Raw genomic sequence first — 144,179 nt, forward strand, 5'->3', positions numbered from 1 at the left:
GGTGAATTCTAAAGAAGCCTTTATCTGAGCAGGTTTATCAACGACACCCAGAAACACATGCAAAAATGAACAAGGAGTGTGCCATGAGAAAACACAGAACTCATGGTTTCTGTACCTTACTTTGAAGGTTTTTCAGGCTCTGTTCGAATAGCACTTCGTCCACTGGAAATCAAAACAATTTTCAAGCCTCATTGTACCTTGGTAAACGTGCTCTCTAAACCCAAAGGCAGCACATCTGCAAATGACCAAAACAGGTTGTTTACAAGTTCCTGTGCGGTGGCTGCGACATCACTTATATTGGCAAAACTGGCAGGAAAATGTCAACGAGTTTTAATCAACACAAAGGGGACATCACAAAAACCACGCATTCTCAGACAAAACTCATCAAACATTGCTTGAAAATGGGGCATGCCTTCGACTCTCGTAATTCGATGACGCTGGCTCGGGAAAACAAGAGAGGGAAGAGTAAACTTTTCGAGCCGTGGTTAAACCGTCGTGACCAGCAAGCGTGCAACAACAATCACGGCCTCGATCCGGATGAGTAGACACATACGAGACAATCAGTGAATTCGGTCACCTCCACACATTTTGTGCCAGTGCACACTGAGGATGCCACTCACATAGGAGGCGAAATGTCTGTGTAGATTTGTTATATTTTGTTGTGTAAAGTCGGAGTACATACAATCACTAAAGAGCAGAGTTTTATTTTCAGGTTAATTTTGGAACTGTTCAAATATTTCCAGAGAAAAAAAACTGTTTATCCAAACAAAAACAAATATTTATAGACTTGCTTTCTATCTTTGCGTACAGAATTCCCTCCTGAGGCAAAATAAACATTGCTATACAGCATTCATACCATGTGTTGACTACCGATATTCTACCATCCCATAATTATGCTATTGCCAGTGAACTGTTTTTTTTTCAAATTGTTATCTATGCGTCTCTTCTATTTGGCTACACCACCTGTGTTAATTCAAGAAGTGCAGCAGTTGACTAGCAAATTTTTGGCTAGTAGTTAGCTAAACGAGCGCTGCTCACTCTATCAGATTGCTCCTTCTAAATTTAAAGCATCAAGACAAACTTGATTCAATTTATTGCATTTGCCTTAAGTGAAATTTCCAAAATTGTTTTAGAATAGCACAAGCTTAGTTTTTTGCTCTACAAATTGTCGTATAAGATTAAAAATTTATGTAATTTCTTGTCATGAAGACACTGTATCAGTGGTTTCGCAGAGACATACCCTTGAATATCATGCTAAGGGGAGATGCAAATTCACAATAAAACAAGGCTAACTCACGTGCAATGCCTAGCCTTCATTATACTGTTACAGTATATGTTACAATATTTCGCCTCGTGCAAAGCAACCAAATACGCGCATTTTACGACATTTCGTTTACAACATACCGTCTCTCTGACACTCAAATTACTCTAATATGCATCACTCTATAATGCCTCTGCCGGAGCTTAAAGCACACTAAACAAAAACAGGAAAGAAAAACGAAAGCATCAAAATTCCACTTTAGAGCAGCTTCTGTTCCAATAAACCGTTTACTTTCAGTGTTTCTGAAGATCTGCCTGTATTTTTGAAACATTGCTATAGGAGGCCGCAGCTGCACACCAGTCTTTGTGAGGCAGCACCTTGATGGGCATAATGTCAGAAGTCGCTGTGGCTTGATGTCAGACGTCCTGACCTACTACTATCTTTTCTCCACTTCTGCTTTACATCGTGCACTGTTTCTTCAACAGAAGTTCTAAGATGGCCCCCTTTTTGGGGCTTTACTTTCCAGCCGGTAACATTAGTCACTGCCGGTGCTATTCATATTCGTTCTAGAAACACTACAGGGGGAATGTAGTGAGTTGAGAGACACGAGCGATAGCTGGCGAGGTTTGCAAACTCGTTTCAGGGTATGTTAAATGTCACCTCCTCTACTTGATCACGTGGCCACTAAATGTGGCAGTTTGTAAAAAACACCCGAGCAGATGACACGTGCTCCGGCGTTCTCTTTAACGGTGGACCCCTCTGCATATATACTGCAGGTGTTGCGCATGGTCCGCTTGATACTTATGTCACTACATACAGAAGCTACCCGGAAAACTATCATTTACTAGTTTTTGGCTATCATTACACAAAGCCCCTTTTTAATGCCTTGCAGTGAGTGAAAAAATGGTAATTTTATGGACATTAACGGTGGAAGGAATTTGTCAGCCAAAACATTAGTAGCCTCATGTATCGCTAAACAGATGTATCAGTTGCCACTTTCTTTTTCTCTCTCACATAGCCATTTGAAACCTTCAAGAATATGAATGGGAATCGGGGTGACATCATGATGTGGTGCATGCGTAGCGAGCCGACAGAGGGAAAAATGATGTCAAGCAGCGCAACATTCACACTTAGAGGGCGGTCTCACACTTACATACACGAATGCAATGCTCAGATTTAGTGAAACATATGAGAGCTCATTCTTTCAGCTATAAAACGAGTTCCGCTCGCACCACAAATAATTTGTAATACGGATGCGAATTGCAGCCGCTGAACTTTGAACAACGATTCTAATGATATCACATTCACGCATATTTCTAATCCGAAAAGTGAGTATTTATTTTGATATGCCTTAGGCAGTATTGAGTTCAGTGTGAAAAGTTAATACTCGCGCGCTTCTACAAGATAAACAGCACAGTACACATGGTCAGGAAAGTTTAGAGGCCTTATCAAGTGCGAAAAGTGCCTGTTGCTGTCTACAGAAGTGCTAAATAAAATCATCGGTTGACATCATAGATAACCAAAATATTTGAAATTATGACATCATGAAGTGACATCGCCGCTTGGTCTAAATTGAACAGATCCCCGAGAAACGTACAAACCAAATGAGGTGCAAAAACTTTTGGCGAGAGAATACAGTCGACCGAAAAGCAGAAACGAATGGCTGCTTCCGCGTCCAAATTCTCTAAGACAAACGCATATGGGATCTTGGCAGTCTTTTTGGGACATAAATTTCACACCACACCTGCGCACTTGCTGGGTTTTCACTAATACGACGGTAGACCTGTCAGAATCTGATCAGTTTGTGCACACGGCACTGCAGATATTTTCATTCCAGCTTAAGAACAGCAGCACAGTGGTGTGGTATATGACGTGATCGCACAAAATGATTGCTTCAATAGTGCTCACCTATGTGAGTACTCATAGCACTAGCATGTGATATGGTTATCGCGAAAACTCACGCACAGTCTTTTTTTTCAAGGTTCCAATTCTTTTGTTTCAAACTTTAAATCACCTCCTGTCTCCCACACCCGTTGTGATTTTACCATCTTAAGTGTATGGACAGCACGCTAGCTGATTGGGACCCTTGGCTTAGTGAGTGGAAGCTGCAAAACCAGTCCGGGTATGAACTGGTTTGCAGCATTTGTCATTTGGGAGGTGCAGGGGAATAGGCGGCTGACACATTTGTGGCTGCACCCAGTGAGCACATGAAGAAGTTCATTGGAGAAATACGCTTCAGTGTGTCTACATGTTCTGCGAACGTCTCATTTTCTAGATGTCTTTGGTGGCCGATGCTGAGGGTAAATGCGTTATGTCCCGCTATGGTCAGTGAAGGCCGGGTGCCCAGAAAGTAAGATGTAACATGACTTACATGAGTGAACAGATTATTTGCCAAAGCTAAGCTTTGCTAGAGGTAAATGGTGACCATCTTGTCTATTTCACGCAGTTCAAGCTTTATTCCTGCTACCTCTCTGCTAGACCAGTCACTGCCCACTACAACAAGCAAATGACATCACATCAATGATCTTCGAGCACGCAGTGATCATTCGCAATACATGTGTTACCGTAATTTGAGAATAAGTATTACGCTAGCAAACAGATTTTTTATCAAGAAGTTGTCATACTGAAAATATTGTTTCCAAACTTCAGGGGGCGTCAAGACACTTGATGTTTGTTTTGCTTCGCCCGGCTGGGAACGCTGTAGAGCTCACGCCGCCATTCGCACTTTTTGCTGCCGTCAGGAAAATATGGCTCATTAACTCACAGTTTCTAATATAGTTACTGCGCACATGCAAGTTTGTTTTTTTACCAAATTGCCCGCAAACTATCCACGAACTTGTCAGTGGGCCCTTTTCAAGTCTGAAAGCACCTCTATAAAGATCACCGAAATCGAAACTGGGGGTCCGTAGCTGCTGAAGTTATCCGCCTCGCAGTGATAAAAAATTTCGGGGGCTTAGTATTTTTCAGGAAGGATTTGCAGACGATTCAACCTACCTCTCAGTTAGCAATTGTCGCCACTCTGTTCAACGTTCATAGAGGCAGCTTGGCTTTGTGACCTCCCATCCTCTTCCAAGAAAAAAAAAACGCGACGCGCGTCATGTCGCCACTTCTTCACATGTGCACACTAGTCTCTCGAAAAAGTTTCAATAATATACTACCCTTTAACCAGTGTCACGTAGAACAGACACTGCCAAGCATCCCTTACCTCCCCACGAAGAAGAGATCACCAGTTAATGTCCTAGGAATCTCAAAAATAGAAGGCAAAGTAAAGTTCTTTGTGTACTTCAGAAACACTTCTGCAGTCCCCTGGCTACAAATACGAGCAGCCAAGCAGGTCCTGGAATCCTCGGCACAATTTCGTAACCACTTGTTCAGGAATGTGGCACACTTTGTTTTCTTCTTTTTTTATGTCACTCCGTCTCTTTCTTTTTTTTTCAGCCGCCTCTTTGGGTTACGTTGTGTATTGCAGATGTAAGTTTACCCACTGGGCTAGACAGTGAAGTCTGAAATCCCGAAAAATAATCGATATGTGTTTTGTCGGCATAGTCATGTTCAGCGGCATCACTTTTGAAAAACGTCAGAATTGACACGAGACAACTTCATGGTTCTTTTCACAGATGACGCCACCAGCAAAAAATGTTTGCAATATTTATTGTTTGTTGAAATTGTTTTGAGTCAAGCGCTGCTACGCAAAGTTAGTCAGCGCTGGTAATTACAAAATTAGACATAGTCCTGCTAATGTGCAATAATAGTGAATGAGTAATAAAAGATAAAAAAGTAAATTTGCACAAACTTGGCAAGCAGAAAAATGAGCTTAATTCACTCTGGCTTACATTTTTCTAATTAAATTGAGACAATTTTTTTCTGCTTAGAAAGGCTGGCAGCTTCAATATTGAAAATTTCAGATTTTCATCTTAGACAGTTTTTCCATACCGCTGGTAATGCCTGAACAAGTGGATACTTAAATTTGTGAATTCAAGCAATTATTACTCATGAGCTATTCGTCAGAACGCGAAACACCTTCGCATAGACATTAGGTACATTGTAGCCTGGTAACCCATTCAATATTGTTGCTCTACAAAAAAAAGAAAAAAGGTTATTCACTCATAAACCTACATTGTACTTCTCATTTTAATTGAAGCCTGCATGGGTTTTCGATTCATTTACTGGCTACATTTCTTCATAGAATCCTTGCATATGTCTTTATGAAGAGGCTCAGGAAATTCCATTTGGTTATGTTGAGCAGTTTGGCCACACTTCCAGTGCAACGGAGGCTTGTACAGCAAAAGCACTGGTCTTTGCTCGCACTGTTTTGGGTGCTATGCGAAACCGCTTCAGACAAGGCGACAATACTAGCTGTCATTAGAAAGTGGAGAGTGTAAGCTTTCTAATGCTATACGATTCAAATCAATAGGCTGAGTATAGAACGTCAGCAAACAGTGAATAAAATGCAGAGCGGGTGCTGCCGGACTGGGACCACCACCTTAATGAATGATTTTGTTGGGCTAGTTGGTACATGCTTACTTAATTCTAAAAAGATGCTTACCATCGGGTAAAAAAATTGAGGACAGAACATAAAGGGCATCCCTCGCAACTAACTTCATTCTCCGAAAATCAGCACAATATATAAGCGTAGCAACCTTGCGCACGCACATTGCTTCACATGCTAATCAAAAAACATGAGATAAGATTGACAAAAAAATTGTGACAAAAAACCACCAAACAAAAAAAAAAGATTCTGGAGAATGAAATTCCCCACCAAGCAGAGCAACAGATGTAATACTAGCATGCGTATCTCTTTTCTTTTTGATGTAGTATGCTTCCGTACTTTTGCGTGCTAAGGTGTCATACGCCTTCCAAAGAAGGATACACCTAAAAACCAAGCCTCACACTTGCAGGAACCACCATGTGCAGGCAAACGTGCCGGTGCATAAAGGAAAGAATTAGAGAGCAGGAACTTCCTGTGAAAAATAAACTTTCGGCCTATTTGCCAGCACATTCTGGTTTCTGAATATGTGAGGCTAGGTTTTCCAGTGTATCCGTGCCGCACATTATCCAGTATCCAGTGCCACACAATAAAAAGAAGGGAGATACGCATGTTAGTGTTACACCTGTTGCTCTGCGTGGTGGGAAATTTTCCTTTCTGAGAATATTTTTTTGTTTAGTGGCTTTTTTGTCATAATTTTGTGTTGTCAATCTTAGTGCATGTTTTTCTACTAGCATGTGAGGCATTGTGCACGCACATAGTTGCCACGCTCATATATTTCTCTGATTTTCTAAGAATAAAATTAGTTGGGAGTGACGCCTTTTTTGTTCTGTCCTCAATTTTGCTTCCCGATGGTATGCATCTTTGTGTATCTCAGTAAGTACTGTGTTATTTTCCAATAACGAAACCCCTGCTACACCAAAATTTTTCTGTTCACCTGGCCATCTTGTTACAGCAAGGGTAAGCTGTATACAGAAAAAATACAAGAGATAAAAACATTAAACCATTCTCCAGAATAAAAATATCAGGATAAGTGAAATGAAAAAGATGCAGCCTGACTGCTCGTATCTGTAAATCCAACCAAAAGAGAATGCTCTTTCTCTCAAAGGTACAACGATAGCAAGCTTACACAAGCGTCAATTGACCTTGCAACCTCCTTCACCTTGACTATCTCCCTAACCCTCTGACCTAGACTAATTGCCAGAAACACACTGTCTTCAAAAATGGGTCTAACCCGTCAACCCACGCAAGGATTCCGAGAAACCTTTAAACTGCTGATTATAGACTGCAGTGGTGCTAACAGAGTGTTTCATTATGTAAGGCTCCTGTCTGAGCCACTGAGCCTCCTGCATGTCATAGAACAAAATGAGCATTTAAGGGCTCAATTATTTTTCATAGACACAGCGTGAGCACTCACAGAAAATATTTTCATAGCATTTTTTTCTTTTGCAATTAGTAGTTATTGACACACTCATCATGGATGGAACAGCTAGTTACCTAGAAAATAGTTTTACAGTTCTCAATCATGATTTGGGTTTCAGAGGGCGCTAAACAAGTGAGGTGGGACGTAACGTGGTTTCCATGCGAACAGAGCTGGCTACATGAACACAAAACCGTATGGACGTAGTCACCACACAGAGAACTTTCCTCAATGAAGGCTTTCTGGGCGCAGCGATAATTACCTTGGAAATGTAAATATGCATGACCCATTAAAGTGCGCAGCCAAAGCAAGGGCATCAGCCTTTGTGCTCCCATGCAAGTCTGCCCCCTCTTCATTTGAAAAAGTCTGCTAGGAGAGCACTTGCAAGGGTTGTGGAAGCCAACACAATTTTATTACGTAGAAGGCAGTGGGTTGTTATACAGAAACCAAAGGGGTGTTCTAGAAGTAATGGTATGACAAGCACTGTGAAGTTGATTTTAAGTGCGATGCAGCATATATGACTTGTTGATATTTAGTATATAGCCACCATGCCCCCGCATATCTATCCCACAAGTTAACTTGCCTGCAAAAGCTGCTCCGAGCAAATGCAATTGGAGGGACAAAAGATACAAACATGCACCATCTTCCAACTGAAATTTATTGCAAAGCAGTGCTGATTTATATACAGTCCTTCAATCAGAACAGACAATCAGCCCATGAAAAATATAGAAGACGTTGTTAGCAGCTTTTTGACAAAACGTTGCCATGTTCCTCCTTCGTGACAGGTGTTCTAATATGATAGAGCTCATAATGCCTCACTATCACAGGAGCTTGACGAATTCCTGCCTTTCTTCAAACAGCAGATTTCCGCTCATAACATAGAATCTGCATGGAACCTATTGAAAACCAAACTTTTATCGCTCATAAAGTCATTCGTTCCATCTCGAGTAATCACATCTAAGCGTCAGGAAGGTAAACCATGGATTAGTAGAAATATTTGCGCATTGATAAATGAAAGACATCGCCTGTATTGCAGGCACTGCAAATCGCCGAATCCAGACCTTTTCAGCAAGATGTAGGAACTCGGTAAAAATATAGCAAAAGAAATGCGCGAGGCAGAAAGCGCGTATCCAGATGCAATGGGCGAGAAATAAAAACTAACGCAAAAGAAATCTAGAAGTACGTCAGAACCAAGCGAACGGTGAAGGATCCTATTCCGGATATCATAGATGGCAATAATTATACCGGTGACCTAAAAGGAAAGGCTGAAAAGTTCAGTAACTACTTCGAATCTATATTCGTACAGTTGACCCCCAGGCCAGTGACCTGAAAACTGTTTTGAACATACCACAAATGAGTGATATATCCTTTTTTTGCGAGCAGGGAAGACTAACCCTACTACGAAACGTGAATGTGAAGTCAGCCCCCGGACCCAATCATAATTCGAATTATGTATTATAGAATTGTGCTGCATCGTTTGCCCCTTTTATAACGATTATCTATGAAAAGCCATTTGATTCCGGTGTTTTACCGCGTGACTGGAAAACTGCAAATGTAATTTTTATATTCAAAAGCGGCAATAATACACGGAGTCGAAACTACAGGCCTATTTCACTAACTAGTGTTTCATGCAAGGTACTAGAGCATATCATTTACTCTAACCTAATGGCTCATCTCCGAGAAAACAATTTTTTCACCCCAACACAGCATGGTTTTGGGAGAGGTCTCTCATGCGACACTAAATCGATTGAGTTTTCTCATAATATAGCTCTGTCGATTAATAATGGCAAACAGGGGGACTGTATTTTCTCAGACTTCCAAAAAGCCTTCGACTCGGTAACACACAATCTATTACTTGTAAAACTGTCTGCACTTAATATTCCTACGGCTCTTTTCCAGTGGATGCTTCCCTTACTGACCGAAAACAGTGTGTTGTTCTTAACGGAACGACCTCATCACATACAACAGTCTTGTAAGGTGTTCCTCAGGGATCTGTACTCGGGCCTTCTCTTTTTTTGATATTTATCAATGATATAGGCGAAGGAGTATCAGGCCGTTTATTGTGTACAACTACCAAGTGACCTCGACAAGATACTACTATGGCGCAATACGTCGACTATGACGCTAAATTTTTCTAAATGTAACATTGTCCAGTTTTCTACAAAACATCATACTTTAAATATGAAATACTCTCTTGATGGCGAAAGCCTCACGATTGTACCCAGCTACAAATATTTAGGGGTTTTATACAAAAATGACTTTTCCTGGAATGACCATATTGATTACGTAGCAGCGAAGGCTTGTCGCGTCCTCAACTTCCTAAGGCAAAACTTCAAGCAAGGTCCTCCTAAGTTGAAAGAAATCTTTTACTTTTCATATGTTCGCACTATATTAGAATATGGATGTTCCGCTTGGGACCCCGGTACAAAGACATGTATTGACGAATTAGAGCGCATCCAAAAGCGTGCAGCACGATTTGTGTCATCAAACTACAATCTCAGAAAAAGCTCTTCCAACATACGGGACAATCTTGGATGGCCGTGTTTGCAGGACAGGCGGAAATACATGCGCCGGAAACTGTTGCACAAAATTTTTTTAGGTGCAACAGACTTAAGGAAAGAAACCTACATACTTGATCCTACCTATAGATCTGCCCGCGTAGACCATTCCCTGAAGGTTAGGGAGTATAGGTGTCGGAACGACCTATATAAACGTTCTTTTTTTCCAAAAACAGCCCATAATTGAAATTGTCTCCCGAATGAAGTTGTACAGTCGTTGCCGACTTCCCCCGAAGAATGTTTGTTTAACCAGGTTTTACATGACATATGTGGGATATTTTGAACTTTAGCTCACCATATACAGCTTCTGTCAAGTTGTGTTTTCTACTCGTCTTTCGTATGAGGTTATGTATCTATAAAGTTAATTTATGTTTAAAAGTTTACTTTAATATTATGTTTCGTTGCTTTTTCGTGTTGTACAACCTGTATAAACCTCTTAGTAACGTGATGTTTAGTCTTTTTATAATGTTATTTATGTTTAGAGTGCTGATGTTATCTTTATTCTTACATATTGTCTGTTGCTTTTCATGTTGGATATACTACCTCTATCTTTTCCTGTTTGTTTCCCACCTACAATAATGCCCAGTTGGGCGCTGTAGGTATCTGAATAAATAAACAAAATAAAATAGTATAAGAATTACGATAAAAATGTTCAGAAATTAAGGTGGACAAACACAAAAATTTCGACCGCCAAAGACTGAACCTATAAACTTCGGATAATGCATTCGATGCTCCCATAAATTAGCTAAGGCGGCGGCTGTCCTCTTGTCGACATTATCTATTGTTTCCGAGCATGTAACCTGGGAGTGTTAGTGCGCACGATTCGTAGCACGTGATCTTTCTACGTGTTAGTAGCTGAAAATAAGCCCTCCTACGCTACCTAACGGCATTAAGTCTACAGGAACAAGACCCTCGCTATGAATGAACAAAAGGAATTTTTAGGGGCTCAATTTTCTTCGTTGAAGGAATTGTGTTCACCATGTGTTTAAAACATGTTTCCCACTTCTGCCTATTATCAGAGCTGCAGCCTTTTTAGTTCATTCAAGAGGTGGATCTGCAGAGGCAAGAAAGTACACTGCTAGTACTTCAACACTTTCTCCCTACCTCCTTGAGTCTGCGAGAGACACTGTACCTACAATGTTCACAGTTGCCTTCATAGTTGCTTTATTCCTTTCGTGGGCCTTCGATGTGCCCAGCTACTCCTCTTCACGCCTAGGATCTATCACATACGTAAGAAAACTCACAGCTAGCAACAACAACACATCTTGAGTGAAACCCGAAATCCTAAAATGGGATGTGTATTGAGAGAGTGCATCATCCACCTTGTTTGAGATGTGTCGACTGCCACAGAGCATTCTGCAAAGGCAAGTGCATGTTCACTTTTTAGCCAATTTTGAATACCACGACAAAAAAAGCTGCAATGGCTTCCAAGCTGAAGGTTCATACCACCAATGTGGGTGTTATTCTCTGAGAAACCACCTTATGTTCAAGAATTTAATTGTGCCTCATTCAAGAAGCAGCTATACTACTTTAAAACCTTGGAGCACATCATGAAAAAGCTTCAAAGTGGGCACGACATTCTACTTCCAGCCTAGTGATTCTGCCTAGTGATTCTGCCAAGTGATACACCAAAAAACTATCCACAAAGTATGAGGATCTTGCAGCACTGGAAGTCATCAACCTTTTATCAATATTTTTTTTCAGTACAGGCCATGTACAAGTCAATAAAAATCAATGCAATGATTAACAAAATATGAACCGCCTGCCAGCGCAATGGATATACTGCTCTGCGTCAAGAATGCAATCGAATTTCTTTGAGCAGTATCTTTCCCTGTAAAGTGTTGAATGTCACTGGCAGGTGTTTGGAAGTGTTTCTCACGCTGTTACTTGAGCCTATCTTTCCTGGCTAGGTCATAGAGTTGTGATTGTAATGACAGGGTATTAGTATTGAATCGAGCACTTCATCAATTCTTAAAGATCTGCACTTGACCAGTATTTAAAGGAACAATAATAACAGATTGGTAGATTTCAGTGCTTTACAATCTCCAGCTATGTGGATAATTTTTTACTGTTTGATTTGGTAGAACCTGTGGACTGCAAGAAGGTTGTCAAGCACAGTATGAAGGTTTTGCAGCACAAGCTCCAGCATCTTGTGGCAACAAATGAGATTCCCGAATGTTTCACAATCGAAGCCCAGCGCTTAACACAGCTTTTAACAAAATGGTGCACAAGTTGGCGGTATAAGTCTCGTCCAAAAAAGCCACTGCTGCCTTTCTCGTTAGGGAACACAAAAAGAGCCAAGAGGGCGGCCATGCACATGGCCTTGCAGAGTGTTCTCTGTGGATCACCTTAATGCAAGGTGGTAGAAGCAATTTCCAAGTAAGTGTCTAGACTTCATATTGCAGGTTCAACTCAAGACATGTCGCCTATAGCCGAGGATTTGCTCAGACATTTGAGGTATCCTAGACGCAGAAAGGAGCTACAGACCACCTGAAGGGCTGAAAGAAAAGAAGACGGCTGTTGCACTTGGCATGCACAATGTTTCTCCCAAACTCTGCTAGATAATACGGACAAAATGCTGAAGCTAAAGTAGTGTTTATGACCCCCGAAACTTTCAGACCTACGCAGACTCAATGACACAGAGCAACCTAAATGATTCTGATAGTAGAGTAGTTGATAATATTTTTACTTTATTTCGTACATACAACGTATACACTACATAAATTGAGATATTGAAAGTGAATGTACGCAAATATGACACATTTATGATATTTGGTTGCATACAGTACATTGCATCGGTGTTACACGATCACATCTGCGCGTCAGAAGGGTTGATTTAGAAGTGTGGCAGTTTGGGCTAGTTGGTATGTCATGACGATAGTTATAGCGCGAGAACAGAACGACGACGGGTCTAATTTCTTGATCACGATTAACAATGATCGTTGTCAGGTGGTGCAAATTATTCTGAATCAAGTTTGCCCAAAACGGGAGTCAAACCACAATTCGGGAGCCAAATCACGATCAAAAGTGCCCGTGTGACACCGGCAGTGAGCATTACTTACGTCACAATTAGTGCGACGAATGCTGCGATGGCAAAAAGGGCTACAAAACAGAAGACTGCAAACCCCGCTACTTACCCGATCATGCAGCGTGAGGAGTGGTCATGTGGAAGCCGTTGCCGCCGTTGAATGCCTCGCTTAGTTGTACATGGACAGGAGGGGGCACTGCAGAACACAAAGCCAAGAAATGCAGCCACGCAGACTCTATATAAACTAAATTTTCATATTGTTAACTACTGATGAAAAGACCGCGGCGGAAACCTCCATTATTTTGAGCGCGAAACGCTATCACGTGACTATGACAGCCCATGATGCAAGGCGGGACCCGATGATGGCAATGTATGGCCTCTGAGACAAATAAAGCCAGTGTCAACCTTAAAGGCCATTGCTTGTTTTATAACTAGGTAATTTTCGATATTCTTCGCGCAAAGCGTTATATTATTTTTATTCATGACTCCATTTTGGTTTTGGTGACATCTGATGAGCGCAACGTGGAAACCATCGTAAAAACGCATCATGAGGGTGAAAAAAAAAGCAAGTGACGAGTGCATAACAGAAACTTCAGTTGACCTGTACAAGCCATAGCGTTATCCTGCGGATATTTTAGTGCGTAGAGTAATTTGGTTCTTTGTAAATAACTTTTGTCTCACTTTTTTATGCTGCCTTACCTGTCTTTACCTTTACTGTTACAAAACCACTTTGAAAATGAAGTTGAGATTGAAACTTGTGCAATTTCAATTTCGACTCCCTATTATCGTCATCATCATAGTAACACAGTAGCATAGAGCATATTTTTGTATGTTTTCGCACTGAATTCTCGGTCAAAGGCGTCAAGTTAGGGTGGCTTAGTCAAGCGTGAGGAGTCGTTCAAGTGCGACCGATAACGACAACTTCTAGTGCAAAAAGCAGAGTACCTTCACGCAACAGCTAAGCATCATCAGTGAGCTCACTTGATGCAGATCTTCCTACACAAAATAAGGTCCATAGCAGAGACATTTGAGCGCGTAAGTGCATGATAGGCAATTTGTGGGTGAACTGGATGCTGTTCACACCACGATTTCAGCTTTATTTCCCCGTTGCAAGTCAAAAAACTACAACTATTGAACGGATGGTGATACTCCGACTTTCCGTAGCCGGCAAACCCGTTGCCCTTGTCTACAGTTTAGATTTCGGTCCTCCAACTGAGGTGACTACACAACCAGAAATGAATTCTTCAAGCACACTCTATGCCGACACGCAACAAACGGTATACCCACTGCACCCTTCGCTGCTGAAAGCGACAAGCTAAATAACGTCTCAGCTCTCCCCCCCCCCCCTTCCTGCGTCAATCCTAGAAGTGCACGAATGTAACAATGCACAGCAGCGCGACAAGATGATCAGGCAACAGACCTCCCCAGGTATGAATCACCATTTGTGCAACCTAGCGACAATAGTTCACAATAGTCATGTACAGAGCTCGTCAAGTTCACCAAGCAGTGGCAGCTCGCACACGACTTTCAGCTCAAATCGGCCTCAGAGTAACTTATTACTTGACATTGTGATAAATGCAGCTACGCCTTCATTGTGTTGTGACCAACTAGAGAAACACTGCAGCTGACCAAATGTATTACGCGTCCATGCAGCTGCATAAACGTGGTGCTACTTATGCATGTGCATCACGCTGGAACAGAAAGGGAAGCTCGCCTGAATGTTGACAGGTTACCAAACCTACCCTGCCGACAACAAACATGCTGCCTAAAAAGCCTACCCTGCACTAGCAGATATAGTAGAAAAAAATGAAATAGTTAAAAAAGTACTGTAGAGAGAAAGCATCGAAGCTTCCTTTACAGAAGAAAGAAGACTCCATTAAGACTGGAACCATTCACTGGTGGTGTTGTGGAACCACTAGCGGCCAGAACTTACAGCATTGAAGTGCTCAGTAGCATGTTAAGAAGAAAGGAGCACACCTGTGACATATGCCTCGGCCGTTTGTGTTGTGATCAACTAGAAAAACACCGAAGTTGACCAAATCTTTCATGTCACCCAGGCAGCTGCATAAACCTGGTGCTACTTCTACATCTGCTACATAGAAAGCTGCGTGAAGTCATGTGAAGAAAGAATGGCATCTCATAAGCAGCTTTGCCTCAGTTGTGTGTCTTCTCGCTTGACCTACGCGAGCAAGGGAATCGCTATCGGTAGGTCATTTGTTCAAGCCGACATAAGCCTTACAGTCAAAGCGAAACTGAAGCCAGGCCTTGGACAAATGACAAGACGACCGCAGTGGTTTGGTGTTATTTCTGGGCTGCAAAGTGTGTTGTGCAGGCTTGACATCTCCTTGTTGGCTTCTCCCAGATTTGCTGTGGATGACATTGTTCGCAGATTACTGTGCCCTTTCACGATACTGCAATTTGTGGTTTAGGTTTTCTTACCAACAACACAGTGTTTTCAGCAGGCGTGCCTTCTCTATGTTAGTGTTTACTGTGTTTGTTGTGAGTGATCGTTCTTTAGTGGTGTGGCACTTACTTCATCGCGGTGTGGTTCGATGCTTATATTTGCTTACAGACAGTCTGTTCTACAGGCCTGGTGTTTGCTGTGTGTGCCGTGAATAATATATTTGGCAGTGACAGAGTAACAAACATTTTTACGATTGCTTAATTTTTGGTCGATGTTTACTTACTCGCAGTTATTAAGAAGACATCAAATGCTTTCATGACGATGCGAGTTCCCAACAAAGCTGTAAAAGCAGAGCACGTGAAATAGCTGCTATATTGCTTTTCGTCAGTCACCGAAGCTACCAGATACTTGAGTTCTGCAAACAGTTGTCAAGGCAGTTTTGGACCAGAATGGGCACTTTTTCTTTTCGAAGGCTCAGCATGTCTATACATTTATTACGACTTCGACCGCCCTCCTAAAATTTCTGCGATCGACCCGCCTCGTCGAGCGTTTGTGACAGTCCAGTGTGTGTGTGTTTTCGCTTCCTCCCGCTTTCTTTTTCTCTCTCATTCCGTTTCCCTTACCTTTCTGTCTCCCTTCCCAAGTGCAGGGTAGCCAACCAGATAATTTCTTTTCGGTGATTCTCCCTGCCTTTCTTCTTACCACACACACACACACACACACACACACACACACACACACACACACACACACACACACACACACACACACACACACACACACACACACACACACACACACACACACACACACACACACACACACACACACACACACACACACACACACACACACACCACACACACACACACACATATATATATATATATATATATATATATCTTTAGACCGCGATTTTACTTTATTACTATATCTAGTTACGGATTTTCCTGCTTGCATCTTATTCTCAAACCATTGCATTGCTTTCTATGTTCTCTAAGAGAGTAAGGGCTATGTGAAACAGCTGTTTTTAGCTCCATGGTTCCAATTGTTTCCACTTCCAAAATTCTTAGCAATCATATGGTTTGTTGCGGCTGTTGCGTTGCATCATGCAAGCATGTAGGTCCTGTTTTAGTAGATCTGTTTACTGTGTGTTTAATCTGAAAGCACTCTTTAAAACATGAGTGTGCTAATGCATCATAATGGAGGCACAGTTTGATTTAAATACTTCTTGCTCGCTTCATAATGTAATGGTTCCCATGCTATTTTCTCAACCACACAGTAATAATTAAAATAGACCGGTAATTTATTTTTGAAGTCTGCATTCATGCATGTTAAAATGAAGCCTGCCTGCAGCAGGCGTTTTGTAGCCTGGAAATTTGGGGTCCTGAAAGGCTTGCTCTCGTACATATCTTTCCCACATATGAATTCACTGTGATTAGTGTATCTAGCTACAGACTTAAGAAGGCGACGAAATGGTTTCCACCATGTGATTGTGTTCTTGTGTTTCTTTTTTTTTTGCCGATGCAGTTACTCTGTGTGAAGAACGTATGCTGCGGAGCTATAGAGGCAAAGTCAGGTGGCTCATGGTGGTGTTTTTTGTGTCCTGCCCTACGCCAATCGTGTATTGTCAAACAAACAAATAAATGGAAAGTAGAGTGCAGCTGTATAAAAAAATCAGATTCATAGAAGGATTAGTGTGTGCAAAAACATAGGCTGAACTGTTTGTTGTCTGTATTGTTCATGCTTCTTCTATTTCTTACTCAACCACACTATCTAGCCACTGTCAGCCATTGTTCAAATGAGTACACGAAGTTGAAGATGTTGCCATGTGTGTTATTGGATGTTACAGTGTTAATGGTCTCCATGTTGTCTCTACGTTCGCTGTTAGACATGGGTTTGATGTCTGTATACAATGTTGGTGCAATGTGATTATTTGATTGTTTGATTGTACTTGATACCATCACGTTAGGGCAATGTGATAATTTGAATGTTGTTGCCTCGTTAAAAACAACACGTTAGGACAACGTCATTATTTGAATGTTGCTGTAACATTAAAAACACTGTGTTATGGTTATGTAACATTAAAACACTGTGCAAAGTAATATAAACGTCGGTGCAATGTTATATTTTATCGTCTAACGTTGCCTCACAATTGTTACATTCAAACCACGTTGACTAAACGTTCTGCGTTACCTGGGTAGCTAACAAGCAAATATTAATCCCAAAATAAGCAAAAAAAAAACAAGTGGCGTGACTTTTTTGAATCGCAAATTTATTTGAAGCAGCAAAAGTGTATTGCATTTTCTTAATCTTCAAAATATTTTAGAGACAACAAGACGCCACTCACATATGAAAGGAAGTTTGAAAATTCCCTTAGGGTTTATCGTATGGTGAAAACATGCGCATTTATCAAGGATAACACACATGTACTCCAGGGCAATCTACAATTGGTTGAATGCAGTTTGTGAGTGAATCACTCAATGTACTTGGTGATTCTGTCGACATTTGTTCACTGCCACACGCAACTACAAAATTCATCGACAAGAGTGCTATCATTGAACGGCGAATGCGTTAGTGGTGAGCGAGATTATGACTAAAAGTGCGGTATTTGCTGTAAACCTGTAAGCAAGCCTAAAAATTGCGACATACGACTAGACGGAAAAGCAGCTCAAATCGCTTCGCTATCAGCGGTACTGACAACTGTGCTAAAGAACTGCGCGATATGCTGGTGCAGAGCCTAAATAAACAGCACTATGCTATTTCCAATTTTGTGCCTCAAACATGGTGTGGCTAGATTTCAGGCATAGCAAGTCTCGAGCACCTGACTTTGTGACGTTTACGCCGCGTTATGTGACTTAGAGTGAATAAACGCATTTGCGCCCTTCAATTATATGTGTTTGCTTTAGAATTTTCGACGAACAAAAAAGAAACGCTAAAAACAGTGGCTTTTGATGTTTTCGCTAAGCCTGAGCTTTTTTATTATCAATTCTAACAGCTAAAATTCAGTGCTGTACGGTGGGAATTTCTCCAGAGTGCTTGGTTTTTAAAGTGTGGAGCACTTTAGGGCCTGGTATGTTGTCCCACCTGTAGTGCCATCTGCCCTTAATTTCACTTGCTTTCACGCAGGCAAAACCATACACACTTAGCGTCAAACGAAATGAAAACAAAACAAGCAACAGGAGGGCAATAGTGCATGCCTTCCGGTCATCAACCATGACAGAGATAAACTCTCCGGCTTGGAATCACTGCGCAAGTCTAGGGTGATGTCTAGATGGCGCACTCTGTACCACTCGCTGCTCGCGTTGCGTTTGATGCTGATAATATATATAATACAGATGTATAACCTATAGTCATATGTGCTGAGCTATAGCAAGGAGGCCCGAAAAGGAAACGAGTATCAGAAGAAGTTATACTGTGGTGAGGAGCAAAAAAAGCGGGACGAGAGAAAGAAACAATTGGATAACCAAGCATGGCATCACATGGCCGAAATTGTATATAGCATAATCATGTATTAAGTCATAACAGAGCCAAGAAAGGGGAAATAGAAATCTTGCAATGAGGAATTCTAAAAACGAACGTGAGATCTGGATCCGACGTTTTGAGGTGCGAACTTGTCTACCATGTGCGCTTGTCGTGATAGGCAAGTGGTCTTGTCCGTCACGATAAGTGAACATCATGACAAGCGAAGGACAACCGAACAAAATTCGAAAATGGGGGGTGATGGCCAAGCGGACTTGGCCATCACGCCCTCTTTTTGAATTTCTCATAACCATGTATAGTATAATATAGCAAGAAGCAGGAAAAGAATGTGGGGGTGATGAGAACGGGTGGTGTTTTCCACTTTATCCGAATGAAAGCGTTTTTTCTGGCCACGGATGCTCAGCAGGCTGCACATTTGAAACGACAACGCACGTGAGCGTTGCTTATTTGGAAAAATTTAAGATATATGTCTAGTTTTGCGTAACGAATTCAACTGAATGCGACATTAGTCGAAGCGATGACTGAGTTTGCCGTATCTTCGCGGTACGGTGGTGAAGAGCAGGTGTTAAGTGTGAATTTGAACCGAAGCAGGATGCGTGGTAGACGTGGCTGTTGCCGTGACGCTATACTATTGCGTGTGTTGACGGGAATCGCCACATGACTGACGCTACGCGTGTTTCGCCACAGAAGGTCTCCGATACCCAGTATAACCAATGATGAACCGAGACGATGAGGAGAACTTCAGCTAGTCGGTACATCCTTGTAAGGGCAGAGCTCGCAAAGACAAAAGACGGAGGTCAGGGTAAAAAATAGCCTTCATTGTTGCTGTTCTTCGTCCATCATTTCTGCGTGCTGCGGTCATTATAAGAATGTACTGAAAAAAAGCGAAATCCTAGAATTGTGTTAGGAATCAGCTTATGACCGCACAAATTTTGTTGCAGAATGCAAGCATGTTGTCGGCATGAGTCTTGCATAAGAGGCGGTAGTTCAAGTTAGGTGTGAAATACTGAAGTCAAGCAGTAAAACAACCCATGCATGAACGAGTCACACCCGTACCGTTGACACCGTAATGGACCTACAGTGTCAATATACTTCATAGTGTCAACATACTTCATAAGTTGAAATTGAAATGTATCCTTAACCCAAAGCATGAATGTAACATTTTCGAAGTCTGCTAAACTTGAGCTCATGAAGAAACACGCCTGTAAAGAATTTCCTAATGAATGCCAACTCTAGAAGACATCATAAGTGTATCACGGGAGAGGTGCACCGGCAGTATCGGAATCTTGAAGGTTCCATTAACAGATTATCCCACAACCTTGAAGAAGTAGAGAGCTAATAGATTTGTAAAAAGTGCTTACTTTCTATTCTGTCACAAATCCGGGAACGCCAGTTTCCGGCGGAACAAACGCGATTGTATTCTGTGTCTGCGTTGCGTGAGGCGTCGCAGAGTGCCCACATGCGTTTGGTCTGTGGGTCGAAGTGTTCGTGTGTTGAGCGCTTAAAGTGATTTGTCTTGACTTAGAAAATTGGATGATGTATCGATTCACGGTGGCGGAGCATTCCCGCAGCAACCAGTGGCCCGCGTTCCTGTAGAACAAGACTGTCGGGGCCGTCAGCCAGTCTGCGTTGAACCTTGCAATGGGCCTTGTGAGAAACTCATCCTTCTGTCCCCAGAGAATCAGTGCTGGTATGCTGAGTCGCCTATATTGCAGCTTGTCCAGTTGTTTGTTATCGTGGTTGAAGGCGCGATAGTAGTTCAAGGCGCCAGTCAGGGCACCTATAATAAACAAGTGTCAGTCCACAATATTAGATGTACATCAGAGGATCAGTGGGCTTACATATGTGCAGCAAGAGTCCTACATTAGCCTTAAAACCACCACAAGATCACGGCAAGGTAGCCAGGGAGCCATGTGAGAAAAAGATAACTGGAGGTAGCACACTCCACATCCTCAAAAAGCGCAGTAGTACAAGTTCCACTTCCCGTCTGATGCAGGTTACGATACTTGAGATGAAATGTCCTGAATACGCAATTGGTAACACCAAACGTCACTGTCAGCGGTGATACTGGCTGTAGTGATGCCGCTGAAATAGAATCGTGAACAGGCATAGGGAAGGTTATATATAAAAGAACGTAAGTCGCTCAAGCACGAACGTAAGAAAGCAGATCGAGGTTTCTTGCCATTGCATTGCATTTCCTATCAAACAGTTTATGCTCGCCCGTGAATTCCTCCTCCCTTTAAAAATATCTTACCGCTTTCAAAAAGCAGGTTCCTGCGTTCCTTCTATTCAGCATATTTTATTGTTTTCGAAAGCAAGCAACACTGTATGGCTGTCACTTTCCACGCGGGCTTGAACCACTGGTAGATTACTGTTGTAATGGAATAGGAATAAGAGCACAGCAGTTCTTTTATGTATTTTTTTCTCTAATATATCTATGAGCATCTGAAGGCATGTAGTAGCTTTCGCTTAAAGCTATATATAACTTTCAATGTGCGCAAGGTTCCTCTTCAGCGGGGGGGGGGGGGGAGGCGAGATTCAACACGTAAGGGGCTGATTGGTGACCCCGCCCCTCTTGAGCCCACGTGCGCATTCCTATGTATATAACATATATTTGAAAACACTGTTGCAAAATAAAACCATAAAACTTAGGTCATTGCTCCAAAACGTAGATGTTGGATGCGCTTGCAAAACCGATATCTCACGCAAATGGACTACTTGGTAAAGTAACACATGTGGAGCAGCTCCGTTCACGTAGCCTTGGCTGTGCTGCCCCAGAAAGTACTCGCGAGGCATGGCGAACAACCACCTGGGGTCGTTTGGTCATGTTAAAAGCCCATCGATCCCTGAAATTAGTTGGATGAATTTTTTAGACGTAAACTGAAGCTTGCAGGTAACCACTTGTGTTGTAAACGGGAACCACTAGCGTATAAGCACCTTCTATAATTTGGGTCGGCCCCCTGCAATCTGGTTAATAAGGCTTCAGTGCAGACTTGTCTTTGAAATGTACTCGCTACATAGTGCATTCACCCATTTTACGGCAAACTAGTTTAGAGCAATAAAATATACATTGCATCAATCGTCATGTTTACTAACAGCAGTGAATAGCAATGTCTGCATAGTCTATCGCTAGTAATTGACATTACATTGAGCATGGTCGTGAGGTGCATAGTCTACGTACCAGGCTGAGAAAACATGTACTTGTGGACGTACTCCTCCCTCACGGTGAAGGCCTTGTGCACCTTGTCAAAGAAGGAGAGGTCCTGCATTATTAGATACTGTTCCGGTATTTTGGGATGCCGGAAAGGGATCATGTACCTGCATGAGTTGTGAGGATGTTGAGTAAAAATGTTGAATTTTTTTTTCTGTGTAGCATCAGTTGACGCCAATAACAATTTCACATAAAATCATGACATTTCTTCTAGACAAAAGTTAAGAGAATACCAAAACAGTGCAGTTACATGGGCACCAAACATAAAATGATGTGTAGGCAAGACGAAGGTTGATGCTTCGCACTCGCACACACACACACAAACACACACACACACACACACACACACACACACACACACACACACACACACACACACACACACCACACACACACACACACACACACACACACACACACACACACACACGGATTTGTTCCAAAAAAGATACGTAGACATATTTGCACATTACATGGTAAAAAAAAAGCTGAAATGAAACGTTAATGAACGAGACATCCGGCAACCTAAACCAGCTGGATCAAAAAACAAGATTCACGCGTCTGTGACGGACAGTGGTGCCGAACCTAGGGATTTTTGCTTGGATCTAGGAGTTTTCAACCTTTCGCAGAGGTTTGACTTTTTTGTTGAATCTAGGAATTTCTGAAAGGCTCTGTAAATTTCACCTTACGTGGCCTGATAAACGTATAACATAGTAATCATGTTTTTTTCAAACAAAAAAGACGAAAAAACGATTAGTTTAGCTATAACACTAAAGAAGTCATGGTGTTCCGCTTAATACTTCTGCAATGCAAGAAGATTATATGCTAAATACTGAAATAAACAAAACTCTGTTTTTGTAAGAATAAACATGCACGCGCGTATCACGAGCGCGTTAGTGTTTGCAGCTCTGTGAATCCAAATGGACTTTGCCTTGTAGAGCACATAAGCACGTGTGAAAGCGCACTGCGTGCCTTCGCCGAGAAATGTATCCATGTGAAATGACTTAAACAGGAGGCTTGGAGATGAACACAGAAAAATTAAGATTAGATATGGTGGTAAATGTACTATATGCCGAAACGGCGTGATGGAAAGAGACAAGAAGTTCGGATGCTTTCAGTCTTTCCATCGTGTCCTTTCCATGACAGTGCCAACGTGACAAAGAATTACAGTATTTTTCTATAGGGTACCGTGGTGTGATGCGGAGCAAGTCGGTTAAGTGGTGTGAGCACTCGATTTTTATTGCGATAGCAATTATATTGACACTCTCGGCTGCATTTGGCCGCCGGCATCGGCGTCGATGTCTTGTACCGTATATGTATAACGCATCTTATTTTTATGAAAACGCACGAAAGAAAAAAAAACCAGAAGAAAGCACTCTAACGCGCGGAGTCGAATGTATGACCTGTGCGTCTTGAAAGCGAGGCGTGGACTACTGAGAAAAGAGAGAGAGAGAAACGTCTTTATTCACAGAAGCAAGGAGAAGGAGGGCGTGGGAAGAACCCCTAGTCCGGGGTCCCTAGGACGACTCCAGCGACGAGCCGGGCCCGCTGTATCAGAGCTCGGAGGATCTCAGGACGTCCATCGCGGAGAGCATCATCCCACAGCTCCTCGTTACGCAAAGGGCGAAGGAAAGCAGGTAAGGGAGGAACGATGTTCGCAGTGCACTCGATCGAGACATTTAAGATCGCGGGTTGACCACCAAGCCACCCCAGGGAACGTTCTTCGCTGTTCAAACAGCAAGCTATTTATATTTACGACTTACCGCTGTTGTGGTTTCGGCATTACCAGAAATATGGCGCAATGAGCGCGTGTCGCCACATCGCGTAGTGGCGCCCGCTCTATTCACCTACGTGTACTTTGCCCGGCTTAGAGAAGGGAAGCAAGGCTGCCTTGCGCGCGCTTATCTCACGGTGGCGAGGAGGGGGTTGATGGCCTCGGGCTTTACGTGGAACGAGTCTGCTGTAGTTACCGGCTGCAAAAAGGTCGCTCCAATTATTGCAGTCACCGTTCGCGAAAAGCGCGTGCTTTTCAGACTCCGCGAAGTAACAAATTAGGTGCTCATTTGATTGCATCTGTACCTGTGAGTACGTTTCGTGCGTAACTTGTGCGCTGGAAGCGTGGGGCACGTTTCTATCTGCTTTCCATTCTGCGCGTGACCTTCCAAATTGTTGCTATCGCGTTCATTGCTTCGCCTTTGTGGCAAAGCTGTGACTTTATTTTTCAATAAATAAACTACGTAGCAGACGCTGCCTGCGTTGGCTTTGCGAAATGACGCAGGGTGGAATCCCTGGAACAGAAGGGGAAGCGAGTGGAGGTTAGCAGACGCTCTCTGTGTCGGCGTTGAGAGGCAGGAGAGGGAGAGCTTAGGAGAGTAGATAGATGTGTGGGGCACCCCTGTGCCATCGGGGAGCGAGCGCAAGCAGATGGTAGAAAAAAAATGGAGAGAGTAACGCACACCTGTTGGCGAGAGGGAACGAGGACAGTCGCATATGAGTAGTGTGAGTGTGGACTATGAACCCGTGACAAACCCCCACCACGAGATGCTCCGTACATATTATTTGGTCATTAGGGAAACTGATTGGAAGTGCACAGGAAGGGCGTAGATATCAGTGGTTAAAGAAGTCCTGCAACAGTTTTTGAGCATGGTCAGAAAATGCTGCCGATTGGTAGTAGAGGCTCCCGAGAACATCTGAGCCGAATGTGACAGCGCAGCTCACGGCCTGGAATTCACAATAAATTAACAATATCAGCTAAAAATAGCTTTTTCTTCGAAAAATGACGGAAGACGCTAACATATCACATGTAGATTGCCCATTTATCAGCAGCCACTGGTTAATTTGAACATGGCACGTTCGGTTTTTATAGATATCGCTGCGAAATGCCGTCACCTGTCCGCGCGAGCACGCGCAATGGCTCAGGAAAAGCCGCGTATTCGACGAAAAAAAAAACAAAAAGTGCTCAAGATCACGAGGCGTGCGTGACGTTTTTTGTTAGCCCCTCCCACTCCTCCTTGCTTAGATTCTAGTGATTTCGTCGGGACGGGAGAAGAGGGAATGCAATAGCAGCGTGGGACAAACATTTGTAACTCCGTTCGTACTGGACGGACTCTTAAAATTTTCGCGACGTTGAATTTGTGAGAGAATACGCTTTTACAGGGAAATATTTTCATGGGTACTCAAAAAATGTTTCAGGACCCTTTTAAAACAGGGCCCACGTATATCTGCTGGAAGTAATTCAACACTGCACATGCGGAAAACTAATAATGGACTGCAACCTCGAAAGCTGAAGGTACAAAAAAGGTACCAGAAACTTGCAGTTGACCCGAATGGACAAGTCTATGCCTTCAATACCTGCGCAAACTAAACTTAAGACACAAATCTGTCTGTGTGGAAACTGGCACCATATGCAAGCACCTCATATGCAACTCCTTAGAACATGAAGAAAAAAATTGGCCGCATATCTACGGAGTGAATGATGGACAGTGGGGCGAAGCATTCGTCCGTCCATTCGTTTTTGCTTCCGTCCGTCCATGCGTCCATCTGTGTGACCGTCCATGCGTCCATCCGCCCGTCCGTGCGTGTGTCTGTTCGTGTGTCCGCCCCTGCGTTCGTCTATGCATCCACCCCTGCGTCCGTTCATGCGTTCATCCATGCATCTGTCTGCGTGTCCGTTCGTCCATCTATTCAACACTCCAAGTACCACCCAGTTGCCGCTTTTCATAATATATTCTCCATATAGAAGCACCGCCATACAGCGGACGTTCCAAAGACTAAACTAGAGGTGGCACACGCACACTTTCTTACGGCTTGCGCTTCAGGTCTACTTCCCATCTTTAACCAACTCGAGTTCATGAGATATATTAGTTCATTGTATTCATGGCACTGCGGCCCAACGCTCGCTAAACCTTTCTAAAACTAAGGAGGTTACACCCAGCGAGTATAACGTAGCAACCCTTTCTTGTCATATAGTGCTCAATATACATGCCAATAACTGCTAATGGGGATCGCAGCGTGGTCGTTAATTAAAAGCCAAACGCTTCTGTCTCTTAGTCCCCATTAGCAGCCACTGGCATGTACATTGAGCACTATTCTGTATTGTTCAATAACGCACAGAAGAAATCTCTCACCGGCATCACATTGAAGGTCAAAATGTTATACTTGTTACATACTACACCGGCTACGAGGGATGAACGGGTGTCGCTCTTAGGAGCTTCGCCCCTAAAAAACCGACTGCTCACGCTGCACAACCGCGATGCTCCGCATCAACCGATGATCCGCTCTGTGGTAGTATATATATATATATATATATATATATATATATATTGTGATAAGCGATACAGACAAAACACCCGTTCGTCGGGCAAGCTGTTCTATTCTGCCTTTTTTTTCCTCGCTTTCCAGCCCGTGGCCCACAGCTGCCGCGCCGCTCTTCGTTACATTCGACCACACTGCAGACCTGACAACGAAAAAAAAGAAATTACAGTTCATTGCACCTGCAGTGGTCCGAATGCTTTTTCAAGCGCGACACATGCACGGCAAAGTTGTTTCTTCTGCGTTTATCGTGAGTGAAGTTCGCATTTGAGGTGTTCACACGCCAGGTATTTTCTCCTACACGCTGAGTACTTATGAATGGCCCGTAGAACTTAGGGAGTAGCTTCTTGCCAGGCCCGCTGGTGCCCCTTTGCACCCATACCTCGTCACCGATGTTGTAAGCAGGAGCGGGTCTACGGCGTCTGTCATAGTGGCGCTTTTCATTTTCTTGTGCGTGGGTGGCTTTCTTGATCACCTCAGTTCGGATCTTCTGAAAGGCCGCTTTGCGATCGTTGGCACGTGGAATTATAATGGGAGCATCCAGACTGAGGACCGCTTTCAGCTGTGGTAGTTTCCCATAAACAATTTCGTAGGGCGTTTCCCTGGTAGACGTCTGCAGTGCCGTGTTAATCGCAAAAGCGGCTGACGGAAAGTGGACGTCCCAGTCGGCCTCTCCTCTTTTCCCTGCCTTCGTATATGGAGCGATTCGTGCCTGGATGCTCTGGTTGGTTCTCTCAGTAAGGCCGTTTGCTTGAGGATGAAACGCGGATGCGAAGAAGTGCTGCACGGCTGCCGTGCACAGGCACCTTTTCAGTTCCCCGCTACGAAACGTTGTAGCCCGATCAGATATTACCTTTTTTGGTAAGCCATGTCTCCAATCAAATCGGTGCTTGTGGAAGTCGATTAGATCGACCAAGTCGATCCTTGATCTCAGAGTAGCAGGGCGTATGCAGAAAAATACAGCGCCGAATAGACCAGCTGCAGAATCAAAGATGGAAAAGCTTTTGTGAGTCATTAGACCCACGCAAGCCATTGTCTCATGTATGGAGAACTCTACAGGGTCTTCGCTCAGGCGCCATGCAACGTCATCCCTTTAAAGTTCTCTCACTTCGTCTCAACCGCCGCGAAATTGACGTTGCAGAGGATTTTTGTGCGAACATAACCGGCGGGAAAGTCGTATTCTCCGATGTGCTTTGAAGTGATATCCCCTGTCCGCGAGATATTAGTATGGATGCTCTATTTCTTATGGAAGAGCTAGAAGCTGCACTAACACTGTGCAGGCATCACCAGGGCCCGAAGGGATAACGTATATGGCGCTGCCTCACTTAGGCGAAGCAGCTAGATGACAACTGCTAAATTTATTCAATGTGTCATGGGAAGATGGCATCGTACCTCAAAAATGAAAACGGAGCTGTCTTGTGCCACTTCTAAAAGCAGGAAAGTCCCCTCTGATGCTGGCATCATACCGGCCTGTAGCTCTCACCAGCTGCGCTGGGAAACTCATGGAGCGCATGATTCTCACGCGCCTGGAATGGTTTCTTGAAAGGCACAACATTTACCCCGACTGGATGGCGGGATTTTGACGAGGCCGTTCAACGATTGATAACGTCATCGATTTGGTGTCATCAGTAAAACAGCAAAAATTTAGAAAACGACTAGCACTTGCGCTCTTTCTTGATGTGAAATGTGCATATTACAACGTTTCCCATCAAGCTATACTAGACACACTGCTGTGAATTGAACTGAAGGGCGAATGTTTCAATGGATCCGAAGCTACCTGACAAGAAGATCCTTTTTTGTATATACTGATTATGGCCCGACCTCAGACCAATACACGTGCCGTGGCGTCCCGCAAGGTGGTGTTTGAAGCCCAGTTCGTTTCAATCTTGCCTTGCTTGGCCTGGCGGAAGCTCTTCCTGAAACAGTGTTTTATTATGCGCTGATGACATCTGTGTCTGGGCATCTGCATTGACACGCCTACAAGTTCGGGCAAGGATACAGAGCGCAGCGTTGCAAGCATCTGGCTATCTTCGCACGCAAGGCCTAACAGTCTCAAGAGAAAAATGTGCACTGGTGGCCTTCACGCGCAAGGCGACGACAAGTTATCCGATAAGCAATAATGGCCAGCCCATCTCTTAAAAGCATAGCCATCGTTTTCTAGGTGTCATTGTTGACCGAGACCTCTCCTGGAGCCCTCATGCGACTAGCTTGAAAGCGAAACTGGTATCTATTGTACACGTCCTGAAAGTCATCGCTGGAAAAAGATGGGGTCCGTCATTAAGTTCCATGCTACAACTTTACCAAGCACTTTTTATTGGTGTACTGTGCTAGTGTTCTGCTCTGCTTCCTAAAACTTGCAAGACAAACATTCAAACACTTCAGAGCGTGCAAGCACAGACACAACGTGCTTGTCTCGGTCTACCACGAATTACCTCAACAGCTGGAACAATGATATTGGCTCGGGATCATCCAGTTACGACTTACGTCACAACCGACGTGCTGAAAGCACATATTCGGCACATTTCACGGATGGTATCGAGCCACTTGACATTTCTGTCAGTACAACGGCCGCAGGCATCGTTCTCAAAGGTCGTCAGCTGCCACCACGCTTTGTTAGCATCCGGTTTTATACGCTTGGCGCATTCACTGTCCACCTATTGGAGCCTACGACAACCCGACGTGCGCCTTTCCGTCCCAGGAATATGAAATAGAAAAGTCCTTTCTGCCTTGGCCTTGAAGCAAGCGACTCTGGACTATTTACACACTTTCTACGCTGACAGAATCTACGTATACACAGATGGATCTACCACCCAGAGTAGCTCCACCAGCGCCACCGTCATTTCATCGCGACACATGTACGTCACTTACAAACTTTGTCACGTGAGCACATCTACTGGTTCGTAAATTGTTGCCCCACGAGGTACCATCGATTATATCAAGCAACCACCGGCTAATCGAAGGGCAGTATTCTGTGACTCCAAGGCGGCTCTACAATGTCTTTCGTCGGCACTTCATCGCGGGTCCTACGAACAACTGGTATGGGAGATCAGAGAAATGCTGCACTATGCGACCGAACAAGGACGCAACGTTGTGTTCCAGTGGATACCAAGTCATTGCGGTATCTCCGGCAATGACCTCACCGATGAACAAGCCAGAAATGCACACATGCAAGCAAACCCTGTCTCCGTCCCTTTATTTAGGATTGACTCGGCTAGATACCTAAGTAAGCTGGCGCAGGACATGACACTCCAGAAGTGGCAGTCATCACAGTTCACACATCAATGACTATATTCTCTCGATCCATCTCTGTGACTGCGGCTACCCTCTGGTCTTTCTAGGGAGGAAGGTACAGTGTTGTGCCGTGTGCTTCTGGGCGTCGCCTTCACCAATGCCTACTCATCTAAGATACGGATGGCCCTCAGCACGGAATGCAACGGCTGCGCCGTCGATGAGACTATTGAACACATGTTATGTTACTGCCCGGCATACACAAACGAGAGGCTCCAACTGCGCAGTGTTTTAAATCAACAGGACAGAAGTGATTTCACTGTGAGAAAGTATTGGGACCATGGCACTGCCCATCCAATTTCCGAAAGGCAACAATAGCACTGTTGCATTTCCTCAAAGACTGTTTGATCGTTTGTGATGGTGAAACTGTTACGCGTCGGCCCAGTCAGTGACCTTTTATCTCCTCCTCTATAACTTTCCTTCCCCTCTCCCCTTCCCCAGTGCAGGGTAGCCTACCGGGGCTCAGTCTTGATTAACCTCCCTGCCTTTCTCCTTGTGTTCTCTCTCTCTCATTTCTTAGTTAAGAGTTCATCAATAATAGTAATGATACTAAAATATTCTTGACGTTTTTGACAGAATCTAGAAAATTTTTGAGGGCCAATCTAAAGATAAAGTGTTGTTTTTGGTTGGCCTTTACCTTTTTTAGCATTTCATGACAGAACAAATTGCGTATAGAAAACTAGTTTCGACATATATCTTTAACCGTGTGAGGCCACTTGTGGGTCAAAATTTCTTGACCAACTTTTTTCCTAACGCCCAATTATCGATGAAAGATAATGGCCCAAGGTATCACCCACCCGCGAGACCCTGGGCCATTTTGTGGCCAAGACAAGACAGACATCGAGGAGTGGCTAAAGCTGTACGAGAAAGTTAGCGTCAGCTACAGGTGGGACCCAACCCTCATGCTAGCGAAGCTCCTTTTATATCCTAATGGAACTGCGCGGCACTGATATGAGACGCATGAAGCTGACCTCACAAGTTGGAATGTCACTAACCATAAAATGCAAGGCCTATTCGGCACACCAGTCGGTTGTCAGGTCAGCTGGCAGCAAACAAAACTTGCGGGCCGGGCTCAGGATTCAACAGAATCCCATGTCGTTTATATACAAGACGCGCTGTCTCTCTACCACGCAGCTGACGACAGCATGACCAAGGCGGAGAAGATCGGGCACATTTCAAAAGATATTGCCGACGATGCCTTCAATTTCTTTATGTGCAAAGATTGTTCAATGGTGGATCAAATCAACAAAGAGTGTCGCCCCATTTAACAGGCTAAGGGCCGTCGAGCTGCCCAAGTTTATGACAGATTGCTGAATACCGCCACCTCGAAGTCATGCGAAGACCCCCCTACGACTCATCCAGCCATCACCACTGGAAGACATCATGGACGAATTCGCCGTGAGCTCGCGGCCATATCTCCGGCTCTATCTGTTTGTTCTGACTTCAGGGACAACATGCCCTTCATATCCCTTATTCAACATTATTCAAGCAGTCGTTCAGGAGAAAATCGCAAGCTTGGGCTTGCCGTCACTCTGCTCGGACCGGCATACGAAGGACTACCCAGTTCTTCCGGCCACTCACACGCGGACGCCACAATTGTGGCACTTTTGCAGCCACTTTTCCCTACTTCTTCGGTGGTCGCCTCCTAGACACTACCACCACCAGCCGGACAGCCATGCCTTATCGTATAGTGATACCTTTTGGAGGTCAAATCTATCGCAATAATGTATATATTTTGGACGATACATTCTAGGAATTGTTTGGGAGGTGTTTCTGTATGCAAGGGTTGAATATTCCCTCCAGGATTAAGTTATTTTTTGAGAATCCACCGTTGCAAACCAACAATAGTGTCTCGGATACCCTTCTGATATTTTTTGTCAATTCGTTACATACACTGAAGTCGTGCGAAAATTTCTCCTTAGTGGATGTAGAACGTTCAGTTTTCTCACCAGGACATCCTCATTTGCCTTGGGCTCAGCAAAAGTTGTTTGTGGAAGGCTTTTGGGTGCATTCCGTTGATTATAATCATTCGGCTGACTAAATTCTCGTAGAGTGTAGCCAGGCAGAAGCCAATCATGGCACCCCAGTCGTGTCCCACTACGACAAGACGCCGCTTGTTGCTTGGATCTGCAGTTAGAAGCGATTACGTATTCTCACAGAAGCATAAAGTCAAAATAGCAAAAGCCCTCCCAGTAAAACAAAGAACGAAATGTAGTTCACAAAGCGTCGGCTTTTAATCATAACCCTGCAGATAGAAGTAGCAAGCACAATAAAATTCAGTGGTGCCTAGGCTGAAGTAGTACAAACGAAACAGACAAAGAGACCCGACAAAATTGCTTTAACAACAAGTCAATTTAGCGGCTTTCAGGTTGAAACAGAGAGATGAGGTTTGCAATTGAGAATAGCTACAACACCATGGATAAAATAAATGTGGAAGAATGGTTAAAACAAAAAAAACGTACTTAAATATAATTTCGAGAGCACTACTTTAGAAAGTAGTCAAACTGCAAAACTAGAATTCATCGAGCTCTCTGAAGCCACTCAAGCCTTCACCAAAACAAATTATGGAAAAGTAAGTACCTCAAGACACCAAATAGAATTTTCTCAGCAGCCAAACTGGTTAACGATTATAAACTTAGAGACAAACGATACTATAATGTCATAGAATATGGGCAGCACTATTAAAGGGCCCGACATCACGGCAACTAAAAAAAGCTCAGCAAGGAAAGGACCGTGATGCAGGTCAGCAAACATAAGCAAGGTCACACTGTCAATAATTTTAATCACATAGTCAAGTTGAATCAAGAACTGTGCTCCGAATTGTACTCCTCGTGTATAAAAGACCTTGATTCGAGTGAAGGTGAAATCAAACGTGACACTTAAATTTGAAAGTAGCCACCAATGAACTTAGAAAGACTTCATAAGGCAGCGTGATTGAACGGCTGAAGACGACAGCCTAACTACTGATTTTTTCATAGCGGAATGACATTTCTTTCAGAAACATTCCAGCCAATAAAATAACCAACAAACGAAACCAAAAAGGAGACAGAAAAACGGCTTGACTACCAACTGTGTTTTCACGTACGCGTGGCTCATGTACTCATGCGTTCACATGGTCAAGCTACAAGCTGTCAACAAAAAGTGCAAAATAGAATAAACAAACGCACAATCACTCAATGCAATCTTCGCCATACTGATAACTAAAAATTACGGAAAAAGATTCCACAAAAATTTTCCTTTCCTTCACGGTGTGACGGAGGTATCACTGTAGTAGGCTTCACCATTCTTTGCAATGTGAAAAGCTTCTAGTATTTCACGTGCCAATATTTTATGGCTCCTGTCCAAACTCCTGCTTTTGTTCAGCACTGGCTTACATTTACTCTGCTTTCAATGAATAGCTAAATTAGAGCCTGTTCTTTTCTCCAACGATTTAAAATGTTCCAAGGCCCTAAAGTTCACACAATGACCTGTTTGGTCCATGTGCAACATCCTGCAAGTAAGTGGAATTCAGTAGACCACGCTAAAAACACATTGCACCGCAATATGCCCATGCTTTGCTTCACACTGATGCTTTCTTTTTCCCGATGTGTGCGCATAAACCACCCAGTTTCCTTGGTGCAGAAGACACCATGGACACACCATATCTGAAAAGAACTTATTTCAAGCCATGCGCAACACGGTGCGTAAAGGGCACCACCTGTGGTGTTCTTTGTTCTGGACAAGTCATGTTTTGCAGTGAAAGCTGTTATGAGATCACAACTCGGGTCACGCGCAGTTTTCCGCCACTGGTGTCTTTAACCACATTGAGCGAAAATTAGAAAGAAAAAAATATACACAGTGAAGCTCGAACCAAGGTCTGCTGGGTGCCAGCCGGGTATTCCACCAGTGAGCCACGCCGGTACTTGGGGCTTGGTAGCAAACTTGCCTTAGACAGGCTTGATGTCGGGAAAGCAATCGCGTTATTACGACTTATAAGGCGTTTTAGAACAGCCAAAAAACAACCAGTTGTCACACACTGCGAATAGCGTAACGAGTTGGCCGACTAATGTTCCAAGCCATCAAAAAAGCTTGTTCTTGTTCCCCTACTAACTGTGGCGCATACCCACATCAACCATAATTCCTCATCGTCGTCAGCCACTGCATGAACAATTGGCACAAAATTCCTTGCCAGTGTTCAGCGTACAACGCTTCTCAGAAAAATGACGAAAAATTATCATAGCGCAGCGGTTCTCAAATTGGTTTCGCGGAACACGTAAAATCTGCGGAGCTGTTGTAGTGGCTGAAAAAAAAAGTCACAGCTTTGCTGCAAAAGCGAAGCAATGAACGTGATAGCAACAATTGGAAAGGTCACGTGCAGAGTGGAAAGCAGATCGAAACGTGCCCCGCGTTTCTCGCGGACAAATTACGCACGAAAAGTACTCACAGGTGCGGATGCCCGCGAATAAGTGTCTCATTTGTTACTTCATTGAGTCAGAAAAGCTCGCGCTTTTCTCGAACATAGACTGCAATGATTGCAGTGACCTTTGTGCGCCCGGTAACTACAGCAGAATCCTTCCACATATAGCCCGAGACCAGCCAAAGAGTACGATCCTCCCCTCCTCGCCACCGCGAGATAAGGGCGCACGCGAGGCAGCCTAGCTACCCTTCTCTAAGCCAGGAAAAGTACGCGTAGGAGATTATAGCGGGCGCTGTGGCGACGTGCGCTCACTGCGCCATCTTTCTGGTAATGCCGAAAACACAGCAGCGGTAAGCGGTGGATACAATAAGCTTGCCAATTGAACGGTGAAAAATTGATTGATTGATATGTGGGGTTTAACGTCCCAAAACCACCATATGATTATGAGAGACGCCGTAGTGGACGGCTCCGGAAATTTTGACCACCTGGGGTTCTTTAACGTGCACCCAAATCTGAGCACACGGGCCTACAACATTTCCGCCTCCATCGGAAATGCAGCCGCCACAGCCGGAATTTGAACCCGCGACCTGCGGGTCAGCAGCCGAGTACCTTAGCCACTAGACCACCGCGGCGGGGCGAACGGTGAAAAATGTTCTTCGGAGTGGCTCAGTGGTTAACACCTCGCCTTCACGATGCAGAGATCCCACGTTCGAATCCGCGCGTTAGAGTGCTTCTTCTGAATTTTTTCTTTCTTGTGTTTATATACATATAGATACGTATACATATAAGGTGTATGAGGTCGACGCTGACGCTGGGCGCGAAATCCAGCCGAGAGTGTCCATATAATTGCTATCGCAATAAAAAAAAACTTTCTGCAGTTGCCCTCCGGCCTCCCCCCTCCCCAGTTCGTCACATAAAATTGGTCCATCATCACTTCAGTAAGCCTACAAGGGGCCCCAACACATCGACGGCTGAGAACCGCTGATATAGCGAATGACAGCCTACTACCGAAATGAACTTATCAAAAATGACCTAGTGGTTACCAAGAAAGTGTGCTTGCAGTAGTTACCCAATGAGTATTTCGAAAAGGCTCTGAAAGACCGCTCTTCTAGATTTCACTGAGACTGAGCTGGGTCTTCCGTGCAGGCCGGGAGTTCTTCCTTTTTCCTTTCAGTTTTTTGGTGGGAAAGATTTTCATCATCATCATCATCATCATCATCATCATCATCATCATCATCATCATCAGCCTGACTACGTCCACTGCAGGACAAAGGCCTCTCCCATGTTCCGCCAGTTAACCCGGTCCCGTGCTTGCTGCTGCCAATTTATACCCGCAAACTTCTTAATCTCGTCTGCCCACCTAACCTTCTGTGTCCCCCTAACCCGCTTCACTTCTCTGGGAATCGAGTTAGTTACCCTTAATGACCAGCGGTTATCCTGTCTACGCGCTACATGTCCAGCCCATGTCCATTTCCTCTTCTTTATTTCAACTATGATATCCTTAACCCCCGTTTGTCCCCTAATCCACTCTGCTCTCTTCTTGTCTCTTAAGGTTACACCTACCATTTTTCTTTCCATTGCTCGCTGCGTCGTCCTTAATTTAAGCTGAACCCTCTTTGTAAGTCTCCAGGTTTCTGCTCCGTAGCTAAGTACCGGCAAGATACAGCTGTTATATACCTTCCTCTTGAGGGATAGTGGCAATCTACCTGTCATAATTTGAGAGCGCTTGCCGTATGTGCTCCACCCCATTCTTATTCTTCTAGTTACTTCCATCTCGTGGTAAGGCTCTGCGGTTATTACCTGCCCTAGGTAGACATAGTATTTCACAACTTAGAGTGCACTATGACCTATCTCGAAGCGCTGCTCCTTTCCGAGGTTGTTGTACATTACTTTCGTTTTCTTCAGATTGATTTTAAGACCCACCTTTCTGCTCTACTTGTCTAACTCCGTAATCATGAGTTGCTATTCGTCCCCTGAGTTACTCAGCAATGCAATGTCATCGGTGAAGCGCAGGTTAATAAGGTATTCTGCATTAACTCTTATCCCTAACTGTTCCCATTCTAGGCTTCTGAAAACCTCCGGTGAGCACGCGGTAAATAGCATTGGGGAGATTGTGTCTCCTTGCCTTACACCCTTCTTGATTGGTATTCTGTTGCTTTCTTTATGAAGCACTATGGTAGCAGTTGATCCCCTGTAGATTTCTTCCAGAATGTTTATATATACTTAATCTACGCCCTGATACCGCAGTGTCTGCATGACGGCTGATATTTCTACTGAATCAAACGCCTTCTCGTAAAATATGAAGGCTATGTATAGTGGTTGGTTATACTCTGAGCATTTCTCTATTACCTGATTGATAGTATGAATGTGGTCAATTGTTGAGTAGCCTGTTCGAAATTCTGCTTGTTCCTTTGGTTGATTGAATTCTAATCTTTTCTTTACTCTGTTAGCAATTACCTTTGTAAATAGCTTGTATACTACAGAGAGCAAGCTGATCGGCCTGTAATTCTTCAAGCCCTTGTCATCTCCTTTCTTATGTATCAAGATGATGTTAGCGTTCTTCCAAGACTCTGGTACCCTTCCCGTCAGGAGACACCTCGTAAACAGGGTGGCTAGTGTTTCTGACACAATCTTTCCTCCATCTTTCAGCAGATCTGATGTTACCTGATCCTCACCAGCAGCTTTGCCTCTTTGCATGCTCTCCAAAGCTTTTCTGACTTCTTCTATCATTACTGGTGGGGTGTCATCTAGGTTACTGCTAGTTCTTATAGTATTAAGGTCGTGGTTGTCTCGGCTACTGTACAGATCTCTGTAAAACTCCTCCGCTATTTTAACTATCCTATCCATATTGGTAGTTATTTTGCCTTTTTTGTCCCTTAGTGCATACATCCGACTTTTGCCTATCCCAAGTTTCCTCTTCACTGCTTTGACGCTTACTCCGTTTTTCAGAGCGTGTTCAATTCTCTCCATGTTATACCTTCTTACATCGCATACTTTACGTCTATTAATCAGCCTCGAAAGCTCTGCCAGTTCTATTTTGTCTGTTTTACTTGACACTTTCATGCTTTGACGCTTCTTAATTATGTTCTTCGTTTCCTGGGAAAGCTTGCCAGTGTCCTGTCTAACTACCCTGCCTCCAACTTCCACTGCACACTCCGTAATGATACTCGCCAGGTTTTCATTCATTGCATCTACGCTAAGGTTGGTTTCCTCACTAAGAGCCGAGTACCTGTTCTGCAGCGACACTCTGAATTCCTGTACTTTCCCTCTCAGTGCTAGCTCATTGATTGGCTTCTTGCGTATCAGTTTCTGTCGTTCCTTCTTCAAGTCTAGGCGAATTCGAGACTGTACCATTCTATGGTCACTGCATCGTACCTTGCCAACCACTTCCACATCCTGCACGATTCCTGGGTGTGCAGTCATTATAAAGTCTATTTCGTTCTTATTTTCGCCATTAGGGCTCCTCCGTGGCTCCATGGCTTTAGAAACCTAGGGAAAGGCCTGAATTTTACGTATGAGTTGCCAGTGAACAATAGACGGCAATTTTTAGACATAAACAGGTGTTGTGAAGGACACGTGTGTCGGATGTATTGGCCAAGAGCAAAGAAAGAGTTGTTATCGTATGGCTTGACACTGTCTAAACTGTTAAGAGGGCCATCTGTTCTCTTTGCCTTGAATCTTCCGTGACAAAGTCCTGTGAGCACAGGCTTGAGACGAGCTTCATCGCCCAGATTGATAGACAAAAAATGCAGGCTTTCCCAGATTTCTTTCGACAGCCACTTCTGAATCTTTACTGCAAGAAATGAAAGAAAAAAAGAAAAACACACAGACTGGTCCAGAGCAAAGGATACCACAGGTGGTGCCCTATACGCACCGTGTTGCGAATTGCTTGAAAAAAGTTGCTTTCAGGTAGACTGTGTCCATGCTCTTTTCCGCACCAAGGGAGCGGGGTGGTTTATGCGCACGCATAGGGAAAAAAGAAGCATCAATGTGAAGCGAAGCACGGCATACTTTTGTGGAATGTGTTGTTGGCGTGGTGTATGACATTGCATTGACTTTTGGGATGTTGTAGATATGCCAGACAGGTCATTTGGTGAATTTGGGGACCTGGGAACACTTTATATCGTTAGAGAAAGGAACAGGCTCCAATTTAGCCATTTATTGCAGACAGAGTAAATGTAAGCCAGTGCTGAACAAAATCAGGATTTTGGGCAGACGCCATAAAAAATTGGCACGTGAAATACTAGAAGCTTTTCACATTGTAAAGAATGGTCAAGCATGCTGCAGTGATAGCTCCGTGGCACTGCGCAGGAAATGAAAAAAAACTTTCCTGAAATATTTTTTGCCATGGCGAAGATTGCATTGATTGATTGTGCGTCAGTTTATTGTACTTTGAATTTTTTGTCAGGAACTGGTAGCTTGACCTTGTGACCGCATGAGTACATGAACCACGCGTTCCTGAATAAACATTTGGTAGTCTCGCCGTTTTTCTGTCTCCTTTTTGGTTTCCCGTGTTCGTTATTTTATTGTATTGAAGTTTTTTTTTGAAGCAATGCACCAAGTAGCCTAATTAGCAACCATTTTTAATAAAATGAAAATTTATATCCCAGAAGCTTGCGATGCTCTGCACAATACACGTAATGAAATTGAAGTCTGCCATGAAGTAGCGAAACGTTGGTATTACAATAATTATGCAAAAAAGGGACGTGAAAAATTTCTGAAGATCTACAAACGCATCAGCTAATTTTAGGTATTGTGCGAAATATACAGGAATTTACAATGAATTACGACTTGATAATAAAACATTAGAATTTAAGTTACCAAATCACGAAGCGACCATGAGACATGGCATCTTTGAAGGCTCCGGCAATCTCCACCATCTTCGTTTCTTGAACGAGCGTCTAAATCGCAGTACAAGGCACATAAACGCTCGCCCACCCTCGACAGTCTACGGCCAAGGCTAGTATTGAACCTGATACCATCCAGGTTACGCATAACTTTTATTATCTTTTTATATTTATTTGCTACAATGTTTCAGTTGAAAGATGATTGCAGGGTGGGAAAACGTTTGAGAATAAGTAGATGCAAAAGTAGCAATATGAATACACAGTACTAAGGTTCAAAAGCGCTTCTTTCAATTACTATACAGAGTATAATAATACGTAATAATCTAATAGAATAACACACGTTCCAGACAAACACATTATTTGGAATAAAGCAAATAAATTACCTAGGCAACCAAGGCAACAACGGGGGTTTAAAAAATAATACACTTCTATGAAAACATTTCTAGGATTAATGAAATAATCGACGAATACAACAATTGCACTAACAAACATTATTTGTCTTTCACAGATAAATACAATCATTATCAAGCAGTACACTTATCAGACATTCCAGCGGGGTAACGTAGATAACGAGTACTTTATGTGTATCTACATAGTACGACCCATTCACAGAACGATTTCAGTCCTATTTTGCTTCCACACCAGACAAGTAAAAAAAAAAACGCAGGCCTGTGCGAATGCGCAGCACAGTCAAAGCGAAAGCTAGAAGAGCAACCTTTCACAGCCTTTTCAAAACACTCATTGGGTAACTATTGCAAGCACACTTACTTGATACTCACTGGGGCATCAATAATAAACTTTTGGATAGTAGGCCGGCACTCGCCATGCTATTTTCACCATTCTATTGAGAACCATGGTATCCGGTAAGCACTGGCAAGGAATGTCATGCCAATCGTTTATGCAGTGGCTGACGACGATAAGTAATTATGGCTGAAGTGAGTATTTGCCACAGTTATAGGGTAACAAGAACAAGCTTTTGTAATGGGTGGGGGCATTGGACAGCCCACTCGTTACGCTATTCACATTGTGCGATGACTGGTTGTTCTTTCGCTGTTATAAAGCGCTTTATAAGTCTTATTAACGCGATTGCTTTCATGATATCAAGCCTCCCTAAGGAAAGTTTGCCAACACGTCACAAGTACCAGCGTAGCTTAGTCGTAGAATACTGGGCTGGCAACCGGTGGACCCAGGTATTGCTGGTTTGCCAACAAGTCACAAGTACCACCATAGCTCAGAGGTAGAATACTGGGCTGGCACCCAGCACACCAGGGTTTCGAGCTCCCGCTGTGTCTTTGCTGCTAGGTTTTTTTCAGTTATTTTGCGTGATGTGGTTACGGACACCGGCGGTGGCAGCGGAAGTGGTGGGGGACAATGGCACGTGACCCGAGGAAGAGGATGAAAGGAGGAAGGACAGGTAGGTTAGACAGTGGACGCGTGTCATGATCTCACAACAGCTTGTGCTGTAATAAAATTCTGTTGGAAAAGTGGCATCGATACAGCCGCGCACTCAATTTATTATTTCTTGATTGTGTTGAAGAGGTACCCAAACAACTAGACTGGAAATAGATAGGAATAAAAATGACGGTGGATATCTGAGCAAGTTGTGCCTTGCAGATACCATACACTTCACTAAAGTTGGCACTGAATTGTAGCAATTGAATGAATTAGGCCAAAAAAAGCTTCCAAGTAGGATCGAATATGAATATTCAACAGAGAAAGATGATTTTTTGCCGTCTGAAGGTCAAGCTATAATTACCTGTTTATTGACACGTCTGTATGCTTTTATTGTATTTTGTTATTTCTATCACACGGAGAAGAATTCTGGTTAATAACGTAGAAACTCTAAGAATTGCAATTTACTATCCAGAGTGAGACGGAGTGACATATTCCTGTACGTCTAAGGAATGGAAAGGCAGCACAGGATGTCCGAGAACAGGCGTGTAGAAGATATTAGAAGAAAATAGAATTGGACAGGTCACATAATGACCAGCGCATATAGCTATCGGTGATATAGAGCGTCGAAATCGATACAGTGTGGCGAGAAGCACAGTGAATGACGGCATATGGTTAGATAAAATAGTGACATTAGGTCACTGCCAATGAAATGTCAGTGATGAGACGGAGATTACCGTGACCTTCGTTTGTAAGTGTAACCCATGTCAGATCCGACTGCCTGACACATACCTACCCACGCCAGTGTGCTCTAAAGATACCAACCTGTGTACTAATCTTTAATCTGATCGGTAACTTCAGCTCAACACGCAATCGAGTGCCCTTGTGCTTAGTCTTCACATTTACAAGTTTTCACCTTTTGTATTATTATTTTAAGACTCTGTAGTACTAACCAGAAGCATTATTCATTGTTCTCCTTAATTGTTGCTGCATAATACATGACTTTGGGTGAATTTTACTAGCTTAATGAGAACCAGTATATAAACTACCACTTTTGCTTCCTAATACAAATTGTCGTGTTGGCTTCCCATTAAGTATTTGAGTTTTTTTCTATATATTTCGTTGCGTGGTCTAATATATAACAAACTTATTGATAAACCTTCTGTAATCTCTATTCAAATTGTTGGCACCAGCAAAATGCAATGGTTATATATATATCAAGTTGGAAGTTTATTTATAGGTTCCTTATACAATAAAGTGTGCTTATATTCGTAATTTACAATTCCTTACTGCGTTTGTATCCCTTAAAGACATTGGATGCGTTTGCTGGATGTGTCAGTTGTAAATCACTGATTTGTCGCACGTCTTCTAAGTAACACACAATTGATTGGTGGTCTCTGAATTGTGTAGAGGAGGTAGCATTTTAAAACTCTTTTATTATATGCCTGTGTTTATTACGTTGTACAGGCGTACATAAGCTTCCAGAGTGCGTAATTTTCCCTAGAACCAAATACAACGATCAATAGGCTACCTCCAATACCGAAAGCGCTAATTTATTCATACAAATGCTGCTTTCAGCCGATATTGTGCAGTATGGCACGACTGAAAGAGCATGGCTCAGCCAGATGAAAAAAAAAAAAAACGCCCAAGGGCCCTGACTATACCCCATGTCCGGCGTGCTCGAGCTCGCTAAATCAGAGCGCGGTCTTTGTTGCCCACTTTCTCTCGGCAGCTGCAAATGTCCCAATATCCCCACAATTATTAGAACATATGGGAAGAGCAACGAATGGAAGTCTGAAACAAGAACTGCCGACTCACTTCAAACTCCAGCTTACATTACTTACTTATCGTCTTAATCAGCTCTGTGACATCTTTTACCAAAGTCACCATCATATAGTGAGCTGAGTCCGCAGGTTTTGTTGTAAACCCATATCCCCGCAAGTCGGGAGCTACCACGCTGTCACAAAATAAAGAAAAACAACGAAACATAAGTGTCAGTAAAACAAACAGTACAACAACATCAGTTCCCTACGCAGCGTTTCTTATCGTAAACAAAATTAACTGTCCCACGGGAACCCTAACTTTCTACTATAAGGAAGCTGAGACGCTCATAAAAGTATTTTGGATCACTGATATCGAAATACATGTTTTTTTTCAACTGAGGTACATAATCACAGCTTTCTTTGACGTAACAGATAATTTCAGCGATACGTTTGCAAGAAGCCGTAACATTAATCGCGGAGTACAGATACAAGAATGTAGGTACCGGAATACATCCTCGTTTAGGCAATGGTGACGACTAGCGAGAGAGAGAGAGAGAGAGAGAGAGGTTTATTTACAGAAAGGCAGAGAGGTTGGTTTGAGCAATAGCTTACTCTAGCTTGCTACTCTACAATAGGGGAGGGGAAACGGGAGAAGAAAGACTAATCAATGATGAAGGTGCGATAGAGAGGTGAGTATACAAAGATATTAATATGTGCCACATGAAAAAAAACCACGGTCCAAACCCTGCGTACAAGTGGTTCATCAGTGAAATCTCAAACGCGTGGCCCCGGTGTTTAGCAGTGGGTTCAACCTGGCATAGCACCAAAGCCTTTTACAATAATTGGTTACATGTGCGTGCTTCTTAATCACGTTGGAAACAGGTTTGGCTTGGGTTTACCATGGTGTTTATTTCAGATGCAGCATATTGTGTCTCGCGTAATCACGGTCATAAATGAGTGTACTGAGCAATTAGATGCGTGTCGCACTGCGTTAATCACGGAAATTGTTATCAAAGCAGAGGCGTCACTGCCGAAGCTGATGTACCGTTGGAGGAACTACTACCGCCGAAAGCGGGTACTCGCCCCGTCGAACGCGTGCCCGCAATCATCGCAATGACGCCACAACGCGGCGTTGTTGCAAGCATTTCACATAGCGAGCTAACTTAGCGGTGTGCTTTACAGGATACACCCACCAACGACACTTGGATCCCCGTTCGTGATTTAACGGGGCTTGGAAGGCTGCCGGGTCACCCGTACGCAGTTACTGACGTACTCTAACTTCCGGGCCTGTTATTGCGCCCGACTGCACCATCAGCCAGGCGAACGTGAGCTCTCTCACGTTTTACTTTAGGCACTCTTCTAGAGTTGTCCACAGCATGACCATATGGAAGGTTTTAGGACAAACTGCGATCTCAGAGCCGGCGCCACGGCTGTGACCAAAGCCACCTTGAAGAGAGAATGCCCTACCACGCCCTCCTCTCTCAGGCTGCTACGTCACGGTAGTGACCTAGTTACGTCGGATGGGGAGAGCCGGCGCTGGCCGGCACCGCCGCTTGGCGCAGGGCACGTCGCAAATCGGTAAGGAGCCTACATGAACGGCCGTTTTTAGGGTGGAGACATATTAATAAGTGCCTTCAAGAAATTCAGCCACAACCAGCGGGCAACGGGGCACGCTGTTGCCAGCTTCCACTAAATTCAGCATTGTTTTCTGTGCGCCGCCATTTTGGAGCCAGCCAACACACACCTGGGCTTTTGACAGCGGCGGTTCTCAGGGTCGTGTAAGCGACCCAGTTCTCAAAGTGAGCGCACGAAGAAATTCGCAGCCCACACACAAACACTTGCGACATGATACTGAGGTTACGCTGACACGCACGCAAGTGTGGCAACCTCTCAGACTAGCGAGCGCGTCTCCGTACGAACGCGCGGACGCGTCCCGTTTGCGGGCTTCCTACTCGCAATGCGTGGACGCAGAAACGACAACTTCGGTTATCTACTCATTCGCGAACACCGTGAAACACATATGGGTGTGCCGCAGGAAAAAACAGTGAACGAAATACGAAGTACTCACAGAGCAAATACGAGACGCACTGGTGGGCTCCCAGCCATCTCGCTTCACTTGAGCCAGCCATAGTTGTCGTCGGCCAGGGCTCGCTGGGAAGCGGAACATTCGCACCCCCTTTCTGTTGTGGTTAGTGCAGAGTGGTACGCAGCATCCAGGCATTCTAAGGCTTCACCGGCAGCGTTTAACACGCTACCGCAACGTTCGATGCCGTATTATTGAGAACTAAACGCAACCGGGCGTAGACGCAGTGCGGGCACCAAGATGGGGCGACAGCGCGGCGTTGCTGTCTGGCAACATTGTGTTTTGGCGGGCGGCGGTGCGTTGGCGGCATGTAGTGGGTCAAAGGCTGACATCACGCTAAAAACGGCCGTTCATGTAGGCTCCCTACAAATCGGCTGGTCCTTGCTTACTTGGCTTGGCTTAGCGTGACTCTTACGGTGCGTACGGCTTGACAAATATATTGTAGGGTCGAACCAAAAAAGCGATTCTAATTGAGCTTCATGATTTTTTATAATTAGGAACACAGTTGAAAACAAATAGACAAGATAACTCGAAATAATATTGTAATAATTGTGGGAGCATAGATACGTAACGCAGTTCGTCTGATGTTTGACGGAACTTGTCCCAGTAGCTGGCAACAATAGCTGCAACGCTTTATGAGTCGTTCTTAATACGTTTGAACGCAACGAACGATGCGACAATGCCTGGTTGTTGCTGTGCGCCCAATTGCAAATGAAAGTATGACGGCGGCCTAAGTGTCCGAGTGCACAGATTTCCTACTAACCCGATGATGCGGGCAGCGTGGACCAGGGGGGTTCCCCGGAAGGACTTCACTCCAACGAAGTACACAGTGGTAAGCGTTTCTCTTGTCTGTTGTTACTCGGTGTTCTCAGATAAAAAGCTTTCGACGCTCGATTTATTCGCAGACGGTGCATGATTTTGTTTACAAGTGGAACCACGGTAACGCACGTACTGATTTTTATTTTTTTCGCTACAACACAGGCACTTTGAACATATCGCCCCGCGTTTCATTGCCAGCTTTTGTCCTGTTTCATGCTCATTTGGTTTTTATTTTATTTCAGCTCTGTGAAAAGCATTTCCTGCCAACATACTGTGTGAAAACGACTTGATTGATTTTGATTGATATGTGGGGTGTAACGTCTCAAAAACACCATATGATTATGGGAGACGCCGTAGTGGAGGGCTCCGGAAATTTCGACCACCTGGGGTTCTTTAACGTGCACCCAAACCTGAGCTCGCGGGCCTACAACATTTCCGCCTCCATTGGAAATGCAGCCGGGATTTGAACCCGCGACCTGGAGGTCAGGCCTTAGCCGCTAGACCACCCCGGCGGGGCATGTGTGAAAACGACTACCTATACAGATGTCAAAACTGGGAAAGTTGTCGAAGTTCCTCTGAAAACCGCTCGCCTAAAACAAACTGCCGTTCCAAGTGTCCTGCGTATTTATCCCGGCCGCAAGCACCAGTTCGAGAAGCGCCAGAAGAGAGAAGAATGCGCTTAGAAGCCGCTGCTTTGTAAGAGGCAAAATACTGCTTTCGGAGCAGACTCAAGCTGAAGAGGAGGCCAGAAACAAAATAAGTGGTTTCTCTGACTTGCTCGGTGCTTAGCCAAGCTTTCAGAATTCCGACTTTTGGACTATCGTCAACAAAGACGGGAAGCTTTTCTTCTTGGATTTGGCACTTCATTCCGCACCTTCACTTCGTTTGTCGAAGATTGTGTCTATCACGAAAAAACCTTCGTGTAGAGGTGTTTTTTTGGTGAATCCCGCATCAAGAAGTGTGGTGATGTGCTTGTCGCCGATAAGTTGTGTCACCTAGGAGACTTGAAAGCAGTGCTACAAATGCTTGAAGAGCTTCAGAATAGTATTTACACTGACCCTTCTCAGAAGATACGTAAACTTCTGCCGTTGGTAGCAACGTTACTGGACGAAGTGAGTGACGAACGTGTTGCATGCATATGGCAAGAATGGCATTTGTAGGTGCTAAAATTTGTGAGAAGCGAAGTTGAACTTTTTTTAAAAAACGCTAAACGATATCCCCCAAATTTCGTGGCTTTTGACAGCCTTTTGCTCACAATTTCTCCTCATGCTTACTATTTCTTTAGAAGTTCGATGAAACTTAAGATGCCGCACCCTGACACAACCAGAAGGCTCTGTTCATCATATGATGTAAGTCCTGCAACGGAGGAACAGGAATCTAATTTTCTTTTTTATGCGAAGCGGGTTGTGAAGACCTACAAAGAGCATGAACGGACTGTAACGTTAATGATAGATGAAGTGCACCTCCAACCATACTTTTATGACAAGGCAGGCTTCGTGTCAGGTGCTGCTGCTAATTCATCAAACCCTGCAAAAACAGCCCATGTCTTCTTGATACAGAGCATGCTTTTTTGAATAAAGATGTTGTGCACATGTTACCTGTTGCACAAATTGATGCTACGGTGCTGCATGACTTTCTTCAGAAGCTTATAATTGAGCTGGAGGCATCTGGTTTCAAGATCATAGCACTGATATCAGACTATAACTCCATAAACCGAAAAGCTATCTCGTTCTTTGCTAAGCCCGCGAGTCTCAGCATTGTATACCAGCATCCTGCTGCTCTATCACGGCCTTTGTGTTTTGTAGTAGACCCTGTTCACTTGCACATCTTTAGCGCCGACAAGGTGGCCTAGCACACCAATTGTGTGGTGGTGGAAACGGCATTTAGAGGATTTTAACTGTAGGCCTGCCCTTCTCAAAACTTCCAAAACAGCTGACAGACGGCTAAGGTGACTTTCGAATGACGGCGAGAATACAATGACGTCACCGAGATAAGAGAGGCACGTTGACCATTTTTAGCCCCGTAGCAGGAAGTCCATCATTCTCTCAAATGTAGCGGGAGCATTGGATAAGCCGAAGAGCATTATCTTAAACTGGAAAAGTTCATCCGGTGTACTAAATGCCGTCTTTTCACGTTCTAAATAGTCGACGGAAATCTGCCTGTATCCTGAACGCAGTTCGATAGAGGAGAAGTAGGCAGACCCGTTAGGTAGTCGAGGGCATCATCAATCCGTGGCAGTGGGAAGACGTCCTTGCACGTGACCTTATTTAGGTGATGGTAGTCGACGCAGAAGCGCCAGTTGCCATCCTTTTTTACTAGAACGACTGGTGAGGCCCATTGACTGCAAGATGGTTCAATGACGGGGTTCGTAGGCATTTTATAAACTTCACGTTATATTACTTGTGACTCAGCGTGTGACACGCGATAAGGACTTCGTCTGATTGGGCTGGCGTCTCCAGTGTCAATCCTGTAAGTAACAACTGGCGTCTCACCTAAAGCGCTGTCGCCAAAGTCGAAGATGTCCCTGAAGAATGCCAAAATATTACGGGGATCGGCTGCCTGTGCTGGAACGAGGTCTAGCGTGATCATCTTGTCAAAGTCGGCATCAGTGGAGCTCTGTGAAAAAGATGCAGTAGCGGGAAATGGAGCGTCTGCAATGAATGCAGAAACAGAATGTTGAATGATGGAACAGACATTGGCTAGGGTCATGCCATCTGGAACAACTTGAGCACAACAGCTGAAGTTCAGTATCGGTAGCGACGCCACATTATTCGTAATAATCAACAGAGTATAAGGAAGGGCAACATTTATGTCCAATAACACGTCCAAAATTGGTGCGAGCCTATATTAGCCGTCGGGTACCGGAGGAAATGACGTCATGGTTACATAGGTAATGGCTTGGGGTGCTCAGCTAAAGTACTCGACAGAACAGAAACGTAGTGGAGGTGTAGTTGGAGTGTCATAGCAACAAGGTGGGTCAAGCTGAAGCAAGCCTATTTAACAGTGAATTAAAGCAGAGTGTGTGGAAAGAACGTTCATGCCCAGGATGAGTTCAAGAGAGAACTTCTCGAGCACAGCAAAAAGCACAGTTGTGGAGTGGTCAGCAACATTATCACGAGCGGAGCGCAACCCTAAGCACAGGAAAGGTTCCACCGTCGGCAACTTGAATGAGCGGCACTGTGGGCGGTGTTAAACCTTTTTAAGGCGGCGGCGAAGCTCCGAATTCATCACCGAAATTAGCGACCTTGTGTCTACAAGGGCACCAACAAGTGGATCGTCTACTTTAACGTCTATAAGGGTGCGCCGTGTCAGCATTGTCAGAGGAATTGGGCTGGCGAATCTTCGATGCAGCATCACCTCTGGGAGCTGCATCGTCTAGTTTTCGCGAGCCAGATGTGCAGTCGGCGAAGGAGGACGGCGAAATTGGGGTGAGCGTGACGATGGGCGACGAGACAGCGCTGAGTGGGACTGGTGGCCGGGAGGGGACGGTGACCGACAACGCACCGTCGACGAACCGTCACCAGCGGCTGGCCGAGGCGACTCGTGGCGAGTTCCGAAGTGGACATCATCTGCCTCTGCGCGACGGTTGTAGCCATAAGAAGGCTGACGCCAATACCACCTACCATTGCGATAGCGGGCCACGTGACCAACACGATGGCAGTTAAAGCAAATGGGCCGGTCATCAGCAGTCCTCCACTCAGCGGGATTGCAAGAGAGCGCTGGGGGCCCCTGGCCTTGGGCGTAGGAAACTGGTGGACAACGGTCAGTCGGTCGGGAGGGGGCGGCGGTGCACTTATATTCCAGGCCAACGTTCGAAAGCTCTTGGCGAACGATATCATGCACTAAAGGCACTATTTGGGAGCTGGACTCACAGGCAAGAGATAAAGTTGAAGCGGGAGACATAGCTTCAAAATCTCGACAGATGATCTTCGTGACACGCTCTGCAGTCAGCGGTGCCTGTGGTAGAGGCATGTCTTCGCATGACCATGTTGCTGCGGCGTTGGGAAGTCGAGCGAACTGATGGGAAATACGTCGGCTTTTGGCGGCCTCAAAACGCTGGCACTCTCGGATATTGGCATCTACTGTGTCACAGTCCTTGAAATTAGCAAATTGAACGCATCATCGACAATGACTTTTATATGTGCGCTACTTTCTCGGACTCTTCCATGCCGTCGTCTGATTTGCGGCAAAGGGCGAGCATGTCCTGTTTTAAAGGCAGGTACGACTCCTATGACGTTTGAGCGCGAGATGCCAGCTCCTTCTTGGCAGCTGTCTTCCTTGCAATCGATTTGCCGAACAGAGTGCGCATCTTTTCTTTGCAGGCATTCCAGCTGCCGATTTCCGCTTCGTGGTTCTCAAACCACACTTCGGCTATCCCCTTCAGGTAGAATAAGATGTTCGCCAGCGTGAGCGTTTCGTCCCAGCGAATATTCCTGTTTGTTTGCTCATACAGCGGCAACCATTCTTCAATGTCGACACATTCGATCCCGCAGAACGTGCCAGGGTCTTTCAGCTGGGGCAGAACAACTGTCGTCTTTGCGATGGCCGCTGCAGGAGCTGGAGCCGGACCTTCTTGTGCCATCGTGGAAGAAACCAAGCGTCGGCCGCTGCGTAGCTCCGTCTTGTTACCCCGCACCACCAACAAAATGTCACGGGGTGAGTGTAGGTAGAGGGTAGAAATATATTTACAGATTGTACACGGAGTACACAGTGTCCTTGAACCAAGATGGCGTAGTGGCAACAACACGAGCTTTTGTTCAATCGTCATCTTCGTCGCCTTTATGGTGCATTCTTTGATGGTAATGATGACTTGCATCAATATATTGGATGAAACAGTAGAAGCTCGAGAATCTGACACCTCGAGAGGCTCACATCCCTGCCACTTGAAGACATATAGTACAAGAGCTGGGCATCACTTACCATTGAAGCCTGGTTACAAGGTACACATACTTAAGAAAATTAGAGAGAAGATATATGTTGTTCTGATTTAAAGATGCATGAAACCCGTTTAAATTGAGATTGCCGAAAAGCCATAGCTACAATACTAGTGAAATCATATTACAACAATAGAAATGCGTGTTTCGTGGACGCCGCGCTATCCGGACGGATTGATGTGGCTCGCTGTCGTCAGGATTAACTCAGAAAAGATCGAAATTCAAGCAGCGAAAATCAAAACCCAACACAAAGAGGTAGCGGGAAAAATGGCCAGTCATGTTGACGTAACTGCCACCAACAATTGAATGGTACTGAGTCTTTCACGCACAGTAGTACGAAATTTCACTAAGGGTGAGATTTCCATTAAAGTGGTTCGCATACCAGCCAGATTTCCATGACTGCCTTCATTTGGATTCCCGCTGATATCGACGAAGTGTACCCGAGGCCCACCTCGCCAACTGTAATGAGGCAGCGTGTTCCACCGCACGCGTCACAACAAGCCGTGAAAGGGGCGATGACGTTGTGGCATATACGGCCCCAGATCGACAGACAAGGTACAATGAGCTGGCCAAGGCGCTTTGCTTGGCCCGGCGATGCTATCCTCTTCTTTATTGAAGTCCATGCTGATCCCGCATAGTTACCTGGCGACAGCTGCAAACTAACAGTTGCCCGAACCCTTTGCTCTATCACCGAATATACACTGAGATTTGTATTACCTGCGTCTGTACCATTTGCCAGAGAGACACAGGTGCGTTTACCATCATGCTCTGGGAATGCGAGGCTAAAGCGATACTTATTACTACCAATGTTGTGTCAGCGAGGCGGGAAGCCACTATGTGCAGCTACAAGCTTGTCGGCGAACTCTGTGCAGTACAGCAGGCCCGTGAAGTGACGGATAGGCAAGGTCTTGAAGTCCCGACATGGAAGACCTAAGCCCGTGCTATTAATCTGCCGGACTAATAGAAAATACTTTCCCAACCATCTATTTGAGGCTAAACTAGTGCTTCTGACAGCTAAAGCAGTTGTCGTGGTGAGAAACAACACGTCAATTGCTAGGCAGACACGTTATTGCGGCCACCGCGCCCTCAGAGATGTGGCCTGCTTCGAAGTGTGGATGCCACTAATGTTGTTCTGAGCGCGACATCGCGTAGTTATAGACATGACAGTTGATCATCGTACGAAAAACACAAAAGCACTCCCGTGTGGTCGTTTATGTTTTAAAATAGGGTAGTGCGTTGCCTGATTTGTAAGGCTAGTAGTGCTCTCAAAAGGAAAAAAACACCTTCCCCGCAACTGTAATATGCGCTACAAAAAATGAAATACAAGAAAACGAATATCTTCCTTGAGCTGCGTTCTCAAGCGGGTCCCCGTGGTCAGAAAGCCAGTTCTTAGAAAGCTAGGGCATACCCCAATTTTTAAACAATGAAGCCATTGTAGCTCGCCACACTTTGTGAGGCGTTGTAAAAAAGTCTATAGGTGGGGTGCGCCACGGAAAATGTGCCATGCCCACTACCGAGTACAGGTGGTTCAAACTTTAAACAAAAACTCTGCTCGGTAGTGTGGCACTTGAAAAAAAGCAATAGTCCCCAAACATGTACTACTAGAAATAAGCACATCGGACGAAAATGAAAATAGACGAAAATAATAATAATGCAGCACAAAATAGGAGTGAGAGAAATATATAAATAATGATGTAATAAAGAAGCAGAGACCGAACACTCCAAATAATGTTAATTACCGTGTAAAAACATAGAAAACCAGTGGGAGACGTAAAGACAAACACAGAAAACAAAGCAAAAGAGAGTCACGCTGCCATCATTTTAATCGCGAATGCATTTCTTAGTTGGGGCATTTCAGGCGTCTGTCGGTGTCCGCGCGCGACCAGCTGTTATCTACGCGCACTCACTCCCTTTTCCCTAGCAACAGCTGCAGGCACGTGCGCTTATTCTCGCCCCTAGCAACCGGAGCAGGTGGTGCGGGCAGAGAAGCAAGAGTGGAGAGGATGAGCACACTCTGTCGTATAAGGCCGCTCGCATTGTGGAAGCTCAGCAAAGCTCCCGCGTGTGTGGAGGCAGTGTCGGAGAGGGTAGGTACATTGTTTCGCCACTGGTTCTCTCGCCGTTCACTATTTCTGCTCTCTGCGCCCCACCCTCTCATCCGCAAGCTCGTACGTATGTGTAAATGGAGCGAAGCGCGGGCTTTACTCTCGACCATTCGCTGGCTGATGAATGTTTAAATAAAGGGCTACGGTATAAGTCACTGTCTCGTCATTATTCTTGCCATTAAAATTAGAACGCCTTGTACTGTAGAGAAAAAAATGCATTTGCATTTTCTCATGATTCTTTCTGGGGAGGCGGGGGCAATTTGTTTCTTCCTTGCGACATTCAAACGAGTATCTGCCACACATCGCCCCCCAGCATGTACGATGCTGGCTGCGTTCACTTGATCACTTTTTCGTTTTCAGAGGATTTAATACACAAATCAGCCCATCATCAGCCATTTGGTGCTCCAGCACTTCTCTGGGTTCAATGGCATTTTCAGTGAAATGGGTGGTAAGCAATTTATTAGGGGTTCATCGTTTTGAATTACCATAAGTGCACTCAATATGGTACAAAGACCCAGGAGCATATATAGGTTATGTGGAACACTATTTCCTTGGATAAGGAGAAAAGGTATACCACGAGGGTCAAATGGCAGATACTTTCGAGCATTTTTGTAGGACACCTGAAAATACAACATGCCGACAGTCAGACAAACATGTTGTATTGTATCTGGTTTCCTAAGAAAAATCTATTCAATGCCCAGAGCACAAACGCACCTCATTCTTCAAGCCATGTTTTGACATTTTTAGTCCATATTCAAAGAAACAAGTTTTAAATCGAGGTCTAACTAACGGCTTTTTTGACGCACTTTCTAAAAACACTTCCCGATGCTTCCCCAAAAACATTTCCCTATAGAGAAGCTACAAACACAATGTTTATAAAATAGGCGCATCACGCCCATATTGGCAAATTATTTATAGGTAATTCGCTTATCAGGAACCTGTAAGATGAAACCCCGCCTAGGGTAAAGGAATAACTTATATGGACCATTGTACACGGTAGACAAAAAAGTTTGGTTATCGCTCCTGGCAACGTAGCATTAAATATTCTATGGTTGAAAGGGTTATGCTCATCCCTTAAAAACTAAATAAACTAATCAACTCTTTTGAGAGCAGGTGTCTTAACCATAAAGTACACTTCTGGTCTTACGTAAATAATTAGACGGCGATGTTTTCTTGTATTCGGAAATTTGAGAGAACTGTTGCAAATACTCTACGAAAAAGCTGAATATTTGTTTTTTTTTGCAGTAGGCGACCTGAACAATCGGCCACGCACCCATTCTTGCCCAGTGTAAACCTAGCTGAGGTACATCAATAAATTCTACCAGCGGCGCACAAAACCAGGTGAAGACATGTTCAATCGCTCCCATTTCGTCGACTGGGGACGGGCATATATATTTTTTGCCGAGTACACCGAACAGCTCACTAACAGTACATTGAATACCAATGATACTTGAAAAAAATTATGGTCCATCTCCCCGAAGAGAACGATGATGGAATGCAAAGCAGCAATGGTGCGCATGCCGTTAACTCGGCCAAAAAACGGGCGTTGACTCGAGTGCTGGAAGAACGGTTTGAACCAAAACTTGGTGCAGCCTTTACTCGAGTAAGCGTTTCTTGGTAACACAAAGATGTGGGATGGGGCTTGGTTTCGTGTAAGTTGCATTGCAGATAAAGGAGCCGAAAAGGGTGTTTTCATTCGACGTGCGGTCATTCGTTGCGGGTTGTGAAGAGGGGGAAGTGAGGGAGAAGTAGGTTGCGAACTAGTAGAGAAGCAACGCCATCTAGGGGTTTTGGGAAGAGCCTGCAGCTGTTGCGGGTGAGAGAGATAGTAACGTCAATGGGCAGCTGGGACTTGGCCGTCTTGGCATTGTTCCAACAACTGTGGCGGGGGGAACGCGGTGCAGTGCTTTGGCACGGAGGCACAGATGGGCAGCGCTACACAGGCAAGTGAAAGAACGGCTTTGTAAAAAAAAAAGATTTAGAATTGATCACGAACTGGCAGCATCTCTCAGAGGTTATTTGTAGAGCCCCTTGTCGGTTGTTGGAGCTTTAGCTTCCATTTGAAGAATTAAATGTATCCCATCACTGGTGTGTCCTTTTTTCAGCTATAATAAAAAGCAAATGACAATGATGCCGGGGAATGCATGTCACGCACGTCATAACACCCTTTTCCGCAATGACGTGTTGCACGTTAGCGCTTGCCACCGTGTGTGGTATGCAACTTCTCGCTATGGATCATATTCAGTCCATACAAAATAGTAAAGCGAAAACAAACATGGAAATCTTGATTGCGCGCTATGTGTAGAATAAACAAATAAATTGCATGCTGCTTTAATGGTGTGCCGTTACAACAAACAATGATGTCGTAGACGCCAGCGTAGTCAATATGCATAGCTATCCCATCATATTCCTGCAACACAAATAATACAATCACGTGACGAGCCAAACATTGCGCATTTTTAATCATGAAACGCTACTCAGCAATCCGCATGAAATCAATTCTCGAAGTTGTTTCAGCACTATTAAACTTTCTCCTCCCTTTCCGTTTTACGTAGTCAACTTGCACCGCATTGGACATATCGAACGAGAAGGTGAAGACGTTGGCTCACGAGCCAAAATATTTTTCACCAATGTAGCAGGATAGGTAGAAAAAAGAAGGCAAGTAATCAAAACTGCTTTTTCTCTTATGTAAAAATAGAGGGCAGGGCGGGCCGGGGGCGAGTGCGGAGTTGTACGTCAACAGTCTGTACCTTTAATTAAAAGCTGTGATGCTTTCGTGCTTCTCGATGGCATCGGTCACAGAGTGATTTAACAACTCATGAATAAATATTAAAAAGGTTGAATCAAATGAGCTGCAAGAGCTCTAAATTTTGCGACCAGATTGAATTAAATATAATACTGACCGTTTCCACAATTGTAGTTACACGTAGTTTTTTTGGGAGGGGGGGCATTTTTGATATATTCTTTTGTGTTCACACTTCTAACATACTCCTAATTATGAGTATTGCATTTTGCCGGGACTTTACATCAGACGTTCGATCTTTGTCGATACGCATGTATACGTACATTTGACTTCACCGTTAACTGCGAATACGGCGAAGCACCTAACTGTTACTATCGCACTCGCTTGGCTACAACGAAGACGACGACTGCAATCTACATTGAACGCTATCTCCGTAAATACAGTCCGTATACTTGTTTTCGCTCACCAGAAATATTCAGCAAGTGCAGGCAGCTGCCTATTCCAGATGTACCAAAAATCCAAAAATCCGTGCAGCAGAAGCAGTATAGGGCCCTTCACGTGTTGTTTACAGCCATTGTGAACGTAGTGCATTTTGATACCCTAGTAGAAATAAAAACATAATTTAACAAGAGAAGGTGACTGCTGACCTGCAGAACTGAACGAAAACAGAGAACTCAATATACTGTGCAAACTTATTAAGAAGTTTTACTTCGATGTTATGGTATCTTCCTTGCGGCATTTCCGACGGAGGCGGAAATGTTGTAGGCCCGTGTGCTCAGATTTGGGCGCACGTTAAAGAACCCGAGGTGGTCGAAATTTCAGGAGCCCTCTACTACAGCGTCTCTCATATACATATTATGGTTCCGGGACGTTAAACCCCGTATATCATTCTTCCTTGTCTCATTCACTCACATGATGTCGCGTCATGAAAAAAAATGTCCTAGGTGCGAATCTTTCCATGCAGGCCTTTCAGTAATACTGCTGTTATTGAATAAGCTTTCAGCATTCAGTGGAACATTGCTTTGCATTTTAGGCGGAGACTAAGTGAAGCAAAATCCGCCTTTTATTATAGGGAAGCTGCGCGAAGCTGGGAGCCATTGTGTCTTTTACTGAATGAAAACCCGATAATAGCACAGAGTACTATCAGATGAAAATTCCCCGTTACGAAAGGTGCTCGTACTTGTAAAATCTAGAATCATGAATAATGGCAGGGAATTCGTACAACACAGCGGTTAGGTAGGTTGGTTGGTTGGTTGGGTTGGGTAGAGTTGGTTCGTTCGTTGGTCGGTCGGTCGGTTGCGAAGGCTGAGCTGGCTGAGATGAATCGCTTTTTGTGCAAAAAAAAACACTTGCAAAAAAAAGGAGCAGAAGAAGGTGCAGACACCTGTCTGTGCTCATTTCCTTCTTGTAAGTGTTTTTTTAACAAAACGCCCTCCACAATGAAATACTAACTCACCCATCGCTCTGTCTTTCTAGGCTGGGCTTGGCTGGCCAGGCTTGGTTTCGCCTGGCTGGCCGGCTAGTATAGGCGGCCACCCAGGCCGTCTCTGGCTAGCCAGACCTCTGGCTAGCCAGATGGCCAGCCAGAGGTATAGACAAGCAAAATCTCCGTGTGAAACAACCAATTCAGGGGAAGTGTCATACGCACGATTACACACTTCTACAACAATACATTATTGAGTGGGATGAGTGTCTTTCATTGAGCGGAATATTTCAGAGAGTTTTAGGAGCAGGAGCGAAGTGAACAGTTAATTAAAGTTGAGCTGAAAACAGAGGCCTTCTCAAGGAATACCCACGATAATTGTCTTCCTTGTAATACTCCAAAGCAGAAATTTTGGTCTCTTTGTTTGTGTGCATTGGTGTGTGTGTGTCTTTTCTGTTATTTTTTTTGTTGGTCCCCCGATTTGGTAGATTCGCGAGTGGAGAAGCGACCAACAATCATGATCTGATTTCTGTGTTCCTACGCACTGATATGTGTATCAAAAAACAAATATTACGCATATTATGACGCTACATCTGTACGAGGTCCTTAAATAGTTTGTTGCTTTACTTTAATGATGCATACATACGTAAAGACCGCAGTGTCGATTACGCGGCGCTCACAATGCAATGCTATGACCGCAAAAACAAATGTTTCTCATGCTTAACTTCACCTACATGGTTGTCACAAAACGAGCGCTCAAAAAGGGCGCGCCGCCAAATTCTCGCGACGAAGTGCCATAGAGATGCCTCGAGGTCAACGATAAAAAAAAGAAAAACAAGCATCCAAAGACTCCCAGGGCGCGCGTCCCTCTCCCCTCGGAAGCGTAGGTTTGCCGATGAACCTCCTTGCATCGGCAGCCAAGCAAGCCCTAGAAAGTTCTCGATGGAAAAGGGCATGGTGATGCAGGGTTGCGTCATCTTTCGCGGACGGCTCTCGTACCGTCTGGCCCTTTCCCCCAGCCTTCACTGCGCATCGCGCCGACGAAATGATGAGAGTTTTCTGGAATCTCGCGCGGAAGGTATTTAACCAAGCAGCAGAGATTGGAGATCGGGAGAAGAAGGAAGTTAGCGCCAGTGTGCCTGGGGTCATTCCACCGCGTCTGTCGGTGAAGGTTTTGTCCTTAGTGACAAAGCAGGAGAAGAAGAAAGTATGCGCCAGAGTGCGTAGGGTGTTCTGCCTTGTAGGCGAAGCCTTTTCTCCTCCGTGACAAAGGAGGAGAAGAAGAGGATTTCCACCCGAAAGGTTAAGACCCGAGCTACAGGCAAGAGTGTGTGTCTACCGCTATCGAGCGAAGACGCGTGGCAACAGCTGCGTGTGTGAAACCGACGTGTTTTCGGCGAAGAGGTTTGGAGCCTGGAGAGCAGCCGATTGAAGACGCGAGGTTTCCTGGAAGAGAAACTTCGGGGGCAGCAGAACGACAACAACACTGGACGTTGAGTGAATGATTCTCGGAGGAGTATCATTCAGACTTTTGTTCCAAGAACTTTGGACTGATTAAGTTTTCTAACTCTTTAGTCTTTAGGTATCTTGGTTGTTCGATGCATGCGACTGCATTGTAGTGCGTATAGTTGTCTGTGTCCGTTGTTTCGTGTGTGGCTGATTGTACTGTGTAGTACGTTGTTTGATTGGTGTCATATTGTATTCAACTATTGTCGAGTGTGCATACTTGTGTATCGATCTGATCTGCCGTAAATGAGAATATAATTTTGTTTTGCTTATCAACTCTCGGCTCTGACTTCTTCTTTGGGCCACAGCCGGCGTCCGCTGGCGCGCCAAATAGGACCACTTCTAAATTGTCCACGCTTTCGTGGTGCGGTTCGGGGGGCGGATACTTCGGCCCTTGGAATTAGCCCGGCGATCGCCTCCCGAATCGACGGGTCCCGTGACAATGGTACTGCCAACTACCAGTGACTTCGCTTTCTAGAAAAACATTTTTTTTTCAAATTACTGGCAAATGACGTCCGAATCTCACGCAGCACCTACTTGCCAATTTTCTCGGGCAGGACGTCAAATAAGTTTTTTATTCTGGCTCTACAGAGAAAAGACGTCTTTCGACGACCTTTGCCAGCCGAGCACGCAGATACGCCGCCAGTTGTTTAGGCGTGAAGCTCCTTACGCCGTGAGTCATATGTTCCGTGTCATCATGCAGCCACCACTCGTTTAGTCCTTTAAATGTCCGCTAGATGGTGGTACTTGTATGTAATGAATGTAATGAAGAGAGGCCGATGGTATACGGTTTTGTAGAAACACACCTCAGGGACATGGAACAACCTCCGAACAATCCGGACTACGCGTGGGAATATTGTAATAGAACAGAAGGCAGCAGAAAGGGGGGTGGTATTGGGGCATTCATTCATAAAAGTACAGACTGGCAAAGGGTCAAGCAGGAGTGCAAGGAACATTTATGGCTAAAAGGGAAAGTGGCAGGTCAAATGACACTCCTTGGTTTCGTGTACTTGTGGACGGGAGCAAAGGCCAGAGAGGAAAAGCAGACAATGGTAGAGTGTATATCAAAGGACATTCAGGAGTTAGGAAGAGAGTGCGAGATAATTATACTAGGAGACATGAATGCGCACATAGAAGATATAGATGGGTATACCGACCCGACAGGCAAAATGATCATGGATATGTGTGAAAGGCTTGATTTGATCATTTGCAACAGTACCGAGAAGTGTGAAGGGCAAATAACATGGGAGGTAGGAAGGCTTCAGTCGACGATAGATTATGCACTGATGTCACATAGGATGTACGATAAGCTCAGGGGAATGCACATAGATGAAGGTGGCTCCAGAAGTCTGGGTAGCGATCACAAACGTATCAAGCTAAGTTTTGGAAGAGGAGTGAAAGTGGGAAGGAGACAAGATGAGCAACTACAGGAAAATTTTTATCCAGAAAGGCAAATTGAAATAGCCACTAAAGAAATTGAGAAAGTAATCACGGAGGATAATAAGACAGTGTGGACATACACGAATCTAATTAGACTCTTTGAGCTAGAGCTTGCTAAGACGCGTGACAAGTCACCCCGGAAAAGAAGACACAAACCCAAAAGCTGGTGGGATGAGGAAGTTAAGAGAGCCATAGCAAAACGTCAGGAAGCCTCTAGAGAACACAGACATGCTAAGCAGCGGGGTGAACCGACAGGTGATGTTGAAAGAAAATGGGCAACCTTTCTAAGCTGTGGAAGGGATGCATCCCTTCTGATCAATGAAAAGATTAGAAGGAAGGGAGCTCAGTGGCTGGCAGAAGTACATAAAAAAGATAGAAAGGCAGCTGCGAAATTTTGGAACCATCTAAACTCCCTAAGGAATGAGACGAGCCTAGAGCAGAGATTTATAACTACAGCCCAAGGTGCTAGGCTAGAAGGGGACGAAGCTATTAAATATATAAGAACAAAAGTGACAGAAAAATTTCAACAAAGAAGTACTTTATGCACCACAATAGACGAGGACGAATCAAGTGGTGCAATGGCTCCATTTTCACAACAAGAGTGGGAAAGGGCTGAGAAAAGGGTTCCTAGTAGTACATCAACAGGCCCAGATGGCATTCCAATTAGGCTGATAAAGACATTAGGTCCGAAGTCTAAGCAGGCTTTAGGAGAGGCAGTGAGCACAATACTAATCGATGGTGAAATTCCCCATGGATGGAAACTTAGCAGGATGAGCATGATCTATAAAGGAAAGAGGGACAAAGCTGACATAAACAACTACCGTCCTATAACAGTGACATCAGTGGTCTACAGGCTGGCGATGCAGATTATAAAGGAAAGACTGCAGGCGTGGATAGAGGATGAGGGGGTGCTGGGGGAACTGCAGAATGGGTTTCGGAAACACAGGAGGTTGGAAGACAATCTGTTCTCACTGACGCAGTGCATCGAAATAGCAGAAAAGGAACACAGGCCCCTGTGGCTAGCATTTTTGGATATCAAGGGAGCGTACGATAGCGTGGTTCAAGAGGAATTGTGGGGAATACTGGACACACTAGGCGTGGAACATGTAGTCACTAATCTTTTAAAGGGTATCTATAAAGGTAACAAGGTAGTTATAAAGTGGGAAAAACAGGTATCCAAGCCTGCAGAGGTAAAACGGGGGCTTAGGCAGGGGTGCCCCCTGTCACCCTTATTATTCATGATGTACCTACAAGGATTAGAGGCAAAATTAGAGGGAAGTGGACTGGGCTTCAACCTCTCTATAGTCAAACAAGGAAAACTCATTGATCAGGCACTACCAGCATTAATGTACGCAGATGATATAGTGCTAATGGCCAACAACAAGGAAGATTTGCAGAGATTGATGGACATCTGCGGTAATGAGGGAGATAGGTTAGATTTTAGATTCAGTAAGGAAAAATCAGCAGTCATGATTTTCAATGACAACGAAGGTAGTGAGCTTAGAATACAAGAGGTCACGCTAGAGATAACAGATAAATACAGATATCTGGGCGTATGGATAAGCAATGGGACCGAGTATCTGAGGGAACACGAAATATACGTGACGACTAAAGGTAACAGGAATGCAGCAGTCATGAAAAATAGGGCACTGTGGAATTACAATAGGTATGATGTTGTGAGAGGAATATGGAAAGGGGTCATGGTTCCTGGGCGGACGTTCGGCAATGCGGTCTTGTGCATGAGATCAGAAGTTCAAGCAAGATTAGAAATTAAGCAACGTGGAATAGGTAGGCTTGCTTTAGGAGCCCACGGGAATACACCAAATCAGGGAGTACAAGGTGATATGGGATGGACATCATTTGAGGGCAGGGAAGCTAGCAGCAAGATAAAATTTGAGAAGCGATTGAGAGAAATGGGGGAAGAGCGTTGGGCTAGGAAGGTTTTCAGCTACTTGTACATGAAGAATGTCGATACAAAATGGAGAAAGCGAACCAGGAAGTTGACTGGTAAATACTTAGAAAACAGCAGGTGGCCAAACCAAAAAGAACTATCGGTTAAGAAGAAAGTGAAGGAAACGGAGACTGACATGTGGAGAATGGGCATGATAAAGAAGTCCGCACTAGAGATCTATCGAACGTTTAAGCAGGAAATTGCCAAGGAAAGGATCTATGATAATACTCGGGGTAGTTCTCTACTGTTTGAGGCCAGAACGGGAGTTTTGCGAACCATGACATATCGGGCCAAATACGAAGGGGTAGACACAGTATGCAGTGCGTGTGGAGAGGAAGAAGAAACTGCCGAACACTTGATAATGTTCTGTAAAGGGCTTCACCCTATAGTTCAGGATGATGGCGCAGAGTTTTTCAAAGCACTGGGGTTTAGGGACCGGGAGGGCAAAATAAACTTTAAGCGGGTAGACTTAACTAGAAGGAGGTTATCTGATTGGTGGCTAAAGTCAAGGCACGAGTGAAAATTAAACTCTTCACTGCAAAGTACGAATCTTCAAACTCTTTTTTTAAGGAAAAAAAATATAGTTTTTGGTTCATTAGGTATTACGGCTTGGTGGCGCTAGCCACCGCCCGATCTAAAGGGTACAGCCATATCCATCCATCCATCCATCCGAATGTAGAATGAAAAGGTGCGGGATAGTGGTATAGACGTTCGGACGGATCGATGGACACACGAATGGACGGAGCACGGACAGAGGCACGGACGCACCCTTCGCCCTACTCATCATCATTCACTGATTTTATATTCTGTGATTTTTCGTTTTGCTAATGTAAATGCTAGCTTAAATTATCAGCACTAGATCACTGTTGCTGACATCGAAATGAGGGCAGGTAACTTGACCTCTACTAAAATTTGGCAAAACGTTCAGGCTTCTTTGAGAACTCAATGACGCTAGGATACCCACACAGCAGTATATGTCCCAGGAAAGTACCGCTGTTAAAAGTTTATGGCATGCGAAGAAAACGCTACTGTGTCTTCGCTGCATGCCTGCGTTTGACCGTGCCTGGTGTAAGAGGGCGGCTGCCTGGCTTCACTTTGCAAACATGGTTTGTACTCCTGCAGCATTTTATAAACTTTCTTGGGTTGATTCTGCTGATATTTTTGGTTTTGTTTTCGCTTATCATGCGGTTCGTGTGTACTGGCGCAGACAGCCGGCCGATGAATGAACAAATGTGTGTATTCATTGGATCGTGTGTTGAGGCTGCATTAAGTGAGTAGTCACTTGTCAACCACACATCGCCTTCTGTAAATCACGAAAGTTACGAAAGTCACCAATCGATGACCTCAGCCGACATCGAACCCACCAAAACACTGATGAAATCTCATCGCGGAATCTTTCCTTTGCTGGTCTCAGCTTTTCTCTTTCCATGTGCCAGCTATTTTCCCATAACAACAGCTATCGAGACGATTTACGTGTAATTATTGAGATCAATGGCAGTGCTTGTTGATCAGAAGGCATGTAAGCCCACTATGTGACAATGGTTTATATCATTACCACGATGTTGATTGCAAAACAATGAATAAGCGCAAGGTATTGCGATTCCTCGCGATGAAGCTGTGCGTAAGCCCGAGCCACATTAGCTGGTAATGCCAACCAAGGGCGAGAACAAAGGCCTGCTGGATAATGTGTCTAGTGATTGAAAGCTAATAGTGAATTGGTCGGTTTAAATCATATCAGCGTTTATGAAGCGATAAACGTACGTTTTGTTCGTTAGCCTTCGTATGCATGCTAGAAAAAAGCGCTTTTTAGAGCCGTGTCTTTATAAGCGCTTGTAAAAAGGATGGCCATAAAAAGTAATATGTCGAAACGAGCTCTGAGAAAAAAGTTCATTGTATTCCATGTTCCTGCTTGATTGGCTTCTCGGTCTTGGACAATCGTTGCCCGTCATTCGTACCAGGACGGCTTTCTACTCTCCCTTAGTAGACTTCCGAGTACTGTAAATTGGTAAACACCTTTTTTTTCCGAAACGCGAATGCATTTATTTTCATGCTTTGGAACCGCTGAATGCAACGTGTGCTTATAAACTATCAAATGCTACAGGATAACAATCGGTTCGGCGTGTACAGAACGCACGTCGTTTCGCACTGAGTAACCATTATCATGGTAATAGTAAGACAGTGCAGGTAACAAGATTCTTAGGAAATAAGCTGTTGTATCTTGGTGCAAAGTGTGTGACCTTGCCCAGAAACTATCAATACGATCGAGTATGCGCCAGAAATTTTGGACACGTCTTACTGCTCAACCCTCAAGCATTGGCTGTGATAACTCGGAGGGTGATTACCAGAAAGAGAGGGAAAGAGAGACAAACAAAGTGAGAAAGAAAGCTGTGAAGGTAAAGAAGAGAAAAATCGGGGCCTATCCACTAAGTTAATGGCGATTTATTTATTGATATGTGGCGTTTAACGTCCGAAAACCACCATATGTATATGAGAGACGCCGTAGTGGAGGGCTCCAGAAATTTCGATCACCTGGGGCTATTGAACGTGCACGCAAATCTTAGCACATGGACCTACATGTTTTCCGCCTCCATCGAAAGTGCAGTTGTGAATGACGACTAGTGGGCGATGCTCCGTGGGACATTAACCCTGTACATTGCCCACTCGATCTTCCAAACACCTGACAAAACTCGTGTACAGTGTAAAAGAAGTCGTTTATTAATCAAAATGCGCATATGGTGCTGAGATAGTCATATAAATAGTCATATAAATACCGATATGGGGATCCATATGAATACTCTAATAAAAACCGTTTTAAATATCGTATCAATATCGACATCCATATGATTATCCATATAGCTATTCATATCCGTATGGTTACTCTGATGGGTCATATGGGTATTCATATGAATATTCATATTGTGTGACGCTGACCGACAGTGTACAGTAGAGACGGGGTATAGCTCGACCCTATGGAGTTTTGCTTCTAAAACGTGACTGATCCCTATCTCCAGAAATTGGTATAACATGGAAGTGAAACCTGTCTTTATAGAGGTAGTTTAGCGTTTATTGTGCATTGTCTTCGAACGAGGGCGAAGAGATGAATGCTACAGCAACAAATTGTGAAATAATGCGAACAACTGCAAGCAGTTCCAAACTTGTAGCACGCACCCCAAGCAGAAAGCACGCACGAAATGAGCATACACAGGATGAGCGTGGACAAAGAACTGTCACTGCTCGCCATTTAAAGCACGCTCATCAAACAGAAAGAAATATGCACGAAATACATGAACAAGTTTACACTGGACAAGGGCGAACTGCCACAATTCTTACTTCTTTGTATGTGAGCAGCGACCTCCTTTCGCAAACGCGGCCGCGCCAGCAAGCGAAGTGACCGTTGTGCCCTTCCAAATCACTAGTCTAATAATGATGCACGTGTGCAGGCAAGCAGTAGCGCATAGGAGACCACGTTCTGTGAAGGCGACGCTCAACGAAACGCGGGAGGTGAAGTGCTTCAACACGAGCATGTCGCGCCATCTCGCCACTGATGATGAAAACACGCACAAAGCTCCGAGCACTATCAAACGATGTATGGTGTATATAAATGTCCTGCCGTTAGAAAGCGTGATAAGGTATGTTTCGTAGCCGAGTGGTTAGCGCTGTGGATCGCGAGGTCGCTGGTTCGCCGTTCCGCAACTGATCCTTTCTATCTCGTATTTTTTTGCAATATAATAATATATGATTGAAACGTCCTATACGTGATGAGCATACGTCAGTGGAGCCGTGGTAGACATCGACACAAAACACTTTCCTGTTAAAAATTTCTCATGGAAAGGTTCTTCACAAAGTAGCATTGGAACGTGCCTTCTCTCTATTGAAAGGCGTGCGTTCTAACCTCTCGGCTATCCTGGCAAGCCCTGAGGGGGTAGCATAGCCTTTTACAGCATAGCGTAGCTAGGAAGAGGGAGAGAGAATGGAGAATCAGGGGAGCTTCAGTGGTGAGGAGTGTGACAGGAGAATGGGATGGAGTAAAGCGTGCCACAGAAACATTGAGAAATAGAGAAAGAGAAAGCGATGTAGGAAGCAATAGGAAAATAGACAGAGAGAGCAACAATGAAAGAAAATATCGGCAAAGAAAAAGGAATAGAAGGGAAGTGGAAGCAAACGTTGTGTCGTCTAGCAACCAATTACAACACCACCTAGCCTAAATGTGCATGCGCAGTAGCTAAACTAGGCCGACAGACGTAGACATCGCATGCAACCTCCGCTCTGTAGTAAATCACCTGTACCGATGCGGAAGCTGCACATCTCGAAGATAGACAGATGATCTGCGGCTTTGTTGTTATGATCTGCTGACAACTTTCACTATTAAACTAAATATACGTACGTTCACACTGACAAATGCATGTTGTCCAAGCCTAAAGTCCCAGAACTCTGGTGGCTCACTCCTTCTGTGTGGTTCCAGTACGGCTCTACCGTGAAGTGCCACTTGAACTTCGACGTACGCCTCCATCCATATCCACATGCTCGTCCCGATCGCGAGGATCATCAGCTTCGCAACAGCTGGAGGCAACACCATCTCCGTTCAATATCGCTTAGACCGCTTGTTTCGCAAATGTAGAGGCTGAAAGGAAACGTTGGTCATCTCCGAGTAAAAAATCACTTGTAATGCGGTGATAAGATATTTGTGCTCTTTAAGACCACAATGACCAAAATATCATATTTGTTTTACTGAATACATGATGCCTACAAAATTCCGAATAGGTGCTGCACAACCTCAGGTAATTTCAGCTGTACTTTCGGCATGACATAGCGAGGTAATATGGTATAACACGCACATAAATGAGAAACATTGAACTCTTCACTTACTCCTGAAACATACGAAAACCCTGATACCGTGGCACGCAATATGCGGGTACGTACCGCAGGTAAAACGTTAAGAATAGGCGAAAATAGATATTCAAAATTTTATAACGCGACAACAGTGATAGCAATTGGGGACATTTCACATAACAGATCTGCTACATGATTATCACACAAGATGTGGGGATGACTGCAAATAAATTTGTGACACTTGCGATTTTCTGACATGAACGTAAATGCAATCACACTGGTGTTTTTTGTTTTTTGTTTCACTTCGCTCCCATCGAGATGCGACCGAAGCCGTAGGTAAGTGAGCCCGTGCCCTCTATACTACTTATCTACGTGACATTTCCTGCATTGAACTGCCACAAGACGTAACATTATAAGATATCATAGGTTTGCATTCGTTTTTCAAGGTAAAGGCATGTCAGGTGCTACGATTGGCAATTTCAATGCAGTAGGCAACCATTGCTAACGTACAAGGATTTCCATCTAAAAAGTACGTGGTATAAAAATTATATGAATGTAAAATATGAGGAGCTGTGGTGGCGGTTGCATATCATCACCTGCTCTGATTTTGTTTGCCCTGCGTCATCTGTGGTCGCAAGATCAGCTACCGTGCATATAGTAATGCCCTAAACACTGCGTATTTATTCCTATGAGTCAGTCAGCTGTTGTGAAGCACTGCTTGTCACCGCAGGATTATATTAACGAACACCTTTTATAATGTAAACACCACTGCACAGAACACTATACAGCGTGCTTTAGTTGAACTAAAACTGGAGCCTCTGCTGTAACGCTAGCGTCTACGTGACGTCGGAGCGTGAAACAATCCTCAAGCGCAGAGCCAGGCGAGCCTACGATAGGTACAGCCGCGGCCTCGTCTGTGTGGAGCGCTCCAGTGGCCAATATTTGCTCTGCGGGGTGAAACCATGAGGCAGTTTCGGGCTCTGAAGGTGTGTATGAGGAGCATACGCAGCTTAATTAGTTATCAGGTTGACCACGTCAGAGCCTTACACCGCCTCGAGGTTTCAGCCTGCAGAGCGAAACCCGGCTGCTCAAGTGCTTTACTACAAAGACGTGACCGCGGATGTACACAACTACTCACTTTGGTCGCCGATTTATATCTTGTAACATTTGCTTTATACCTAAAAATAGGACACATGCAGTTATTCGAAGACCACTTCGCATGAAATAGATCGCCACAATACGTGAATTCAGCCAGAATTTTTTGTGCTGCACAACTGCTAAACGCTTTTGATACTATCGAATATTTTCGCTTTTTTCTACAACAACACGGAGTGACAACATTAATAAATTACCCTAAAGATTCGCACGACATTTTATACACTTGGATATACTGAGAAAACCTATTCCGAAATTCTTACCGTCACACGTGAGCCCCTTGTCCCAAGTTTGGGTTGCACTGAACTTTGACTTAGCAGGTTACACATGGGTACGACAGCGTCATACGTTTTATTCTTTTATAGACATTACGCAACAATGAAGTGACGCCAGTCGTATCCCTAGAGCATCGTTAGTTGGAAAATCGCGCTTCATTTTAGTCTAAGTGCATTTTTTATTAAAAAGAACCACCGCGCTGAAAGTTCTACATGTCGTTACGTAAAACATCAACATACAATAAACAATGTCTGCACGTCACTCTTCATCGCTTCTTTTTTCCTCTTTTTCTCTTCCTTTGTGTAGAGAGTAACAAGGTAAAGAAAACTAGCTCCGGGCGACTTCTCTAGCTTCTAAAAAATATACTCTCTTTCTCTACTTAGAAGACGATTTTATGTCAGCACCGAAAAAAAATGCTTACACAACTGCGGGAAAGACTTGAACAACCAGGTGTATTTCAAACAGGGAGCCACGTGTTCGCAAAAATTTCAAAGAGCACTACAAATTGTCCTCCGTTAACTCGATGAGGCTAAATGCGTGCCTAGCGGTTTATATTTATTTTTAGAGACTTACACGGCATTGTGCAAGCTCCACATTGCTACTTATGTTATTGCAAAATCTCAGGGTATACTAAATACAAATCATTGTGTAAGGCTGTGCCTTCTCGTTCTGTGCCCTTGTCTACGTTTTGTCATTGTATTTTGACTGCGCTGTAAATTTTGAAATTGGAATGCCTTTTCGCATATATGCATGACACAGATAATAGGAAAATAGACAAAAAGGCACACAACAGCTTGACGAGGTCTTTGTTTCTCCACCCCATTTTCGATGCGAAGCAGCTTATTGTGAACCTCAATCCGGTGTTCGTAACCACCCTTACTGCGCATATGAAACAGCTGGCCCAAGCCCTGCCAGAACACTTTCACGAGCCAGCGCGCTGCTGCCTTTGTAAAGAGGTGGGCGAGATGCTTTGAGCTAACCCCCTTACACTTTCTCAGAAATCGCGTGATAGTGTCGGGGAATGCGATTCTGCAGATACGCGATCAACCCACGAGTTGCATTCTAGTGAAAACGCGCTGGCACGCGGAAGCGCGTTGAGGCCTACGTAGGTGGCTACGTAAGCCGCTGCGGCACACCCCCTTACAATCTCTCAGCAAGCACGGGATGGCGTCGGGTAACAAGATTGTACAGTCGCGCGATGAATCTACGTGCTCTCGCTTGGGTGACGATAAACTCGCGGGGCGTGCTTCACCAAGAATTCAGGACGAGTAACAGAAACGGAACAGAGGATGCACGGTATGTTCCGCCTGCAAGGGTGCGTTAACATCGGTCAAGGTGCCCCTGATGGACGGAACTTAAAGTCGACCCATGTGCTACTTGACACACTACTCATGGTTCCTTTAGGAGACAATGGTGTAACTTTTTTGAACGAAAGTGTTTCATGCTGAATTCCACCTAGGCTTCAATGACATATTTCAGTAACGGATATGACATAGTATATTTAGCGCTGCCAAACAGGAAAAAAAAACATGGCAGAAGAAGATCTCCCGCTGGGCGTCGAACTTCTGTCTCTTTGGGAAGGATGAAAACTGCTCGTTGCCCTACCGTCTAAGCCACTTACATTGCTGCCAGAATGGCAGAGGCGGCGTAGCCAAAACCCACAGAAGCCGTCGCCCCAGTGTATTGATTGAATGATGTGTAGAGTTGAACGTCCTAAAACTACCATGTTATTATAAGGGGAATCGTAGTGGAGGGCTACCCAAATTGGAGCACACGGCCCTACAGCATTTTCACCTTGATGTAGCCTAATGTATCCAAAGACAAAAAAGAGCGAAATATTTGTAGCCAAACGTAACCATTCTCATTTCACAGCTTTAATTGGACTAATTTTCGCATTCGACTAGCACTAGAATCCCTTTTTTACAACCTCTAATTCTTTTTTACAACCTCTAATCAACACCTGGTGTTGAAGAACGTGAAAGTATCAGTATTCAGGCGCTTTTTTATGCAATATTGGCACGTTAATATAAAAAGAAAACAGAAAAAAGCTCAATTTTATAAACTGTGTCTTTCCGTTCTGTTGGTTTGAAAAAGCGGCCTTCCGAAGTGAGGTGTTCTACCGGACTAGTCATCGCCAGCTCTGCAGTGCTTCATGCATAAATAAAACATGGTCACTACTGAATATTATATGCGAAGCATTTTGTTGCGTACTGCGGGTACCTTTAGCCTCCATCCATCCGTCCACCCATCCGTCCATACGTCCATCGATACGTCCACCCATCCGTCTGATTATACATCCATCCATCCATCCATCCATCCATCCATCCATCCATCCATCCATCCATCCATCCATCCATCCATCCATCCATCCATCCATCCATCCATTCATCCATCCATCCATCCATCCATCCATACGTCCGTCCATACGTCCACCCATACGTCGACCCATCCGTCCATACGTCCACCCATCCGACGAAAATTAGTGTTCGAGAGTGAGATGGTTTCACGAATATGGCGTGCTTGTCAAGACATGAACAATGTCACGATACCGTCTTGTACGCCACGAAAACCTTCCAGCCAAACAAGAGGCACATACCCACCTGTGGGTATGCGCCACGGGTGTGCGGCTAGGTTCCACATGTCACTCATAGTTTATATCTACCCAGAAACGGCGGTAACAGACATGCGTAGTTTTAGCACGTGAGCGTTACGAAAAAGCTGACATCGACAATGTGGACTCGACGAATACGAAGAATAAACCAACAGAAATCAAACCTCTGCATTCTGCGCGGCAATGAAGTATTCCACCACAGAGCCATGCCAGGTCTTGGACCGACTTCTCAAATACATCCTAAAATCCATAAAACGTAACGTGTGATTACAGTGCTGACAATCCGACTTTATGAACATTACATATGTACTCCTATAATAGAGCCGTCACGTGCAGTTGACGTGAGTTGTAGCTAGGCGCCATCCACTAAAATTTATTTATATAGCAGTGTACAGGGCTACCATCGTCGCCAGCAGCAGCATTGTATATCTGGTTACCGGTTCTGGTGCTCCGAATATCTATGTGGTTTTTGGCATCGTTACGCGAGGAATAACAGTAGGTTACAGATAAAATATGCGGCTGTTTCAACGTACGTTTGTGTCTGCCTTTGTGGAAATGTTTAGCGCCACTACGTAAAGATTCGCTCAAAGAAAAATAACAACAGTCACCTTTCACCCGCATGCTTCGCATAATATTGATTCCCAGTGTAAGTTGTATCTGCCATCTTTTAAATATTCAGACAAATTTTAGTTTCACAGTTAACAATCCTTGCCGCCTCGACTGTTGAATATAGAGATCGCGCATTGGATTCTGCTAAGCGCTGAAAATTTTCTTTCTTTAATGTCCACTCGTACGGTTATAAAGTCACATTGCAGCAGTTCAGGTAGCGCGGTGGTGATGGTTTACAGTAATAATGGTTGGTGTTAGTTAGGCAAAATATAAACCACTGCTGTATATTTTGCCTAAATAACTTTTTGGCGTAGTATTCGTGTCGCATTCTATGAAGACGACCTATAATAGGAATGATTGCATTAATCAAATTTCTCTATTAGCTGAATATTGGTACAAAGGTGCTCTATTGTTTATTAGCCTGTACGAAATCGAATACCTTGTCGCATTCTATGACGGCTATCTATAGGGAAATGGGAGTTGGCAGTATTCCGCACATTTCTGTGTCACCTGACTGATAGCACGGATATTGTCTCTTCTTGAGTAGCTTGTACGAAATCAGATGTCTTGTCGCATTCCATTATGGCTATCTATAGAGGCGGAGGAGTTTGCTATATTTCACGCATTTCTCCTCACCTCATCAATAGCTCGAATATGGCTATTGTTGAGTAGTCTGTACGAAATAAAATGTCTTGTCGCATCTATGATACCTATCTATAGTCGAGGAGAAGTTGGCGGCGTTCCGCGCATTTCTCTATCACGTGGTCTATTGTTGAGTAGCCTGTACTAAATCCTGCTCCACCTTTGATTGATTAAATTTTACCATGATTCTAATTCTATAAGCTACTATTTTTGCAAATACCTGGTAGACAACTCAGAGTAAGCTGATCGGTCTGTAGTTTTTCAACTTTCTGATGTGCCTTTTCTCACAGGTTAAGGATATGCTGTCGTTCCACCAAAATTCTGTTAGCCTCACCATTAGAAGACAGTTCGTACACATACACACGGTGGCCAGAACTTCTAACTTAATATGTCCACTATATTTTCTGAATACGTAATTATTTACGTGAGATCGAATCTCGAAAAGTAATGCTAGCCTTACTGCGTATAACATTCGATTATGTTGCTATCATACTCATAGCGTGACCCTTGCGGCGAAGCTGTGATTTCTTTTTCTGCAACAAAATTTCATAATTATTCAAAAGTGCGTAAGAATGCGTGGGATATTGTGGTGGCATGGGAGAAAGTTGAACGGCCTTTCCCTTCGCTAGTCGGCAGGTGAGCCCACCGATGTAGCCACCATACCAGCGCACGAGCTGAATAACAGCACTGACGAGTCGGTGTTCGATTTGTCAAGAGCAGGAATGCCAAACTTACCTCATTTTGCATGCTTGCAGGCGACAATCCCGAAACTGAGTTCCGCAATGCCGGCACAGTCAAGAAGGTTGAACTGTGGGCGGACTTTGGAGGGGTAGGCGGGATTTGAACAGAATGCCAGCTCAAGTTGCTATCAGAAAGTAGGAGAGATAGAATGAATTGAGAGCAATGCAGTGGGGTCAACCAGAATTGTAGCATCCGGTTTGATACCATGCACTAAGGGGAGAAAGAACGGAAAAGAAAGATAGAAAAGAATGCGAAGAAAAAATGTACAAAAGCGTGACTGCTATAGCCTATTCAGTAGGCCACTACTACACTGAAACGCTCAATAAGGTGTGATATTTTGAATGACTGAAATATGGACACCGATATAAAATATATACGCATTTTTGTAGCGGGAGTGACATTGACGCTATTGCCGTTTTTTTTTCTGGCCAAGGACATTATTGCGAGCTGGCCAGTTGCCTAGCAAAAACTGCAGCTTGCAGCACTGCTCACTGAGCCATTTGGCATGACGTCAGAGGGAGCCGCCCACGCTTCATCGTAGTACTGGGTGTCCCACCTATCCTGCAGCATAATTAAAAAATAAAGCACAGCGTTGCATGAACAAAATACAGTTCTTATTGTTCCCAGTAAACGATAGTAACCACTATACATTGTTTTCTGTTCTGTTAGGTTCTAACTGTGCTGCTGTGCAAGGTTGAGATTCCTAATACCTTGGTTACTTCATATTGATAAGCTCTGCAGCGAAAAAAAGTATTTAAGGAGAGCGTGAGAACGTTTTATGGCAGTGTGAACTGCTTGCATGTTGTTTGACATGTTGTTTCAACTTTTTTCAGTGTGCATTTATGGTATTTTTTGCTGATGGCTCACTTTCAGTAGCATTATTTCTTTTAACTTATTACAAAACTTCGTTATAAGCTGAGGAGCAAGAAGAGCGATATGCCGCAGTGCGCCGTGATCTTAGCCTGAAGAGCCGAGCGTCAGATTTTGTGCACCACGCTGCGATTCATGTGCCGGTTGTCACCACCCGCTCTTCAGCGTCCCTAATGCTCCTGCTCAAGTGCTGTACCTGTGCCAATAACCCAAATTCAGAGTAGTCGAGGAGCGGGCTATTCAACCTGAAACTCTACAGCAGAAGACTGCCCACTCCCACAGAAATGCCCGACGAAATCACCCAGCCAAAAGGGACGCCCTAAACTCAGCCTCCGTGGTGCTCGTTCCAACCTCGTTATGCGTGTGCGACCCATTTTTTTTAAGGGCGCAGATGAACAAGAAGTCTCAGATTGGCTGTCGACCTTTGAAAAGGTCGGTGCGAGCAACCAGTGGGAGGACCCTTCGAAGCTTCAATATGTTACCTTTTACATGAAAATGGTCGCGAGCCTCTCGTGCAACAACCACTAGACCAAATTAGGAACTTGGAGTGCTTTTAAGCAACGAACTGTCGATGCCTTCGGCTGCTCTGATTTACGCAAACTCCGTGCTGAGCAGCGCATACGGGGGCGTGCGCAGTGGCAGAAAAAAAGCTTTATGAGCTAAATCGAAGACCTGCCCGACTTGTGCAAGCGCCTTAACCATTCGATGGCAGGGGCAATCGAGATTCGACACATCTTGAAGGGCATAGACGATGACGCCTTCCAGATGCTGCTGAACAAGAGCCCACAGACTGCGTCTGAGAGTAAAACGAGAAAAAAAGAAGGCAAGGAGATTAACCAGGTGGTAGTATCTAGTATGCTATCCTACATTGTGGTTGGGTAATAGGGGGTCGAACTAGCCCCTCTGTGCCAGGTCTTCGAGGAACTGTGATAACGGTTCTGGACACAGCAGCCTTCGCCTACAGATGAAACTCTCGCAGCGTTGACCTTCATTGGTGAGCAAAAAACAACGCTAATGTCAGAAATCAAGCAATATCCTAACGAGGAAGTGGCTCGACAGCTTTCATGCCCTTCGTATTTGCCTGACAGCGGATGCCGCAACTGAGACACTTGCACGCGCCATCCGAGAAGTCATACAGGAGTAGGTCTCCGAGGCACTGCCGTCCGCCTCTCAGAGAACACGACGTCTCAGCCTGTGCGAGTGCCAACAACGCCCAGTACACCGCAGTGCTATGGTAACCCCTGGTGCACAATTGACAACCACCCCATTTGCTACGCGTATCAATATCCGGGCCATGTCGCGCGCTTTTGCCCATGGCGCTTCTCAGCGACTTCGGTTGCACCGAGATACCCCGACTAGCCTAACCGGGCCCCGTACGACATGCAACAAAACTGCCAACTCAACATGACCGACTGCCACCTGACCGTGAACCGCTACCAGCGCAACCAGACAGCCTACGCAGTTCCAAGTTCCAACAGGCCACTGCCCGTCTTTCAACCTCACCACAGTGCAGATATCTGTCAACCCTGCATTACTTGCTTTCGTTACCACCAATTCTGCGCCACTATGACATTAATTATCACAATTAAAAGTGGGACGAGGTGGTGCCGCATGTAACTTATGCGTATAATACCGCGACGCAGCCAACAACAGGCTTTTCCTCTTTCTTCCATTAGCCGCAAACCATGCGTCACTCTTGACTCCATTTCGCCGTATTGCCCAGAGGTTTCCGAATTGAACACTGTTTCTGAATATGTACAGCACGCTGAACAGTGCCAAGAGTGCGCGTTCAATCACCTCGAACAAAGAAGCCCTCGAAAAAGGACGCCATGACCCCGACCAGCGACTCTTGACTTGCGCCTTACGCTCCTTCATCTTTCTCCAAATGCCCTTTGACTCATCTGGCCTGTGTTTCGTGTTTTCTTTCAAGTATCACAGTCCTTACCGTGTCATGGAGCACCGCTCACACAGCATATGTGATTGAGCTCGTCAAGCCATCAACAGACAACCGCTGCCTTGGCCGCGAGACAGTGCACGTCAGTCGCCTCAAGCCATATCACGATGCCTTACTTATGTCGCCACCATGACTCCCAAGGATGGCCCCCTTTTGTCGTCAGGGTGTTGTATGGAGGAAGAAGAGCGATATGTCGCAGTGGGCCATGACCTTAGCCTGAAGTGCCGAGCGCAAGCTGTTGTGATCCACGTAATGATTTGTGTGCCAGCTGTCGCCGCCCCCTCTCAGCACCGTAAGCCTCCTGCTCAAGTGCTGTACTTCTACAAATAAGGTTCATTTAAATAGTAATTTGAATCCTTGATTTTAAAGCAGTCACCTAATCATTCATATGGTAATTATCAAATGTGCGTATTGTAAAGTGACGCCTCTCTGTGCTACTTTCAACAACGTAGTCAAGAAGTATACCTTTTGGGCTTGTTTTCTTTGTAAGGCACACTGTTAACGACACGCAACAGAAATAATGCCGAGAAAAGTATAGGAAAAATGTTTTATGAAGTGATTGTAATACAGGTGTGAAAATATAAAAGTGGATGAAATGATAGCCTGCCGTGGGCAGGGACCAAACCTGCGACCTTCGAACGACGCGTCTGATGCTTTACCAACTAAGCTACCAGAGTGGCTACGCGCTATGTGACGACAAACAGGAAGAAAAAAGAGTGTTCAACAGTCACCGTCCTGGCTACCTGTGGCGCTGACTGACGCTCTGCATACACCTAATGAAGTTGATGGGGGCATAGGTACCGTGGTAGCTCAGTTGGTAGAGCACCAGAGGGTACTCGAAGTTAACAGGTTCCATCCCCGACCTCGGCAAGTTATCTTTTCACCCACTTTTCTTGTTTTTCCCTGATAAATTAGAATTGCCTTATAGATACATGCCTATACTTTCCTTTGCGTGATTGCCTGTTAGGTATCAGTAATATTGTGTTAGCAACGTACTCACTGTGTGCTCATTGTCCCCTATGATTAAGCAAAGCCAGCTAAATATGAAAAATAACACGGGACTGTGGTTCTACCCGCAAAAAAAGCAGGCTTCACAAAGAATCTCAGTGAAAGCAATAGTTTTACCTCTTTTTTGTTGCCAGAGTGTGTTCCGCGCAATAGCAAGCGTGTAAGTAGGGCGCCAGCAACTGCTGTCGCGATTTTCCGTTAGATTGTACGTCACTATCATTTTCTCTGTCTCGAGCACAATGTTCTTACGGACAACGAGGGAAGTGCGCTATTCTGATTACAGTACGGTTGTGTAAAATCCAAACGGTGCATTTAATATATTTGAAAGTGGCAGACGACGTGATCCATTTTTTGAAGACGATAGTCTTTCTTGGGGACCTTCGATGCAAAAATTTTAATCTTGTTGTTTGTTTGTCTGTCTGTCTGAAACTTTGTTTGTCCACCCTTAACGATACCCCAAACGGCCGACCCCATGCGCACGCCGCCCAGTAGCATGGTTGTGTAAAATCAAAACAGTGGATTTATTGTATTTGAAAGTGGCAGATGGTGTGATGAATTTTTTTAAAGGCCTTAGTCTTTTTTTGGGAATATTCGATGCAAAAAAATGGTCTTCCTGTTTGCTTGTCTGTCTGTACAGCCGCGGGAAGCGGACCAGCACAATCAGGGGATTTATTGTCTTTTTGGTAAGATTAAAAGAAAAAGATAAAAGCAAGAAAAATTGCATGGTAATCAGTATTCGTCTTGACTAACAGTTTTCCTTCAAATGTCTACTATATACGTTATGATTGTATCTTCGTTCCTCTTGATTAACAAAGCTTCCGTTTTCTTGTTCTTGAAGTCGTCGTGTCACTCTTGTTCTTCTTCTCGTTTGTTTTCATGATGTCTTTCCTCCCGTCTTCTTTTAGGCTGGTGGCTTAGTTCTAATTTACCCTTCTCTAAGGTACCCTCCTCATTGCTCAGGCTTTTAATTCTGGATTAAGCTTCACATAAACAATTTAGGTTCAACATAAATACGTATACATGCACATGTATATAGCATTCCCCTACTTAAATCTCTACATATGGATTTTCACGATGACACAGACATGACATAACAAGGAAAATGAATTTGTCTATGGATTCGAAATGATTGTTTTTATTTCAGTTGTCATAATTTTTTTCACGTTTTTTTAATGTTTTCGCTTTTTGTTTTCTAGTACCTATATCAACCTACATATAGGTATACACATACATATACACAAACACAAATATAAACATATAGGCACCCATAGACATAAACATATATAACATAAAAACATACATTTTAAACATGAGATATATTCTTATGAACATAAACACCCAAGTATACATACATATATGATTTGCATCTCAATAAAAAGTGTTGATTGTATTAGGTCGAGTCTTTCTAGATGAGACGGTGGGTTATTTCTACCAAAAATATTATTATCTTATGGTCATATAACTGATTTATATACTCATTTATAAACACAACACGCTTAGGTATATATATGTAAATATACATACCTACAAAAATATACACCTTGGTATAGATATTTCGAAATCCAGGGTGCGAACATGCCAGTGACGAGGGTACTTTTAGTGTAGTAGGACATATGAGGCCCCTGTTCGAAGAAGGGGTTGGGAGAGATCGGGAGTTTAGATGGTTTATGGCGATGCTTTTGATGCCATCAGTTTCCACCATAGGTGGCCTTGCTGTCGAAACTCCAAGCTGTCTTATCCCTTCTTGGATATTGGCAACTGAAGGGAGATAAGGAGGCCTTAATTGAGAGGGGTATGTGGCACCGAGACAGGAGGATGGAGCGAGCGGACCCGAAAGCCGAGGCTATGGTTTTACTGGTGATTCTCCAGTCTCTGCTGACCTCCTGTGTTTTGGAACCAATTACGGTTGTTGTTGAGTCTCGGTGTTGTGTCTTTCCTCTCTTGTGTTGGAAAAAAGGTGGACTTATATTTCTCCCGGCGTTGTCCTTTTCATATAGGTCCCTCTTTTTTTCCCTTTCACTGTTTTCTGTTTTTTCCCTTCTTTCTCTTTGTTACCTAGATGTTATTTATTTGTTATTTGTTATTTATTGTTATTATTATTTTTAATTATATTTTGCCCCTTCGCCTAATTTGAATTATATATTCTTTTATTTACAAGTTACTATTTATGATGTCCACCATCTCCTCCAGAACTGCCACGGCCTGTACATTATCAATGTGTTCATACTTTCTTGTGGGGTTCTCACACAACTCTTCCAGCATTTTTCTATGTTTTTCTGTTAGTTTACATTCCTTGAAATAATGATCCAGATCTATTTCTTTCATATTGCAGTGGCAGAGCCTATGTCTTCTTATACCGAACCTGAGCAAGCAATGAGGTAACCTTCCAAGTCCTGTTAAAGTTAGTGAAATTTGACAGTTTGAGGTAAACTGATTTGGAATCTAGCCAATATGCTGTATTCAATTATGTATGTAACTTTGTCTAGACATTTTATCCTGTGCCCACAGTTGTTCCCATTTTTTATACTTTTTTTCTGTAGTTTTTTTTTTATAAAGTCTTTTGAGATTTGGATATCTACTCCTTCTTTATATCTTATCGACTTTTTTACCGATTCGTCTGCTGCCTCATTGCCAATGTTTCCACTATGTCCTTTTACATACGTTAAAATGATTTATTGTTTACTGTTGCTTTGTGCAGTAATTGTTTGATTTTAAATATATAGGGGTTAAGAATTTCTGAGTTGTTTATACCCTGGAGCACCAACAAACTCTCTGTCAACAAATAATAGGTGCTTAGATTTTGTTGTAATGTACTCTAATTCTTTTGTTATTGCTCTTGCTTCCGCCTCGAAGTTGTTGCTATAGTTTGGTAATGCGAATTGTTTAGTGTCGATTATTTTTTCCTCCTTCATAACTACAAAAACAGTGCCCACTCCAGCGTCATTGCATGAACCATCTGTATAAATTTTATACTCTGTTATTTGGTTCAACTCTTTATCAAATTTAAAACTTAGCATTTTGGGAGGATAGATTTTCCACTTGTCAATCTTTTTAGAAATAGAGTCTGCGACAAATATAATATCGGTCCAGATCAATTGTTTTCCAATATTTATGGTATTATAAATTTCTATTTCCTTCTCTAATCTTAGCTGTACTGGAGGAACATTAGCTAAAACGTTCAGTGGGTTGTTTGAAACTGTTTATAGGCTTTAGTTAATGAGAGTAATGGTTTGTGTTGTATTAATTTTATTTTTTTGTTGCCGTAGTTATGTTTTTATACCATATTGGGGCTGCATAAGTTAGTATTCTTTCCGTTCCTTTTATATATATTTCTCTAAGTTGTTTATTTTTGAAACCTCTCTTACCAGTGAATGTATTTAAATTGATGGTTAAGTCAATTATTTTCTCTTTAATATAGTCTAAGTTGGAAAGAAAGGAAAATTTTTCATCCACTATTACTCCTCATATTTTCATTTGTTGTACCATGTTTATTCTGTCATCTCCTAATTTAAGTATTGGTGGCTTTTTGAATATTTTCCTTTAACAACCGTGAACTGTTTTTGCTGCATTAAGTTCAATCTTTTTTTCTTGCCCCAATTTATGTATGATACTTAGTGTTTGATTTGCTTTATCTTGTAAGTTTCTTTTTGAGGTTCCAATAATTATTATTGTTATGTTATCGGCAAATGCTTGCACAAATGTTTTTTTCTGGATAGTTTTTCCTAAGTACTTCGGTTATCAATATGGTCCATAGTAATGGGCTTAATGGGGATCTTTGTGGAGATGCTTTCTTTAGATGATACATTATTTCAGTATCTTCATTTTTGTATACAATTTTCCCATTCGTCATATTTGCATCGGTTATTTTATTAAAATTTTCGAACAATTGTTTGCTTCTAAGTACCTGTTTATTTCTTTTTTGTCAATGGTATTGAATGCGTTTTTGATACCCATGGATATAATTATAGCTACTTCTTTATCTAGAATAGTTTGATCTACTTTTTTTTATGTTCTCCAACGCGTCTGTTGTTGAAGTCCCATGTTTAAACCCATATTGAATTTTAAGTAGTAGTTCATTTTTGTTTAAGAAGTAATATAACCGATCTTTCAGTAAGCTTTCTAGTATTTTCCCTAATATTGAGTTTATTGCAATTGGACTAAAGTCTGAGGGAATGTTTTAATTTTCCTTTTTTGGGAATAAAGTTATTTTAAATATTTTCCACTCCTTAGGAAAATCACCTAATTTCAAGCAACTGTTGAAAATGTTTACAAAGAGAGTATATTTCTTTTGATTTATTATTTGAATAAATTCTGTTGTTAAGTTGTCTGGTCCTGGAGCGATGCCTTTTTTTAAAGTTCTAGTGAACGTTTGTACTTCCTGGTGAGTAAATTCCTAGTCATCTTCTAGGCGATTGTTTATTTCCAACTCTCCTAATTTTAATTCGTTTCCTTCATTTTCTTCTGCACTTTTGTAAAGTTTACTTACGATATATTGTACTGTTTTTGTTAGGGACTTTTTGATGTACCATCTTCTGTTACCATACTTTTTATGATAACTGCTTTTTTTATTTGATTCCGAGCTAGTTTGTATCCCAAATTAAAAGGATTTTTTGTTACTTTCGCTAGAAAGTTATCCCAATCTTTCTTTTTGCCTGTGCGATGTTATCTGCATATAATTTATGTTCTTCGTAATATTGTTATTTAAAAATTTCTCTTATTTCTCCTCTGCTTCTTTTGAGCCGTCTTTTCATTGCTCTAACTTTTTTCCTTTAGATTTTCAATTCCGAATTCTACCAGCTCTTCTCCCGTTTCTTATCTTTTGAATACGTTTTTAATCTTTTTTATATAAATTTTGAAAAGTCTGATAAAATTTTTGTATTAGATTTTCTATGTCCTGCGCACTATGAAGATGTCGTGCTTCTAGTTCCCGATTGATACTTAGAACTCTGTCAACGCTTTTTGTTTTCCTGTTTTAGTTATTTTGAACATTTTCGAACTGGGCTCACCAAATATTTCTAATATAAGGAGTTTCTGATCACTATGTGACGGTTCGTTTAATACTTCCCACGTTTTATTTCCCTAGTTAGGTTGTCTGAACTGATGGATAAATCAATCCAACTTTCACCCCGTGAGTATTCAAATGTAGGTTCACTTCTTTTATTCTCGTTTAAACTAGTTAAGTTATTTTTTATTATAAACTCTATTACTAATTTCCCTCTATAATCTCATTTGCCCCCTCCACAGCCATGGCTTTTGGCACTATAATCTCCTGCTATTATTACATTGTCTATATGTGTTTTTTAATAATATTATCTATTTCAATTATTATTTTTATGGCACTTTTAGGTGGAGCATAACAGATAATTACTAGAAGTAGTTTGCTCCTAAAATTCAATAAAACTGCAATCGAATCTTGTTCTATCTGTAATGGAAGTATATTAATTAAATTTGAATCCGAAATTGTGCCGACTTTGGATTGTCGTTATGTGCTATGATTTCGTCTTTTATCGGAAACGGTATAATTTTTCCTTTTAGATGGTATTCTTCTTGAAATAACAAAATATGATGTGTTTTTTTGCTGTTGAAAATTACTTATATTTTGGTTGGCTTTAAATGATCTTGCTAAGTTTATCTGTATAATTTCTTATTTTTTCAATGATTTTCATTTTGTGCTCGCCATTTTTTTTAAACAGAGAGAAACGAGGTAACAAACTGAGTTAAAAATAGGTAAATTTTACTAGATACCGGGTGCCCCTGGACGGACCTGGCAGCTTAGCCTTCTGTTAAATCTAATTGATGAACAATTCTATAAAGTTCTCGCTCCCTTCTGGCCCTGTATGTAGGGCAATTATTTGACATCAGGAGTGTGTTATCATCTCTGGCTCGAACTCTTCCTCTTGGCAAGCATTACATTTACACTCGTCAGACCTGCACATTTTGAAATGGTGGCTGCCGTCGCATTCAGTACATCGGGGTGTCCTCGCTTGACACCATTTGTGGGTGTGACCGTATTTTGTGCAGTAGGTGAACCTAGGGAAAAGCGTGTTGTCGAAGATTCGACACCTATTCCACCCTATGTTCACCCACTGCTAGTGTTGCAGTTGTTCCCAGGCTTTCTTTCCTAAGCTCAAGATGACAGTTTTCCCCACTTTACCCTTCCATGAGCTTACCATTTTTAAATCTTCTTCTCCGCATGTTAATCCATTCTGGGAAATGAGCTTTTGTATTACTTCTTGAGATGTGTGTTCTTCGTCTACCCCAATGGTCTTTAATTCCGGTCTTTTAAGTTTTGGTCTCTCGGCCTTCATTTTAGGTCTTAGTTCGGGGTCCTGTTCAATAAAATTTTCCAGGTTTTTTTAGTCCTTTTGACGCGGTCGTTACCACCACTCCTTGCTTCCCAAGAAGGATCTCTGGGTCGGTTAACCCGATCTCCTGTGGGTCGACCCGTTTTTTTAGGACGGTCTGTAGTTTAGCTTAGTTTAGAGTATCCGATAATACTAAGAGGGCAATTTTAGTTTCTTGATTTTCTTTCTACTTATTCTCGTTTTGGGAAGCATCGGGGGTTTGGTTACTCTCCGTTGCTCTACTTGTCTTGCCTTTGAGGACCTCCGCATATGATGGGCCCATTGCCCTTGTGTTTTGCTCTTTTTCTAGATTACCTTCTAATCTAGCGACCTCATGGGTGGTTTCCAAAGCTAAGTTTTTTTCCTGGAAAAATCTGTTAGAGTACTATCTAACAGCTGTTCTTTTCCTTGTTCTTCAGAAGTGAATGCTAAGAGGGTCTTCTGCAAAGATTTGTCTTTTTTGGCCAGTTTTTTATCATTTGTTTTACCATTGAACTTTTCCTTGAAGGATCTTGATCTATTCCTCCGTCTTCTTTGTATTTTTGTGTTCTTTATGATCTGTCTTTTCCTGCACTGAATCCCGCTGGGACTGTTATACACTGGTTTCCTCTAGAGAACCTTTGATTCTCCTTTCATTCCTCTTGCTTGTACGGGTTTTCCCGTTAGTTTCTGTATCATTTGTAAGCTTTTCCCAAGTTTCTGGAATTTCTTCTTCTAACGACCACTAATTATCTTCATAGTCTGAAGCGCGTGTGCTGAAGCTTTTCCGTCCCTGGTCATCATCTGCCGAGGTTATTGTGTGCCCTCTTTCTCTGTACAAGCCTTCTGGCCTCTTTTTTCGACCGGATGCTTGTTGTTTGTCCTTGTCTTTACTTTTGGGCTGCTTCTCAGCATTTCTTCTTTTGTCACCGTATTTTTCTTACTCTTACCCATGATCAATCTACTCAAACCCAACCAGGAAAATCCCAGTCTAAATGGTTGTTTCATGTGTCCCGTAGAAACGAGATTTCAAGAATGTGCGTTTTGCTTTAACCTGTTTTGTGAAGTTTCGAACTTCCACCAAATATAGCACCGGAAAAACTAGTTGACTGGCAACCCTGTACTTGCTTCCAATAAAGCCGCTTTGTTTTTTTCGGTTGAATTGAGCGCTCAGGGTATTTTTGAGACCATCAGTGGATTTTTACCGATCGTTAAACACCTGCCTTATCGTCCTGATAGGTGGGGAAACCGAGATTTGGTTCGCTGTTCTCAGGCTGCTATGTCCCACACAAATGGCGGCTCCCTTGCGGGGAATAGCCAAAAAAGGGTTTGTTATTTTGTTTTTGGCGGCCTAATTCCTCCTAAATGCGGCTCACAGCTTTCAAACTTTCCTCTGTGCGATTAAATAGTAGTCCATCTTTTTATTGAGGCGGTTTGCCTATTGAGAGATTCTTTAACCTCCACGGGGCACTAGGATTCCCCAGTCAAGATGGCAGCCTCCACACTAGAAAAAACACGTGGTAAATACACTTGGTTTTCAGTGATAGAAAAATTTTTCTCGCGGACTCCAGGTTCAGAACTCAATACAGAGGCTCAGAATGTCCCAGGAAGCTCAAGGCCGGTTTTCAAGGTGCGGAGCTGCTTTTTATTGCGGACATTTTACTGTGTTCGAATAGTAGTCGGTGATGGTTGCCCTAATGTCGTTTTTTCTGCTGTTTTGTTTTTCAAGTCCCCGTTGCAGCGTAAATACTGCGAAATACCCAATGAATATTTAGTATTATGAAAATTTTAGGATGTCGAACGCGATAATGAGTTGTATTTTAACGGGTGTTCTTTAGTTTTATTGATTCGGTCGGATTTGATTTATTACCGCAGCTAGTGGTTCCTATGAGCCGAATACATTGGATCGGAAAAACGCTTACAACTTTAGTTCTACTAGACCTAGGAAAATTAATTTATATGTTCTTGACCGTCTCGGAATGTTAGTGGAGGAATACCGAAGCTGCAGCTCAAAAAGTTTAAGAAAAATTTTTTAAAAAGTCCTTAACTTCGAAATTCATAGAGAATGGATCGGGTTTGTTTATGTAATTATATTGGCAATTTGTGAGAAAACTATGAAAAGTTACTGTCAAGATCAGGTGTATACGTGATCGCGAACCCTTTACAAATCGTCCAAGACCAAGTTTGAGAAAGTATCAGAACTATTTCTTAGAAAAATTAAGATGAAACGAGAAGCTACTCACTCGCTGGCCGGCCGGTCGGTTCCCTGGTGGTGGTCTCTTCTCTCTATCTCTTTTTTTTCTTTCCCCCTCTCTATTTTTTTACCTGCGATACTTCGGTGCAGCAGGCAGGGCGTAACATCTCAAGTTCTTTTAAACATATACATCGCCCAACACCACTTTCTGTCTGTCTGTACTCTACACCGTGGCCTGTACAATTGTCTGTTTGTCTGCGCTTAACAATAACCGGAACGGCACCAAACGATACCCCAAACAGCCGACCCCATCCGCAGCGCCCCCCCCCCTCCAATATTGCTCAAGGTTTAGCGCTCATACTTGTGCCAATGTCAATTAAAAAGCAAATATTACGCATATCTGAGGCGCCGTCACAACACCTCAATATTTGTAAGTGTGCCTTTCTACAAGAAAAGGCATGCATAATGCGAAGAGGTTTATTGAATGAGAGAAGTCGCAACGAGGTTACAACGGAAAAGAGCCGTACAGCAAGGCTTTGAAAGGCGGCACAGGTTCTCGCGCAAACCTAGAGCAGGCTTTTAGTCCTCTTCCCAGCTCAGCCAGCACCACCGGCTGCCCCGTCTCCCTGCCCAGGCGCTACCTGTCAACGGGACTCACCCATCTTCAGCGGCAGCGATGAGCGCGATGTCAAAGACTGGCTCTCCTTGTACGAACGCGTAAGCGCCAGCAAAAAGTGGGAGACGATTCTAAACTCAGCTTCGTTATCATTTACTTGGCTTACGTCGCTAAGCTTTGGTTAACCAACCGCGAAACCGTAATCGTCAACTGGTCCACCTTCAAGACCCACGTCACCGAAGCGTTCGGCAGACCAGAGGTCCGCAAGCTCCACGCTGACCAGCCTCTGCGCCACCAAGCACAGCAACCTGGCGAGACGTTTCCCAGCTATATTGAGGATGTGCTCGACCTCTGCAGCCGTGTCAACCCATCTCCGCCTGAAAAAGAGAAGATCCGACAAATTATGAAGGGCATCGAAGATGGCGCGTTTCAGATGTTGCTGGCAAAAAGCCCGAACACTGTGGCAGCCCTCGTAAGCTTGTGCCAGAGCTTCGATGAATTGCCCCGTCGGCGTTCCATCGCCTGGCAGAGTGTCCCAACACACGATTCGATATCGGCCGCTGCTGTCACAAACGGCAATGTTCGCCAAGGAACCCTCTCCAACCAGATCAAAGACATTATCAGAGAGGAGGTCGCCCGACAGCTCTCCCCACTAGCTCAAAGCGACGAGCCCACCGCATGCCTGCCTTCGACACTGCAGCAGGCCATACGCACCGAAATTTGTGATGCCCTCCCTGCAGTTCCGGCCTCTTACCGGTGCTCTTCCATGCCACCTCCTCTCTCGACTGCAGGCTACGCGCCACCTGTGCCAACTCCACCTCTCAGCTACGCAGCTGTGGTCGCATGGCCTACGCCGCATCCAGGGTCATTTTCAGCACCACCTCATCCCGGCTCGCCTCCAGTTTACAGGCTCTCACCTCGATTTTTTCGTCCATCTGATGCGTGACGCACCAGTGACAACCACCCTGCTTCGCGTTGACATTGCTGGTCTTATTACACGCGTCTTCCGTCGCCATCCCACACCTACGTACGCATCCCTACCAACGCACCGCAACATGCCACCACATCTGCATCTGAACATAGGCACTTCGACTCAGATCGCCGCTCATCAAGTGCTCGTTTCCTATCCCCGCATCGCCGATCGCCCTTACCTATGCGTCGTTGACTACTTCCTGAGAAGGGAAACTAACTAGTGCAGTTCCGGAGGCAAGAACTGCAACTTCTGCGCAATTCGCAAGGCCTATAATTTTGACAGAAAACGTTATTATGTCTATGTTGAGGAAGTCACCGCGCTAGCGCTTGTTGATATAACGGGGCCACCGTGTATGTGATGAATGAAAACTTTTGTCGGAGACTCAGGAATGTGGCCACATTTTTTCTGTGGCATGGTGCTGTCCACGGCAAGCGCACAACGCATTCATCCCTCGGCTGTGTGTACGGCGCGTGTCGTCATCCAATATGTTCGGTATATCGTTCAATTTTTCGTTGTACCGTATTCATATCATGACCTCATCCTTGATTGAGATTTTCTATCACGTCACGAAGGTATCATTGATTGTCCACGTGCGGAAGCGTCCCTTGTGCCAACATGTGAATTGCCATGACCCGACCTTTCTCCTGTTTCCAGCACCTCCACCAAATGCGATGAGGTTTATTGAACCAGAGAAGTCGCAACAAGGTCGCAACGCAAAAGAGCTGTAGAGCAAGGCTGGGAAAGGCGGCACAGGTCCTCGCGCAAACCGAGAGCAGGCTTTTCGTCCTCTTGTGAAGGCGCATACGCGTTGGTGAATATGTTAACTACAATAAGTAATGCTAAAGACCGTAGCGCTTATCACGCTCACGTACGCTGACGATGCAACGCTTGCACGAAAAGGCACGTGTTTACAACGCTTTGCTAAGACGACCCGGTGGTGGCACCTACCTGTCGCCTTGCGGTCTACACCTTATCGTCTCCGAGACGGGCGCGCACGCCGTGCGCTTCGTTTTCCAAGATAACTGCCAGATAGCGCTCCTGTATCGCGTGTGACGTGATTGATTCGCTCGCTCGCCTCCACTGCACGCTAGAGGCACTCTAACGCAGCGTCTCTAGAATACCATTCACCAATTTTCTTGCGCAGAACACCAAATAAACGTTTTGTTCTCTCTCTCTCCAGACGCAAGACTATCGCCTTCCGACGACATTTGCAGCGTAACATGCAGATACGGGAACAATTTTTCTTTGAATATTTGTTTTATTGATACTGGCTTCTTTACAGTGAGCCTGTTTGAAGGCGCTGCTCTCCTAAGCACGCAGTGGTCTAGCCACGCGTCACTTTTCAGATCTTGCAGGATTTCTTTATTAACATGGAGAAGTGAGCATGCTCTTGGTACGCTGTTGGACGATGCACAAGAAGAACTGATTTCAATATGCTCATATTTGCCTAAAAAGCATTTTGACTAGCGAGCACTTATGTACTTTCGAATAAATTAGAATATTGATTTGAATCACATTAGTGACATAAATAAGCAGTGGACTACTATACAGTACACTGAGAACGATATGCACAAGGTGTGCTACGCGTAACGCTGTTTCTTATTTTTCAGAATCATGCTTCATGACAGCCGGGACACCTTGCACGACGGGTGGCTTGGCGCAATTCATCAGCGGATATGCAATGTGAGCTGGAGAGAGTGAAATATGGTATGCTTCACCATGAGATTGCAACAAAAATGAGATAGCGAGCCAAGCCGAAGAATGAAGAACGAGCAGCTACCATGCGCGTGCGTCTTATGCGCCATCCCATGTGCGGGGGGGGGGGGGGTGCTATGACTCTAAAAAGTTTTGTGCAGGAACTGCACAGACAGAAAAGGGCTTTTCGCTCCTCCTAGAGAGAAAATGCACGCAAAAGACTGCACGCGGCACGGCAAGGAGGGGCACTTTCCTCCTTGTGGAGTCAAGCGCCCGTTTATTGGAGTAACTGCAGAAATGTTCGCGCCGTGTGCAAACGACCCATCCGTGCCGACACATGCTGTCTCCTTTCAGAAGGTGTGTAGCGTAGTATGGCGTAGTGGTTAGTGTATGCGAATGCGGAATGAGTGGTCATGAGTTCGAATCCCGTGTGTTTGATGCAAATTTTCTGAAATTTCTTTCTGAATGATGTGACGCTTGCACTTCAATCGTACATCTAAACGAATGCCAGCACGCACTTCTAAAGACTGCTTAAGCTAGTTCAAGCCCTATTTTCTTTGGCTAACTGCTCCTCCTTTGAGGAGTTACCGCGAGAGCGTGGTTACTCTTTCGCAGTTACACCCAAATTGGTACAACGGGTGTGGAAATTTAGTTAATCTTGTAAATTAGCAACCACAATCGCGCCTTTACTTCTCAGAGCGTAGAAAGGTATTAGAGAGCCACATGCAGGCCGCCAGCCACGTGTTTAAGATCTCTGGTCCGGTGTGCTCCTTCTGTTAACAATGTGTTTCGCCTCTGTGCCGTACCACAGAGGCGAATCTCGGCGCTCACATGGAGGGAAGGGCGTCATTGACGTCTGCTCTGTCAGGTGGCACGACGAGCTCTTTCAATTAACTCATTCAATGACCCTCCCTTAGTGCACTTGTTGTGTGCTGGTTGTGCGTTTGCTAGGGTTAGCTTCTTGCTGGTACTTGTCTGATAAAGATGGGCTATAATTGAAATCTTAAAGTTAGTTAAACATGTACCTACGTAAAGGGTGGGTGAACCCACTGTAAACCATAATTCTGGCTACTCGCCTCTTTTTGCGAGCACGGGTCACCTCTTCCACGAACGTCTGAAAATGTAGAGTAGCTTCCCAGCGGTACGTCAGCATTGAATGCACGCTTTTTTGGTTGTGCAGAAGTTTTATAAGCTTCCTTAAGACGCCAAAGCACAGCTGGGTATGCAAAACTATTTCTTAAACCTCACAGCGTCCCGCAGGAACGCAAACTGTAGTAGTGCGTATAATGAACTCACCCTTGACGCGGTCTTCCGTGTCGTCCTGTGCCTTTCCGGTGATATTCTCAACGCTATCAGCGGGCGCTGATGGCAGTAGACGATCACTGTCGTAAGGGTTGTCCACTCACTTCGAAGGTGTGAAACCGCAGCTTCGATTTGGGAAAACCACTCGTCCACTGGTTCTGACGGTGGCCCACCTCCTGCATTATACACCTTTTGAACAGAAGAACAAACTTTAATATAAGATTTTCTTACCTGTGACCATGGCATCCCTTATTGGCATAGTCTTTCCCTTCTTCCAGCACTGCTTGAGATTATCCCACAACTTTCGCAGCTGGGGGACAGTGCCCGGTCGCACATTTTACGCACTGTTTAAATCGGCTGCCTAGGCTTCCCATGCCTTTTGCTTTCTTTCCAGTGACACTGCATCCAAGTTCTTATTTTCTATCGATTACCTGTGTTTCTGCACGAGCTCGGTAACCACGTCTTTTTCGTCGTCAGTTAAAAAATGCTTCCCAGGCATGTTTTGCCAAGTGCGATCGGACGGCTGTCCAAGTTCGTTCATGTACGCAGAGACGGTGAAGACGGAGTGATCAGTGTCAACTCAAGCATTTTTTTACAAAAGGAGAGAAAAAATACGATATGTTTGTGGTAGTGTCTTGCTGGAATGACAGCTTTTGTTCACGTAAAGCTAATGATAGCCTCTTTACATGCTATTCGAGCTTTTCCTACAACGATGCAGGTGCAGCTGAGTAGGAGAAGGTCGCAAAACCCTTCTTTTCTTCTCTAACATAGCTGGCATATTCCCTCGATAAACCGTGACATAAATCAGCCGTGACAAGCCACGGCCGCTCTGAAAGCGCGCGCTCGCTCTTTCCTAGCGCGCACCTCTTGACCGGCCGTGGATAAGCAAACCGTAGAACTGCCGCGGCAGTCGTATCGCCTGCTAAACCCGCTGCTTCTGTACCGGAGGAATTTCAAGAACGCACGGCTTAGGTAACAACTCGTCTCCGGTGGCTAAAAGTGGCGGATCGTACACGAGGCGCAGGTGCACTGACACTCGCACCCTCAGCGCTTGGAACTGCCGTAGATCCCCTCGGCAGCACGTGACGAAGATTATCGCCCGAGCATCCGGAGGCGTTCCCGACACCTATAAAATCGAACGGCATCTTCGCTTGCCACTTCAGAGCAGACTGGCAGTCGTATCGCCTGCTTAACCCGCTGCTTCTGTACCGCAGGTGGGTTACTTTTCTACACTATGTTAAATCATTCCCTTACTGCCAATCCGCTCTGAACATTTCGTGCGTATATGTACTAGTGTCTTTTCTTTTTTTCCTTGTCTTTGTGCCATTGCCCCGGTGCAATGGATGAGTTGGCGAACTTCCCCAAGGCTTTGAGTGAAAAAGCACCGGGCTCTGTTAAGGAGCTAGCTAAGATGTTCGGGGAAATGACAGCAAAGATTCTCGACGCAGTGGCAAGCCTGAGGGCAGATATAAAAAAAGTTGCTGCCTCAAGCAGTACAATAGCTGACGAGCTTGCCACTGTTGAAGAGTCTATGGGATTCATAAATGAAGGCTTTGAAGGTTTCAAAGCTGAAATCAAGACCCTCCGGCAGGAAGTTACCGAGGCTACTAACCGTAGCCTGGGAAGCCAGAAAGAGTGCCAAAGGCTAGAAAAAGACTTGAGGGACACCAAGCGAGAAATAATAGCGTTAAAGCAATATAGTAGACGGAACAACATTGAACTGAAGGGAGTACCATTGACCGAGGGAGAGGACGTTGCCGATATAGTCCTGAAAGTGGCCACTTTTCTCAAGGTCAAACTTTCCTGGCAAGAGCTTGATGCCGCACATAGGGTGCCGACCAAGGGTTCTGGGCCACCCAACATAGTAGTAAAGTTTCTGGCAAGGCAAGTACGAGACAGCATTCTGGCGGCAGCCAAGAAAAACAGGCTGAATGTAGGATCCCTTGGGTTCCAAGCAAGTGAGCCAGTCTATGTGAATGCCCACCTATGCCCCGAAAAGAAGGTCCTGCTCGGCAAAAGCATTCAGGCCAAAAAAAAGAACCAGAAATTCACCTGGTTTGCAGACGACAAAGTATTAATGCGTAAATCGGTAAATTCGAAAGTCGTGCACATTACATGCGAAAATGACCTGTCCAAAATTGTGTGATCATCCGCACTTAACAACCCCCCCAAAAAAGTACCTCGGCCATATGGATGTTCGACGAACTGCACATGACAACCACAAGCCAAACGATAGTATATCGATTTTTCACAGCAACATTCGTAGCTTAAATAAAAACGTCAACTTGCTTATCGCCTATCAGTCGCAGCACACTACTTCTTTCGATGTTATTGCTACATCTGGAACCTGGTTAAAAAAAGGCGGGAACATTGCGATCCCCGGATACGCTGCAGTGTCAAATCCACGTCTTTCCAGATCAAGCGGAGGGGGAGTAGCACTGTTTGTTCAAAATCGTCATACGTACTCGCAGCTATCGCCGATCACATTCAGTTTCCCTGAAATTGAATCTTTATTTATCAGATATGACTGTTCTCTTGTTGTTGGCGTTCCTTATCGGCCTCCCAACTCACCCATAGCCGCCTTCTTAGACAAGCTTGAAGTTATCTTTCTTTACTTAACGAATCACAATAACCAAGTAGTTATCGTTAGAGATACCAACATTAATACCCTTATTACAACTAATAACGAATACACATATCTGCTAGAGACCTATAATTACTTGAACCTAATTACCGCTCCTACGCGACAAACGGCTAAATCTGGAACCTTAATAGACCATATTTTAACAAATGTACCCTCACATGCCAAGGCTGACGTGCATGATGTGTCCATTTCTGATCACCTTCCGATCTCCGTGACTATAAGAGATTTGATCCAACCAAAGCCACAGAAAACAGCACCTTCAACTAGAATCGACTATGCTTTAGCACCGAACAAGCTTTTATGACTAGACACCAATTTAATATACAACGACGACGTTAACGTAGAATTCTGTAATTTGATTGACAATCTTACTAGCATCATAGTCAACAGTAGCAAAACCATATCTACTAGGTCTTACCAGGAACCACTGTGCCCATGGATGACTGATTACATCCTCTCCACCCTAAAACAAAAACACTACTGGTATCATGAATGGATGTGTAGAATAAACACAATGGGTATTACCTGCGTAATTACAAAATGATGCGTAATAAATCAGTGTCGGATATTAGAATACGCAAAAAAGAATATTATAGTGGTCTTATACAGCACGCAAATGGTAATACTTGATTTGTGGGGTTTAACGTCCCAAAACCACTATATAAATGGTAATACTAAAAAAAATATGGGAAATAGTAAAAGAAGTTACTGGCAACAACCCAAAACAGCAGGTTGTTCCCGACTGCATAGACGCAAGTATTGTTGACAGGTTTAATCTATATTTCGCGAGCATCAGCCCTGCCTTAGCAGCAAAATTTGACAATTCGTTCGAGTACCGCTTTCACGGACACTCTTTAACCAACACTTTCTGTATGTATGATATTGAATCTAAGGATATCGAAGCTGTTGTAGTAAACATGTCTACGAATAAGGCTGCCGGACCAGAAAAAATCACGCTGCGGTTTCTTAAGGAAAACATAGATATCCTGTGCCCTATCTTATGTAATATTTTTTAATCAATATCTGCATGCCTCTACGTACCCGTGTTCTCTAAAGAAAGCTAGGGTCGCACCGATATACAAAGACGGAGAGCCCACTGACCCATCTAGTTATCGGCCAATATCCGTGCTAAGCGTCCTTACCAATCTATATGAGAAACTTCTTGCAGCCCGAATACATAAATTCCTAGATAAATACCACATACTTTGGCCACAACAGCATGGTTTTCGTTCCGAGCACTCAACATCAACCGCGGGGCTGTCTCTAACACAAGCAATTACCTTGGCCTTAACAATAACAAACTGGTGGCTGTCGTGTACTTAGACCTTAAAAAAGCATTCGACACCGTAAATCACTCCGTACTCTTAGGCAAATTGAAGCACTACGGTTTTAGAGGTACATCGTTCGACCTATTCTCAAGCTATTTTCATGACCGGTACCAGATAGTTCGCATTAACAATATATGTTCTTTGCCTGAACATAAAGAAACTTGTGTTCCACAAGGATCCGTCCTTGGGCCCTTATTCTTCTCCATGTATATAACCGATCTGCCATTATCCTTACATTGCTCCGACGTTCTGATGTACGCTGATGACACAGCTATAAATATTACAGGTGACAATATCGAGGAAGTTGAATGTAAAACAAACTCGGAGTTATCAAAAATTTCCAAATGGTTTTGTGCCAACAAATTAACAATGAATACTAAGAAAACTAAATATACAATTTTTCAATCTCGTAACAAGGCCGTAAATGTTAACTCTATCAATATAGGTATCGACAACCATTCTCTTCTCCATGCAACCTCTTACAAGTACCGTAGCGTTTACTTCGATAACCACTTAAACTGGCAAAACCACATGACGGAAGTTTGCACTAGGTTGGCGTCCGGATGTTATGCTTTACTGCAGGCCCGTAGCTACTTCGATAGAGACATTTTACGAACATTATACTTCTCATTCATCCACTCTCACATTACATACTGCATTGAATCTTGGGGATGGACTTATAAGACTTACCTAGAACCTATTCAAATATTACAAAAACGATCTCTAAAAACAATAACATACTCTAAGCATGATCATCCGAGTAAACCACTGTTTAACGGCATGCAAATTTTACCTTTTGATGCATTGCGTGAAGCAAAGACAGCCTGCTGCGTAAATATTATCTTGAGGCACAACAACCCTTTCGATGCATCCTTGTTCTACACTACTTCTCGGCCCACTAGAAATGATGCGTCTGGTAACTTCAATCTGCCCCCCACAAACAACGCGTATGGAGAGCGTCGGTTGCCATTTATAGGAGCAAAAATATGGAACAGCTTGCCGCCTGAAATAAAGAAAGCCCGAAATTTTAACACTTCTATAAAAAATTTTTATCTAAGCTTGAATGATGCGAGCTAACATTGCGATTTTTTTTTGTTTCTTGGCATGTCACGTTGCAGTCACAGAAACATAATACGAGCTGGATGGTTATTTGGTGTGTGCAATTTTCAAAATGCGTGCAGCTGTTCTGGATTGTGGATCTTGTTGTGGCCTAGCAACGGATGTTGTATTTGTATTGCACTTGGGAATGCAGTTGCTGGTATTCTTGACTACTTACTATATCTCTGAGTTGTCTTGCTTATGTTGTTATGTACACTTTAGTGATTTGCTTACGTTGGTGCACTTTTGGACACTATTGCGATTATAGATTTTATTGTCGTTTGGCGCGAAGATCGCATGCTAAAAATGCCTGTAGTTGTACTGTAGAACACCCTGTGTTTCTGAGTGTTAGTTTTTTTATGTAGCAGTAAGCCTGCATCACTGTATACATTTTCTTTTTGGACCTAGGACTAGCCATTGGCTACGGGTCCAAGCAGTCTGATGATCTTTTGTATTGTACGATTCAACAAATAAAAAAATAAAAAAACAGCTTGTACACAACGCTTATCGTACATAAGTTACAACTATACGCGCCATCCGCTCTCAGTTTTTTTAGCGGATTTTTGTGATGAGGCTCTCAGGTGAGTGACCCCGCTGGCGCCTACTCTGAAGCACTGGAACTTGTTTGATGCGTTCACAAAGCAAGTCCCAATATATCATTTGACAAGTTTCCTGTGCGCAGGAAATGTGGTTGATTCACGCGTGCTTCACAAGTTCGTCAAACTGGCCGGCTAAAGCGAGCTTACATGTGTAATGGCAAGGTGGATGAAAACCTTCAAATATTCTGACTATTTACGACAACTCAGAATGCAAGCGCAAGACAAAAAGCGTGAAAAAAAAAACGAAAACACAGGCACGCGCGTCGTCCTGTGTTTCCGGATAAGGCTAACACCATAGTTTGGTATGCGAACAGAACAGTGCCGGAATGGCTGGAAGAATGCTAAGCTCCTGTAATCTGACGTCTCAGAAGCGCTGGCATTAGGAATGCATTCCTTGAGACAGGACCTGACAGACTAGGCAGCATTGGCAGGAGGTGCTTGCATCCCTCTGTAATCCAGCGTATGTGGATGACGCGGCTAAGGAGTCGGTCCTGGCACGCGAGGCAGAGAAGTTTCCCGCCCATTCCATCCATGATCCAGGTGCCTGGACGGTATAGGTGTCGGCGCGCCCACGTAATCCAGCCTTGTAGGAGCCGCGACCTCGGATCATGCCCTCCTCACCTCCTAGAGGTCCACCACGGGCAACGTGTGAGTGGAGTCGGATGCTCGCACGGCTAAGAGGGAGGGAACAGCGGGTAGCCCACATCGTCTCGACGGTTCTCGTGTAGAGGTTCCCGCTGGCGTGGCGTCGCTACACTGAGGGGGGCACCCCAGGGTCGCTTGTCTGTTGGCATCAGTGCGCGGAGCACGGCGCTGGGCTTGTGACCCATAGAGGCTTGCCTATTTTGATAATGGAACATTCAATAGAAAACCGCCACCGAGTGGCGGCGGTACCAAGCCACTGGCTGGTGCCGCCAGCGGCTTGGTACATCATCATGTTCTGCTGTTGTAGTAGCCGGAGACATGCGTCTTGTGTCTAGTTCCCGCCAACAGTCGGAGAACCTCTGCCAATTCAAACATACTCGAATTGTCACAGCTGGGCAGTCCTCGGAATTTCGGGCAGATGAGTTACACAGGTCATTCGATGATAGGTCATTCGAAGGATGCCGCATTGCCAAAGGACAACCTGGTGGCTGCGTGTGGGAACCAATCTCCTAAGAGGGAGAGAGTTTATAGATTTGGTTCACTTCCACATAACCGCACTGCCTAACCTTACCCGGTTAAAAAGAGGCCGAGAAGTCGATAAGCGTTGTCGTGCTGTCTGCAATTCAGAGGAATCTTTGGGGCATACTCTGCAGAAATGTCATCGAACGCTCCACACCCATATTACTCGCCGTGATAACATCGTGAAGTACGTGGCCGAAAAGCTTGAGGAACGAGGATAATCCGTAAAGAGATAAGCACACTTCCGGACGTCTGTTGGAACAAGAATTCCTGACCTGGTCATCACTAGAGACCAGCAGTTCCTTATTTTTGATGCCCAAGTTGTTGGAACAAGAGTGTCACTCTCCGAAGCCCACATGGTTAGGGCGGACAAGTACAAGCTTACGGAACTGTTAAACGCCATCACTCCGCGACCTACAGTTTCGAGGATCACATTGAATAATCGGGGAGTATGGGCACCAGAATCCGTTTATATCCTTCGTGATCTTGCTATGATTTCGGTTGATTTTAAGGTGCTCAAAATTAGATGTCTGCAGGGCGGCCTACAGGAATTCCAAGTTCATCAGTGTAGCGCCGCAGTTCGATCTGGGGTTGGGGCGTGATAAAGACTTCGTCCTCTAACTGAACCAGTCCTTCTGCTGCTCAGAGGATAATATTCAGGAGTCGGTCCTGGCACGCCAAGCACAGAATTTTCCGGTCCAGTCTATAATTCAAAAACGCGCGCGCACGTGTGTGCGTGTGCGCATGTGTGTTTGTGTGTGCGTGCGTGCTGTCGTTTTGACACTTTTTTGAAACATGAATAGGTATCTGTAGTATACTGCGAAAAAAAGTTGTCTATCCTGTTATTTTTGACGGAATGCGTTGAAAATTCTCCACATTCTTTAAAAAAAAACGGTCGTTTTGTCCACATTTCACAGTACTCTCGAATCCAGACGTGTAGAACGCTTACCTTACTGAGGCGGCCCTTTGCAAAGGAAGGTTGAAGGAAGCTTTGAGAATACGCTGGCTCCCTCAAGAAGCTCTTTAAGATAAGGAGGCATGAAGAGATCATCACGTAAAATAAGGGAATGGTCCAAGGTAAGGAGGGTTTCAGAATACGGGCCTCAGAGCAGTTCGATGCAGCACCAAACCTAACAGTAACCAGAGTAACCAGCAAATCAGGCATGCAGCGACGAAAGGCAAACCTGTCGTGGCTTGTCCGTCATTCGGGGTAAAAGATGCATGTTGAGAACAACATTCCTCAGCGGCACGTCCCCGCCGCCTCTTGAGAATCAGGCGACTAGTGTGACGTATGGCGTTTGTAGAGAGGGGTACAGAAGGGCCTTGTGAATAGTCTAGGTGGTGTTAGTTTTACTCTGTTCGTCAGTTGCGCCGAGGGCTAATCGGTCCTGGTACAATGAGGAGTGGGTCTACGGCCATGCGTCTGAAACTTAGAGCATCGCTATACATCATCTTCACCCCGTTTTTGAAGAGAAAACAGGTCGGATATATTCTCCCCCGACAAAAACTGGTGACGTCACGGTGACAGAACGGGGCGTTTGACAGCTTGGGGAATGAGCCCTCATGCTCACGCCTGTACGTGGAATAGCGTCAAACTGTGGTATAGGTTTCAAAAACAAATTCACACATTCACACTGTACTATCAGCTCCAAATAAAACCCGAACAGCGGCAAGCCTTTGCGATGGTATAGCGCACGCCGTCCACTTATCACTACGAACAGGCACGCATATATGCACAAAGCTGCAGAACAGGATGCGCTTGCATGTCAATGGTGATAACTGGACGGCCCGCACTGCACTATCGCAAAGACTTGCCGCTGTTCGGGCTTCATTTGACACTGATGGAAGAAGCTTTCATGTATTACTGCAGAATGTGCACTATCGATGCCACCTAGAAAAATGTTATCAGGCCTGCTCATTGCCGCCATGACGTCACTGGCTTTTCCCAAGTGAGCACGCGTGCGGAAGGCTGTGAGTCGATTGTCACATTCGTCTCCCGGTAGAAGATAAAGCGTTTACGGCTAGTCCTACGTGATTTTTAGCTTCATTCTGCCTTATGGGTAAAACAAGTCCCTTGTTTAAGTAATGTATTGCGCTTTAAAGGGTTTGGAGATTCACCTAAGATTCATTTATTCCACAAAAAGTCAAAGATTGTGGGCTATCGAACGTGTGGTCGATCTAAAAGAGCGAAATTTGATGGACCAGCAAATTTACAAATTAAACAATGTAAATTTGATTCAATCTATATTTATTTAATCACACGCGCACGCACACACTATATAGAGCATGCAGAGAAGCTGTTCCTACTCATTTGCAAAGTTTCTGTGGTTTTCTCTATACTCGTTGGAACACCTGTCTCTATAGACACGCTGTTATAGAGGAGAGCGTGTGCTGCTTCCACGAGTATGTTATTCAGCGCATTATTAGGGTGGTGACCATTGCAGAAGAAAAATATTTGGTTTAACTAAAATTTCTTGAGACGGGCTCAAGGAGCGGCGTTTACTCTTTCGCTCTGGCGCCTCTCGCAGTGGTGCGTAGTCAGTCATGTAACTTAAGGCATGGGAAAAGTGTTAGTACTGGGTCTACATTAAACCGTGTAGCCCCCGTGGGCGCTTCTACTGCACTGCCGGTTTTTGGATCAGTATATCTCTGGTAGAGATTTTTAAATATTGTACCTTGAAGTAGAAATCACACTCCTGAAAACCAATTAGAAATGTTCTTTATCGTGTCTAGACGCATCTAAATTTCAAGGAAACATATCAGTCTAATGTGCTGACGAGACTTGCACAAAATTATAATACCGCAATAAAGTGGTGGGAACACAGGCAGAAAAATACTATACACAAAACCGATGCACTAAGTAATAAAACAGCATTTTTTCTATTTATGTCAGCAAAGTAAACAGAGGTAATACGACAAGTCCGTGGCGCTAATCACCGATAGCAAAATGTTTACCGACCCTGAAGGGAAAACGCCTGTTTGAACACGTATTGTAACGTGCGTTTATTAGTTATAGCCAGAGCTTACGCTTACAAGTGTGAAGCACACATATGACACCTTTATTTTAGAGCAAGAACGGGACATGGCGGAGATGGGCCATTGGAACGACTCAGGAACATGTAGTACGGACACACGTACCTTATGGTCATGCAGAAAACGGATATAGACGCCAGGTCGACGAACGAAATGCTCGCATTGCGCTCTTCGGTTGTCTTTGGGATACACGCAACTTAAGCCCCTTCGCCGCAACAATTCGCCACGCACAATGACACAACAGCTCAGATTTGCAGCCATACAGATTGCGAATATTCAGAGCACAAGACGCATCACATATCCACGCTGCAATTCACGGACACGGGAAAAACGGTCTTCTCCGCCAACGAGCACACCAGTAGGCTACGAAAACACTCGTCAAGCTTGGCAATCAATGTCTGTCGAGCGAAGAGAGCAAGCGTAGGCACGTTTGTGCAGCGAAACACACCGGTTTAAAACGGGCGACGTCAGAGCTTCCGGCAGACACAGTCAGGTGGCCTGAAATTATCTAGGTGGCATTAGCACAACTGAGAAGTCACGTACGTTTCACTTTCCGGCTATGCAGGTTTTTATGACGCAGAACTCAGCCATTTCTTCTGTTTATTTCTGTAGATAATCGTGCCGTGACACACCTGGTGTCAAATATTCGCGTGAGATGAACAATATACTGCGCATATTCGTGATATGTTCCCCCATCAGATAGTTTATATGGACTAAGCGTGGCCATCTCAGCGTGTGGACAGTGCTGCCGCATTTTCTGAAAACGTACGCGTATAACCCGGCTGAATGGCATGCGTTTTGTCAATCCGATAAGCAGGCGACAATAGTTATAATGAGCAATATAGCTGTTTGTCACATTGAAAAGGGGATATAAGCGAAAAAGAGGAATATGTACGCTGACGTGAATGTGGCCATCGTGTTTGACAAACAACACGGTGAGAAGCCACATCTGGAACACGTGACGCCAATTTATTATAATTTGCAGTCACTTCACATAGTGCAACCTCTGCATATCAGCCTAACGCAACTTCGCACTATGCTATATCTAAAAGTGAAATGGACAGATTTATTAAACGAACCAGCTAGGAATTGAGAGCATGAACTTAGTGCACATAGCACTGTTCACATTTAAGACCCTTCATGGCCATAATGTGGAGGACAGTCGCAGAAGCCTTATTTGAGTACGGTCACAGAATGTGAAAGAAAACTGTGTTATAAGAAATATACTCTTCTCGCACTTATTCAGTCATGACTGAATGCCGCTTTAGCACAGCGTTGCTGCAGGATATTGGGATTCCCAGACCATGTGGCAGAGTGCATCAACATCTCTTGAGGCCTCGCCGCGGTGGTCTAGTGGCTAAGGCGCTCGGCTGCTGACCCGCAGGTCGCGGGACCGAATCCCGGCTGCGGTGGCTGCATTTCCGATGGAGGCGGAGATGTAGGCCCGTGTGCTCAGATTTGGGTGCACGTTATGAACCCCAGGTGGTCGAACTTTCCAGAGCCCTCTATTATGGTGTCTCTCATAATATTATGGTGGTTTTGGGACGTTAAACTTCACATATCGATTAAATCTACATCGCCCGAGGATTTGTGCCACCATGCTGTCGAAGTACGACAGGCATATGTGATCTTGTGGAGCGTGTTACCGACTGCAACAAAGCGCTGTGGTGCTTGGGCCTCAAGATTCGAGATGAGCCTCGCGATGAGATGGGTGAAGCAAGCCTTGCAGTAACTCAAATCTCCGCAGAGGATTTCTAGCAGCTTTTTTGGAGAGAGACTTTGGACTACTGGCGCTAGCGGTTCTATTCTTTTTGTTCGAGGAACATCGATGCATCGGCACCGTAGAGCTCTTCGACGTCATCACGTAAAATTGTGCTGTTGTGTTTCATCAGAAAAAAAATCAAAGGTTGAAGAGTCTCACAATTGTAGACCCTTGACGAGCAGCCAGGTGGTGTCGATGGTATGGTAGCGTTTATCTAGTCGGTGGTTGTAGCCGTAGGAGTGCAACTGAAATTCATCGAAGACAACTATACCTCTGATTACAAAATGTCCCTTCTTCATAGAATCCTGACACTTCAAGAACCTAAACTTAATGCTCTCGATCTGACTGGCTTGAGAATGGGGACTGACCGCTTCAAAACTATAATCTTTTCACGAAGAAAAACAACAGCGTCACTGATCTTGCCTTGAAGTCCCTCGTTTTCAGACAGCGTTCTAAAAATGGGCCGGAATATTTTTCTCGTACCTGAGACACAAAAAGGCAACGCTCAAATGGAACTGCTATTTGATTCATACTGACGCGAATATAGAAAAAATCTTCGTCCAAATGCGGAACTTAGTAGCAGTCATTTGCTAAATGACATCGTTAGAGGAGCTTACGGTGCAGTGGTTTTGCAGCTACTCTGACATCGGAGTCATCGGAACTGTAATCGCAACTAACAAGAGCCTTCGTAGTCTTGAAGTACGATGCCAACACTGCTGCGACCTTTGATCTCATGAGACTGGCTCACAGTGGCATGACAGGAGCGTAATATAAGCGCGGCTTACAGGTTTGAAAAAAAAACGCACTTTTGAAAAACTGAGCGTGGATCTGTCTTTATACACACATCATGCGATGAGTGTTTCTTGTTGATTGACGCGTTGCAGTCAACGTGTTTCTCGTGACCGTGGTGGTGCGGAACATCGGAGGCAATGGATGCTTTCGAGAAGTGAATGAAAGAATCGGATCCAAATCCAGCAGAGAGTTGTTGCTGAAGATCATCATGTTGGGCCCCATGACGTCAAGATACTTCCGTTATATCCGGAAGCCAGCGTCGTAACACTGAGTTTGTTGCACTTCGAGCACTCAGTGGACTTTTGTACAACCACCAAGGAAGTGGCATGGTGCTGCCATTTTACTTCCCTTCGCCTGTGCTTCCGTGATTATGACTGCACATTCGGCATGGTTGTGGCTGATTACATTTCGGCTGCGGTGAAGGTCAACAACATCAAGCTGTACGTGCGTGATGCAAGTGACGGCCACGATGCGGGCATTTATCGGCTGATTGAAGCGCTCGCATCGAATCGAAGCGGGAAGAAACTGAAACTATACGTCATACAATTGAGCGGCAGGTGTTGCAAGCTCATCGCCGATTCTATTATGCAGAATGGAATGCTTAATCGTGAGGATACCAAACTACAGAGGCGTATCCTAAAATAGGCAGCATCGACGTTTTATACAGAAGTAGTTTGGTATTGCGAAGGGATTTAGCCAAAGTACAGCGCAATCAACTTAAACGTTTTTAGAGGTTTACCGCTGATGCATTCGATGTGGCTAGTCCAGGAAAGATTTTTATTAGAATCACACCTGGGAATTTATATTGTGACTCTCTTTTAGGTTGTGTACCATCCAGTTGATAATAAAATTAAAAGTGGGTTCTGCCGATTGGTAAATTAAATGACGACTGTTTTATTGCAATTGACGTTGATCTACCATGTTTTGCACTGAGCGTTGAAAGGAATGAGCGACTGTGAAAGACGGTGATAATCTTTCGCAGAATTATTGAAATCCTACAATACCCGATTGTCAGCATAAATGCCTAACCCATATGAGGCACAGTGTGGTAAATCGTTTATATATATTATAAACAGTAATGTGCCCTGTACAAATGCTTGCGGAACACCTGACGTGATGTCAACAAGAGGTGACTCTGCTGAATTGAAACAAATTGTGAGCTATGCTAAGCCGAACGCTGCCTTAGCATTCTCTCTACCGTCGTGGCTTCGTGGAAGAAATTCACTACGGTGCTCTAGTCCAGCGAACAAATGCTCGTTTAGTCCGCGCATCGGTAGGTGCACCGTCTTCCTTCCGTAATTGAGGAGTCAGCTCGCCTGAACAGCCACGACATGTCCTCAAACATCATGCCAACACTCTCGTTGGAGCACTGATTTCGGAAATCAAGGAGACCTTCTGATTGATCTTTTAGGTCAGAGCTTCGGAATGTGTCCTGCAACTGGGAGCGAAACTCTGGCCAGGCTGTCATAGCGGCTTCATGGTTTTCGAAGTAAGTGCACGAAGAGTCCTTGAAGTAAAAGTAGACATATGCTTCGGTGCTCGTTCGACTCGTTGACGCTGGCGCAACGGTCGTCAAGCCAGTCGTTGACGTACCCGTAAGGGTCACCGTGAAACGGCTTCGGAGTTCATGGCGCGTCGAAGAACGATGGAGGAGGCAGTGCTGATGGCGTTTCAGTTTGCGTTCTCGCACTTGTCATTGTTCTGTCGAGCTGTGAAGGAGCACGAATTCAGGTGGTAAGCCTTGTTGCCGCCGGCTCCGCTGTAGGTCAGCTGGTTCTTTTAGGACGTTACTATTGCCGGGATCTTCCTGCTGATTGCAGTGCATACAACACTAACTATTATCTCCACCAGAAAGTGTAACGTGATTATGAATAAAACATATGCCTGTTCACAAGAGCACCGGAATATCCACTCTGAATATTAGAGGCCATGCTTTGATTTCAGTGGGGTGATTCGACTCGGCAAATGTGACAATCACAGACTCTCTTGAGATCTTATTGTTTTCTACCACTCGTCTGCATCTATAGACTGCAATCGCACTTGCCTCAGAAAACATCTCCAGGACCTCAGCTGGAGTCATGTTGATGTCGACGCCCAAACAATATCTTTGAAGCATGCTAAATGAGGGGGAATAAAAGCGTTCACTGGTTTGGTTGCGTACATCGAGCATTTCAGCAAGTCTCTGACACAGAGCTGGTCAGAAAAGCAGACAAAGCCTCCCTTGCCGAGCTGCCGGCCCTCTGTGATGCTGGTATATTGAGCTGTCGCAGCTTTCAGTTCCGACTGGATCACTTTTGGGTTGCTCATCTTAAGAACACCATCGTTGCTTGGGATCAGGGCCACAGGTACGGATGCGATGCCAGTGAGTAGGAACTGGTTCACTGGTAGCGCCTGTGGAGAAAGAGAAGCAGACCAGAGGTAAGCACCTGGTCCAGGAGAAAAAAAAAAGAGCATCTGTCTGGTTTGCCTAGCCAAAAAGACACCAGCTAATCATTTCTGAGACTATAGGTAAGCCTGCCCAAGAGTGAATTCAGTAGCGGCTTCTCGGGTTTCAGCCAAACCCCTAAAGCAAGAAAGCGGGCAGGACAGGACGGGTGTCTGCATTGTCACAATGGCACATACACGCATTGGCATGGCACATACACGCATGGGCATCGCATAATCTCGTCCCATGTTCGCAGAAATATGCATTGATGCCATGTGGTAAACTTATGAAAAAATGAGGACTATTGTTGCTTAACGAACGCCTCAAGCCGTAGTCGTCTACAGGTGCGTGGACCCATCGTGAACATGTTGAGTCGCATTCCTACACTTCCACACTTCCCATTATTCCATCGCATGCAATAGTTTCAAAGCTCGCAGATTTCCTCAAGGGCAGTGTAAGAATCTCTATGCGCAGTATGAACCCAAGATACGTTTGGCGTACAGTTTGCGCAATATTATGGTCGTGCCAATCCGTAAAATGTGTCGTGTCTTCCGATTTGCGCTAGAGAGAGCCTAAAATGCACAACCGCTATATATTTCAACGAAGCCTTCATAGGAATCGCTCTGGTTAAACACGCCGTTTGTAACGGCGCTACGGCGTGCGAATACTAATCAGATATATTGATTGATATGTGGGGTTTAACGTCCCAAAACCACCGTATGATTATGAGAGACGCATGGATCAGATATAGTCTTGTCTGCAAGCGTGTGTATTTAGCGCACTGAGCAAAACACGCGACTTTGGCCATTGCGGAAATATTTTCTCAACCTTGGCTGACCCAACGCTGCTTCACACCTTTATTCTTTCACAACATATGCCAGCACATTATTCGCTCACAGCCACAGTTGCCAGTAGCGCCAACGATGGATTGATACAAGTACAGGAGACGCTTAGGGGCATCGCTCTGACGTGAAGGTCGCATAAATCTGGTAAGGTATCGGAAATGCAGGCAAGAACTGCAGGCCTATGTCTAGGAGGGTACATGAAATTAAAAAATTAGAGGGCATAACTTTGGGCTCATTGGGAGAATAAGCGTTTTATGCCGAGGTCAACCGAGACCTGAGTGGCTTACTTCCATCCTGGGCATGAAGTTTTTAAAAAGAATGCTAACGAATGGGAAAGAAAAAAATAGGAAGAACATTCCTCCTCAATAAATCGAACCTACGACCACGCGAACGTGACTAAAAGCACCCGACGCTCTGTCGACTCTGCTACAGAGTCATGCGCACGGGCAACTCCAAACACACCTTACTTCTTTCACTCATTCTCTCTCACACGGTGTCTTATGTTGGAGGGGCTGAGCATGCATGGTGATGTGGTGGCGACGACCTGGACTGCTCAAGGAATGCAATGTGCCACTACACTTCTACGGCTAATAAAAAATGATTAGGCAACAATGTAGAGCATGGGCTCCAAGATGGGTAGTCTCAATGTCCATGCTTAAATCATCTCGATGCCAGCGAAAAACATTCCCACATATCTACAAAGTGAATAATGATGAAGGAGCCTGCTCTAGATGTTAAATCCGGTAAACCGTGATTCCTCTGTACGCGTGCACAATCATCATCTTATAAATACGTTACACGAGAGTTGTTATGGTGTGAATGTATATCGACGTTATACACACAATGCTCATGTTATACATACCAATGTACTATATACAGATATTTACATACTGATGCAGTATATTCATTTTGTTCAAGAGCTTATTTACAGATCACATAAGCTCCGAGGTACGTTTTCGTATAAAGGCTTTGTGATCTGTAAAGTAAAAAGCCAGAGGATTGTGAATTGTAGGATGTTGTGGAAAGTTTCAGAAGGGTGCTGACGGTGAGCCCGCGCGGCAGCTGCACTGCGAGCCCTTCGCACCATCACCTTGGCTTCTGCGTTGTTCATAGTGGGTAGCGGTATCGACGCGCACCGAGTAATGTCCAGCCAAACAGAGTGCGCCGAGCGTGAGTGATATGTATAGGCGGGGCCAATTAGCGGTCTGCTACCAAACTAGAGCATGCGCCGAGAATAGACCGAGCATCGCCTGAGCGGAGGCGCGCCATGTAGAAAGTGCTCCTGAAACAAAGAGCACAGCTGCGCCTCCAGCGGGAGCAACGAGCACTAGCGTGCACAGCGGCGAAACGACGAGAGACAACCTTCCAGCAAAAGAAGGAAGCTCCTAAAACAATTGTGGCGCTATCATCGGGGATTACTCTAGACGTAGTTACTTTCGTGGCCTTCGTGTAGCTTAGCGTGTGACGGTTGTTCGTCATAGTGGTGCCGTTTCCACATGCAGTAAATGTGTTAATTCGGCACTGACGGACTCTAGTACGGTCAAAGAGTCTAATAAAGATCTTGTAATAAGCGCTGCATGAAAACATTAATGTTGACGAGCGAATGTCGTTCCTTCGTTGGAGGAGACGGGGGCCAGTGAGACTTGGGAAGCCTGCACGCGTTCGTGGCTCAAGCTGCAATCATCTACCTCCCCTGTCTGAAGCGCAATAACGTATGTTACTGTTAGTCAAGTAGGCACACCGTGGCGTCTCTCTGTTAATATGAAGGTGTTTGGATTAACTGCATTTCGAGTACCTCTTTTTGTTTGTTTGTTTGTTTCCCTTGGATGATGGCTCATACCCATTCAGGGAGATTCGCCAAGAAAGTTTAGTGCAGTTTTTCTGTGATCATTTTAACTATGTGTAATGATTTTGTATTGTAATAAGACTAATGTAAAAAACAACATAAAACAGAGCAAACGAGAAAAAAAGTAGAAAAGTCAAGTTGAACAATTTTGAGATTTGAGGTGTTATGATTACCACTCAGCTGCGTTTACTTCACTTTGTCCTGGGGAGTAATAAATAATAACTTTTTGATTGAAGATCACAAAGGTATACGCTTGGTTGCCTATATATAATCGCAAACGGCATTAAAAACATCCCTGTGGCAATGTCCCAAAACGGAGACACCAAAGCTTAGCGCCGTTTCCGCCATCAACCTAACGCCTATTTTCAGCAATGGCATAACAAGTAACCTTTTTCGAAGTATGGCATAGCGGCGACAATACAAAAAATAATGTTCTAGTGATTCCATTTCTCCGCAGAATGCGCAGAGGGGTGATGTTGTCTGACCAGCTCTGTGTAGATACAGACTTAGGGGGGGGGGACACGACATCAAAATTTAGTAATTAAAACTTCGAGCTTTCTGGACTGGCTCCAGTGGGGTTGCCATGGAAACAGGAGGTGGTTATATTCTGTCCATGTAGTTACTTTTTCTATCGTATCAGTGGAGATTGCTGATTTTCGATATTTTATTGCCGTAATATATTCAACATCTGGCAGTATGGACAAAACTGGCCCATCAAGTGCGGCTCGTGCTAAGCAATCGGCCATTTCACTTAATCTTAATCAACAGTGTCCCGGAACCCATAGTAACCTCAGGAGTCTCCACTGCGGGGGTACTAACGTTTTGAATGTGCTGTGCTTAGAATTCGAGAGTTCTCTGAAGCTGTCAGAGCTGCACAAACTGGAAGAGAATCCGCCATTATGACTGCGTTGTTTTGATTTGATGGAAGTTTTCGAAGAGCTAAAATAATCGCCACGAGCTCCGCTTCAAAAACTTGAGTAAAATCAGGCAGTCTCACTGAAAAGGAACACTCAAGCGAATTAGAGGCAATGCCTACACCTGCCTTTTGAATATTTATGGAACCATCTGTGCCTATTATATTTTTAGTTTCTGCATGCTCCAAGCAATCTAATAATATGTTATTTAAAAATTTGAAAGATTGTAACTTGACGTTTCGGGGGAATATATCATCATACTCAATTATAACATGACAATTCGAGTTATTAGTCTCAATTACATTTCTAATGTTCACTTTACACTTTGTAGATTCCTTTGTACAAACATTATCTGAGGTGTTTGAAACCGTGGCCAATGAGCAAGAAAGAAGGCGTCTGGGTTTGCGATAAAAGCATATTGAGATCTTCTTGCCGGTAAGCTATAAAATTTTAAAAATGCTTGTACGGTCAAAATTCGAAATCGACAAAGTAGTGTAAGCAGGCGCGCTTCCTGGTACAGAACGTTGATAGCCACAAACCTAGGGAGTACCATACACATTCGCAGTGCTTCTCGCTCCAAGACAACTAGAGGTTTCATTTTATAAGCAGGGCCACCCGAGAAAAATATGCAGCCGAACTCCGTGATGGAACGCATATACATCTTGTACAACGTTATCAAGGTGTGCCTCCGTAACCCATATTTCCGGTTACTTAGCTTGCGCAGTAAGCCTGAAGCCCTATGTGTTTTGGTAGTTATATAATCTATGTGTGGGCTCCAGTTAAGTTTGTCATTATAAATGATTCCCAAATATTTTATAGAGTCTACTTGCTGGATGGGTTGCTGTTTATATAAAATTGAAATTGAAAAAGTTTTTAGTTTGTGCTGTTCCTTGTCGTTTTTGCACGGGATTAGCAATAGGCTCTGTCCAGTTATATGAACAATCACACGTTACCACAGCATTTATAACACAATCATGGATGACGACGGAAATGTCGCACTAGGTATCAATGGGGATCGAAGTAAAACGGTGCTATCCCCTACGATCACAATAATGGCCCAGCATTTGCGAAGTTGGGATGATGTGACGTCACGGCAAGGACTCGCCTCTTTCGCCGCCGATTGTAGTCTTCTGCTGCGTCCGCCATCTCCCGTTTTTTAACCATACGGTGGTGCTTACTGCTTATACTTGCAATTTGATTGTTCCAAGGTAAAAGATTGAAGTTGTAAGTACCAGCGCATGTTAGGCAAGCTTTGTAAAGCTTTAATAATAGTGTTTATAACGAAGAAAGCCCCTCTGAATGCAACATGCGCCTACAAATAGAGATGCAGGACAAGATATGAATTGTTTTCAGAGCATATTTGAAAAACAATGATTTGATTGATATGTTGGGTTTAACGTCCCAAAACCACTATATGATTATGAGAGACGCGAAAAACAATGACGCCAATGTTCCTAACTTCATTACAACTTGGCGTAGAGTTCAACATTTAAACATGTGTCCCTATGTATCACGCAAAAAAAACTAGAACGTTCTCAATGCACTCACTATTTGCTAATTGTTTTAGAATTTATGTCTATTTCTGAAAGTAATCTGAATGACAAAATTGAAATTTCTGCTACGGGAAACTCTAAATGAACATGCGTATAATAAATTACTTATTATATTCGGAAAAATAAACAATGGAATAGCGCCAAATACAAAGATTTCCAAAATGCTGAGATGTAAACACACATGCATTTTGAAAAGGCTACTTCTCAGCACTAGTCATACATTCCAAACTTTACTTTGAAGGCTGATCCGATTGACCCCTGCATGAGGAACGCTGATACTTCATATGACATGGAAACGCTATTGCTAGCTATCGTTTATAAAACAAGCGCCTGCATGAGCGTTCTGAACTGTTTCAATAACACAGTCAACGGGGTCACCTACGTAATAAGTAAACGGCCTTCGCCTCAAAGAATCAATGGCTGAAATTGTGAATCATTTCCACGTGCAGGCTGATTGAGTTCATGGACAGTACAATCCAAGTATAATAAATTGACTATCTCACCATGAAAAGTACACTTTTGAAAACCCTTGGTTGGTGGATGCTGGAATTGTCGGCAGATATGGTAAAATTGATTGATTTGATTGATATGTGGGGTTTAACGTCCCAAAACCACTATATGATTATGAGAGACGCCGTAGTGGAGGGCTCCGGAAATTTAGACCACCTGGGGTTCTTTAACGTGTACCCAAATCTGAGCACACGGGCCTACAACATTTCCGCCTCCATCGGAAATGCAGCCGCCGCAGCCGGGATTCGAACCCGCGCCCTGCGGGTCAGCAGCCGAGTACCTTAGCCACTAGACCACCGCGGCGGGGCGGCAGATATGGTAAAAAGAATAGTGGATATGGTGGAAATAATAGTGGATATGGTGGAAACTGTAGTGCGCATAATGGCTAGTGACGGCAAGAGTAGAAAAAATGATGGCAGATGGTGGCGGCCGTGGCGAGCCAATAAATGTGAGAGTTCAAAATGCCGGCTGATGACGGCTATAGTAAAAAAAACGGTGGCATATGGTGGTGGTGATGATGAGCCAATGGTGGTGACGGTGAAAAATTCCGGCTGAAGAGGGCGAGGCAAAACGTGCTTGGTGGAAGTAAAAAAAATGGTGGCATATGGTGGTGGTGATGATGAGCCAATGGTGGTGACGGTGGAAAATTCCGGCTGATGGTGGCGAGGCAAAACGTGCATGGTGGAAGGCTTGGTGAGTAAGGTGGATGACGGTGGCGCGACGGAAGCTTGGTGGATGATGGTGGCATGATGAAAAAACACATGACAGTATGTGAAATTACTTATTTGTTTCATTCTTGAATGCGCAGAGATATATGTTTACAGTCAAAAGAAACTAACGCTGTTCATAACGCTTTCTAGCGCGTTTATTTTTTTATTCCTGTGGTGTCAACAACGCTTCAATTTTTGTGGAGCGGAGAATATGCGGCCGTGACTATGTTTGCCTTTCGCGCACGTACTTACATCAGTGTGACATCGGTGATGTGTGTCTTTGTTATCGTGTTTAGAAGACTAGAAGTGTCACTGCGAACAGTGACAATAAATGTTTTACATCGGCACGCAGTTGTCAAGAAATAAATGAAGTCCAGTTCGCAATTGCCCCTTTCAATGTTAGAACAGAAGACAGCGGTCACTTAATGTCGCCACGCTATTAACGCAACTGTGGCATTTCTTGCACATTCTATTGATTGAGCCGTGCCTTCAAGTTAACAAAGAACGTGCGAATATGCATAAACTTTCATTTACAACATGCGTCGAGACGAGCCCCAGCGAATTTGACTTTCACCCTTCTGTTCTGACACCACGATTTATACCAAAGATAAGTCCTACCGACAGAGCCCGTACAAGTGTTATCGGCATTTCTGGGTTTCAGAATACACAGTTTTGACGAGTAAAAATGACAATACAGCACAACTGTGGCGTCATTTACCCCGAATGAAGCTTTTTTTATTGTGTATGGTGTTCGCGCAAGAAGAGAGAAACATCGATGCGACGCGCTTGCAGCACTTCCACCAAATGTACACCTCCCCTCACCAACATCCGCCAGTCACACTCGCCGGCACTTCACTGGCTCTTATGCAGGAACACAGACTCGTCAAATGGTATGCTTACTGAACCAATATGATAGGATATTGTTTCTAGCGCACTGCATTCGTTTTGGTCAAGCCGTTATGTAGTTACTCCTAGCGACAGAGAAACCGTGTTGTGCGGGCACGACTGCGCTGTGCGTTGCGCAAAAAACATCACAATCAGTTGTGTGGGCGTATCTATCGAATGAGCATAGAAGCGTCATAAAGCGTGAACAGATATTGCTCTTTAGAAGGACCGAGAAACGAATCTTAAACTTGGCAGTAACTGCCGATAAGCTACCAGCTCCTCAGTCCACTGAGCATTTTTTTGTCTTGCCGTTGTAAATTCTAACATAGCGCTGTTGCCATTATCACAGTGGCAATCGTTACAGGCAGTAGTTGTTCATGTTTATTAAATATGCAAATTCTAGTAGCCGGTGCAGATTCCGTCCATCTTGAATAAGCGACAAACAAAATTGAAGGTAAGCAGTGAGATTGTGATTTCACTACTTTAACAACAGCGTAACCATCTGTCGGCGGGGTGCAGTGGTTAGTGTGTTTAGTTAGAAACCCGAAGGTAGCAGGTACAATTCCGGGCTGTCACACCTTTTTCTTTTTTTACGGGTGCTTTCCACATCACTTTTATACAATTATTTCTACTATTTCTTTAGTGGTAGCTTGTCATGGTGGTTCTGGCGCTGCTTCACGCTTCAGCATTGCCCACTGGAGCGGCGCATTCGCCATACACCATATGCAAGCAACATTTCCAGCTCCTTAATCCACCAAATTGGTACATGGTGGAATCCACCATTCCTATGGTGGACGTTTTTTCCATGGTGGATGCCGTTGGAGATGTGGTGTGTAAGAACCCAAACTGACAGCTATTAGAAGTTTCGGCACTTGACGTCAACCTTATTGTAGGGAATAAATCTTCCAAAATATGGCTAGAAGAAATTGTGACACTAAAAACATGTAACAGTATCTGAGGTTTTACATCACAAAACCATGATACTAACGCATGTTGTTAGGCACCTACCAAAGTCTTGCGCCGCTTCCTGCTCTTATGAATTCTGCCACACCAACTGACAAGCCAAACGCGCCAAGCTAACCATGCCATGCAACGCTGACTGCACGTGTCACCACACCACGCACTGAAAAAAAAGAAGGCTGGCGGCTTTTCGAAAGAGCGGCACGCGGCGAGACGCAAAAAGAAAAAAAAAGTTGTCGATGTTTCACTAGCGAGCTCAGGACAACCTTTGTGTATTTAGGTAACGGCTTTCCCCTGTGCAGGGTAGCAAACCGGATGTGCGTCTGGTTAACCTCCCTGCCTTTCCTTGCATCTTTATCTCTCTATCTCTATCTCTAGGTAACGGGCACGAGCTCGCCATAAATAAATAGTTGTTTTAGCTTCGGGCGTTTTATTTGTTCGTTACATTATGATTTCAAGATATGCTGGAGAGGAGGGCTCTGGAAAGTTTTACTATCTGATGTTCTTTAAAGCCACTGACATCACACAGAACTCAGGCGTCTCCTATTTCGCCTCCATAGATATATCACATCTACAGACGCTGGTATCGAACCTACGAAGTTCGGTTAGGCAGCCGGGAACGCTAACCGCTGCTCCACCATGGCGGAAGAAACTGAGGAACATAAGTTTGCAACAACAACAAAAAAATCACCGCATATCCATGGAGTGAATGATGAGTGGGACGAAGCGTCTGTCTGTCTGTCTGTCTGTGGCTTTCTGTTCATCTCTCTCTCTCTCTCTCTGTCTTTATGTTCGTCTGTCTGTGAGTCCGTCTGTCTCTGTTGTTGTTTGTTTGTCTGCTTTCACTCCGTCTGTGTGTCCGTCTATTTGTTCGTATGTCTATCTCTCTGTCCCTCTGTCTCTCAGTCTGTCTGTCTGCCTGTCTCTCCCCGTCTGTCTGTCCGGCTATCTGTTCTTCTATTTGTCTGCCTCTCCGTCCGTCCATCCATTTGTCTGTCTGTCTGTCTGTCTGTCTGTCTGTCTGTCTGTCTGTCTGTTTGTCTGTCTGTCCGTCTGTCCGTCTGTCTGTCTGTCTGTCTGTCTGTCTGTCTGTCTGTCTGTCTGTCTGTTTGTCTGTCTGTCTGTCTGTCTGTCTGTCTGTTACGCATATCACAGGACAACGTTAGACTAAGAGTAGCTCCGCGACTAAAAAGGCAAAATAGGAGAGCAGCTGCGCCGGTATTCTAAGGCGAGCACTTCCGAGATATTTCGCAAAACACGATACTGCATGCGTTTTTGCCTCCGTGTGCGGATCTTGACACATGAGCAAAAACGCTATCAGTAGAGACGTGCACGCGTACGATGGAGTTAATAATTGTGGAGGGAAACCATGAGATATCTTACAGGAATCGCTCTTAATGCACCCCGATAAGTAAAATAATATATCTTACGTGTGAAAACCATGGCATGGTTTCTAGGGAAACGGTAGAGTATTCCTGACAGCCTATACATAAAAACCTTTATGTTCTTGCTGTTGAACCTCGTTGTAAAGCGGGTGTCACTGCCGAGCACCGCACTTATCCTCGAATTTGTCGAAGCACCCCAACAACAATCCTGATCAGATTGTGTACGTTGGAGCGTGGGCGCTACTCGTCGATGTATTCGTAAAATGTATAGTTTCCTATTGTTTTACTGGAAGTATGAATGATGCGTTTTTAGGCAATCTTCTGAATATTGAGACAAGCAAAAGAAGTCACATCTTTGCCGGAAAGGCGAAACAACAATAAACGCGATACCAAGAAATTGAAAGGTCATGCGCAGAATAGAAAACAGTTCAAAACATGCCCTGCGTTTCTCACGCGCAAATGACGCACAAAACGTACTCTCAGGTACGGATGCACGCGAATCAGTGTCTAATTTGTTCCTTTGCTGTGTCTGAAAAACGTCCGATTTTCGCAAACGGCCATTGCAATGATTGCAGTGACCTTTGTGCACCCGGTAACTACAGCAGAATCGTTGCAGGTAAACCAGACGCCAGCCAAGGCGTACGACCTTTCCCTCCTCGTCACCGCGAAGTAAGGGCGCGTGAGGGAGCGTCGCTCCCATTTTCTAAGCAGGGCAAATACGCGTAGAAAATTGGAGCGGGTGCCACCGTGCGATGTGTCGACGCGCGCTCATTGGGCCATCTTGCTGGTAATGCTGAAAACGCAATTCCCCCTAGATGCTCGTGAGCAGTGGTAAGTGGTAGATATAAGTAGCTTGCCGTTTGAACGGGGAAGGATGTGCTGCGAGGTGGCTTAGTGGTTAACGCCTCGCTATCACGTCGCAGAGGTCCCACTTTCGATTCCGCGCGCTGGTGTGTTTCTTTCTGAAATTACTCTTTCTTGTGTTTTCATGTATATATATAGATACGTATACATATACGTAGCATGAAAACGACGCCGACGCCCACGCCAATGTAGACGCCGGTGGCAAAATCCAGCCGAGAGTGTTCATATAATTGCTATCGCTATAAAAGTGAACTTGTAGGAACGGAACAGTAATCGAAGTGGGCGCACACTATGCAGGAGCGTCATGACGGTTGTCGAAGAGTCCTTGCAATGAAGACATCTGAGGCTCCCTCCAGGCATTGCGACCCAAATATCTCAGCGCTAATATGTGCCAAGTAACAATTCCCATTGTACAAGCTCTCATGTGTCAGTACAGACTACTGAGAAGTGAGGGGTTACTTTCGTGCTACGCAGGTACCTATGACGGAGAAATGAGTCTGCTTTTTTATTTGCGCCATGACACACGAGGCGTCAAAGCATATCGTGAAACGAACCATTTACTTATTATAGTAGCATAGACAAGGGGGAAAGGGGCACGGGTATGAATAAAGAGACGCACCCCCCCCCCCCCCCCCTTGGCAGTTTCCGTGATAACATCGTGGCCGCTATGTCAGCGTGCTGACAGTGGTTGTGTACCGCGATGCTGCGTATCCTAAAATTGTGCGCGTAGCTACGCATCTTGAAAGGATGTGTGTTTTTCTCTGATACTCAAAGCGATAATTAGCTACACAACTGCTTGTGACAACGACAAAACTATAAGGCGTGATGATGATGTGTACTGACTTCAATGTTCTCATCGCGTTTGGTAACCATTACGAGTAAAAGCAACATAACAACATGCGCAACTAATGCAATTAGGGGCACCTCGCGCAGTAGAAGCTCTGGACAGCTCCGTAGCTTGCCGTTGTGCCACATCTCAGCCTTAAATGAACAGATTTATCAAGTAGAGTGGCTCACAACAGATTGTCACTTCCACGCGTGACTGCAGCGCCCATAACACTTGCCGATCTTAAAGCCGTTTATGACCATGACGTGGCCATCAGTCGCGAAAGCTATTTAAGACGGTGACACATTGCGAAGGGAGTTAGCAGCATCAAAAAATATCGCGTGCTTTCGCCGCACTCATTTCGCCATGGCCGAAAGTCATCCTAGCAAGAAGTTCCTGCTGCGGTTAGGATTTCCAAAACGTGCGACAGTTTGCTTCAACGTCGCCCGCGGATTTGTACCACCCTGCAATCTAAGTACGACTGGAATATGTTGCCTTATGGATGTCGTTGCCAACTGCAACAAAGCCCTGTGGTGTTTGGGTCTTCAGATTCGAGATGACGCCCGTGATGAGGTCGGTGAAGTGGGTGTTGCGATTATTCGAAGTCTCGGCAGAGGATATCTGGCAGCTTTCTTGAAGAGCGACCCTGGACTGTTGGCACTGGCGGTTCTATTCTTTCTGTTCGAGGAACATAACTGCATTGTCGCTGTGGAGCTGTTCGACGTCATCGCGAAAAACCGCGCTGTTCTGTTCAGTCTTCGAAAGATTCCAGCGCTGAAGAGGCTCGCAATCGTCGTCGACCTTGACGAGCAGCCGGAGGGTGTCGGTGGTCTGGTCGAGTTTGTCCAGTCAGTGGTCGTGGCCGATGGAGTGCAGCTGAAATTCATCGATGGCAACTACAGCCCGGATTACCAAACGTCACTTCTTCACAACGCCCTGAGACATCAAGATTCCAAGATTAAGGCACTCGATCTGACTGGCTTGACAATAGGGGCTGACTGCTTCAAAACGTTATGCTCGGCACTAGAGAAAAACAACAGCGTTACTGAACTTGCTGTGGGATCCCTCCTTTTCGGACCACGTTCTAAAGAAACACCTGAATTTTTTGTCAAATACCTTAGAGTAAAAAAGGCAACGCTCAAAAAATTGCAGTTCCATGCGCCTGACGTGAATACGGAAAAGAGCTTTGACCTAATGCGCAACTTAGTTGCAGTCATTTGCGAAATGACATCGCTGGAAGAGCTTACGGCAAAGTGGTTTCGCAGAGCCTCCGACATCGGACTCATCGGTAGTGTCGTCGCGTCTGCCAAGAACCTTCGTACACTCGAAGTGCGGCACTGCTGCGACCTTTGGGCTCAGTCGGATACACCATCTAACGACAGGAGCGTAATAGAACCATGGATTACGGCCCTAGCAAAGACCCAAAGCTTGGAAAGACTGACCATGGATTTGTCTTTGTACACACCTGAGGAGTGCTCCATGTTTATTGACGCGATTGCTGTCAACGTTTCTATCGTGACCGTGACGGTGACGAACATCGGAGCCAATGGCTGCCTTCGAGATGTGTATACCAGAATAAGACATCACAAAATGCATCGGAGGGTTGTTGTTGAAGACCATCACATTGGTCTGAGGGACGTCGAAGAACTTAGTTTTTTTAATGAAGCCAGAGCCGTCACACTCAGTTCATGGCACTTGGAGCACTCGGAGGCTCTATGCGCAGCCATTGACGAACTGGCTGTTTGCAGCCATGTAACCTCCCTTCGTTTACGCTTCCCTGATTACGACAGCACGCTCTACGCGGCTGTTGCGAATTACCTTTCGGCCACGGGGACGGTAAACGACATCGAAGTGTACGTGAATAACATGCGCGATGCAAGTGACGACCACGATGCGACGGCTTATCGAATCATTGAAGTGCTTGCGTCGAATCGAAACGTACAGAAGGTGAAACTAAACTTGGAACGCTTAAGCGACACGTGTTGTCAGCTGATCGCCGATTCTATTCTGCAGAACGGAATGCTTTATGAACTGTCTCTTGAGGCACTGGGTGAACCCTCTTGCGCGATGTTGCTACAGTGCCTCATTCCCGGACTGGTCCACAATTACAGTCTTCTTGTCGCGAGGCTGCCTGACTACCATGGTCGTCTGGATGACGACATGGCAACCTTGCATGACGTCACTCGTCGCAACAGTCGTCTCGTAGATCTAGCGATTCGCTTCGTGACTGGAAATCACCGCGACTCCTCCACGGAAGGCTTACTGCCGCTAGTTTCAAGTCACCCTAAACTGATTCACACTGTAGCACAAAAAGCGGGCGTGACAAATGCGGAAGCTCACTCTATTATCAAACACCTATTGTCGTTTCCGCCTTTCAGCGTTTAGGAAATGTTACATTGGTCATTTGTAGTTTTGATCAGTGGCAACGTACAGTCCTTGGCTGCGTAATAAATGTGGAAGTGTACTTCAATTATCAAAAATTTATACCTTTCATTTTTTCGGCTTGTGTAAGCATCATAAGCGTGGCATGGGATAGTGACTACGTGAAGCGGCGAGACTTCTGCTCAAACATACCCAAAGCTATATTCACGTTTCTGAAGACCGTCGCTACCAAGCACGTCATATTTACTCAAATAATTCAAATGACTGAACCAGCTCGAATCCTATAGTCCTAGTGAGAGGGAGGCCAAAGCAAAAGTGGCTGCCTAAACGTGAACAGAGTAAAGTGTGGTGATTTTTCCAAAAATGTATGTATATAGCTAGGAAACGTTCATTGGGTAGACACAATTAAATTAGAACATGAGAGGGTGTTCGTTTCGGCGTAGAGGTACAATATAAAGCACAAGTGTGTGATACACTAGGTTTTATCCGCAGGCAGTTAACACTAAAGATAGGAAATAAAGCTAATGTCATACCACTATTTGTACGAGGCAGTCGCACCCGCCACGGCGGTCTAGTGATTGTGGTCCAACTGCTGACCCCAAGGTAGTGGGATGGATTAGATTACGGACGCCGAATTTTCAGATTTCAATCCAGGCGAAAATGCTTGAAACCTATGTATTGATACAGCTTAAGGGTATGTATTCCATTCTGTATTTAGGTGCACGTTAAAGAACCCTAGATGATATAATTCCTCCCCAACGGCGTCTCTAAAATGGCACCACGGCTTTCAGACGTTAAACCGCACGAATTATTAGCCGCTTGTCGAAAGTGGAAGAGGGTGCCAATGTATAGGGATTTGATGTAACTTGGAGAAAGGTGCGGCGTAATTCTGATAGATTACGCCGCACCTTTCGGTGAACATTGTTTTCTACAGTAAGCCTGCTGACGTACTTGTAACATTCTAGGTCACTTTCGGCGGAAGAAACCTTGCACGATTTTTTTCACAACACGATGAAAACATTGGAAAGTATTTCGTAGATTCAACAGCTGTTTAAATCTTTATATGTAGGCTTTCGCAGTCTGGGCCACCTTAGAAACAGTGGAGGGTGTATGTGCTGCATATGTGGAGCACAGTAGAATATTTTACCTTATTATCTCGAAGGTTCGCTCTAACATGAGGCGCCTTCGATTGGAACTTATTGCCGCCGCTGCAGAAATTGACAGTCTTGCACAATTTGACGAGGCAACAGTTACAGGCATTGCTTCATGCCGTCAAAGAGAGCACATGTGCCCACATGGTCAAGAAATGGTGTGATCTCGAGGAAAGACGTCACGAGATATCTGTTACCTATTCTTCAAAGAAAAAGAACGTTATGTGCGTGTAAAATAAGGACACTGCGATAGATATATAGGACGATGGCTATGAAAGGAGCACAATCAAAGACACCCGCGCACAATTTGTATTTCTCGCGAATGAATAAGTTCTACCATCCTGCCCAAATGAGCACTGTAAGGTCAACGTGAACTATCGTGTTTTTGCGCCTACCATATCAATGCACGCTCGCAATAATCTCTCATTCTGCACCGTTGCAAAGGTTTTGTGAAACAGCCTTTGAAAACAGTGTTAATACGCCTCCTTTCTTCAGTGGGAACGGAGCTTGGCTGCTATCGCAAATATCGCTAAATTGTTCCCTACCGCGGTAATCGTGTTTCTGTGGCGGTGGAATGGTAGAAGCCTCTCCGCTGCATGATGTCAGTACATGTTAGAGCACTCAAGTCAAAATATTCTGAGCCCGCCAATAGGTCGTCCCCCTAATTGTATCACGGTGTTAGGAGACTAAACGCCAATAATAATAATAATAATAATAATAATAATAATAATAATAATAATAATAATAATAATAATAATAATAATAATAATAATAATAATAATAATAATAATAATAATAATAATAATAATAATAATAATAATAATAATAATAATAATAATAATAATAATAATAATAATAATAATAATAACAATAATAATATTAATAATAATAATAATAATAATAATATTAATAATAATAATAATAATAATAATAATAATAATATTAATAAGTTTATATGCCATCTTTGTGAGATACAGATGGGGGGGATTGTAGAAAAAAAGCCGTCTCTGGACAGCTTGGCTAGCCAACAACCTTATGTAATTGGCAGTGCGGCATTGTAACACACGCACAAACACACACACACACACACACACACACACATATATATATATATATATATATATATATATATATATATATATATATATATATATATATATATATATATATATATATATATATATATATATCCGCCTACGACTTTTGGCTCTCCTGGCCATTTAGTTAATGATATTGATACCATACCTCCGTCCCACAGACCTGAGATGTTCCCCAAGCAAGTCCGAGCTCCTGCTCTACCAATTCACTAGGCGAGGGCCCAAGCCCAAAAACTGGCAGCCGATCTCGAAGAGTGATATCAAACTGTATACGGGAGATGGCAGCGCAATACCCAGAGTCGACTCCATTCGGGTCCTCGGCATGACCATCGAGTCCAATGGTTCCAACGGCAAGGCTATACTCAAGCTCGCCGCCAAGACTGATAACGCGTTTCGGCTGGTTAGGTGGGTGGCCAACCGCTACCAAGGCCTCAAGGAAGACAACCTAATCCGCCTGGTCAATGCCTTTGTGCTCTGCCACTTTTCATATGTCGCGGCCATGCACAATTGGCAGCGGGCCGAGCGTGACAAGATCAACGTCTTGCTCAGAAAGATTACCAAGCGGGCCCTCGGTATCCCGATCAGGACGCGCACGAGCGCCTGCTCCAGCTCGGAGTACACAATACGTTGGAGGAGATTCCTGAAGCGCAGGAGCGGGCCCAGCTCGCGCGCCTTTCGAGCTCCCAGACCGGCAGACATATACTCCGAGAGCTCGGTCACTCTCCGGCTGAAGTGGACAAGAAGATGAGACAGGTGCCCCGTGAGATTCGCGACCTCATCACCGTGGCACCGATACCGAGGAATGTCCATCCCGAACACAATCGTGGTAGGCGACGGGCTAGAGCTGCCACTCTTCTCAAGCAGATTCACAGTGAGGAGCACGGCGTCAGCTTTGTCGCCGCGGCAGCGTACCGTGAGAGCCGAGCCTTCTCCGCAGTCGTCGTGGACTCCAAACAACAAATCACCAACTGCGCACCGGTTCACACTGACGATCCGACGATTGCCGAGCAACTGGTCATTGCCCTGGCCATCCTGGAAGGTGAAAGGGAGGTCATCTATAGTGACTTTAGGTCAGCTATTCGCGGTTTCGAGCGTGGTGTAATCTCCAAGAAAGCCCTGCGCGTGCTCCAGAGTGGTGGCCGCGACGGCATCAAGACCACGTACTGATTTTGTTTCCTGCACATGTTGGACAGGTCCAAGGCGCTCCCCCCAACCTCAAAGAGTCTGCCCACGAGGCCGCGCGCGCACTAATCGACCGCGCGGGTTCCGGGCAACGATTTCAGGCCAACGGGGTTGCGGAAAACAGGGACGCGCCTGCCACGTACAACGAAATAACAAAATATTTTTACCTCGCGCGGAGACTATATCCACTCCCTCATCCAAATATTAATAGGCCACAGGACCTTACGCTCAGACTACTGCAGACCGACACGTACCCTAACCTGAGATTCCTTCACGCTGTTTATCCTGACGTGTTCCCCAATGACGCTTGCCCCGCATGTGGGGATGTATCCACGCTGGCGCACATGCTCTGGGAGTGCAAGGGAATGTACACTAACAGCAACACTACATCGATCAGGTGGGAGGCGGCCCTACGCAGCTCCCTCCTGGCCGACAAACTTTGGGCCGTCCAGCAGGCCCGCAGAGCGGCTGATAGGCTTGGGCTAACGGTCCCGACGTGGGCGCCGCCCGCTGCGTGCTGAGGCGCGCATTGCAGGACCTCAATAAAGTTTCGCAACTAATTCATACCATATTTGCTATGACATAACAACATGTATGATAAGACGAATTGACTAGTCATAACATCACTATCATTGCATGTATGTTATGAATGTCATGATTTATATTTTATGGTCTTGTTGCTCTTGCAGCGGTTTCATTCACAAGACATGCTGAAAAACTAGTATGGTATGACATAACTGGATGGCGAACACAAGTGACAAACCCTAACGGGAAATCATGACATGCATATGATGTAAGTCATCAGTCTTGACTACGCGCCACGCTCATTGTACACACACGGTCGTTTCCCTAGCTTTACATATACCAAATTCTGTAACGCAAGACGCGAATGCAGGAAGAAAGTATTTGCCTGGTGGAAACATGGTAAGTATGATATGCGTGTCATGTAACAACATGACTACTGCCACTATCCTGATGCACTCGCGGTCATTTCGCTAGCTTCACATATTTTTAATTTGGTATTGCGTGACGCGAACGGATGGCAAATGTAAATGACGTGCTAAACATGATAATCATAATATACGTGTCATGTAACAACATGACTGCATGCTGCGTTCATAGTGCGCTCTCCCACGTTTCACTAGCTTCACATATTCCAAACTTGGTGTTACGGGACGTCAATTGATGGCGAAAGTATAGGACTGGTGCAGACATGATAATCATTACTCGCGTACGATGTAAGAACATTACAACATGCCACGCTAGAGATGCACTCGCGGCCATTGCTAGCTTCACATATACCAAATTTGGTATTCATCACCATCATCATCATGAGCATGACTACGCTCGCTGCAGGCCAAAGGCCTCTCCCATGTTCCACCAGTAAACTCGCTCCTGTGCTTGCTGCTGCCAACTTATACTCGCAAACTTCTTAATCCTGTCTGCCCACCTAACGTTCTGTCCCCTCTCCCCCCTAACCCACTTGCCTTCTCTAGGAGTCCAGTTAGTTTCCCTTAATGACCAGTGGTTATCCTGTCTACGTGCTACATGCCCAGCCCATGTCGATTTACTCTTTTTGATGTCAGTTATGATATCCTTAACCCCGGTTTGTTCCTTATCCACTCTGATTTTTTCTTGTCTCTTTAGGTTGCACCTACCATTTTCCTTTCCATTGCTCGCTGCGTCATTCTCAATTTAAGCTGAACCCTCTTTGTAAGTCTCCAGGTTTCTGTTCCGTAGCTAAGTACCGGTAAGATGCAGCTGGTATACACCTTCCTCTTGAAGGATAGTCGCAACGCACCTGTCATAATTTGAGAGCGCTTGCCAAGTGAGTTCCACCCCATTCTTTTTTCTCTAGTTAATCATCTTCGTGGTTGGCTCCGTGGTTATTTTTCGCCATAAGTAGACATAGTCTTTTACAAGTTCAAATGCATTATTGCCTATATCGAAGCGTTGCTCTCTTCCAAGGTTGTCGTACATTACTATCGTTTTCTGCAAAATAATTTTAAGACCTAACTTTCTGCTCTGTTTGTGTAACACCGTAATCATGAGTGGCAATTCATCCCCTGAGCTACTCAGCAATGCAAAGTAATCGGCGAAGTGCAGGTTAACTAGATATTCTCCATTAACTCTTATACCTATCTCTTTTCATTCTAGGCCTCTCAAAAACTCCCGTAAGCATGCTGTAAATAGCATTGGGGAGATTGTATCCTCTCGCCTTACACCCTTCTTGATTGGTATTCTGTTGCTTTCTTTATGAAACACTGTGGTAGCAGTTAATCTCTTGTAAATTTCTTCCAGGATATTTTTATATGCGTCGTCGACGCCGCGATTACGCTGTGTCTGCATGACTGCTGAATTTGGAATCACGTGACGTGTATGAATGACAAAGGGAAATGACACGCCCAAACATGATAATCATGAGATGCGTGTCATGTAACAACATGACTACATGTCATGCTTGTGATGCGCTTGTGACTGTTTCTCTAGCTTCGAGTACCAAATTCAGTATCACGTGACGCGAATGAACGACAAAGGTAAATTACACGTCAAAATATGAAAATACGGGCATGCGTGTCATAAAAAACATGACTACATGCTAGGCTAATAGGGCGCTTGTGGCCTATTAGCTTGTGCTCGTGTATAGATAACGAAGGTAAATGACATGTACAAACGTGATCATCATGACAAGGAAGTGATGTACGGCATTATTTACGCCCGCCTCGTAACGTTCTGCTGATTTTCATGTGACATATGAACTGTCTTCTTTTGTGGTTCGCATATCATCGATTCCCCCTCTATGTGGGTTCTGCCAATTTTTAGTTTATAATCAATACCGTAACGTTATAATACTAAATCTTTGCTGTTTACAATAACAATATATTTTTATGATGCTATTAATATTATTGTTATTTGTAGTAATATATTATTATCATTATTATTATTATTATTATTATTATTATTATTATTATTATTATTATTATTATTATTATTATTATTATTATCGAAAAAAGCGGTCGTGTGTGATGTCAAGTGTATGCTGCCCACGGCCTAGCCCAGTATGCAGACGGCCCAGGCGTTACAGCGTAGTTGATCCTCAGCACCCAAAATATCGTCTGCTCATTTTGAGCCTATGGCATCTCCTAACGAAGACATCGTTTTTTGCGCGTCTCCAAGGCTTAGGCGCATTCATAAGGGGGGGGGGGGGGGGCTTCTGCCACTCTCTTTAATTTTGAGTTAGTGCCACCAAGTCCGCCCTATGCCATCTCTCATCGGGACTAGTCGTGTCATAATTGAAGGTGCAAGCTTGTAAGAACGGAGATTTCGACGCCAAGGGCTGCCGAGGAATTTGACGTTGCATTGGAAGAGCTGTATCTTTCCGATTTTCGGCTCCGAAAAGCCGACGATTCAAAGGTGGGCCGTTTTGAAGAGCACGTCATCAATCTATTTTCATTTTTGAGCCTCTGGAAAACAATGAAACTGCTATCCTTTATAATACCCCCAACAATAAGTGTGGGTGCGCTGCAACAAGACTTAGCTCCCTGAAACGAAAAAACAAAAAAAAAACAAAAAAACCCTGCGACGTAGGGTTTCCTCCAATCAGCTCTGGCGCTGCGATCGTTCAGCCTTCATGGGAATGATGGGTAGTACACGGATTCACCTAGTCTTTGTGCTTGCTAGTTTCAAACGCACTTGAGGCTGTGTTTACAATTGTGCTTTGGTTTTGTTCCGAATAAAAAGAAACCGCTGTGAACCTGGTGAGGAATCTTCGATTGGCCATCTTAGAAAGGCAACGTGGTGAAGCGTAATTCGTTATCCTTCGCTGAACTTCATCTTGCGAGAAAGCGGATTGAGGCCACGCGGAGCCAAACGGAACCGCAAAAAAAGATCAGACAAACTCTTCTAGCTTTTCAGCCCCTATAGGCACTAGTGCCAGAGTACCCTTTAGTGTATTTTTAGATATAAAGCACACATCAGACAACAACATGACACGTCCTTCTATTGGCAGAAAGCACATTGACTTTTTTTTTATTTTCTGCTCCCCTTGCGCAAGCATTGCTGCAACGCCGTGCGAGATTACGCCCGTCTTCTGCCTTCGTGGCGCGATTCCGAATATGTCTGTGGCGCTTCATAAAAACATTTCGACCTGTGCACGCCTGTGAGCATCGCCACCACTCAATTTCTTTGCGAATACTTTGAGAGGATGCAAAATTCCTCAGTCCCAGTAAGCCTTGTTCACAGGTGTACACCCGTGTTCGAACGTTTAAGAGGTGAGCAGCCTGTCAAAACGAACACCGCTCGACGACCACTGCCGTGAAGGGAGAGCAACTGGATTTTGACGAAGACAGGGACAGCTGGGAGGGTTATGAGTGTAGTGTGGGGGTACACTTCAAGACTCATGATATTACCGAAGAAAAGAAGTGAAGGATAATTTTCGTAAATAGTTTGCACACCAATACGAAACACTTATTGGCAGCTCGTCAGAGGTATAAGAGGGCCTCGAACTCAATGAAGCTGTTACAAAGACTCTAGTGGAACAGACTGTCTCGACATGCAGAGAAATAGAGAAATCACACCAGCTATTCACAAAAAGCATGCATGCGATTCGTAAAAACAATTTGTAGTGACATCACCCGAGATCGCAAGAAGGGTTAGCTTTAGTAACGCACTTGACGGGACGTGATTGAAACACTTTACTTGTGGGCTGCACTGCGTAACTTTGCATAGATACTATTAGGAAAACGTCAATGTAGCTAAGTAATGCGGAATACGCCGTGATGGCTTACCATTTTCATTTCACTTAGTCATCTTTTAATGGCAGCACCTGTTGTTGATGTCGCTGGCAATTGGTTTTCACACATATTTCGCCCGAGGCTTCCCCACTGATTCGGATCGGCCTTCGCTAGGGTGCTGTGCCCTTTTAAATTAATAAAGCAGTCTTCTCCTTTCTGTGCTCTACCCCTTAGAAATGGGCCGTAACTTGGAGTCGCAGCAAATTAGGATTCACCTTGCATCTCACAGTCAATGAGGTTGCCAATCAAAGCACTGTTGTGCGGCTTGGTCTATAAGTCTTTCAAGAGTAAATTTATTAGCGGCACACAATTTTTATCTCGACTGAGGGTCCACTAAGTAGGCGGCAAGTGCAAGAGTGTGATATTAGATTCACAACGACACTTAAACAGTCATCTCATACTTAAGGCGGAAGCCGCACAAGCTTCAGTAAATGCAAAATTAGCTCAATGTCGGTGTACCACAATTAGCTAGATAAAGACAAGTGGTGCAAAAAAGCTATCACGTGACGACATCAGCATATACCATCGCGCCATCACCTATTGCCAGAATTGCAGTGATCAAGGTGTCGTGGCTTTCTTCGGCATCATCAATACCCTAATTCGGCAGCACCTGCATTAATTTATGCCTCAATGAAATTGTCCTTCGCATTTCACCTAAAATCGAATACACAAGAAGAGTAAAAACAGCGTTTCCTCACCTTTTTTCTGAAAGCATATCTCTTCCTGGGCATTACAGGGTTAAATGAAATAGTGGACTCATATGCAAAGCCTCAAAATTGTCAAGCGATGGGCTTCTGATAGCATTAACTGAAAAAGACCACGTGCCACAACTACCCGAACTTAGAAGTACTGGCGAAGGTACGGTTGCAATTTCTGTCCACAGTTTCCTAAACACTACCAGGGGGGGGGGGGTTGATACCTGAGGAAAACGTTTTGTGCCTAATTGACGAAGATCTTCTTGAGGACAATCATCTCATACTTCGGGCGAAAGCCGCGCGCACAAGCTTCAGTAAATTTCTGTCCACAGTTTCCTAAGCACTACCAGGAGGGGGAAGGTTAATGCCCGAGGAAGACTTTTTGGCCTAATTGACGAAGATATTCTATAGGACTTTTAAGAACAAGGTGTGATCAACGTTCAAAGCGCAGTCACCCATCGCAACAACCAGGTGCTTTTGTACCGGAAATGTAATACCTCCTTTAATACATGTGAAGTTACCACCTCTCTTAAGGCGCGTATGTGAAACTCAATACCAGACCGTTCATACCCAACCCCAGACGCTGTTTGAAATGTTACGCATTCCACACACGCAGCTGGAAGGCAACAAAAACCGAATGCAGCGTAAATGACCACATTTACGAGCACTACTCTACATCGCTACCTCACGTTAACTGCAATGCAGGTCATTTATATTATTGCCGGCCATGCCCATTCTTAAAGAACGAAAAACAACTTATTGCTCTAACAATCATGAGAAAATTGGAGCCTATCCACAAAGTGAATGAAAATGAGTGCGCTGAAGCGTCAGTCCGTGCGATTGCCCGTGCGGTCGTTCGTCCGTCCGTGCATTCGCCCATGCATCCGTCCGTTCATGCATCCATCTGACCGTCCATGCATCTGTCCATACTTCCGTCTGTCTGGCCATGCATGCGTCCAACAATGCATCGGCCCATGCTTCCGTCTATGCTTTCGTCTGCGCGTGTATCCGTCCTACTGCACACTTCTTTTGAACCAACTTCATCTACGAATTGAGACAAGAAATGGCGATGAGACAGCGCGATCTATTATACTTTTCGGGAAATACAGCCATCAGCACGTTTAGCACGAACGCTCCGCCACGTGTTTTGCAGCAGTTTATTGAAGCTGACACCATGTGCGTTTGAGTTTGCCAAGATGCTAACCATATATGCCGACATACTATCCAAGCCTACCAAGATATTATCTCGGCGAAAGCGCCCAGCACTTCGTGGCTGGCATTAATCAAACTAGCCCTGGTCACGCATTGAAGTGTTTGTGTTAAAGGTGCTGACGGCTGCATGGCCGGTTGCGCCTTATGCAGGGCAAGGTTAGACAAAGAAGAGCTTCGCCTCTCAAAAATCTCGTTTTACGAAACACGCCAATAGTTATATTACCTGTTCTGAGGAAGTGACGCAGTCGGAGGCAACAAAACTGAGGCATGAGGCGTCCTCCGAGACCAAAGAAAGTGGTCTGGTTCTGACTTCTTCCGCCCTCTTGATTGGAGCAAAGTCTGCTGCTATGTCAACCAGAAAGGGGTTCATAGACTCTGCTGTTCCTGGAACCTAAAATCAAACACCAAGGGCTAAATATTTTAAACCTGGGTGATCTACATTCATTTGTCTTGACTCAGCTTCTCACTCACCGTCTTTTTTCACTGGTTTCACCTAGCTGCTGTCATTAATGTATCTTCCGCGTTACTCATTATTAGCGCTAAGCTTCGTTGCTGGTTGCTACTGCGCACCGACACGAATGTGTACATGGAAAAGGTTAAGCTAGAAAATGTAGTATCACCAAACATAAGCATCGCCGAGCCGAACGAATTAGTAACCGCAAGGTTGCCAGCAGCAGCAGAGCTATCAATAGCTCAGTCATTTCGCCATGTGTGAAAAAGACTGAAGCCGTGGTAGATACAGTATTGCAGGGAAGTAAAGAAGCTACAAAAAAGAAACTTGTGGTTTATTAAAAAGGTAGGCCACATATGAGCACTTCGCGAAGTGCAAGCAGGCAAATGTCAAGGCGCGCTTTGTTTGAGGCAAACCAAAGAGTCATCGTGGGGAAAATATGTGTCTGTTTTAAATGGCACAGTCCCGTCCCAAAAATGGACCACCCCACTGAAGAGAACCCTGATATAATGCGAAGCAGCAGTGGTGTGCTCAACCCGGTGGGAACGGGCGTTGATGTGGGTGCTATAAGAATGGTTTGAGGCGAAACGGTGTGTAGTGCCTACTCTAGTCAACGTTTGTTTCGCCGATTTATCGCAGATACACGAGCAGAAAAAGTTGATTGAGTGGCGCGTCTGCAGCAGCCACATGTTTTAAAACTGTGCCCGTATGGCTGCTGCCACGCACAAATAAACCTGTCTAGTGTTTCCACTCGACGTGAGTTCGAGCTTTGCGAGTGGTGGAAAGGGTGAAGCGATATAGAAACGTGTTGCGAGCAAGCGGGTGGGCCGGCAGCTGCTGCGTTTAGGAAGAGAGTGACGTCATTGCGCAGCTGCGACTTCACCCACTTGGCACCGCTCCAACACCTGTGATGTGGCCCTACGGGAAAGCATTACGCAGGCTCAGAAAAGAGCTACTTCACAAATAAAACGTTGGGAGCAACTAAGAAAAATCAAGGGTAACTCGCTTCTTGACGAGGCATGTGATGGCATGAAAGACGTTAACGCTTCACATTAAATGCTAACTTCCACGAATTAGCTCTGGCAGAACAGAGGGTCACACGGAGGAGAGAGGATCACACGTAGGAAAAAAAAAAACCAGCTTCGCAATAGGAGTGCTCGACCTGAAGGAGATGCGGAGCAGGGCAGCCTTCCTTGTTTCTAGTCGGTTTTATTTTTGTTTGCTGACCTCTGTTTGTGTTCTGTATTTTCACGGTATTTATTTCTATTTACTTCTCCCTCTCTCATCGCGTTTCCTTTTTTGCCCAATTTCCACATTTTTTTTTAATTTTTCTCTTTTTTCTATTTTATGCGTGCTTGTTCTTTTTCTGTACTTTTACACCTGATTTTGCCTCTGCTACGCAAGCGACATTAGCATTGCACAGCCTGAAACCCTTATGTGCTTATATGAAGCTCTTGTATGCAAGTGCTGGCGTTGCCTCCTGAGGTGTCGTTTGAGTTCAGCACCTCTTTTCGAAACGGGTAACCGACAAGGATCGCCCAATCAGTTTTACTTCTTCTAATATTAATACGGGCTTTTAACTAGTGGGGTACGTAACAAAATACAATGTACGAGAAACTACTTAATACGTAGTTGCATGCATTTTCAACTCCAATTGTACTTTGAGTACGTACTTTCGTGCGCTAAAATAATAAAACGCACAAAAAATTACCTAATTAGAATGCTGAAATACCGAAGAAGCACAGCACATGTAATTTATTATGTGAATGTTCAGAAGCTAATGTGCAGTGTCACCAACCACGCCATGTGTCTTCTCTTCAGCAGTTGCAAGCTTCACACGGTGGCACTCTGCGAAAGCCAAGGGAGTTTCGTGAGAAAAAAGAATGCGCATACGATGCAAACTTGCTAAGCACTGAACGCATAGTTATTTAACAATACTGCCGATTTCGTGAAAGAATATAGCAGGGAGGGCACATGAAAGTGAATATTTGTTTACACAAAGTCGTATAGATAAAAAACACGAGAAAAAACCAGAATTACAAAATGACATACAACTCATAGATTATACATTGACATTATAAGAACACACAATCAAACAATTTTAGTAATAGCAAAATCATGAACTGGGTTATAGCTAAAAACGACTGCGAAAAAATAATGCATGCATTTGTAATAAGGGGTAGGGTGAACAAGTAGACATTATTATTGAACAACTCATTCAAACAATTCTCAGAACAACTGATCGAAGACATGTCACTTAAATTAAAGCGTTCATAAAAACAAAAAACTTTGCATTGGTAACACGACAATGACTCATCGCTTATTGGGGTTATTGATGATGTGATGTCGCTAGTGTGAATTGCGAGGCAAGCAATTCGCTTTCAATCGCAGCTGTAAACAAGTCGCTTTCAATCGCAGCTGTAAACAAGGTGGGTTTCATTGAGTCACAATCTTTATTGGTGAGAAAAAATGAATATTTAAAGCAATTAGTGTTACGAGAATATTCTACAAAAGTATAGGAATGATTAAGACGGGTGAGTGTGCCGTGAAAAAAAGATATATACGTTGAAGTATCTATTGTTATTATGTGGTGGTGTAGTCGAAACATCAGTTTTAGTCTTCTTAGTTTTGTTCTGTTTTGTAGTGTTACAATGCCATCATTATTGAGTAGGTGCGTCGGTGAGTCTGTCAGTCTATACTTGTTGAAAATAAACCTTATTGCTTTTCTTTGAATCACTTCTGCTTTATTATTTTGTTGGTAAGTATACGGGAACCAGACAGGGCTGGCATATTCTAATATACAATTTAAGCCCAAATTGGAGAAAACGGGACTAACGGCAGCTGTTAGTCCTCTTGTCCACTGTGCGTGTCATGCGCAGAGCGAAAGTGTCGTGTGCAAAACTTTGAGACTAACTGTTCGTCTCCACTGGGCAATGGTCGAACGTGGAGATCAACAGCAGCATTTAGTCCGCGAGATTCGGTCCTCTCAGTCAGTCCATGACCACTCTGTGCCAATACAGTTTGGAACAGTTAGCGTGTACTCATTCATTGTAGCAGAGTGCAGTTTTCATATCGCTCTGTGTCGGTAATCGCCATTGAGTGGGATGTGAATACTCGAGTTGGCAGATGATTGCGTGAACGTGCAGTGAAGCACCCAAAGATCATGGGCATGTGGTAGGCGGAAAGTGGTGCTTCATGCGTCGCACATTTCTGATGATCCGCACTTCATCCTCGTAATTCAGTGTTACACAGTGTTCTCCCACTGTATAGCGCCGGTCAATCATGCGGGCGAACAGCCGTTCGCCCCCATCTTTGAACGTGCGCTGTCCACTTCTCGGACTTCAAACTTTTGCTTTCTGTGTCACCCGTTCTGCATTCCATGTTTTCCGACTCCGTATGGACCGTGAAGTCGTCCGAGAAGTCTAATGCATGCATGTTTGATTCCATCTCGTTTGAATAAAAGTGATCGCAGGACGCACAAACTGGTGTGCGCATGAAAATTAGGCTACTGCCACGAAAGCAGTAAGAACATATGGCTTATCTAGACTGTGTTGGACCTTCGTTGTAACTACGTTTTAGCCGGGAGTGCATTAGTTACTGGTATGCAATAATGATACACTACTGACCCGGCCGACCTCATCTACATTATACATTGTTCCGTGACAGTGGACCCTTCCATATCTTACTACGCTTTGTTGCATAGAATATTTGCCTTGAGGAGAAGCCAACTTTCAAAACCCGCTACGGCAACAAACGATTTGGCACACGACAGCAGTTGTGGGGTCACATGATGCCGTTTATCTCCTGAAATGAAAGCAGAGTGTGCAGGAGGAGAGGAAAATTGTATGCCGAATGATTTAGTCGTCCAAACTTACTTCCCCATTTTCATCACTGGTCTCGCTGAGTCACTGCACTGTACACCTTGTGATAAAAATTTTCTGCAATGCCCAAACGCCGTGAGAGATGGTTCTGCACAATCACCAACACACTCTCCTTCTCACTCTCCTTCTCACTCGCCTACTACCCCCCCTATTTTGTAGACTCCACCCCATTTCCTCAGACTAGAATCCTGTGTAAACACCCGCTCATGTTTTAAAGCATCTTTTCAATTTATATTTAATTGCTAATCAAGTACATGCAAAAGCGAAGACGATGCAGCTTCTCTACTCCTCATTTTCAAACAAGCTATTACTGTTCCAGACAAACTGTTTCTATTCTTCATGTGTGACCGCAGTGTTCAATTCAATGGGCGTTTTTTCACTGTATTGCCAAACATATGTTGTTGCCCTTGAACAATGCAGATAAAGGTGCCTCAGTACTGCCCTAGTAGTTCTTTCCAGACTTTCAGCGTTCGACATGGCAGCTGTGTAAATAAAAAATACAAGGAGCATTAAACTGGGTTTGAAAAACTGCATGGTGGCAAAGTGCATGCTCAAGCACTTCTCACCAATGCACCGAGCCACGCCACACATCATGATCATCACCACTGCAGCAATAAATCGAGTTATCTTTTGAGGACTCATGATACTTGTTGATACATGGGTTCACATCTTGCTTCTTTACAAGGACACAGCTAACTGTTCTTGTAAAACTTTACTGCCCTATTTTACTTTACTTTACTACCCTAGGAAGTACCGTCTGGCTAACCTCCCTGCTGAGGTTCTTAGAGTAAACCGTTTACCACTCTTTGTTACTAAGCCACCAAACTTCTCGCTAATGACTGGCAAACTTAAAGAGTCTTTTCACAGTCAAACAGGCAAATCTGATGCCTTAATTTAAGCCCGAAAATCTCTTCGAAATGTCTTCAAGCGGTTTATTGATAGCTTGACATTGTGAAGTTGGTCATTTAGTTCTAGTGGAGCCCGCCACAGTGGTGTAGTGGTTACAATGCTCAACTGCTGACTTGAAGGTTGCGGGTTAGTTTCAAATTGCAGTGGTTGCGTTTTCATGGCAGTAAATTGCTAGAGGACTGTGTTCTGTGCAATTCCAATGCACAATGAAGACCAACTCAAGTAATCGAAAATTCTGAAGCCTTTCACTATGGCATCCCTCAGTCATATTGCGGTATTTATATGTAAAACCGCAGATAATATTATGATTATTACTTCTTATGGGGTAGCTTTGCGGATAAGAGCACAGATCTTGCTGCTTGACATGTGGCTTAATAATGCTAAGTACTGGTACATCAACTGAGGCAAGGGCTTGAAATATAAAACGACTGGCCCACAGTCTTAGAAGTATTCACTTAAGATGGTTGGTAACACATCTAACAAAATAAAACTTCAGAAAAACCAACAAATATGCTGTTTCGTACGTCCATCCTGACAGATTTCGGCAACCATTGACAACAGAGGTTTTACATGCATGGTTTATACTAACATTGCCAGAAGTTTCATTCCACATTAGACAAGCTGAACAAATCAAAGCCTAGCTACAGGAAGCTACATATGTGTCTTGCCGAACAAGAAAGGTCAGCACGCAGATTGCTGCAGGGGTTATGGTGCTCGGCTGTTGAGCTGCCATTAGCCAGCGTACATTATTCCACAAAATGATGAGAATACACAGAACCCCCAACTATCAATTACCACAACTCCCTTTTTGGGACAATTTCTCCATTATCGTACAGATTCAAAAGACAAGGAGCAAAGGTATCGACAGTTTCATAAATTCACTGCTAATACGATGTTGAAATAACAAAAAGAAACCGGTGCTGGTCAAAGTGCACAATTACCAGACTCCTCGTAAGGATGTGCAGCCTGCCAACGGTGACGAAAAGTGACTAGATTTCAAGGAAGTCAAAGGAGTCAGAGTTTTGTGAAACCGAGACACTATCACACCTGAACTTGCACTTGTCAATCGCTACAAATTTGACTTCATGGGTGGTAGGAGGTAGGAGACCTTTGAAACACTCCGGCAGTTTGCTGACATCAACGGGCTTGCTCTGTGATGTTGAAAGTCCTTCATACAGTTCGTAGAAGTTCATCTGAAAGCTCTGCTTTAGCTGATGTCGTTTTGAAAGTGTGAATGTAATGTTCTTGAAATTCTTCACATACAGGGTTAGCTTTTCAACTCCTGGTGCTCGCTCTCAACGCGCATGGACCAAAGACGTTTTAATGGCCCCACCTCACGCACGTAGCTTGCATGGTGCACCTTAAATTGCATTTTTGATAACACAACTTGACGACCATACCTGTTGGCGAACTCTGTTAGAAAAGTTTGTACAAGTATATCAAGGTAGCGAGGCGCTTGGCTTCGATTTCCGGAGAAAAAACAATGTCCATGATCTGGCAAAACTGTAATAGGAGTTCGCACTCTGAATTTCCCTCATGAAGTTTCCCTCCAAGCATAAGCGGTACGAATCGCAGCAAACACCTCTTGCCTGATGCTGTCCCTTTCAGGTTTGCTTTCTTCAAGACGAAGGTCATGTTGATTTGAGCAGGCTTGTTCTTTTTGTCATTGGGACCAAACTCAAACGAAGAGATGTCCTCCACATCCTTTTTTGAAATGACAGCAGAAAAAAGTAGGCCTTTCAGTACTTCACGCAGGACACACTCAGCTGTCCTTTGCAAGTTGCCGTGCATAATATCTTGGGGCAGGTGGCGGGTGACGTGAAAGTAAGGCAGTTGAAGAAGTGACGACTCTTCATTGACACCATATAGACGCTTTTTATAAATGATACTTACAGCAAGTGCTTGTAGATGGAGCTGATGCTTGTTTGCCGCACGTGCTTGACACACATGATTACTTGTTTTGTCCGCAAGCTGCTTTGAAGACAGTATGCAAAATCTGCACACTAGACCGCTGCTACAACAACATGAAAAACCTCCCAAGAGGTTCAGTGATAGGCTGTTACCGCAAAAGCCGAAAACAAGCACCTCAGCACACTGCTCCATGCCATCTAGATTAAAGCTCATGCCATCCTAATACAGGTGTTCAAGATCACCTACTAGTGGCTGTAAAATAGCTTTCAGGCCATACTACCATAAATGTACCGTACAATCATCACCAGATAGATGTTATGCTGTTGCGACCTGTATTTCACATGGAGATTCGAAAGAATATACTGAAAAGCCAGGATCTTGTGGTTGCCTCACTTGGCACCCAGCGGATCGACGATTTCTATTTCGTCTGAGTAAATTAAAAGAACAATTGTGTGTGTTGTTGTTGGTGAGACAAAAGACCGAAGGTGCTGTCGGTGCAGCTGGTCATCTGTAAAATCTCCGTAGACCGTAGGTGTGTGGTTCTCAGCCTCTGGCGTTGCTAAGTGAGCAGCAATGTCTGGTACATTACAAATAACAGAAAACAGCTTAGGCAGGGGCACATAGTGGTATTTAGAATTTAGGCCATTGGCCTGTTGCTTTGGTGCAACAAGAGCAAAATTTGTCTCCACATATTTATTCCTTTTTCGCCTGCTTTGCAGGCCAATGAAAATTTGTTCAACAAAATTACATTTCAGCAAGCTGTTCCGGATAGATGTTGGCTTAGATCTTGACGTGGCATTTGAAATTTCATTCACGTATGCGACAAACAACTGCTCAAAAACAAAGCGCAGTTCTTAAAATAATTTTTCCACAGCAATGTGTGGCAAGCTCGGCTGATCAATGACACTTAAAGAAACTTCCACAAGGTGCACTTCACTTGCTCTACAAAGGTACGTTGGCCATTGCTTGGCGCTGCACTGCTCTTCAGCGGCAGCTGCTTTGACTGATACCCGCTATTAATTCCATCCGCACAGTATAAATCAGAAGGGTAGTCAGGCCAGAACTGAACGAACAGTGAACAGCTGACATTGTCAGTTGCCGCAGAATGAGAGCCTGAAAAGTTGCTTTCACCCTCTTTTAGCACATTTTTGCGCTGATGATAGAGGTGCGAACGGTATAAGGAAAAAAATTTGTATGTGTTTGCACAGCCGGTAATACCACGAAAATTCTGAATCGAGGTTCAGCGCTGTGGGCTAAACCTATGTGGCTTAGAATCTTCGTAAATTGAGGGGATGAGAACGGACACCTCGGGCAGCGTTTCACCTCCATTGCGGATCACGAATGTGGACACATTTGTTGCTGCTCAATGAGTCAGTCACGGAACCTGGGCTACCAACAACGGAAACGAACCGAGTCGTCAGAAATAGTAAATATACAGTTACACACGCACATCACTGTGCACAAGAAAATAAAAGCAATCGCTGCGCGTGCACAGTCTGACAAGGTGCCCCCGTAGCGTTACGGCCAGACAGCACGTCCGGCGGTCGCGTCGTGGGCTCTCGCACAGAAACAGTGGTTGGTGAATATGCCAGTTGTAATCGTTCTCTGACACATCGTTTTTCCTTCGGCTTCCATTGCTTTTCGTGAGTCACTAATACGGGTATGACTCGGCTGTCTCCAGAGAGCCATTCCGCACGCGCGCTGTTGAGCGTACACAAGTGGATGTCACACGGCGCCTCTTGCGACGGAGAGTAAGAAAAAAAAGCACACACACCTTTTAAGTGTACTGTGTATTCAACGACATAGAACTTTATGCTTTGAGACTGTGAAGCGTCTGTCATTTCACAGGTGTTTTTATCCGCAACTGTTCCAGATAACACCCACACTAGGTGTTCTGTGGTAGCGTCGGTGGCGCCAGAAGCGCGTCGCAAGTAAAGCGCGTGTTCAGCCATCATTTAGCCTGATTCAGCTGCACAACAGAGATTTCCTGCGTCAACGGAAGCTGAGTTTTTCTTTGTCACGCAAGTTCACAGCAAGTTTCATGGCGGCATCGAAGTGTCTAGTCACCTACGGCAATAAAAACGTCGTTGTCACCTTTCATGAATTGTGAAGGAAGGAAAATCTATCTGAACACACCGATACGAGCAACATTTTTGAAGGTCTTGACTTCTCCGCAATGAGCTTGAAGGTAAGCTATTTGACTGTCACACTGCATGACAGTCCGCAGGCTTGCGCACACAAGAAGGGGGGGGGGAGGTGTACAATGTTTGTTTTATACGTTGAAGTGATTTCTGTGTGATTAATGCCTCATTGTAGGTTCCTTGTGATACAGAACCAAGGGGACAAATGACAAAAGCAAAGGTAGGAAAGAGTTATTGAAAAAACATTTTACTCGCCGCACAAATGGCAGCCAGCTCTCGAGTGTTAATGGAGCAGAAAGCAGCATTCGTGGTGCTAAATGAAGGAGCGCGAAGATCTGTATGTTAGATTTCCCGCAGTGCAAAGCTTGAGCTCAGGTTGATTTAACGTACATGCCACTTACGCTGTAACATCGTATAGTATTAAAAATGTAGAGCACAAATTGACAACCACTAGTCTGTGGTCAAGGCTACTTGCTTGAAATGCTCACACATGCACAGCACTTTTGCAGTATCAGTCGATGACAACAGACATAAATATGAAGGTCTCATTTTTTATTATACGTAGCCCAATAGACTCGAGGACACTGAAGCAAAGTTTGGCAAAAGAGTTCTTATTTGTACTTTCTAAATTTCTAGTAACTACGGCATAAGTGTAAGAAATTTCAAGTAAGTGAAGAAACTGACACAGAACGTTCTGATAAAACATACAGCGCTCTGCCAATTCAACTATAATAGCTGAGAAAACGAACACTTTTCCAGCCATTCATATTCAATTGACGGCATACTAGGGTACTCCCCCGAACTGATGCTGAATTCAATTGATTTCCAGAAACATCAATTGCCTGAAATTGTTATTTCAACCTAATGCCAAAGTCCGCCAAGTTAATACAGCTTGTTTTGCCAATATTGTAAACGGCTAAAGAAGTTAATAATTAATATTTTTACACATTGGTTTGACCTGTACTTATTTATTTACTTATTTACTCATTCATTCATTCATTCATTCATTCATTCATTCATTCATTCATTATTTCGTACTGCCAATTCTAAGAAAGAAATTTAGCAGAGACAATATAATATCCAGTATGTATACTTTGCTTTAACAACTAATATATTAGCCAACCTCTCCAATTTAACTTCATGAGGTCAAAATGATAAGGACAGCGTGACTTTATGGCATTATAATGTGGTTTCATGTGACTTGTGCTGATAGTTCCATATTGTTTGGCTACTCAGGTGTTGTAAAATGTGCAAATTCACTTTAGAAATGCGATAAAGCAGTATTGCGATGTTCACATGTCTAGCTGAATTAGTCTACTTGTTAAGTGCGCTAATAATCCAGCGCAACATCACACTGTGAAAATAAACATTTGAAAACACATTCTACAGAAGGCAATGATTTATGAAGAGTGAGGTGTGTTTATTTTCGTGAATTATGTTTCCACTAGGTCTTCGACGATGACTTTGACATGTATGTCAACATAAATGACGACTTCGTCATCCCAGCCAAAGCAAGACTTCTCATCAAGAAGACAGTACAGTACAGGTAAGGTTGCTGATCAATTGCGTGCTTTTTGGTAGCAATACTTACTGCCTAAATAATATATCACCTGACTGAAATGTTACCATTGTGTGACAGCAAGCTGACTATGCCATTTAAAAAGGCACTGACATTAGCAGCCACAACCATCTAGAGACCAGCTGGACTGCAGATTAAGAGAAAAAAACAGAAGCCATTGCCATTTGCTACTCAAGGTGCTGCTATGCGAGCTCTGTAAGCTTGTCTGTGATGCCATCATTACTTGGGGAAGGGGCGAGTTATCGCAGCAAAGCACAAAGAGGCACTGAAAATATCACCGTAATGAGATAATGAAGACATTAACAGGTGCAGTTAGCCCAGCTGAATGATCATGTATGCTTACTTTGAAACTGTATCAAGATATTCTCAAGGCTATGCTCGCTACTAATGCTGATACCGTGGTACACATGCATGCATTAGAATGAAACAACACAATTATCTTGAGCTCAAAACTTTAATGTCGTCATTTGTTATTCACACATCACTTGATGCCTGTAAAAAGTACCTACGTGTGCGTTTCATATGAAAGAATTGATGGGTGTGAACTTTGTGAGCAGATTTCAATTCGCGAGTCCAGAAAAGTTAAGGTTGTTAAGTAGAACTGCTGAACATTTGCTGAGCTTTGTCTTGTGACAAAGCAGTTCGAAGCCACATAAAGCCAAACGAATAAAGCTTATACAAAGCCGTGTAGGACCCATCATTCCCATGGTGGCAAAGGTGCCATGCATTGCAGTTCCCATAAACACTAGTGCTGGATTTCACTCCAGTGTATCGATACAAGTCATCAATAACATCAACGAATGCACGATTGAACAAAAGCTCGTGTTGTTGTTGCCACTCCGCCGTCTTGGTTCAAGGACACTGTGTACTCCATGTACAATCTGTAAATATATGTCTACCCTCTGTTTTCTCACCCCGTGACATTTTGGTGGTGGTTCGGGGTAACAAGATGAAGCTACGCAGCGGCCGACGCTCCGTTTCTTCCATGGTTGCACAAGAGGGTCTGGCTCCAGCTCCCGCAGCGGCCACCGCAACGAGGACAATTATTTCCCAGCTGAAAGACCCTAGCACGTTCTGCGGGACTGACAATGTCGATATTGAAGAATGGTTGCCGCTGTACGAGCGAACAAGCAGGAGTTATCGCTGGAACCAGACGCGCATGGTGGCGAACATCCTATTTTACTGGAAGGGGACAGCCAAATTGGTTTGAGAACCACGAAGCAGAAATTGGCAGCTGAGATGCGTGCAAAGAAAAGATGCGTGCACTGTTCGGCAAATCGACTGGCAGGAAGACAGCGGCCAAAAAGGAGCTAGAATCTGATGCTCTAACATCATCGGAGTCGTACCTGTCTTACATGCAGGACGTGCTCGCCCTTTGCCGCAAAGCAGACGACAGCATGAAGAAGTCCTAGAAGGTAGCGCACATATTAAAGGCATTGCCGATGACGCGTTCAATTTGCCAATTCGCAAGATCTGTGACACAGTAGATGCCATTATCCCAGAGTGTCAGCGTTTTGAGGCCGCCAAAAGTCGACGTGTTTCCCATCAGTTCGCTCCGCTTCCCAACACCGCAGCAACATGGTCGTGCGAAGACATGCCTGTACCACAGGCACCGCTGACTGCAGAGCACGACACGAAGATCTTCCGTCGAGAACTTGAAGCTATCTATGTCTCCCGCTTCAACTTCCTCTCGTGTCTGTGAGTCCAACTCCCAAATGGTGCTTTTAGTGCATGCCATCGTTCGCCAAGGTCTTTCAAACGTGGGCCTGGAATCTGTGTTCACCACCACCCCTCCCGACCAACTGACCGCCGTCCGCCAGTTTACTACGCCCAAGGCCAGAGGCTCCCAGTGCGCTCTCGCGATCCATATGAGTGGAGGACCGCTGATGACCAGCCCATTTGCTTTAACTGCCATCGTCTTGGTCACGTGGCCCGCAATCGCAATAGCAGGTGGTATTGGCGTCAGCCTTCCAATGGCTACAACCATCGCGCAGAGGCAAATGTTGGCCACTTCGGAGCTCGCCACGAGTCGCCTCGGCCAGCTGGTGGTGACGGTTCATTGACGGTGCAATGTCGGTCACCATCTCCTCCCGCCACCAGTCCCACTCAGCACTGTCTTGTCGCCTATCGTCGCGCTCACACCGATTTCACCATTCTCCTTCACCGACTGCACATCTGGCTCGCGAAAACTAGACGACGCAGCTCCCAGAGGCGATGCTGCATCGACGGTTCGCCAGCCAAATCCTCTTACTATGCCGACACGATGCAACCTCATATACGTCAAAATAGACGATGCACTCGCTGTTGCCCTTGTAGACACAGAGTCCCACATTTCGGTGATGAACTCGGAGCTTCGCCGCCGCCTTAAAAAGGTTTTAACAGCGCCCACAGTGCCACTCATCCAAGTCGCCGACGGTGGAACATTTCCTGTGCTTGGGATGGGCTCCGCACGTGTTAGTGTTGCTGACCACTCCACAACTGTGCTTTTTGCCGTGCTCTAGAAGTACTCTCATGAGCTTATCCTCGGCATGAACTTTCTTGCCACGCAGTCTGCCTTAATTGACTGTGGAATAGGCTTGCTTCAGCTTGACCTACCTTATTGCTATGACACTCCTACAAGACCTCAACCACGTTTGTGTTCTGTCGAGTACGTTCGCCGAGCGCCCCAAGCCGTTAACTATGTAACCATGAGGTCTTTTTCTCCGGTACTTGACGGTGATTATGTGCTGGCACTGATTGTGGACGTGTTGTTAGACAGAATTGTTGCCGTTCCTCATACTCTGTTGACGGTTAGGAATAATGTGGCGTCGCTACCGGTACTGAACTTCAGCTGGTGCGCTCAAGTTGTTCCAGATGGCATGACTCTAGCCAACATCTTTTCCATCAGTGAACATTCTGTTTCTTCATTCATTGCAGACGCTCCTTTGCCCCTTACTGCATCCTCTTCACAGAGCTCCGCTGATGCAGACTTTAACAAGATGATCGCGCCAGACCTCCTTCCAGCAAAGGCAGCTAATCTCAGGCATATTTTAGCATTCTTCAGGGACATCTTCGACTTTGGCGACATCCCTTTAGGTCCGACATCAGTTGTTACCCACAGGATCTACACTGGAGACGCCAGCCTAATACGATGACGTCGTTATCGAGTGTCACATGCACAGTGACAAGTCATCCAACGTGAAGTTAAAGAAATTCTCAAAAAAGACGTCATTGAACCATCTTGCAGTCCAAGGGCCTCACCAGTCGTTCTAGTAAAAAGTAAGATGGCTGCTGGCGCTTCAGCGTCGACTACCGTCACTTAAGCAAGGTCATGTGCAAGGACGTCTATCCGCTGCTACGGATTGACGATGACCTCGACTGCGTGCACGGGTCTGCCTAGTTCTACTCTATCAACTACGCTCCGGAGACTGACTGATTTCCATCGACAAATTAGACCGTGAAAAGACTGCATTTGCTAGACTAAATGGACTTTTCTAGTTTAAGGTAATGCCGTTTGGCTTATGCAATACTTCCGCTACATTAAAGAATGATGAACTCCCTGCTATGGGGTTAAAAAAGGTCAACGTGCCTTTGTTGTCTCGATGACGTCATTGTATTCTCGCCGTCATTCAAAAGTCACCTTAGCTGTCTGTCAGCTGTCCTGCAAGTTTTCTGAAGGGCAGGCCTACAGCTCAAATCCTCCAAATGCCGTTTCAGCCGCTAAACGATCACTGCGCTAGGCCATCTTGTCAGTGCTAAAGGCGTGCAACCCGATCCCAACAAAATTCGTGTCGTCAAAGATTTTCCCACACCACGTTCCACGAAAGATGTACGCAGCTTTGTCAGCCTCTGTTCCTATTTCCGGCGTTTCGTCCACAACTTCGCCAACATTGGCCATCGTTTGACACAGCTACTGAAGAAGGACACGCTGTTTTCTTGGGGTCCCCAGCAAGCCAATTCGTTTCGCCGACTTACTGCGTTGCTCACTTCTACGCCAATCCTAGGTCCCTTCGATCCTTCAGCGGCCACTGAAGCTCGCACCGATGCCAGCGGACATGGTATTGGCGCTGTCCTCGCCCAGTGGCAACAGGGTCAAAATCGTGTAATCGCCTACGCAAGTCGCAGCCTCTCCCCATGCGAGTGCAAGTTTTCCATCACTGAGCGTGAGTTCCTCGCTCTTGTATGGGCAGTTGGAAAATTCCGACCATACTTGTTCAGCCACCACTTCTCGGTCATCAGGGATCACTATGCCCTGTGCTGGTTGTCCTCCCTCAAAGATCCTTCTGGACGCCTGGGTCGTTGGGCTTTAAATCACCAGAAATTCAGCTTTGACGTCACCTACAGGTCTGGCAGAATGCACCAGGACGCCGACTGTCTATCTCACCATCCCGTAGATCCCCCTGACGTGTCAGCGCACGATTTTGATGCCTGTGTCTTTGCCATTTCTGGTTTCACAGAAATACGTAGGGAACAACTAAGTGATGTCAATTTGCGATCTATCATACGCCGTCTAGCTTCTGACACCGCGGATCCTTCCCTTCGCCTGTTCACGCTTCATGATGGAATTCTCTATCGGCGCAACACAAGTACCAAAGACCCAGAACTTTTTCTGGTAGTTCCTGCAACGCTCCATTCCGCTGTGCTCGAACAACTTCATGATGCCCCAATTGCTGGAAATATCAAGTCAGCCCGCACGTATCACCACGTACGGCGTCGATTCTTCTGGCCTGGCCTTTATCGCTCTGTCCGCCGATACGTTATATCTTGTGAGTGTTTCCAGCGCCGCAAGCATCCTTCATTGGCACTACCTAGCCCACTTGAGCCTATCGACATTCCAACAGACCCGTTATACCGCGTCGGCCTCGATCTCATTGGACCACTTCCAACGTATCTGAGTGGGAATGAGTGAATAGTGGTGGCTACAGATTACGCGACACGCTTTGCTTTCATGCGAGCGCTACCAACAAGCTGTGCTACTGATGTAGCGGACTTTCTCATTCATGACGTATTTCTCCATCATGGAGCGCCGTGTCAACTGGAAGACCGTGGTCGTTCATTTGTCTCCAAGGTCAAGGACAACATTTTTCGCCGGTGTTCTACACGTCATAAACTAATCACTGTCTACCACCCGCAAACAAATGGACTCACGGAGCGCCTTAACCACACACTGATAACAATGCTATCCATGTATGTCTCTGCAGATCATCGTGATTGGGATGCCCCTTTGCCTTACGTGACGTTTGCCTACAACTCGTCACGACACAACACCACTGGCTTTTCTCCCTTCTATTTCTTGTATGGCCGTCAGCCCACTTTGCCTTTTGACACTCTTCTGCTGTCGCATACTGACACTACTACTGAGTACGCTCGCGGTGCAACTACTCGGGCTCGAGCGGCCCACCAGATTGCCCGGGATCACTTTTCTGCCTCGCAGCTATCTCGAAAGAATTGCTACGACAGCCGTCACAGAGCTGTCTCTTACTCCCCAGGATCGTTGGTTTCCTCTAGTCTAACTCCCTCTCGTCACGTTGGCCTGTCCTCGAAGTTTCTCGCTCGCTACAACCGGCCTTACAAAGCCTTGCCCCAACTGACCAAGGTCACCTATAAGATCGCCCCCTTGGACACTCCATTCTTATCGTCTCTGCCGTCCACTGATATTGTACACGTCTCCCGCTTAAAGCCATACTTCTCTGGGCAGGATCGACCGCTTTTTTAAGAGCCGAGACGGCGCTTTCACCGGTTGCGGCTATATGATACAAGTCATGATTAACATCAACGAATGCACTATAAAAGCGATGAAGATGACGATTGAACAAAAGCTCGTGGTGTTGTTGCCACTCCACCATATTGGTTCAAGGACACTGGTACTCCGTGCACAATCTGTAAATATATTTCTACCCTCTGTTTACTCTCACCCCGTGACAGTATTATTAAAAAACTATTGGAATATCTAGTGCACGTAGCATAGCCAAGATTCATGCATGTATTCCACCCCAGGAACTATTGTGCAGTGATTTGTTTT

At 44.5% G+C, this 144,179-nt stretch overlaps 1 protein-coding gene across 1 annotated transcript; it reads right to left on the minus strand.

Annotated features, from left to right (window-relative positions):
• Nucleotides 1–17,411: 17,411 nt before the first annotated feature.
• On the minus strand, nt 17,412–67,243 carry LOC119167613 (AB hydrolase superfamily protein YfhM-like). Its single transcript, XM_037419119.2, has 7 exons — nt 67,101–67,243; nt 65,237–65,473; nt 54,999–55,132; nt 41,930–42,042; nt 31,400–31,577; nt 21,822–21,958; nt 17,412–20,420 (listed from the first exon to the last, which is right to left on the minus strand). The coding sequence occupies exons 2-7, from the start codon at nt 65,426–65,428 to the stop codon at nt 20,005–20,007; spliced, it is 1,170 nt and encodes a 389-aa protein (XP_037275016.2). The 5' UTR covers nt 65,429–65,473; nt 67,101–67,243; the 3' UTR covers nt 17,412–20,004.
• Between the last annotated feature and the right edge of the window lie 76,936 nt (nt 67,244–144,179).

This window comes from Rhipicephalus microplus, chromosome 6 (genome assembly GCF_043290135.1).
Source record: "Rhipicephalus microplus isolate Deutch F79 chromosome 6, USDA_Rmic, whole genome shotgun sequence".
NCBI classification, from domain to species: Eukaryota; Metazoa; Arthropoda; class Arachnida; order Ixodida; family Ixodidae; genus Rhipicephalus; species Rhipicephalus microplus.

Bases quoted from the DNA above. Each gene is read 5' to 3' on its own strand.
- LOC119167613 (XM_037419119.2), bottom strand. From the start codon at position 65,428: ATGGTGTTGCCTCCAGCTGTTGCGAAGCTGATGATCCTCGCGATCGGG. The intron at 55,133-65,236 runs GTACGTATATTT...TATTTCTACTAG, and splicing joins ATGCATTTGTCAGTGTGAAC to GGTATCAAAATGCACTACGT. The intron at 31,578-41,929 runs GTAAGTAATGTA...TTCTAACTGCAG, and splicing joins AGAGCTGATTAAGACGATAA to ATCCAAGCAACAAGCGGCGT.